Below are 144,179 nucleotides of genomic sequence, written 5' to 3'. Positions count from 1 at the left end.
GTAATGACAATGAGAAGACAGAGGACAATGTGGACGCATGTCTGGCTTCATGATTTATACTCCCAATCTGATTCAAAGCAGGAGTGGGAGCTCAGCACCCACATGGGGGCTTTCTCCACCCTGAAGCACCAAATAGCCCTGTTAGGGTTCCGCTTCACTAAAAATGCCTCTTCGAAACAACCACTCCTTTCAATGGTACAAAGCCTTCCCTCCACTATCTCCCTGGTCTTTCCCCCAAAGGGAACTAGCGGGAACCACCGCTGGCCATGCTTTTAAAGACCATGTGTTTCCTTCACCCATGGTCTTCCCTTCCAAAGCCACACTATGGGGCAGAGTCCGTTGCTGGGACCACCAGCAGGGAACCTGCACAAGGCAGCTTCAACATTCCTTCTGCCCACCACATTGGTCCTCTTCACTGTTGCCATTGGAAGAAAGCAAACCCGCCACTCAACTGCCTGAGTTTTCTCCTTGTCTTGCTCTCTCGTTCCATGAGTTCCCGCAGGCTGCACAGTTTCCATGCTTCAATCAGAATTGTGCTAGCTGTAGTAACTGTCATGCCTTTCCCTTCCCACTCATAGAAAGTTGACCTCTATTAGAGTGGGAGAGAGCCAAAGCATAAAAGACTGTTAAAAACTGAGAACAAACTGAGGGTTGATGGGGGGTGGGAGGGAGGGCAGGGTGGGTGATGGGTATTGAGGAGGGCACCTTTTGGGATGAGCACTGGGTGTTGTATGGAAACCAATTTGACAGTAAATTTCATATATTAAAAAAAAAAAAAAAAAGAAAGTTGACCTCTAAATTTCCCCTCTGACCAAGACTTTCACTCAACATTTACTGATCACAAGACATGTCTAGAGAGAACTGAGAGCATGACTGGAAAATCAGATTTTGCAAAAAGACTTAAAAGTGGCTGATGTTGGAGAAAAGCTGCTTGCCTCCCTAGGATTTTACCCTAGTAAGGCTAGCTCTGGGGCTGCCGGAGACCATGATCCCAAGATATTTATCTGAACTAGGTATTCTTCCCCTTGTCCCCATCCCCTTAGAGGTCCACAGGCCAAAACAGTACAAATAGCAACATGACAGAGCCAGAATGGAGAAGAAGTCTGGGAGGACAATGGCCGGGTATAGAGACATGAAGTCCAGGAAGGTACTGCAGGTGGGGTAGGGGTGTTTGCCAACATCTGGGAACAGTACTTTCCTTGATCCAGAATGGCTGCAAAAAGAGCGCCATAACACCTCTGATAAGAAAGGAAATTAACTCAAATCCTTGTCTGGGTTCTAGGCTAAGAAGGAATAGGACAATGAACCGCTCATTACTGGCTATGTCGATAGATGTATGGGAGTGCATGAAGACTTTTAGACTACCCTTTACACTATATATTGAAACTATAACAGGGAGATGTGATAGAGTGAGGGGGGGTGTACCTTGAACTGAGTTCAAAAATATGTTTAAGCTGAAATTACACCTTTAGAAAAGATTCAGTTATAGGAAGATTTGGGGAGCGTGCATCACAGGAAAAGATGCTAATTCAGGTCTGTGAGGTAGGAATAAACTTGGAGATCAGAGAAAAAGGCTATTGTGGCTGAAGCGTACTGTGAGGAAGGAGAATGGCAAAGGCCAGCATTGAAGAGGAGGGCAGGGGCCGGGTTCTTTGGAGCCTGTAGGCCAGGAAAAGGGATCTGAGTTTTATCACAGATCTGATGGACAGCTCTTGGAAAGCTTTAACCAGGAGGGTAATGGGGTCAGTCTATACTTAGAAAGATAACACCAGATGGTCCATGGAAAACACCCAAAGGGAGAACAAGCAGAAACATGAATCCCATGTAAGAGACTACTGCAGCATTTTCTCGTGGGCAAGAAATTATGGTGGCTTTGACCTGGGTGCAAGTAGTGGAGGGAGAGAGAGCACCGTGTCAATCTAGGAAGCGCTTTGGAAATAGTTTTGACCAGACTTCATGTAGACTGAATATGTGTCAGGAGGGGAGAAAGGGAATCAAGGATAATCCCTAGGATTCTAGCTTGAGCAACTCTAGGCACATGGTGGGGCTGTTTAGTGGGACGGAGGAGGTGGTGTGGTGAAGCAGGTCTGGGAGTCGTTAAGAAGTCTGGTTTCAGACATGCTGAATTTGAGACTTAATAGGTTATAAAACAGAATGCTATCCTGGACCCAGAATGCCTCCTGAAGCTGTGGCTTTTTCCCCAGGCTTTTAAGCTCTACCAAGAGGATCACCTGCAGAGTCCACAGGGTTATTTGTCCTCTTCAAGGTCATCAAACAATAGCTTTGTCCTTGGTCCATTCATTCATCCATTCATTCGTCTCACACACACACACACACACACACACACACACACACACACACCTGTGGGGTCCCAGAAGGAAGGTCTGCACTTCCCTTCAATCTGCATAATAATTCAACCTATAGAGGCCTTTAAATCCAAAAGCTGTCATTATACTGTTTAGATACAGGCACAGAAAATTACAAATGAGGCCAAAGCACAGCCTCCAGTCCTCTAGTAGAGAATGCCTCTCAGGAGTGACCACAGCCTGGTTTGCTTAGACTCTGCCCCAGGCCTGGCTCCAGAATGCCAGCCACCTTGTGGTCTGGATGGGAGTTTCCTATTTCCCCTCCTGAGGAAACCAACTAGGCACAGCTGAAGGGACTGGGCTGCTCATTTGGAGGGGTCAACAGGTCTGGAGCTAAAGATTGCTCAGGAGCCTAGGCTGGAGCTACCATCACCTCCCTGTCTCTCCACCTCCCTGTACAGTGTTCTAGAAGATAGGCTCTAAGAAGTCACATTCCCCTATGTCTTTGGGGACTTTTTTTTTCATTTTCACTTTTGTATTTCTGCTTTCTCTGTTTAAAAAATAATAATAATAGCTGTCCTCTAATTAGCTTTTTGATGATTTTATCAAGTTTTCAGATTTTTCCAAGTTCCAAAACATTTGTTTCAATATTATTTCCATTATTCTGCTCTCCTTGTGTTTCTTTCTTCCATTTCTAACTTTTTTAGCTAGATGCTTAATTGTCCAATTCACGTCCACACTTTTGGTTTAAGCATTAAATGCTGCGAATTTTCCTCTTTACATAATACTGGCTCTATTCCACAGATTTTGATATAAAGTGTCTTCATTGTTAGTATTTTCTAAATAATTGTGCAGTTTGGGTTTTACGGTGATTTTCTCACTCAAAATTTGTTCAGGGGAGTTTTAAAATATCCACAGTTATTTCCACTTTGATTTTTGTGACTTGTTTCCAAATTTCCTGAAATGTAGATACAGAAAATAATCTCTATCAGATAAGTTTTTCAAACAATCATGAGGTCTTCTTTGTAGTTCAAAGGGTGAATTTTGAGGAATCGTTCATGTTCACCCAATGTTGAACATGTGTTAAATATTTTTAATGACATTATGCAGATATTTTACACCCATAGGAATTTTAAACCCCTCAAGTGGAACCATATCCTGAACCAGCAGACCTTTGTGTGTGAGTCTTGAGGGATGGTCAAAGATGACTTTTTCCCTCCTTCATGTATTTATCTCACAAACATGTGGGGCACCAAACACCTACTCTGTGCCAGCCCCTTCCTCCGGGAACACATGAGTGATGCGGCCCAGTGGTATGGATGGGCATGCACTTGCCACATGGGCAGTGAGAGCAAAGTCTTTCTAGGTGGAGGGGGCAGCAAATACAGCAGATGGAGTGGTTGGTTCCTCAAGGGCCACTAAAGAAGTTCAAGTAGAAGAAAGAGAAGCCCCTGGCAAGGTTGAGGATATGTGAGTCTTTCATTGTTTCTGTCCTCTCCATTCCCTTCCCCACTCTGTCCTGGCATGTTCAACCCTACTTGCCTGGTGCAGGTGTCGCCTGGACAGATGTGGCAGTGCAGCTGGCCGTGGTGGCCACAAGGCACTCCCTCCGTGGTACCTGGAGCCCCGTGGCAGAACTTCGTGCTGTAGATGAACTCAGGAGACACCACACGCGAAGCTTCGTGGAAGAAGTACCTGACAAGGATGTCTTGCTCTCTGGGTATCAGTGACAGTGGTGGAGTGTGCCATGGTAGTTCCTATGTTTCTTGGTTATAGGCAGAAAGATCTTCTGTACAGAGAGACAAGGAACACATCATTAGCAGTTGGGCAGTTATTCTACTAAAACGCAAAGGTCTCGAGCTTCACCCTGTGATGAGAAAACACCAGAGCCCTGGACACGCCCAATCCTGTGATTTGGCCTGTCACACACTTCATAGCACACCAGCTAGCAAAAGAGGAGCCTCGATGTTCAGATCAAGAAGGGCAAATGTCTGACTCTTCAAAAAAGTTCTAAGTTCTGAAAGAAGCTAAATCCACCAGAATAAGAAGCTAAAACATGCTTAAAATTGTTACAGGCAACTGAAGAATACTCAGGCTCTCCTTATTGATCTATAGGACCTGCGTGGAAAGGCAGACAGAGTGAGTCCCTGCAGGAACATTCTCTGATGATAAAAGCACGGCAGCTTCCCTTGGAGAGGAGACGCAGGTGAGGACTTGGGATCAGGAAGTGAAGAGCATAGATGACTGGTACTCCCCTCCTCTTGGAGCCAGGAGGAGACTGACTGATGTGGCAGAGTCAAGTACACACCAAACACCAAGGGCAGGGAGAAAAATCCATTCTGTACCAACTTTGCTGAAGAAGAGGACAGGGAACTTCATGCCTTGATTACAAGTGCAGAATGTTTGGGAGACAGTAAATGGAGTGACTTAACTTTGTCAAGAAGAAATGGAGCTTCTTAGAATGTCATCTGTGAAGGCAGACCATGACTTTGGAGAGAGGGGAAGAGTATTCAGAGCAAGTGACAAGATAAGCCATGCAGATGAAAAGCAGGAGACCTGCAGAAAGTGATTTAAAGACTTGGGAGAAAAGCTGCAAAGAAGCATTTCTCTTCTCAAAGCCAGATTCTGCCCCTTGAGCTGACAAGCTCTTGCTCATGGGTTGAAAGTTTGGGGGGCTGACAGAAACCTCATTGCCTCCAAACAGGAGGCTGCAGACCTGAGAAAAAGAGTCACTGAAACAGTGGCTAAAGTGAAGCTTCTAGAAGTGGATTTCATAGTCCACGTGGAGCATCCGACAGAGAACATTGCTCGCTGTTCCCTGAGCATGGGGTGGGGCTTCCTCTGAGACTCTCCTCTCCTCTGCAGAACCCCTCTTGGCCACCACAGTTTCTTCCTCCAGCTTCTCCCCTCCATTCATGCTCAAATCCCATATTTCCAGTGGAGACAAACAGGGAGTTCACTAGTCAAAATTGCAAAACACGGAGGGGGCCATAGGACACTTTGTTTCTCAAAATATTGTTGACTCATTTACATTTATTTTTAGTTGAGAAAACTTTTTTTAACGTTTTTATTTTTGAGAGAGGGAGTGCAAGCGGAGAGGGGCAGAGAGAGAGGGGGACAGAGGATCCGAAGCAGGCTCTGTGCTGACTGAGCTACCCAGGCACCCCTAGTTGAGAAAACTTTCGAAACAGCAATTGTACTTTTGTTCAATTTACAACTTGATTGTATTATAAATTCAGGACAGTTTTAGAAAATAGGTATCATTTAAGTTGCTTTCATTATATTAAATTTTTAGAAAATATAAGCAGTAAATTCTCATTTATTGATTCATTCTCCTACTGCCTAAAGAGTATGTAGCATTTATATATTGCAGTTCAGCAATGAGGGGCATTTGAAATAGCAAAGACTGTATCCCTCTGTTAATGTTTCTGTGGTCTATCGTGATAAAAATGTGGAAGTTATTTGTTGGTCCCCATGAATTATGAGTGATCTTTTAAAAATTAATACTGGATGTTAGACCTTGACCTGTCTCCCAAACATTGCTTCCTGTAATTATGACCTGGCCTCTGGAGGAAATCCTATGGAAAACAACATGGCCAGAAGATTTCTCTGCAATTACCCAACCCACATCTTGACTCTTCTTTTATTGGATATCAATAAAACACTACAGCACACCCCAAAATATGTATTTCATTATATATAAATTACATGGATATACTTCTGTACTAATATATTCATTACAAAACAACCAAAAAACAGACTTTTGGAAAAAAATGCCATAAAACTTTACAAATGTTCCCAATATACTTACATCTAGTTAATTAGAGATTTTTATTCTCATTAAAGTACTGTCCATTATATTTTTAGTGAGAGGAATGTGGTAGAATTTGCATCATTTTTTAAAAAACTTTAATATTATACTTTAAGATACATCAAGTTAAATATTTAAAATATCAAACTTGATACATCAATTCATGCTTTTAATAATCTTCAGAGCTTAGAAAGGTAACTCACAAGGGCACAATGGATACACCACACAGAGTGTATCATTGACGAGAAAAAGTCCATGTATTGAAAGTCTAGAAAATTTGGGGGTTTTAAATCAACTTCTTACCTGATCTGGTTTGATCTTTCATTGTTTTTAGCCCCTAATGATACTGATGTACTGTTCCAGGTGCAGAAGGGTGGCCTCTCTTGCTTTTCTTGCTATTGTGCTTGCAAAATTACCGTTATCTTTAATCCATGCATTTCTTTGCAGGAATCTTTTAAGTCACTCATCCATTTTATGAGGGTTAATTTGGTTCACACTAATACATGGTAATGAGGCCTGGGCAGATTGCAAAACATTACAGTATGCTGAGAACCCACCCACCAGTGAGGAGCCCACTGTCAACAACCCTGCATAATGAACCTGCCCCTTCTCTCAGTACAGTGGTGGGGACATGGGCGCCTGTCCCCATGACAATCTCTGTCCACCATACTGGAGGTGTGAGCACCTGACGTAGAGCACCCGTCACTATCCAGGTAATTTGAAAGACCAAGTATCAGTACAAGGTCTAATATCTGCATTTTGTACCTCAGTGGTTTGTGTGGGCACTCCACATAGAGGCCAACCTATTTGTTTTCCAGATGAAGAAAGGTGGGGCAAGGATTTATGACTTGCTGCAGGTCACACAAACATCACAGGATAAGGGCCTGCTAGACCAGACACCCGGTACTCTCCCCACACTACCATGATGCCTCAGTTATACTTCTGGCACAGCCAGCCTCTCGGTCCCTGGCCCTGTTTGAGACCACTAATTCCCACTGAAAACAATGAATGCTTCAAAATTAAAGCAACAACTTCATGCATGACAGTAAATGGGTAGATGAAAACAAGTTTATCTAGCAAAAAGGGTGATATGGAAGGCACCATTTTTATCACTATCAGATTAACGTCAGGTCCCAGAGAGTCACCCCCGTCTTTGTTTCTCATGTGAATCGCTCTCGAATCCGATGGTAACAGGAGTCGTAGTAAAGGGGAGTTACAACATACTGAGTTAGAGCCTACTGAAAAATGTAAGTTGTAACTGATAATGGAGAATGAACATGGTAACCATGAGCTAACAATGGACTTTTATGCTAACAAATTAACCAGGAAAGACACTGAGCTGTAAGCAGAAGAGTAAATCTAAGGTGTTGGAGAAATAGGAAGTTATGAGAAAGTACATTTTTTTTAATTGAGCACAGAATGATAGACCGTGATGCCAGCTGTGTTGGTGACATCTCTCAAACTTACATGGATGAGCATATTCCATTGAGGCTGGTGCTACCCACGAGAGGTGGGAAGGGGGAAAAAACACCTACAACAGTGTTCGCCACTGTCAGATTTTACAGATAATGAAAACTCTAAAAGTTTGGGACTCCCGTGTGGGACTATTTTTTTAAATCCTTGAAATAAGGACATAAAAACAATTAGGGGAGAAAACAATACATTTAAGACTTTAATGACGTTGAACTGAAGAAAAGATTGTACAAATCTGAAATAAAGCATGGATTTGTTTTTCCACTGCTCTTATTATCCAAATTGCAAAAAGAATTGCATGGGAGTGCATAAAAATGTAAACTACACATGGAGAGCATGATACATAAAATTGACATGTGACAAATTATGATGTTTTTGTGAATATTTTCCTCAGGGGTTAATGTTTTTAAAATGTAGAATACATTACAAAGCAATATAAAAACCATTAACACCCGGTGGAAATACGGGCAAAGTCCATGAACAGAAAATATCATTGCAAATTAAATGTTTCCATTTGTCCAAAAAAGGACCACTGTTTTGAAAAGGACATTTTAATGCCAAGTAGGTAATCCCCCAATCTCAAAGGGTAAAGAGCAGTCCTTTAAATATGCATAGCTCTATGAAAACTCACCACTCTGTTATTTCTCTCATTTCACTGTGAACCAACTCCTGAAACCAGTATACACAGCACTATTTGAGCCACTGATCTAGAAAATTCTGAGGACATAGATAAGCTTGTGCAAATTGTTGGAGGTGCCTAATCTGCATAAACACCCAGGGATTGCTGGTATATTAAAGGAAGCCATCAGGGATGCATTTGTCTGATGGCCCTGGAGCCTCCGGAGAGAAATAGTGAAAAGACTATGGGACTATCTGACTGGTCCCTGGCCCCTAGAATGAAGAGACTCAAGATAAAACCATGTCAACATCTTGGAGTCTGGGGGGGCCAATCTATGAATGTGGGTGTGCTAGGAGAATATTCCACCTTGAGGCCTGATTTGTAGGATGCAGGGGGCTGACACCCAGGTCCCATATTTTCTAAGTTCTTCAACAAGGTGAGCTGATGGTACAAGACTAGCTTAACAGTACTAGTGAGTTATAATCACTAAGAGTTGAGGCCATCTAGATGAAGAATGATAGCCCTTAAGGAGAATTGCCAGTGGCTCCAGTCGTTTACACAAGTGGTGGCCGTGGCATGGCAAAACACCAGGTGTCTGGCATCATGACTAAATCGTAGAAGGTCCTTGCATGAGGACCTTGCATAAGACCCCTTCACTTCTCTGAGCACAATGTGCCCACCTGCAGTAACATAACCCTCAAAGGTGTGCAGCTCACAGAGCAGAGGCAGGAGACCCACCTCCTTTCCAGGGCCTCCCAGGGACTTCCCCAGGCTCCACCTCTCACAGGAGATGGCATCTTTATCTGCAGATACTGTACAGTTGGCATAATCTGGATCTGCATTTCTCCAATCTTCCTCCTTAGAATCCCAGACCATGTAGAGCTCTATCCTCTAATTACAGCAGTGAGAAATATGCCAAAACAAAGGAAGACTTCTGAACGCAGAGTTACCACTTACATTTATTGGACGCTCACGTGTGTTGAGCCCTTCTGACAACACATGGATCATCTCATTGAAGCTGTTTGCTGTCCCCACTTGTCAGTGCAAGACTTTGAGCATAGAGGAGCTTGTAAAATGTCCATAAGGTTACATAGTAAATGGCAATGCTGAGATTCAAACCTGGGTCTGTCTACTCCCAAAACCCCTGTTTTTGGCACACCATATTCCCAGAAAGAGTACCTGAGCAAAAAGCTAGAAATAACCTGAATACACATCAGAAGAGCAACAATTAAAGAAATTATGCAATCCCCATAGTCCGTAATTGTATGCAACTGTTGATAAGAAATGACCTAGATTTGTATGTGTGTTGATCTAGAAACTTTCTATGATATATGATTAAGCAAGAAAAAAGTTGCAGAAAAAGTGCTGTGCCATTTTTGATGACATTTCTGCACCTGTGAACATGTCTATATAAGCATAGAAAACCTATAGAAGTCTATAGCACAAACTCAACATTGGATACTCCTGGAAGGTGGGGTTAAAGAGGATGAGAGTGACCTTCTAGCTTATCATTTGAATTGTTAGAACAAGAATATTTAATGATAATTTAAAAGAAGGAAGACCCTTGCTCTTTTGTACTTTGAGCAAACAGTAAGAGTTGAGTAAATGTTTGCTGAATTGAATCAAACTGAGACAGTTGAACCTTCCCCATCCACTGGACCCCCACCAGTGAGGCACTCGGCTGCCCAGAGCAGGAACGTGAAGTCTCAGCTCGGGCACTGGTGGAGAGAAGGAGCAGCCTTCCCTGCTAAATCCATCTCTCCCATCACCCAGACCTCAACGCTGTTGGGGAGATACTGCAATTGATCAGCTGGAAAGAACTCCACCTCGATGCTTGACTCATGGATTTTGCATTTCCTAGCAGCACAATCATATCAACAACCCCATAACCCAATTATGGCCACGCACCGAGCAGAAACTTCCCAGTGCAAAGTGGGGCAGCTAAGCCTCGTTGGCTGCACTACTGCCTTCTTTTAGAAACAACACCAGCAGCATGTAATCTTTAGTCTATTAATAGAGATCTCCTGCACTCTGATAACAGCAGCTCAAAAAGAGAAAGCAGCTACCTGGGTTCTTATGGCTGAAACCAGAATCTTGCCACAGTAGCTCAGCCCCTGTCTTACCTGGGGCTGCTGACATTGAAAAGGTGGAGAGCTTTTGCCTTTCAAAGGCATGAACTTGAAAGTTACCCAGTGTTCCTATGGTAAGCGTATTAAGATGTTTTAAAAGTAAGTGAGTGTCAAAGACAAATGTGCTAGAGATGTGTGATAGGAAAAGCCAAGTATATTTCTCCAGGACTTTTAGATGAACTCAGTGCATAATTGGATCCTACCCATCCTCATCATGGGTGATGGATCCTACCCATCCTCATCAAATCATGACTTTTTTTAGAGGTAGGTAGATGCTTTATCAAGGCACCTGGGTGGCTCAGTCAGTTAAGCGTCTGGCTTTAGCTCAGGCCATGATCTCATGGTTCATGAGTTCAAGCCCCACGTCGGGCTCTGTGCTGTCAGCTGGGAGCCTGCTTGGGAGTCTCCCTCTCTCCCTCTCTTTCTGCCCCTACCCTGCTCATGCTCTCTCTCTCTCTCAAAAAAAAATGAATAAACACTTGTGAAAAAAGACACTCTACCTGGGACACCTTTGCCCTGCTCAAGAGTGAGTAATTCCTCCAGCCACAACAATCCAGCACTGAATTCGGGTGTTTTCCCTAAGGGTCAATCCTGAATTTTCATCCTGGCTTCACATAAACCTTCAGCCCCTGTGGAAATCTCAGCTGGAATGTGAGTTATAAAAAAAAAAAAAAAAAAGGATGGAAATTCACCCATGTTCACCATTCCCCCAACATATACCCCCAGCCTACCCCCACACACACCACCCCATCATACCTAAACACCTGATGCTACACATCAGTGTCTGGACACAACTCGTGCCATTTGCAAAATTTTCTGGGAAGCTCCTTTCATAACCTGATACATCAGCCATGCCCCACTGTGAGAGGGAAAAAATGCCCATGAAACTGTAGGAATCTGGAAGTAGTGCCAGGTGTGTGTGTGTGTGTGTGTGTGTGTGTGTGTGTGTGTTGAGAGAGATTTTAAATAGCTTTTACTCCCTAATTTCATGTTGCTCAGGGTTATGTTAAAATTAGTATATCCAGGAAATAGCAGTGAGGAAAGGTGGCCCAGAAACCTTTTAAGATAGCAGGGAGAACGTTGGCCTGCTTTTAATTTTGCACATGTGGATAAACTACAAAGTGAATGGTAATTGACAAAATCTTCATTTCCCTACTATCTTTTCTTGTTTGTGCCTGGTAGCCCTTAGTGAGTAGGAGTGGTGTAGGGAGGGGCCTTTCTGGGATACCTCCCTGTCGGCCTTCTTTCTAAGCTACATTGTCCTTGGTTCTTCAACCATCCCAAATGGGTTTTTAATGTCTGGATCTAAAGTACGGAGTTCATCATGCCCTCCATGTCAAGACAGATGGCCATCATTGTTGTGTGCAAGGCCCCTCATTTTTCCTTTCATCCTTCCCTGTCCTCGCTCCCACCTATAGGAACCCACTGAAATAACCCTTCACTGACGGGTAGCTGATATTTTGGGTGAATGTATGTGTCTGTTTTACAAAAGTGGTATCATGATATGCATCCCACTTTTTCACTCACCTGTGTTTTTTACAGTCTTGTCCTAAATCTAGTTCCTGGTTTCTGACTACCACAGGGTGTTCCACTATATTCACCTACCATATCCTGGCTCTTCCACTTGCTAGCTGTGTGATCTTGGGCAAATCACCTAACTGCTCTGTGCCTCAGGTTCCTAACACATAAAATGAGATACTAAGAGTAACTACATCTTCAGGTTATGAGGATTAAATGAATTTTTGGTTTATCTGAAGAGCTTTGAAACACGCTTGGCATATCATAACTGCTAAAAAAAAAAACAAGCTAATTAATAATATTACTATTATTAACTAGTTCCCCATGCCTCTGATGTAGGGTGTGTTGATTAGACAGCTCTCTGATACATAAACAATCCCTCTGTGGGCATCCTTATTCATGTTTTCTCCTAGAATTATTCATGAATTTCTCTGGGGCATATACTCAAAAGGAGGATTCCCAAATTATGGAATAATTTCACAAAGCAATGCCAGGACATGGACAATGGACAGCTCTCCTGGATGTCCAGCTTTACACTCCTACCAGCAGTCTTGAGAGTCCTCATTTCCCACATTCTCTCCAATACTTGGTAGCACCTCATTTCCCAATGGTTGCTAATCCAATGAATGGAAAATGGTATCTTGTTTTGTTTTGCTTGTCTTAATCACTAGTGAGATTGGGCATCTCTTCATATATTTGTTAGCCTCCTATGAATTCACTTAATTTTCTTTAAAAAAACGTTTTCTATCTTTTCCTTCTTGATTTGTGCTAGTTCCTGGCACATTCTAGAAATTAATTCCTTTTCATTTTAAAAATTGCAAACATCTTCAGGTCTATCACCAATCTGTCAACTTCATCTATGGTATTGGTATCATTTACTGAACAGAAACTCTTAATGTGGTCACATCCATCAAGTTTTTCCCTTATGATCTGTGCTAGTTAAGTATCGCTTAAAACTCTTTCTACCCTAAGTCACACACATACAAAGGCACACAAAATTTTTTCATCATCTTAATACCGTAATTTTACCTCCACATTTAGGTCTCCAATCCTTGGCCTCCCATGGATCCATTAAGTCTACAATTCATTTAGAGTTTATTTTTGTATGTGGTAGAAGTAAGAAATCTGAACTATTCTTCTTAATAATATATATAATAATTTCATACACATTTTAAAATTGTTTGTTAAGCTAGTCCCAAAATTCTCTCTTCATTCTTGCTGTAATTTCATTGGATTTATGGATTCATTTGCAAAGAGTTTACATTTTCGTATTAAGTCACAAACACGGTATACCTCTCGAGTTACCTAAGTCTTATAATGATCTTTAACAAAATTTAAAATTTTTGTCCTCAAAGGTCTTATACATTCTTTGTTAGACACTTTCCTAGGTACTTCACAATTTTTGTTGCCTCTGAAAATATCTTTTCCTATCCAGTATTCCAGTTGGTTATAAAAAGACACTATTGATTTTTAGAAGTTGGCCTCATATCCAATAACTCTGCTGACATCTATTATTAGTTCTAATGGTTTGTCTCTTGATTCTTTTGAGTTTCCCAGGTAATTTATCAGAACATCTGCAAATGACTTTTTGTCCCTCTCTATCTTTATTCTTTTTATTCGTTTTTCATGTGTTGTCACATTAGCCAGGATCCCCAGTAGTAAACTGAATGGTAACAATGTTTTTGTAGGCATCTTGTCTTGTTCCATATTTCCAAATAATTAAGTTTCTCTGTTAATATATATGTCTGCCATAAATTCTTGGTAGATAGCCTTTATCAAACAATTTCTACTTCTAGTTTTATGGCCATTTACTTTGAGGGCCTTTATGAGTTTTAGTCATCTTTGCATTTTTGGAATAAATGTACTTGTCCATTATCATTTTTAATACACTGTTGGATTGAGTGAGTTAATGTTTAATTAGGGAATCCAAATGACATAGGACCATAACTTTCTTTAATTTTATTGTACTTACCTGACCTCAAAGCCAAGGGTATATACTAGCATCATAAAAGTAAATCGGATGGAGTTCTCCCTTGTTCAATTTTCTGAAACAACTTGTATAAGAGAGATTCTTGGTTCTTTGTCTATAAAACTGTGTATTCTTTTCTTATGGGTGATAGGGATGGTTTCAATTAACTTTGCAATTCTTCAGTGGCTGTATTTCAAATTTGGCATTTCTTATGTAAATGTAAGCATATATGTATGTATGTGTGTATGCATATATGTGTGTGTGTGTGTATATATATATATATATATATATATATATATATGTTGTGTGTGTGTATAATTCACAAAACATCCAAGTCATTTAGGTTTTTTTTTATTTTTTAATGTTTATTTATTTTTAAGAGAGAGAGAGAGAGAGAGAGTATGAACAGGGGAAGCACAGAGAGAGAGGGAGACACAGAATCTGAAGCAGGCTCTAGTCTCTGAGCTGGCAGCATAGAGCCAGATGCAGGGCTCGAACTCAAGAGAGTGAGATCATGACATGAGCCAGTCAGATGCTTAACCAACTGAGCCACCCAGGTGCCCCAATTCATTTAGGTTTTCTAAATTTTGGCTTTCTAATTCACAATATTCTTTTTGATATTTTAATCCATTGCTTAGGCAGTTATTTTCCCTTTCTAAGCCTTCATTTTGTTTACATGTCATTTATTTTTAGTTATTTTTGCCAGAGATTTGCTTTACAGAGAATGAGCTTTAGATTTGTTAATCATTTTTATTGTTACTGTTCTCTATTTCAACATTATTATTTTTTATATTATTTGTATCTTGTACAAATCTGTTGCTTCTTTTCTAAATACCTGAATTGAATGCTTGACTCATATGTTTTCAGTCTTTATGGTTGGGTAATAAATGTATTTTTTTTTAAGCTACACATTTTCCTCTAAGTATTGCTTTAGTTATGTCTCTCAAATTTCAAGTCACAGTGTTTTCATTATTGTTCATCACTATTTTGTATTTTTTATATGGATTCATCTTTAAATAGGAATTATTTCCAGATAGATGGGAGTTTTTTTAAGCTACATCTTTACTAGTAATTTTTCAATTTCATGGCACTATGGTCAGAGAACAGTCTCTCTGCATCTACCCAACCATGTTGGCATCTTCTATTGTTACAGTATTAATTGCTATGGCTTGACCTCTATATTCTAAGTTCCTTTCAATACTTTGAAAATATTATTCTGTCTTCTTCTTGAAACTAGTGCTCCTATTGAGAGGATGGATGTCAATTTGATTCTCATTTTTTATAGGTTTTTTTTCTCTCTGAAAGTTTTGATATTCTTAATTTTCACCATTGATATGTCTTATGGTGATTTATTAATTTTTATATTTGTGCCTATATTGTCCAGCATTCAAAATAAATTGTCCAGTTCTTCCTAACTGCTTGTTTCTACTTCAGGCTTACAATATCCTCTTATATTTCCTTGAATATATAATGTTTATTTTAAATTTGTGTTCACTTGCTGTACTGATTTCGCTCACTCCAGCAGAGTGTATTCAGTGGGTTAAACATTTTGCTCTAGTGATTACTCTCTTTGGACATCTGATAATTTTCCCTGGAAGTTAACATTTCCTTAAGACTATCAACTAACTATTTAGGCAAGTGATATAAACTCAGGGAAGAAGTGGGATCATGGATTCTAGTTTGTGTTTCTCCTAGTACACTGGAGGGAGGAAAGCCTTGCCTCAAGGCTCAGAGCTTCCAGCAGGACAGTCTGGACTCAGATTGCTCCTTCCCAACCCAGCCAGGAGACCCTTCTCCTAAAGAAATCCCCCAGCTAAGCACTTTCCAAGAGTTGATTCTTCCCTTGGCTGATTGCCTAGCCCACTCCCCTCTATGGCTGAGGAGGGGAGAAGGCTACTCTCAGGAGGGATTTAACAACCACCTTTATCTTTTACCTTCACACCAGCCTAAATCTGGTGTATCTCTGTCCTAATGGTAGCCTCCCTCTTCTGGCTGGCACAGGGTGGGGTGTGCCATTTTCACACCTCATGGCAAAGCAGAAGGCAATGATCCAACCAGGACAACAATCGGGAGATAATGTGACTCATCTGAAAAGTCTCCTTCCCTCCTATCAGTGGCGTCTGACCTACCTCCTTTCTAACCATCCTTTCCAACTTCTCCCCCAACTGACATCTAAGTTTCTAATGTCTCCCCAGAATTTCTTGGAGCCACTCACCTCCCCCTGGCTTCTCCAGCATCTCCAGGTTGGTTTTGGACAGGGAGCCAGCATCTGTCCTGCTTGACCATTTCTTCTGGGAGTGGAATGGTTTCTTCCCATCTGCTGATTCAGTGTCCCTGCTCTATTTCTGATCCATTTCCATGCTTTCACCACCTTACTTCATGGCTGCATCACTTTAAACAAAACAAAATGAAAAACAAGAATTCTTTCCTGGAATTAGAAATGAATTAGAATCATATGAGCAATCTAGAGCCTAGAATGGAAGGCCCAGTAGGCCCTGAGCCCTGCAGACCCTTTGTCAGAAGAGCCTTTCTCACCCCACTCCCAGCCCCTCAACCCCCTGAGCAGTTTCCCTCTCTCCAACCCTTTCTTCCTCCCTCCACCAGGTCTTTCAGGAATCTCAAGTGTTCCCCATTTTCTTAGGATTAGGTACAGATGTATGTCACTTCCTCTGCATTCTGACCTTATTTCCATCTTTCCCCTGGGCTGCACCGTACATTGGTTTGAATGGTTACTTCAAAGTCTTTCCATTCTGCACCAATAAGATTCTGCACCAAGATGGTAAGGTCCATGAGAGCAGGTCTTACTCTGAGGTCAGCCAATATGTTGGATGACAGAATCACAGTCCAAAAGCATCTCAACAAACTGGAGTGATGATGGGTTGTCTTTTGCTTACTTCAAGATGGAAAGTGAAACCAAAGGAAAAACAGGAACCTAATCTGGTAGTGGGGCCTACCACAAACATCCCTGCCACCTCTGCTACCACCATCATCTCAGCTATATTAGGCCTTTGTCCAAAGGTCCCTTCAACTTGGGCCTTCTGCTTCAATTGGGAGACTTCTCTGTAACCTAGAGGATGGCACATCCCTTGGGACCCATGCTAGGGACACCAACCCCACAGCCTGTGAAGGAAGCTTCTGCATTCTTTAAACTCTACAGCCCATTCCAGACTCCTCTGACCTTATGTAAAAATTCCTTCTCCTTTAATGCTCACACAACCTGCCACGAGCATTCTCTACCCCTCCTCATTGCTGCCAGCCAGCAACCTACTGCTCACTCTAATTTCTTCTGGTTCCTCCCCAAGAACATCGATATACTCGAGCCTCCTGCCTCTGCCCCCACTGCAGTGAGCTCCCCTGTGTGCGGCCTCATGCCTCACTTTCTCCCAAGAAACAAGCTTCTTGATAAAGTAGACTGCAAATTTCCCCACTCACTCACTCCTATTTACTACACGACTGTTGGCTCAGACTGCCCAGGGAAATGGTTCTTGCCAATATCATTGGTGACCTTGACTATGATCATTTAACATGTTTCAGCCCTAATCTTGCTGCAGCCTTTGATACTATGTACCTCTACTTCTTAAAGCTTGACCTTTCCTTGATCTCTGGGACACCACTCACTGGTGGTCTTTAATCCTCTCCAGTCTGCTCTCCCCTGCCAACCATTAAATAGAAGTGTTCTCCAAATCCCAAACTCAGCCTTACCCCTCTCTGATTCTTTGATCCTGACCTCTAAAGTGGCTCACCATGGTTAATGACATCATTTGCCACCCAGATTCAGAAGCCTCTGCCTTCTGGAGACTTTCTGAGTCTTTGCTCTTCCATAAGCCCCACATTTAAATGGTCACCAAGAGCTAGCAATTCCACCTTCATGCCCTCTCTGACATCGGCCCCTCTCTCCCTGCCCTCTGTCACTGCTGTGATCAGAACCCCATCCTTGTCAAGCTGAACAATTGCTGTGACTTCCCAACTTGTCCCTCTGTGTCCAGTCTTACATTCTCCCAACCCATTCTCTGACATGCAGGCAAAGAGATATTTCTAGAACAAAAATCTATGTCAGTCCTCTGTTTAAGGCCACCCACTGGTTTTAAAATCAAATCTAAATTCCTTGGCACGGCACACAAGGCCTTGCAGGACTGGGTATTCTTAAAGGCCTCAAGTCTCTCTGACTCATTTCATCCCTCAAAAGCCAGACAGCCCCACTTCCAGAACACTTTCCCTGCACCACCCTTGTTCCTGGCTAGGAGCTCTTCCCTCATGCTCCAGGACACCATCTGGACTTACCACTTTCCAGTACTTCTGATGTTATGTTAGATTGTCTGCCCCATGAGGCTATAAACTCCTTGTCTTTTGTTTCTGTGTTTTTCCATGTGTATTACAGTGCCTGAGTCCTAGTAATTGCTCTGGAAATATTAGGTGGATGGGTGGAAGGATGAATGAATGTTCTATCCTGCCTCGTGTATATTATACCATGGTTAGTTCTTTGTGCAAAACTGGAAAAGTTTAGATAATGTCAACCAGTGCAATGAAATGACTTAAAACCATGTCACTTGACAAATTTCAAAAGGGTGGGGAGGGGGGTAAGGGAAAGGGACCTAATGTTTATTGGGTAATTACTTATGACTTCCTAGTGGGCATTTTAAAAAATGTTATCCCACTCAAACTCCGTAAGAATAATCTGAAATCAATATTATTTTCATTTTAGAGATCCATAAATAAGGCACAGAAAAACTAACTTGGCTGAGGCTACCCAGCTAAGTGGCAACACCCAGATTTAAACACAGGTCTCTGTCTGATTCCAAAACCCATGCTCTCTCCACCACAATTTTGCCCAAGGACCACTGGTACCAGTGAAGGCCAGAACCCAGGGAAAGGAAGGCTACTGTCATGGTCCTGGTGAGAGATGGGAAAAATCTGCACCAACGTGGGGATGGTGAGGTAGACATGGATTTTAGAGGCTCCTACGAGGAGCATTACACAACCTGATGTCCAGATGAGACAAGAAGAATCAGCCTGACTTCTGGAGCAAGTGGATGGATGAAGGTGTCATTGCAGAGAAATATTTGTTTTCCATGACTTTAGAGAAATGTGACCGGGTGGCAGATTCCTGTTCTCTGCAAAGAAGGATTGTCTGGCCAAGGTGAAAAGTCCTGCTTGCAGAAGTGGAGGGCAATAGACCTCAGCTCATTGCCCTTTGGCAGGGATGGTGGACAGTGTAGTACAAGCATCCACAAGAGGTGACTGAACTGGAAAATCTCAACAGGCACACATTTCCCTGCAAGTCCATGGTCTGATTCACTCCAACAGGTGTTGAATGGTCAACAAAAGCAATGCTTTTTCTTTAGCTTTTTCTCAACCTACATAAAGGTAACAAGGATGGTGGGGGTGGGGGGTGGAGGTGATTAATGCAGTTTGAGAGGATGGATGAATGTGAAAGGTGAGCTACCAGATCTCAGGCAAATATGGCCATGACTTCCCTCCCCCTTCACATCTACTGTCTGTCTGGCACCAACAACATGCTTTATATCATCTTGCTTTTTGCTTGGAAGGAAACATATGAACTTTCATATTAACTTCCTTTAAATTCAATCAAACAAACTTATTTGGTTAAAATGACATATTTTTGGAACAGCTTCTAGAGTTTTTATTTCTGCTGTATTTCTTTTTTTAAGCCATCAAATTGCCTTCCTTTGCTGCTTTGCATTTTGATGGTCTGGTGTCTGGGATCCATGGTCAGTGTGACTTTGCCCCGATCCTCCCATCACTCTGGTTTGAGATAATAGTAGGTGGTCAGTTAATTTCCAGGTAGGACAACCAGGGACCTGTTCCTCCAGCTTTCCTTGTTTCTTACCAAGACAAACCCATGCAATTCCAGGGAGGCATTCCCCTTGAGGCAGTGGGACATTTGTCCACTGATCCATAGGGGACAGCAGCTTTTGCCCATTGTAATGGATGATCAGCAAGAGAATGATTGTGGCCCTAACCCCTGAACCTCTCAGCCCAGCTTCTGACACCTCAGAGGCTTGGGGGAAATACAGAGCCACCAAAGAAAAGCTAGTTAGAAATGAGCTTGGCAATCATTGAGCCTCCCTCCCTTATTTTACAGGTGAGGAAACCATGACCCCAGGAGCTAAAGGGAGTGCTGGCTGTGTGCTGCTCCATAACTCCAGAGCCACAGCTCAGACCGCGGCTCCTCATAGCCTCACCTAGCCCTTGGCCCCTAAAGCCCCTGAAGACTCTTGGAATTGGCAGAGAAAGCACAAAGGAGGGACAGCACATTGCCCTGAGCAAGCAACCACCCCAACAGCAGGCTAGCAATTGGTGGTATTTGCCTGCAGAGGCAGAGAGAGAGTGTGCAAACTCCTCTCTGCAGCAACTTTGGTCTGGGTCCGCTTGGTTATTGCACTTAGTTCTTTGTGACGGTAATGGCTCTGCTTTCACATAAGCCTGCCTGACAACTTGCTCTTTCAAACGCTGGGGGGGGGGGGGGGGGGCGGAATTAAACGCTATAATTAAGTATGGTGCCTTCCAAGTGCCTCCTTTGCAGAGATGGCAGTTAAAGGGGGGGATGGGTCCCATGGGTGAGGACCCAATAGCACATCCTTTCTGTCCCCAGGTGCCTGTTTCAGGCTCTTGTGCTTTGGAATGTTTTCCAAAGTGGAGGAAACAGCAGCTTTTGGGCAATGGGGGTATGAAACTGCCACACCTTTCACATCCAGCTCAGACCAGTTAACATGAAAGATTGCCTAGAGCCTGGCCTCCCGCTGCACTGGCTCCTGCTTTCTGAGAACCAAGGAGCGGATGGAACAGATGTGAGCTCAGGGATCCTTTCTGGGCAGGGTCGGGAGGGTTGGAGATCAAGTAATTGAGGAGGAGGGGTGTCCCCTCAAGTGAAGCCCAGACGTTAGCAGGCAGCTTCTAAGGTTTCCATGGCCAAAAGAAGCCTAGACCCACAGTTTGCAAGGGTGTCTTTCCAACCAGAGAAAATGACACCACAGGCTGCCAAAACTGGACTCTACATCCTGCGAGACTGGTTGCAGAAAATAAATGTCTGTTCCTCCGTGCTAACAGTCTATCGAAATGGACCTATGCCTTTCTCCATCTTTCTTGAACAATTATGTTTTTAAGTTAAATTTAAGACATCGTGGAGGAGGAGTGGGAGGGCTCTCTACTGGTAAGATGAGGAGAATGTCTTAGATGTTCCTTGTCCTTTACAAAGCTTATTCACAATATCTCATCCCCGCAATGATATGCCTGGTATTTAATATGGTTTTGACCATTGTAACTTCAACCTTTTTTTTAAAATATGAAATTTATTGTCAAATTGTCAACCTTTTTTTTAAAGCATGGGTGCAGTAGGCCCTATTATCCCAGACCTAGACCCTCCACCACCTCCCCCCACAACTAAGACAAACTCTACCTGCTCTGAAGTCCCAACCACAGTCCTGCTTTATCCTGGCCATGCTGTGAAGTAGGTGAGGTTTTGAGTGAAGCCACGGTTCCATCACCAGAAATGAATTGGCCTGTGAACATGAATGGAATTCACTGAGAGGAGATCAGGCAGCTGCCAGCATTGACTAAAAGACAGAGGATAAAGGTGAGTTGCAAGGAGAGTCCCGTCTGGACCCTCCAAGGCCACCTCCATGGTTAGTGTCATTGTTACCCCACCACCTCTACTGGAATGATTCTCAGCTGTGCCACAGTATTCACATTATTCTCAAGGTGCAAATACCTGGACAGGAGCATCTCTCCCTCGTTGTCACAGGCTGGTCACAGTATATGGCTTTTTTAGTTTCCCAGTAAGGGCATACCTTCTTTTGCACAGAGGCTCACACAGTAGAGGATTTCCCAAAACAAGAAGGTAGTTCGTATGCTGTATAGCCAAAGAAAAAAGACATCTACACTGTAGGACAGCTGTCATCCCCACTTCACAAATGAGGAAACCAAGACTCACAGCCTCATGACTTTAAGTGGCTAGCTCATTGTCACTTAGTAAGAAACGTCAAGCCTCTTAGGGTGATTGTGCCTTGCTCACCAATGAAGATATACTGTCTGGAGAGAAAAGGCTTTGAGTTTGCAGTCTTGCTTTGATAGATCCTACCCACCTTTGAGTCTGACAGCAATGCTCTGTAGGTTGAGAATATCCCATACAAAGGCAGTGCTTCAATGAGGGCAAATGGTTCAGTACAGCCCAGACCCAGGTTCTAAGGCTTCCTCTCTCTCCCCCTACTCATTTCTATGATCTTTGTCTGTCTCCTTCTGGCCCTCTTGCCAAAATATCCACAGCAGGACGAGCTCAGGGAACACAAGTTCATTCTGGAACCTGGGGTAGAATGTAAGGCAGAGCAGTGGATGAGTCTAGATAGATTGAGAGATAGCAGGGGGTTTGTATTAAGGTTTCTGGGCTTTATCCTGAGGCTGTTGTGAGCCTTGGCAGGGTTTTTAGCAGGAGAGAGACCTGAAAAAGTTTTGGGAAGTAGGGGAATGGATATGAAAGAATAAAAAAAGTGGGTGTGCAGGGAGCTAATTACTAGGCCAATATGGTAGACAGGTGGCCAGAATGGGGATGGAAAGAAATGGGGAGATTCAAAAAATATTAAGCACATGGAATCAAAAGGTCTTGGTGATTGATTAAACACAGTGTGGGTGACAGCGAGCAAAAGAGAAAACCCAAATTGCTCAGTCAACTGGATGGTCAGTGGGGCCATTCTCCAAGAGAGAGGACACTGGTGGATGAGCAGGCAAATGCATGACATGAGGCTCCAGGCATTGAGGACCCAGGCAGGAGGTTTTGAAGCTGAAAGGCCAAGTATAGCCTCTTGGTTGGTCAGTGTGGATCACGCCCCTTCCCACCTCTCTAGTTCTGTACCTGAAGGCTGTGACCAATCAGCTTTGATACCCCTCACCAGGTGTTCAAAGGCAAATAAACCAAGCAAAGTGAAAGTCCCTTGCAAGTAGCAGCATGATGCATGGAGACCTGGGATCTTCTGTCAGTTCTGCAGCAAACTAGTTTTGTGACCTTGAGCAAATCACTTGTCCTCCCTGGGTCTTGGTTTCCTGGCCATCACTAACACTCCAGGGTTTATGGATGAATATTTGAGGAGGTGAAGTGCTATGTAAATGTTTACTGCTAATAACAAATCATCCACAAAACGTCTGCGTATTGCCTGGGCAACCCAACGGCTTTACAAGTCTTAAGTGGCTCTTGTTCTGATTCATCACATTCTATGCATTTAACTTCCAGAACAAATTTAGCCCTCAAAATATCTTGGTACATTTTCTACCCACCCCTTAACATTTAACTCCTCCATCTTCCATACCACTTCACCATTTCTGTATCACCTGTTTCCCCAGCACACCCTCATCTTTTTCCTCTTCAAACAAAGAGCCCAGCCCCACCCACCCTTCCCCTGGAGAAGACAAAAGCCACCTGAGACACTGCTTCAGTGGGTCTGCACCAGCCACCTCCAAAAAGAGAAACCAGCAGGGCATCTAAACAAAAAGGAGCATGGGCAGGAGAGGGAAGGGGAAGTTAGGACCCAGTGAAGGGAGGGGCAAGGGCGTTATATTCAAACTTGACAATTACAGTACCTTCCCCCACACCTACTACACACATACATGCATGCTGTGAGCTTGAAGCCACAGGATCTGGGGAAGGTCTCCACAGGATGCCAATTTCAGCAGACATTCCAAGCTGTGCTGGTCACTGGCTAGAGTGCTGGTATCATCATCAGTGGCACTGGACCAGCCTGGAGTTGCAGCCCATCCTATTTGTTCACTTGGACCAGGTGCTCATCAAGGAACAACAGAACCAAGGTTTGCACTGTCGGAAGCATTTGCCTTCCGTTTGTGCCATACTCAGTTTGTGCCACCTTTTTAAAGCAACACTGCCTCTATAACATCCAGCACTGCCAAGATCTTAACCACAGGGTTATAGGACGAGCCATGAAGAGAGGTAGAAGTTCAACAACCCCCTGATTAACTGATGACCAAATTAGATGTGCAAGCTTTTGTTCCAAGGAAACTTCTTTTAAAATTACCTAGTCCAGTTTCCCTTATCCTATAACCTATTGGCTTGCTTGATTTTCCTTCCCTGTTCTGCCTCCTTACCCCATGTTCCCATAGTAATTTTCCATTATAAGGGCCAAGGGATGTTTCAAAGACATTTTGCAGTTGAGAATTGGAGAACTGAGGACCGTTGGCCTCCTCTCACAGCCTCAGCCATGGGCACCTTCACACCTGGCTGGGAGCAAGATGGGCAAGTCCCTTAGACCAGCAGGTGCCACCATTCTGAGAGCTGATGAGAATAATGATAGAAACATTTGCCAAGCACTCACTGGGCTCCAGGAACTGCTGTAAGTGTCTTACATGCTTCAGCTCCTCTAAGCCTCACAACAACCCTGTGAAGTAGATACTATTCTTATTTTCATTTTACAGGTGGGGAAATCAGAGCACAGAGAAGACAACTAACTGGACCCAAGTCCCCCAGCTAGTAAGCTGTAAGCTGCAGAGTTGGGATTTGAGACCAGGCAGGCAGCTACAAATGAGGCCTCTCTGAAAACAAACCACACCCAAGGTTGCTCTTGAGGCAAAAGAAGTCATGTGGGTGGAATTTTTATCTTCTGTTCCTACCTTTCCTCTTTCCAGGTAAAGTGATGGGAAAGGGATTCTGTAAGCCTCACTCAAGTAAAGTGGGGGCGATGGAATGGAGTGCATGCCTTATGGTGAAATTCAAGCCCTGTGGCTGGGATTATTTGAATTGGGATCAAATTATCAGCCCCTTTTAGATTATGCTACTTCTGTCATAAGTAAAGTTCATCCTGCCCTAGTGCCTCTTCCCTCACCCTCCCCAAACATATCACCAAAATGGAACCCTTTGGGTACCCTTGAAAAGCCACTTCCAAAACCCACAGGGACCTCATTTGTTTGCAAACACCATGAAAACTGAATGTTCTTCTACATCCCCAACAATTTATTGAATTAGTTTATGTTGCATGACTAGTTTTCTGAAAGCTAACTCCTTTGAGCGTAGCCTCTGAGCATCTGTCCAAATCCCCCAGGCAAGGTGAAAACAAGATTCCCCCTCTCACTTCTTTCCTGTGCTACAGTCTGACATTTGATTGTTACATCAGCTAGTTCTAATATGATAGATAGACTACAAACCCTCTCCCCCCAAAAAACTCTGTGCTCCAAAGAAGAGACCCCAAAATTTATGAACTTCAAGTCTCTCATTCAGACGTCTTTGGTTTGTAAATCTCCTAGGCTCCCCATTCAATTACACGCCTCTGCTCAAGTACCTAATGTAAGCCATCAAAAACCTGAGATACTCTGGCTTCAGATCAATATAATAGTTCCCTCGGTAAGGTTCCCTCTGCAAAAGAACTGGAAGTATCCCTCTCCCAAACTCCCAAACACATTGGCTTATCATTATTATTTGACACCAAAACTCACATTCTGTTTGTTCTCTGCCCAAACTCATATTCCAGTTCTTTGTTCATGAGGCCAGCATACCCCACCCCTGAGAAAATGTGTTCAAACTGCAGGAGCACATGCCTTTACAGGTGGTCTCCCCACCTCTCCAGACCTGCATCCCTATTACATTGCTTCCTCTTTAAATCATCTTTACCTCAAACAGTACAACTCATTTTTCTCCTTTCAATGTTTGTTCCCTCCCGACTCTGGGTCCGCTCATGTCTTTCTGAAGCCGACACCAGAATCAAGGGAAGAAAGAAAAGCCAGCAGAAAGCCTTTGCCAGGCTCCAATAATGAGCTCTGTACTGCCTGCCCCTTTCCTGGCTGCTCATCAAAATTCTTTGTCAGTTCCTTCTAGATTTTCCCCAGCCTCTCACAAACACATTTCTTTCAAACTGTTCACCCCTTGCTCCACGAGTATTTACGGAGTGCCCACCTCATACAAGACCCTGCCTTTTGAGCCAGGGAGGATGCCAGGATTTGGAGAATAGGTCCCCACCTTCCAGAAACTTCCAGAAACAGTCTCAATAAGGAGACCTGACAATTATCAAAAGAAATGCTACAGAATCCTTTCCAAATGAGAGGAACAGGCTCCACTAGCTGCAAAAGTTCATGATGGGAGCTAAACCTGGAAGGGCAAGTGGAATGAGGGTAAGAGAGGGGGAATGGGAAAGAGGCTCTTGGTAGGGGGCCATGTGAGCAAGGACACAAACATATTTGAGGACAGTAAGTCCACTACGCAGCATGGGATGGCCAGAATAGGGCCAAGGGAGTCTAGAGAAGGTGTACAAGAGGTCAGAAAAGTATGTGGGGCAGGGAGATCTGGGTAGACCCAGGAAGCTTCTGAATACAAAGCTCAGAAATGTGTCTTGTAGACAAGGCCATCCACTGTGAAGCTAACCACTCCCCAGCAAAACCAAAGCCAGGGGAAAGGTAACAGAGCCTCCCACCAACAGCCCTGGTGATTCCTCTGCCTGAGGAGGTCCAGCTGAGCCAGGCTGACTTCCTTTCAGGCTGCTGTCCCGGCCAGCAGGGAGAGCCATCTATCACTTTGGCAGCCCACGTTTATTTGACAAGGTCCTCTGGAAAGAGCTTGTGCCTTTCAGGCAGACCCAGCTGCCTGACCATTGCTGTCTCCAACTAGATGGCAGGCCATGCTGTCTCATGGGCCTCAGTTTCCTCACCTGTACAAGAGGGGTTTAAATAAGATGAGCTAAGTTCCTCTCAGCTTTGAAATGCTATCTTGCAATCTCTCTGGGGCCCCACATTCCTTCCTCCGTGATTCTGGGGTGTCATTTTTTCCTCTAGTGTTCTCCTTCCTCTGCCTACTGCTTTCTGGCCATTGCTTTTCTCTAAAATTGCTATTTTTTTAAATATGAAAGAGTTCATTTATCATAGAAAATTTGGAACATACAGAAAAGCATAGAGACAATACGAAATCATCTATAAACCAGTCATCTGGAGAGAACTATCATTAATGACTTGACCTATATCCCTCTGTCTTTCTACATATATACCTAATCACATACTTTTATTCTTAACAAAGGTAGCACCACACAGCACATACTGTTTTGAAAATTGCTTTTCTTTTCCACTTAAAATATATATATCTCGTTGAGAGTTCCATTTCCATTACTGATTGATAGGGTTGGGCTTGGACCAACTCTCCCACTGGGAACTAGAAAAGCTGGAAGCATATAACAAACTCTGAAGGCTTGTGAATGATGATCAAGGCAGAGAAATTTTGTCTGCAGTCATCTGAAAGAGAAAGGAAATCAAGAGAAAGGAGCCCAGAATTTGGGGCCTCTTTACCCCCTCAATACAATAGCTAGTCTGTAAGCAAAAGCAGTGACAGAGAGGCGGTTAAACGAATGAGCTTTCAGCAGTCTTGTGGGATCAGTATAACCAGAATGGAGTCCAAGTCCACTAGGAAGGAAAGAGCTTGGTAAACACCCCAGGAATTCAGAGAGGACCCCAAAGGGCTACGCTCTGATGATGAAGACGGAAGCCCAGCTTTGAATCATATCAGTTCTTGAGGGAATCAAAGTGACCTACTCCCAGATGAACTAACAGCCAGCAGCAAGCCCATATCCCCTCTGGAGGAAGACAACAACACCCAGAACCTCAAATTATCTCTATAATTTTTCAAAACAAAATGTGTAGCATTCAGAAACATGTATATGGTAATGGGGCCTGGAGGACTTTCACTACCAGGTAGGATGGAAAGCTGTGGCAGACCGATGCCCCACAGAGTGCAATTAGAAAAGCAGATAAAATGCAAACATCTTGTTTAAAGACATCATAGAGCCTGTGGGCCAGTAAGAACTACACAGGATACGACTCCAGGGAGGGAAGTGGCTGACCTGCAGGTGCTGCTTCTCCAGGGGTCTTTGTCAATTCTGTGGACAGGAAAAAGCTGAGAATATTTTTCCCAGGTTGCAGGTCACTGATTCAGAAGTCTCATGGAGTTTAAGTGACAAAAACTGGAGACCTGAGGACCCTAAAAATATGTCTGATTTTTTGCCACAATACATTTGCCAAATTCTATAACTGCACAAGGCAAAAGGTTAAAATTCCCGGCAGAGAATTTCAGGCAGTTTTATGGAGCTAGAGACAAAGATTAGAGTTTGGGAAAAAGGGCCCCAGTGAACATTCTGGAGACTCAATTGGAAACCTTGGAGGTCTAAGCCCCAGGGCCAAGAGCAAACCAGGGGCAGACAGAGCCTTACCAAACCACAGCAACAGCCTTGACTGGTGACTCAGTCTAGTCCCTGGGTGGACCAGCTCCCACTCTGCCCTTTCCTAAGAGAGGAAAGGGCAAACTCTTCCTAATGTTGGTAACAGCTTCTGGGGTCTCTAAACAGTGTTACATGTAATAGTCCAGAGTTCAATAAAAAATTATAAAGCATGCCAAGAAGTAGGACCATAGCACCAAAAATCATTAATAAAACAAATGAGAGAAACAGACCTACAGTTACCCAGATACTGGAGTTAACCAACAAAAACCATAAAATAAATATGATGAGTGCCTTTAAGGAAACTGAAAGGAGGATGGGGAAAATAAATGAAAGGATAAAGAATTTCACCTAAGAACTAGAATCTATTGTTTTAATAGAATCAAATAGAAATTCTAGAACTAGAAAATACAATATTTGAAATTATGAACTCAGTATCTGACATGAAGAACTCAATGGACTTTTTAACAGCAATTTAGAGGAGGTTGAGATTATGAACATAAAGACACATCAATAGAAAAAATCCACAAAAGATAAATTTTTTAAATGGAAAATGTACAAAAGAGGATAAACCACTCGGAGCTATGGTCAGAAGAGTTAACATACATGAAAACATAGTCCCGTGAAGAAAAAAAAAAGAAGAAATTGTTTTTGAAAAGATAATGGCCAAGAACTGATAAAGGATATCAACTCACAGGTTCAAGAACATATTTGAATCCCATAAGTAAAATCATTCTTAGGTGCACTGCAGGAAAACTGCTGAAAACAAAAGAGGGAAAAATCTTAAAAGCATCAGACACATTACCTTCAAAGGAGCAACAATAAGATCTATATCTGACTTCCCACAGAGATGATGGAAGCCCCAAGACAATGGAACGCTATCCTCCAAGTGCTAAATGAAATTAACTGCCAACCCAGAGATCTACACACACCAAAACTATTTCTCAAAAATGACAGCAACATAAAGACATTTTTCAACAAATAAAAATGGAGAATTCATTACCATTGGGCCTGCCTTAAAAGAAATCTAAAAGGAATTTATTCAAGCAAAAGAAAGATGATCCCAGATGAAAATACAGAAATGTATGAAGGAAAGAATAACAGAAAAGGTAAAAATGTAGGAAAACATAAATGAGTGTTGACTTTATGAAACAAAATAATATTAACATATTATGGAGTTTAACATAGATGTAGAATTGAAATGCATGAAGACAATGACATAAAAGGAGGAAAGTGAATAAAGATAAAATACTCTAAGGTCTAGCATTATTAGGGATGCGGTGAAAATAATAGTTTCTGTTAGACTGTAAGTCAAGGATATACATTTCTAGCCTAATTACTACAAGAACAGTAAAAGAATGTATAATCACCAAGTTAATGGGGGGGGGGGGGGGAAATGAAATACTCAATATTTACTTACTCAAGGGGCGCCTGGGTGGCTCAGTCGGTTGAGCTTCCGACTTCGGCTCAGGTCATGATCTTGCAGTCTGTGAGTTCGAGCCCTGCGTCGGGCTCTGTGCTGGCAGCTCAGAGCCTGGAGCCTGCTTCGGATTCTGTGTCCCTCTCTCTCTGCCCCTCCCCGACTCATGCTCTGTCTCTCTGTGTCTCAGAAATAAATAAACATTAAAAAAAAATTTTTTTAAATATTTACTTACTCAAAAAGATAGTATACAAGGAGAGAAAAAGGAATATAAAACAGGTCAAATAGACAGCAAATATAGCAAATGGTAGATAAGAACCCAAGTATCTCAGTAATTACCTTACATGTAAATGGGCAGATTACTAAATATAAATAGGTTAATGCAAATACAAAGGTACTAAAAATGTAAAAATGGATTTTTAAAAGCCACCTATCTACTGCTTACGAGAAATACTCTTTAAATATGAGTACACAGAAAGGAAGTAAATAAAAGAGTGGAAAAGATATGCAAGCACTAAGCAGATGAAAGGTAGGATAGCTATTCTAATAGCAGAGAAAGTAGACTTTACAGCAAAAACATTACCAGGTAAAGATTTATTTAATTTGAAAGGAGTCAATTCACCAGACATTGACCACAATTCTAAAGCCATATGCATGCAATAACATAGCTTTAAAATATTTAAGACAAACTTTGACAGACTTAAAAGGAGATACAAAAAATCCACACTCAGAGTGAGTTTGATACATCTTTCTCAATAGCTAATAACAGACCCAAAACATCAGTAAGAAAAGAGAAGATCCAAACCACATGATTAACAAATGAACTGATTGGCAAATGTAAAACACCATGCTTCCTTTTATATAATGTTCAAAAACAGGCCAGGTGATGTTATTAGAAATAGGAGAGTGGCTACTTTGGAAGAGGGAAAAAAAGCTCATAGTTGTTGGAAGTGGGCATGGAGAGTTTCTGGGGTACAGGCAATGCTATTTCTTGACCTGGGGGCTAATTAGATGGGTATGTTCACTTAGAGATAACTCTTAGAATTGGTATAACTCAATGAAAACAGTTGAGTAAATATATTTGTGTAGTTGGAACACTACCTAGAGCAATAAAAAACCATCTCATCTATTTCATCAAAATGGGTAAATCTTAATTGTGGTACGTGAAATTGCACATTACAGGATATTGCAATTTTTATAAATTATAAAACATGGGCTTTATATTTTTATGGAGATATATATAGTAAAATAATAATTTCTGGATGAGAAGGTATGTACCAATTTCAGAAAAAGAGTCACCTCTGGGGAAGTAATGAAGGGAGGAGTCTAACCTGTTATTTCTTAAAACGTTCTTAAGTAAATATGGCAAAATGTCAACATTTGTTAAATGTGGCTGGAGTGTATATAGATATTTGTTTTATTTGCTCTAATTTTCTGTATCAAATATTTCATAATTTCTGAAAGTTTTAAAAATTGGGAATATGTTATGCCAGCAAATATTCTGAAATAGCAATTTTTTATTTGTTTTATTTTTTAACGTTCATTCATTTTCAGAGAGAGAGAAAGCACGAGAAGGGGAGGGGCACAGAGAGAAGGAGAGAGAGAATCCCAAGCAAGGCCCCACACTGTCAGCACAGAGCCCAACATGGGGCTTGATGCCATGAACCAAACTGTGAGATCATGACTTGAGCAGAAATCAAGAATTAGACACTTAACTGACTGAGCCACCCAGATGCCCCTGAAATATCAATTTTTAATGTTTTTTTACTACTATAAATAGTACTGTGATAATAAATATTCTTATTTTAAATATTTGTGGTATCTCTAATTTCTTTGGAGACATTCCTAGATGTCAGATTCTTAGGTCAAAGGTTATAAGCATTTTAAAAGCCTATCATGGGGACGCCTGGGTGGCTCAGTTGGTTGAGCGTCCGACTTCGGCTCAGGTCACAATCTCGCAGTCCGTGAGTTCGAGCCCCACGTCAGGCTCTGGGCTGATGGCCCAGAGCCTGGAGCCTGCTTCCGATTCTGTGTCTCCCTCTCTCTCTGCCCCTCCCCCGTTCATGCTTTGTCTCTCTCTGTCTCAAAAATAAATAAATGTTAAAAAAAAAAAAAAAAGCCTATCATGGATCTTGACAGTCATCCATTAACCCTTACAGAAGAATAGAAATCAAAACAATGCTTTCTTTCTGAGAGTGGAGAATAGTCAGAGACCCATTCTCAATCCATCTCACATGCCCACATTTGGCTGTATCCATTACCAAATACTTTTAGCTAATTTTCTTTTTTTTTTATTATTTAATTTCTTTTTTAAACTTACATCCAAGTTAGTTAGCATATAGTGCAACAATGATTTCAGGAGTAGATTCCTTAATACTCTTTACCCATTTAGCCCATCCCCCCTCCCACAACCCCTCCAGTAATGCTCTGTTTGTTCTCCACATTTAAATATGTTTTTGTCCTCCTCCCTGTTTTTTATATTATTTTTGCTTCCCTACCCTTATGTTCATCTGTTTTGTATCTTAAAGTCCTCATATGAGTGAAGTCATATAATTTTTGTCTTTCTCTGACTAATTTCACTTAGCATAATACCCTCCAGTTCCATCCACGTAGTTGCAAATGGCAAGATTTTATTTGTTATGATTGCCAAGGAATACTCCATTATATATATTTACCACATCTTCTTTATCCATTCATCCATCGATGGATATTTGGGCTCTTTCCATACTTTGGCTATTGTTGATAATGCTGCTATAAACACTGGGGTGCATGTGCCTCTTCGAAACTAATTTTCATAGTCTGAATCCATGATGAGAGTTCTACTGGTTGCCTGGAAGGAGCTAATAAGGAAAGGCCAGCTGTACATAATGAGGCTGGACTACCAGGGGACCCTGAGAGACTAAGAGAGTGGTTATTCCTAACGGCACTGTGAAGGAGGCTACAGTTGACGACCTGGACTCTGATTGGACTCATCCAAGTGTGTCATTCCACATAGAATTCTGCTTGTCAGATGGTTTTCTGCACATGGCAAGTTCATGAAGTCCCTGGGGCCCAGCTCCCTTCCACTGTGGCAAACCAGCTATTTCTCAGCAGAGGACGACTGCTTTTCTTTCACTCAATGCAGTGGAAAGGAAACTGAGAATTACTGGTAGAAGTTTCTCCTTCCACCCCCACCCCCAAATTCCCTGAAAGTTTGATACTGGATTTCTCTGAGCCACACCATTCCTGCCCCTGCCCCAGCTCCGCCATTCCCAGCCTTGAAAACTATGTGCTCTTCTGCTCCCGTGTTTTGTGGGTTCCAGAAACCTAAGTATGCTGTGCAGGGATGGTTACTGATGGGAACCCTATGTGGGGAGCAAGGAACCTTTGCAGTTAACCTGGAGAAACTTAGTTGGGGCAAAAAGTTAGTTGGAGTGAACAAACCCATTCCCTCAAAGGAATGGCTGACAACTCTCAACTCCACTGGACTTCTGTCTCCATTTTAAAAGAGCTTCCCAGGGGTGCCTGGGTGGCTCAGTTGGTTAAGCATCCGACTTCTGCTCAGGTCATGATCTCACAGTTTGTGAGTTCGAGCCCCATATTTGGCTCTGTGTTGACAGCTGAGAGCCTGGAGCTTGCTTCAGATTCTGTGTCTCCCTCTCTCTGCCCCTCCAACACTCATGCTCTTTCCAAAAAATAAACATTAAAAAGTTTTTCTTAATTAAAAAATAAAAATAAAAGGGCTTCCCAGAAGGCCATTTCCCCACCAGCAGCAGCACCTCTGCCACAATAGTTAGAGGCTGGAATAATTCAATGCCTGACCTATCAGATGGTGCCTTTGCATGCCCCTCCTGGGTGAGAAGTAGAAGCCTCAGCTCCTCCTTCTAAAAGAAATGCCTAAATCGTCATGACTGACCCCTTGCTTTGGAACTATATAGCTTTGGAGCAATGCACCATGCGCTGGGCAGAGCAGGTCAGGTAGACTCCAACAGCGTCCTCCGGCACAGGGGAAGAAATTAAATAACCCCAGGAGCCTCGTAGCTGATCGATCTTACATAAGGGCAGGCAGCGTGGATGAGCAGCATAATGAAATCATAGATGGTACTGGACTGGACACAGGCACCTATGGAACATTCCTGAGTAAACCGCTACATTTTTCGTTGCTCAATGACAGGGGGACACGCAGATGGACTCCTTACTTCTGCACACGACAGTATTTCTACACATATAGCCTGCACAATCTATAGCATGACATCATGGCACTGTCTGCCCCAACACCATTCTTGGCATGGCCTGCTGCCTGCTTTGGCTATAAACCATGGCTGAGTTAACAGCCAAAACCTAATGGGCTGAATCCCACCCTCCAAGATAGACACACACACTTGTAAAATCCTGCCATGGCTCCCCATTTCCTGCAGCCCAAAATCCAAGCTTGTTAGCTGGACATGCAATCATTCCAGGATCTGGCCCAAGTCTATAATTCTGGCCTCCCATCCTGCTGTGAGCCTCTTCTCACCCTGTGCTCCAGAAACATTTATCTACTTTCTCAATTTGCCCAGCATGCTTATGACTCCAAACCTTTGCTCCTGTCCCTTGCTCAGTCTAATATACTTTTTCCTTTCTCTCAACCTAGGAAAAGCCTCCCATTCTTCCAGGCCTAGATGAAAAGCTACCTTCCACATAAAGCATCCCTCTTTCCTCAAGTTTAAATGTATCTGTCCTTCTCCTGGGCCTCTATTTGCACCCTGATTTAGGTTGTTTCATTCTGTTTTATGTTTTTGTGTGCTTATTTATTTGATAGCAAGGCATTGAAACATCTGCCATATACCAGAGACTGTGCTCCACGTTGGGAATATATACACGGTCCCAACCTTGGGATAGAGAGGGGGAGATAGATATACATATGGGTAACATTAAGGAACAACAGGCAAGTCAGATATGTCCTTTGTCTGCCAAAATCCTCCAGTGGTCTCCCACATCACTCAGAATAAAGGCCAGGGTCATCACTTAGACCTAGACAACCTTACACAGCCTGCCTGTGGTTGTTTCTTGAACTATCTCCCATCACTTTCCTCTCACTCATATCCCTTTAACCTCTGACCTCTCCATCATTCCTCTAACATCCAGCAAGATTTTTCCCCAGGACATTTGCTCTTGCTGCCTGGAAACCTCCTTCCTTCAGTATTTGTAGGCCTTGCCTCCTTCCTTCCTTCCTCCCTCCCTCCCTTCCTTCCTTCCCTCCTTCCTTCCTTCTGGTATTTTGTCAAATATCACCTTCTCAGTGAGGCTTTTACTGGCCACCTATCTAAAATTCTCCCTCTCTTCCTGACACATTGTATTCTCCTTCCTGAGCATCTATTCCATTGTGCATATGCTGTTATGTGACTTCTTTGTTGCTTGCTTATCGTTTGTCTGCTCCATTGGATTGCAAGCTCCACATGGGGTGGAGGTTTTATCTGTCTTATTCACTGCTCTGCCTGGGACAGTATCTGGCATGTCATAAAGATGTGTATTAAATACCTATTGAATATATAAATCAAAGCATGAGTGGGTGCTACAGGAAATGAGAGCAAGAGCAAAGAAAGGAAAGCTCTGCTAAATCTCACCAGGGGCCTCTCCACGGAGCCCAGAGAGCTCACACCCTGAGAAATCCAGATCCAAAGAAAAGCCTGTCTTCACTGACTTTTCTTGCTGTATAATCGGCAAAATATAAAATAGGCTCCGTAACCTGATCCATAGCTAGTCAGCCCCAAATACATATTAGACCTCTCCAGTGGGCCAAGGACAGTATAGGCTCTGAGGGCCCAGCGGTGAACAAAACAGCCATTCCCTGCCTTCATGGACCTTATCGGCTAACAAACAACAAATAAAGTGAATGAACAACATAATCGTACAGTATAACAAGCACCGGAACTCCTGCCTGAAGCACATCTTCCTGGAATTAAGAAATAATGCGGCTGAGTGGGCATGGGTGTGGGCTTTGGAATCACGCTGCCTGATTCAGTCCTAGTTGCACTATCTATTAGCTGTGTGGCCTTGGGCCAGTTACCCACCCTCTCTGAGCTTTGGTTTCTCCCTGTGCAAAATGGGAACCTTAGCAACGCAATTGTTTGGGTTACTGCGTGGATTAAATAGGTAGCCCACATAAAGAATTTCAAGCATCCTGACAAAGTAAAATGCCATGTGATTGTCACTGTTTCTGCTGACTATTGTTAGGGGAAGAAGGGCTCCGAGAGGTCCAGCACCGCCCAAGGCCATGCTGTATAAAGTCATTACATCAACTCACTGATAGGTATGCAGCTGTTTCCTAATTGGCCCGAAATATGCATGTGGTCAGTGGCTGGAGCAGGAAAAAAGCAGGCAGAACTTTTCCCTGCCTACGTAGGCCTTGGTCTAATAAGCACAGCAAATTCCTTCCTTCCAGCTTGTGATGTGATTGTTCCCTTGTGCAGAATGAGACTTGGGCTTGGTTGAGATTCCATAACTACGTGTCCATTATGCAGCGTACTGAGCAGCAAGCAGAAGATCACAGGGCCTGTCGCAGCTGGGACTGCAATTAGCGTCCTCGGGGCCATTGTGTCCCTGCTGCTCTGCAGCCTCACCCCTCCCTCCTCCAGCTCCCTCCCCCATGCCTACAACACAAATGGCCTGACGACACTATGCAGCCACGGAGGACTCTGACCCGAGCTCTTGTCTAAACCCTTAAGCGGAGCCAAGTCAATGACCAGCAGCAGGTTTCTGACTGCTGGCCAGCGGCAGTTGCCACCACCCCAGCCACCCAGTTACGACGGAGTCTGTGATAGGGTGTGTTTCTGGGTGCCTTCCAGAATCACACAACTACCAAGCTCTGCCCTGCCCTTCCATTCCTTCTGACACTTTCTTCCCTTTCCCCTGGAGGTCCTTACCTTCCCCAGCAACCCGCCCTCCCGCCCCCCCAACCCCCCCAGCCACCCCCCAGCCACCACCACCCCCCCCACGCCCACACCACTTCAAGGCATCCTTCCTTTTTCTGGGTCCCAAGAGCAGGAGATGAGCAGTGTTACTCTAGTACCCAGTGCATAATAGCATGTTGGGTTGTATTTCCCCCCTACCTAAACTGTGACCTCCTTTGAGGCTGAGACTGTTTCTTTTTGCTTTGTACTCCTGTGCCCAGGGATCTGTCACACAGCAAGTGGATAATAAACCTTAGTTAGGAATAGACAAGCCAAGGAAGGAAGGAAAGAATGAGCAAATGTCTTCCAAAGAACAAAAGAACAAATCCAAGAAGGGAACTGATGGCAAAGGGCAGCAGAAAAAGACCAAGGGCTGGGCAAGCTGGTTGGTTCGGTGGCCCCAGGCCAAGGGTGAGGCAAGAGTATAACTTTAGCACGTTGTAACTTACTATGCATGAAGTCCCTCACTCCAGCCCTGATCTGTGGGTTGCTAGCTATGACCTTGGGCAGCCTACTCTTCATTCCAGGGCTCCATTTCTTCACCTATAAAGGAAGAAGGGAATTGGGCTAGGTGATCTCTTCTAGTTTGAATATGTTACAATTTTTTACTCCAATTCTTAACTGGCAAACTTGGAGCTGATAGAAAAATTTATTCCACACTTCTATTTCCAGGACCCCACAAAACCCCCTTTATGAAACATCCCAGAGAGAAGTTCACTGTAATCATCTCTATAGATTTCTGCGGGGGTCTTTCTCACAACTGAATGGACCACTGCCATATGTAATTGAATCCATCACAGTGAGGTGCTGGCCAGCATTCAAGGTCCTAGACACGTTGCAATCAACCAAAGCAGAAGTCCATAGTCCAGGGACCGTTGGACAAAAACATAATTTATTCACCACATTTCAGGTAATAGCAAAAGGTGATTTCAGAGGCATCAGACTTTGGCAAGAAAAAAAAAAGTGCTTAGGGAATAAGAAGGAAGACACTCAAGTTGAAACAAATTGTGTTTTATGTGATCTTAAATGTCACTTTTTCTTGTCTTGCTTGGAGCAAAAAAGATGATATCTCTCCCTCCAGGCAGTATGGTGTAGCAAGTAGTAAAAGTAGAGGCCAAGACAGACCCAAGTTGAAAGCCCAGCTGTGTGCCTAACTAGCAGAGGGGCAGAAAGAGGGACACACAGAATCCGAAACAGGCTCCAGGCTCTGAGCTGTCAGCACAGGGCCCGATGCGGGGCTCGAACCCACAAACCGTGAGATCGTGACCTGAGCTGAAGTTGGTCACTTAACCGACTGAGCCACCCAGGCGCCCCATGTTTCTTTGAGACTCAGTTTCCTCAATGTAAAAATATGGGTAATAGTATCTCCCTCACAGAGTTATCACAGGGTTATTATGTGAGTTTGAAAAGATATGTACAATTATCATTGATGAATACTAAACCACCGGATGAAAGATGGATGGGGAATATTCACACAACCTTGAAATATTACCCTACAGATCACTTATGAATTACAAAGGAAAATGGTATTTCCACTGTATAGCAATCGTGTAAACACTATCTTAACCAAGTGATCACAACATCCCCAATGACAAGACAAAGTGACATTTTGTGCCTCCTGATGTGGCTTGCTGAGAAGCACACAGCATCACTTATGTAACCATTTTTGCCAACAATATTTACCCCAAATCTTTCCATGAGGAAACATCAAACAAACCCAAAACTGAGGGAAATTTTGCAAAATAACTAGCTTGGATTTTTCAAAACTGTCAATGGCATGAAAGGTGGGGGGTGGGGGGGAAGGCTGAGAAAGTATTCTAGATTAAAGGAGAAAAACAAAGTATGAAATATAAGTGCGATATGTAATCCTTTTTTAGGTTTTGGAAGGAAGGAAGGACAGAGGGAGGGAAGGAGAGAAGGGAAGGAGGAAGGGAGCATTACTATTAGGAAAATCAGAAAAATTTGAATAATGACTATATAATAGATAATGGAATTGTTTTAACATTAAACTTCCTCAGTGCAATAATTTTATTTTAGTAATGTAAAAAAAGGCTCTTGTTCTGAGGAGATGTATGCTGGAGTATTTAGGAGTGAAGTGTCACAATGTCTGCATGTAACTCAAATGATTCAAAAATAGAGAGGGAGGGAAGGAGGGAAGGAAGAGATAAGGCAAAAATGTGAAACTAGGTATAAGAAAGTAGGTGTAAGAATTAAAGCAATTCTTGAAACTTGATGTTTCATTGTACATTGTTACTACTTTTTGTGGGTTTGAAATTTTATTAAAAGAAAGATTTGGGGGAAAGGATAATGCATATAAAGTTATTGGCACTTAATAAGAGCTCATAAATAGTAAATAAGAAATGATAGTGAGGATGGCTGGATTTTACTGAAACTATTAAAATCTAAAAATGACAGTTTTATCCCTACATCCCAGTTCCTGACATCCCACAGGAGATGGCTCAAGCCCCTAGGCCATTCTGGGGTTCAGTTTCCCCATCTATAAGGCAGGAGGGACATCAGATCCATATGTGGAATACCAAAGAGAAAAGAGACAGCCAGAGGGTGATAAAGATTACACATATAATGAAGCAATCAGACTTGGCTCAGGGGCTGGGATGAATCAGTCCACATTACCACAGTCATGATGGTGACACTCTCTGATTATTCCTATGGACACTTTCCTGGCTTATTTTTCCCTCTTAGCATTCTTTCAGACTCTGGTGAAATTATTGTTTCTCTGTGCTTTTTTAAATGACCTATGAAACGTAAAAGCAGAAAAGAAGTATCTGTTTAGGAGGGCTAGAAGAGAAGGCAGACAATATTGGATAGATAATATGATTCTACAAGCATTGACTGAATACCTTCTTCTGTGTTAGGCCCTTGGCACAGAAAGAGCAATAAGACCCTTTCTTGTCCCTGCTCTAGGGGCTTATACTCTATTGGAGGGAAAAACACATAATCAAGAAACTAGACAAGCCACATGAACTTTTTGTTGAACACCGTGTGGCACGTAGGCATAGTAGGGTCATTGTAAGTAGGCATCTAATAAATAATTCTGAAATGGATGAATAGTTGCATGGATGGATAAATGGATGGATGGATGAACAAGCAGACAAGAGAATAGAGAGGTTACTCATGACTAACTCTCAACACAGGCAGAATAGAATTGCCCAGCGATTGCCTCCTTTGGGATGTATCTACACCCAAGCTGCCAATGGCTGGTCTGGGTTCCTGGAAGCCTTGCACGGGCAAAATTGCTTTACAGAGGAAATCCTGGAATCACTGTGAAAATATAAAAAGAGTAAAGAAAGCCAACGCTTGAATAAGGAGTAATTGAAAACAGTACTTGAGTGGGATAACTTATACTCACTGCCATATTTTAATTTTGTCCTAATCATATCTTTTCAAAAGAATTGTAACCCCTAGGTAATAATTAAGACATAGCCTAATAGTTACACTGTTGTTTTAATAAGGAGTTTTCTTTTTAGAAAAAGCAAAATAATATGGCTAAATCATGCTCTTCATCTCTTACCCCTTCTCAGTCACAGAAAATTAGAATAAATTTATTCATCTTCCCTCTACATTTCCTCCAACTGGTAGGAAGACACCAACATTGTGGGCACCACCTAAGAGGAATTGCCTGGCCTTTGAAGAATGTCTTCCTGATCCATTCAGGATAAATGACAGCAAAAGACAACAAAGGCTTGTCTCACTGGGGAAGTGGCATGGTGTAGTAGCAATCATGCTGAATCTAGAATCAGGCCCTGGGCACCTTCCTCAATCTTTCTAAGCCTCAATTTCCTGATCTTTCAAAATGGGGGCAATAAAAGTATCTATTTCATAAAGCTGTCATAGCAATTAAAATAAAAAATGATATGTCAGTTAGTACTCTGTGTCTCATAGTAAGCTATATCACTTACTATGAGTGATATTAGATATCACTGAGAGATGAAAAATAAAAGAAAAGCTGGTAATTGGGAGCTCCATATGCAGTGCTCAGCTGACCTGGTCCTGGCTTGGTCACTTATTGGCTCACCTTGAGCAAATTACTTCCCCATTCTGGGCTTCAGTGTCTTCGTCTATAAAATAATTTTCATGATCTCTAAAGTCCCTTCCGGTCTAAGATGCTTTACTATTAGAACAAGAGCCTAAAGAGAAAAAGAAGTAAGCACGTTTAAGAACAAGAGCTCTCCATTGCAGGCTCTCAGCGTATGGCCAGAGTTGGTAATAAGTCTGGCTCTCCGTTGCTACCTTGGAGGCAACCTGATGGCAGAAAAACTAAGTTGGGAGAGATGTCGGGGCCCCTTTGGATACAATTATAATGCTTCTGGTTCCACTTGAAGATGTTTCTTCCCCTCCAATATCTGACACTATTGGCTATCTACTCAACAGCCATGCCCCCCTCCTTCCTTGAGATATGACAAAATAAGAATGGACCTAGCTGCTGAAAGTGAATCATGATTGATCTAAACTGACGTTTCTCAATGGAAGGTGGTACTGCCCCCCAAGGGAGGTTTGAAAGAAGTTATCACAGTGCCTGGAGGGCTCCAATGGTGCTTAGTAATTGAGGGGGGAACTTCATAAAGCTGTTAAAATTATCTACAAAAATATACTTAGTTACGAAACACTGCATGCTTCTCCCTGAAATCAGGAATAAGTAAGGATGCGTCTCTCACCCCTCCATTCACCATAATACTGGAAGTTCTATTCAAGAACAGGAAATGAAAGAATGAAGTTGCACCCTTACCTCACACCACATAAATAAATAAATAAATAAATAAATAAATAAATAAATAACTCAAAATAAGTCAAGGATCTAAATGTAAAACCTAAAACAATGAAACTCTTAGAAGAAAACATCAGACCAAAGCTTCACAACAATGGACTTGGCAATGATTTCTCAGATATGACATCAAAGGCACAGGTAACAAAAGAACAAAAATAGACAAATTGGACCTCATGAAAATTTTTTAAATTTGTGCATCAAAAGATACTATCCACATGGTAAAACTATAAACCACAGAATGGAAGAAAATATTTGTAAATCATACATCTGATAAGGGGTGAATATCCAAGATATATTACAGAACTCCTAAAACTTAAGAGCAAAAAGAAACTGAAGGCAAAAATAGGCGAAGACTTGGGTAGACATTTCTCCGAAGAAGACACACAGATGGCCAATAAGCACATGAAAAAATGCTAACATCACCAGTCATTAGGGAAATGTAAGTCAAAACTACAATGAGATACCAGCTTGTACCCATTAAGATGGATGCCACCAAGAAAACAGAAAAAGCAAGTGTTGACGAGCATGTGGACAAATTGGAACCCTTGCGCACTCTTGTTGGGAACATAAAATGGTGCAGCCCCTGTGGAAAGGGGGTTCCTGCATGGAGGTTCCTCCTGTACGGAGGTTCCTCAAAAAATTAAAAATAGAACTACTATATGACACAGCAATTCCACCTCTAGTTATAATCCAAAAGAATTAAAGCAGGATCTCAAAGAGATATGTGTACACCCATGTTCATAGCTTCATTATTCACAATGGCTAAAATGCAGAAACAACCCAAGTAGCCATCAACTGATGAATACATAAGCAAAATGTGGTATAAACATACAATGGAATATTATTAACATTAAAATATATGAGTATTAAAAAGGAAGGAAAATCTGCAGATACCACAACATGAATGAAGATATTATACTAAGTGAAATAAAACAATCACCAAAAAAACAAATACTGTATGATTCCACTTAAATGCGGTACTTCGAGTAATCAAAATCTTAAAGACAGAAAGTAGAATGGCGGTTGCGAGGACAACGGGAGTTATGATTTAATAGACACAGAGTTTCAGTTTTACAGAAAGGAGAGAGTTCTGGGAATGGACGGTCATGGTGGCTGTGCAATACTATGAATGTATGTAATACCACTGAACTGTACACTTAAAAATGATTAACACAGGGGCGCCTGGGTGGCTCAGTTGGTTAAGCGGCCGACTTTGGCTCAGGTCATGATCTCACAGTCCGTGAGTTCGAGCCCCGCGTCGGGCTCTGTGCTGACAGCTCAGAGCCTGGAGCCTGTTTCAGATTCTGTGTCTCCCTCTCTCTCTGCCCCTCCCCTGTTCATGCTCTGTCTCTCTCTGTCTCAAAAATAAATAAATGTTAAAAAAATTATTAAGACAGTAAGTTGTATATTTTGTGTATTTTAACACAAAGTTTTAAAAGGGAGGAAAAAGGCATACAGACTGGAAAGGAGAAAATAAAACTCTTCCTATTGCATACTACAGGATTTTCTATATAGAAAATTCTGAAAAATCTACAAAAAACTACTAGAACTAATAAATGTGTTCAGCAATGTTAGAAGATACACAATAAACACACAAAAATCTATTAAATTTCTATACTCTAGCAATGGATGCCTAGACACCAAAATTAAAAATATATTAATTATTACTCAAAAATTCTCAAAAATATATTATAATTACTCAAATAATGGTAAATATTTGGGTTTAAATATAAAAAAAATGTGTGTACAGGACTTGCATGCTGGAAACAATAAAACACTGTTGAAATAAAGCAAAGATCTCAATAAATGAAGAGACTCACTGTTTGCGTGGTTTGGAAGACTCAACACAGTAAAGACGTTAATTATCACTCAAATTTATATACAGGTTTAAAACAATTACAATCAAAGCTCCAGCAAGATATCTATAGGTGGAGAAAATATTATTTTAAAATTTATATGGAAAGGTGAAGAATCTAGAAGAGCTAACACAATGGTTAAAATGGAAGAATAAAGGGGGAGGGATCAGTCTACTCAGTTTTAAGACATTATATCACAATATGTAGCCAGAGTAATCAAGACTGTATGGTACTGGGGAAGGGAGAGACACATAGATCACTGGAACAGAAAGGAGAACACAGAAATAGTCCGGCACAAGTACACCCCAGTGATTTTTGACAAATGCACAAAAACAATTCAATGGAGGAAAGATCGCCTTCTTAACAAATGATGCTAGAGCAACTGAACATTTATAGGAAAAAAAAATACCTTGCTCTAGGCCCTACATACCATGTAAAAATTAACTCAAAATGTATTACAGACTTAAATGTAAAACTATAAACCTTTTAGGAAAAAAAAAAAGCATGGGAGAAATCTTTGGGATCTTGAGTTAGGGAAAAAAGTGCTTAGGCTTGACCTCAAAAGGAAAATTGATAAATTGGACTTCGTCAAGATTTAAAATTTTTGTTCTGCAAAAGACCCCGTCGAGAGGATGAAAAGCACAACTCCCCAGTGGGAGAAAATATTTGCAAACCACATACCTGACAAGGAGCTAGTATTTACCATATATAAGAACTTCCAAAACTCAACAGTAAAAAACAAACAGCCTTGTTGGAAAAGAGGCAAAAGATGCAAACAAACATTTCAGCAAAGAGGATGTATGGACGGCAACTAAGCACATGGAAAAACATGCAACATCACTAGCGATTAGGGAGACACATTAAGATATCATACACACTTACCAGACTACAATGGAAAGTAGTGGCCACATCTAGTGCAGGTAAGGATTCGAGAAATGGCCATTCATGCATTGCTGATGTGCAGGTAAAATGGTGCAACCACAGGAGAAAGAGGAACATTTTCGCACTGCTTGTGGGAATGCAAACTGGGGCAGCCACTCCAGAAAACAGTTTGGAGGTTCCTCAAAAAATTAAAATTAGAATTACCCTATGACCCAGCAATTGCACTACTAGGTATTTATCCAAAGAATACAAAAATACTGATTTGAAGGGGCACATGCATTCCAATGTTTATAGCAGCACTATTGACCGTAGCCACAGTATGGAAAGAGCCCAAACGCCCATCGACGGATGAGTGGATAAAGAAGATGTGGTGTATGTATGTACAATGGAGTATTACTTGGCAATGAAAAAGAATGAAATCTTGCCATTTGCAACAATGTGGTTGGAACTAGAGTGTATTATGCTAAGTGAAATAAGTCAGAAAAAGATATATTATTTCACTTATATATGGAATTTAAGATACAAAATAGATGAACATAAGGAAGAAAAGCAAAAATAATATAAAAACAAGGAGGGGGACAAAACATAAGAGACTCTTAAATACAGAGAACAAACTGAGGGTTCCTGAAGGGATGTTGGGTGGGGGGATGGGCTAAATGAGCGATGGGCATTAAGGAGGACACTTGTTGGGATGAGCACTGGGTGTTATAAATAAAGGATGAATCACTAAATTCTATTCCTGAAATCATTATTATACCATATGTTAACTAACTTGGCTTTAAATTTTTAAAAATTTTAAAAAATGGTGCAACCACTCTGGAAAATAGTTTGGCAGGTTGTTGTTGTTTTTTTTTAAGAAATTAAATATGCAACTACCATATGACCCAGCATTTGTAGTCCTGGGCATTTATCCTAGAGAAATGAAAATTTATGTTCACACAAAAACCTGTGCACAACTGTTCATAGCAGCTTTATTCGCAATAGCCAAAATGCAGAAGCAGCCCAGGTGTCATCCAATGAGTGATAGTGGTATATCCACACCATGGTATACTACTCATCAACACAAGAAAGAACCCTTGATAGGTAGAACTTGGATACATGCAACAACATAACTCCAGAGAACTATGCAAGGTGAGACCAAAGGAAAAAATAAAATCCAACCCCAGAGACTTACACACTGTATGATTCCATTTGTGTAGCTTTCTTGAAATGACCAAATTATAGAAATAAAGAACAGGTTAGTGGCTGCCAAGGGGAAGAGAGGGGGGCGACTCGAGAGACAGATGTGGGTGTGGCTATAAAATGGCAACATCGGGGATCTTGTAATAGAAATGTTCAATATCTTAATGTACCAATGTCGACATTCTGGTGGCGTTATTGTATGGAATCGCTGTGTATGTATTCCTACAACTGCTTGGGAAGCTGCATTTAGTTCAAAATAAAAAGTCTAATTTTCTAAGACTGCGTCAGCGGGGACTCAACACATCCGGTGCGAGGGAAGCCCCTGGCAGGGCGGTGGATATGGAAACTGAGCAAGAAGAGGCCCCACAGATGAGTAAGAAAGAGCCAATAGTTCCACATGGGGTCCCGAAGAATGTGCACGGGTATCTCACTTGCAGAAAGAAGAAAGGGAAAGAATTACCATAAAGCCAATTTACAGAAGAAACCTCTTTCAGCCCTAATCCATCGGAGGCCAGAGACTCCCCGCAGCCTGGCACACATTCCCCGCGCCCCATACAAAACCCCACCCTCCAGCACAGACTTGGGGATGTGATCCGTTTCGGCGAAGTCAGCAGTTTGGACAGATGTTTGCAATCTAAGACTTCCTGTGAGGCACACAGGCCCTTAATAATATTTCTTATGGGAACTTGGTGGTTTGTGGTGCCAGGTCAGGGTGGAGCTGGACTGAGGTTTTGGTTGTACAGAAACAAGGGTTTTCAAGGCCACCTCTCCAGCCAGCAGGCCTTCTGGGTGGGGGAGAGGGGCGCGGGGCACTGCTCTCAATGGCTTTTCTCAGAAGATCACTGCATGTGTTTCACTCAAGTTGGAGAAGAAAAGCTGTGTAGGACTTTTCCACTTCTCTCCTGCCCTCCGCTGGGAGGCAGAGGAGCTGGTGTCAAGCCCCACCCCACCCTCCACTCCCCCCTCTCCTCCAGCCCCTAGAGAGAAATGAGAAAAGAAGAGAAAGGCTAGCAGAAATGGCCACCCACTAGGCAGAGCTGATGGCTTTCCTCCCCACCCCTGGATAGCTGCTGTGCCCGCTACCTGGCTTCTGCATGGGGCCCCTTTTACATGAGGCACTCCCAAGGGAGCAATTCACTTCCTACCATGCTTCTCGGGCACTTCAAGTGATTCCTTAAACCACACACTAAAAATTACCGTTCTAATGCAGTCGTTTGACCAATACCCCAATTCATCTGCCCCTACTGTTCTCAACGGCTTTTCCCGACCAGACGACAGAGATCTGGAGAAGCCAGTTCTTTCTTACTTAACACTAACATCCTTTCAGCCATTGCTTCCCTCCTTTTGGCTTCAGGAAGCAAAAACCAGAGTTAGGAGGGAACGCTTCCTTAAGTTACAGGCACAAACACTGCCTGTCTGTGACATCTGGATGTCTGGACGAGAGCCCTGAACCCTCCCCATTCCCCCATCCCTTGGTCTCCAGGAGGCCGTCCTTGAAGGCCAGGTTGCAAGGCAAAGGAAAGCAGACTGGCTAATTGGCAAGAGGCTCTTGACCAGAGAGTCCCCTTCTGCAAACTTCTTGCTCCACAACGTGCAGCTTCTCTGCCAGCACCCTGGAAGCCCGTGGGCGTCCAGGAAACCAGCAGCCAGCCCCGGAGAGCATGAATATGCAGTTCTTCCACAGGGACATGGGGCTTTCTCCAGTCCTGTGCTCTTGTTCCGTAGGGGATGGGGAAGGGCACAGAGAGAAGAAAAGTGAGAAACAGGACAAGAAGACAAATTGCCCCAGTGATGGAGACACCTGCAGCAGAGGCGGCTGAGCTCCCAGGGACACATTCTGTGTGCCTGTGAGTGACAGGGCGGTGTCCTCCAGAGCAGGGCAAGCAGGCAAGGGCATAGCTGCAGAGATGCCCATCATCCCTCTTAGCTGCACCATAAAGGCTTCTTAGATGGCAGGAAAAGCAATGGAGCAGGTCAGGTGCACGGCCAAGTGCAGTACACGCGGAGGCCTCTGAGTGGGCTCAGCTCTTGCTTCCAATGTGTGCGATTATGGGCTCTATGGTCCGCGCCCTTCTATGTCTCAGGTTCCTCCTTAGTAAAGTAGAGGTATTAATACTCATCTCAGGAGGTGATTGCGAGGCGTCAACAAGAGTACATTTTGCCAGAAGGGACAGAAAGTCTGACAACCATGCCTAAAATAATGAAGAGTCTGTTGTTCTCACCTAACTCTAGAGGCAGACCAGCCAGGGCTCAGACACCTGTTCATATCTCATCAGTTTTAATGATTGCCCTTCACATATTAACATCTTGGGAATCTGGATGTGCTGTACAAGCTAGCTGTAGTTTCATTAACAGCATTTCCTCTTTCTTAATGGGACTTAAAAAACGGTGTGTCCTACCATATTGACAGTGTTTCCAATGAGAGACAAAATGTAATCATGAAGGGCTAGCCTCAGCCTGGTGGCTTTCATCCTCACGCTTTGCCTCATGGTTGCTTCAGGCCCCTCATCCACAGTACAAGCAAGAGGAAGAGAGGGGTGGGAAGGAGACAGAGGGTTTTCTCTTCAAGAGATGTCCTCGCCAACAAATTTGCACTTACACATTACTGGCTGGAACTGTGTGACATGGCCTTCTGTGGGGTACTGGGAAGTTGAGGTTCAGGGTCCCAGCCGAAGAGGGAAGCAGGGGAGAGAGAAGGTGGTTGGGCCTGTAAGATAAGCAGCCCAGTCTCTGGCACGGAGTAGAAGCTCACCAAACAGCAGCTCTCTACCTCCACACGCAAACAGAACTGCAAGTGGTTTGTGTCTGGGCTGAGGTAGGCCAGCCCACCAAGCAAATTCATTTTCTTGGAACACTATAATCAACACTCTCTAGGAATGCAAATGTGGCTTGCCCAGAAAGGAGCCATAAACACTTCTCTCCTTTCCAACTCTGCAGAGCCCTGTCTGTAGGCTCGTGCACCACCAGAAGCTCTGGTGCAACGTAAACAAACAAGCTGTTTTGATTTTCTCACAAATGAGGTGGGGATTTGCTTTTTTTTTTTTTTTTTTTTGGTTTTCCTTTACCAAGCTAAGCCATCTCACACGTTTGCTGCAGCCTGCAGCTCCTACTGGCCTCCACGAGAAGGACATCCATACCCCAGGCACCAGGAGGTTCCTGTGGCTCCAGCTTTCAAAGATAATGGGAAGAGAGCTGGCCTCTCTTCAGTGTCACATATGTTACCTCATGTAATCCTCGCTGCAAATCTGCAAGCAGGGAATAAGCATTTCTATTTGCTCTACAGCTCAGGGAAAGGAGGAAAGTGTTCAAGGTCATTAAGGAGCCGAGACACAAATGCAGCCCCATCCGGTGCCTGTACCCTTTTCCCAGAGCCACCCATGACTGCAGAAGTATTACTTTCTATTTTATTCTCAGTTTTAGGTACAGAAAAAGTCAGGCATCTCCTCCAACATCAGGAGCCAGTGGGAAGGTTGTCACAGTTCCAGTGAAGCGTGGAAGTGGTGTGGCCGCAGCTGCCCCAAGACCTCTGGTCCTCAGGGAAGCTGGCCTCTGACTGTGTGCTTGCAGGGCAGTGCGCTGGAGTCACAAAGACTTACCTACCAGAAGGTGACTTCAGAGGCCACCCAGTACAATGCCCTCAGGGGACAGTTGAGGAAACCGAGACCAAGAGGGAGAGAGAGAGAGAGAGAGAGAGAGAGAGAGGCAAATGGCAACAATAAGAAGAGAGACTAAAACTCAGGCCTCTAAACTTCTAGGCCATTTGCTTTTCCCAGCGCAGCAGGCTCGGGTTGATTTTCAGGCTCTCAGGCAGCCTCTCCCAGTCAATCAGCAGGCCAGGCCAGGAAGCCACCCCAAGGAGCCTACTTGTAGATATTCATGCATTCACTTAACATTTATAAAGCACTTACTCCAGGCCAAAGACTAGTTATACTGCAAGAACAACAAAGATAATGACCCAGTGCTCATGGTGCATTGGTGTTCTAGTGGGGCAGACAGAGCAGAAGGAAATAAATGGAGAGAAACAAGAAAATATCAGCTATCAGATAGTGCTGAGTTCTGCAGAAAATGACAGAGAGATGATACGGAGAATGACCGGGGTGTGCTTCAGAACTGGGGTCAAGGACGAGCTCTCCAGGGGCTGACATTTAAGCTGAGACCACAATGACTGGAAGAAAGTAGTAAGTGAAGATCTGGGGAGAGAGCCGTCTTCACAGAGGACACAACAGATGTAAAGCTGCTGAGTTGGGGGGGGGGGGCGCGGGGGGGCAGAGGGGTGCAAGCTTGGCTAAATGAGGAAGAGAAAGAGGTGCCTGGGTGGCTCAGGCAGTTAAGCGACCGACTTCAGCCCAGGTCATGATCTCATGGTTTGTGGGTTTGAAACCTGCATCAGGCTCTGTGCTGACAGCTCAGAACCTGGAGCCTGCTTGGATTCTGTGTTTCCCTCTCTCTCTCTGTTGTGTCTCTCTCTCTCAAAACTAAATAAACATTTTTTTTAAAAAAAATTTTTAATGAGGAAGAGAAAGGAGGCCCCTGGGGCCTGAGCTCAGGGAGCAAGGGAGAGAAGAAGGTGACAAGGTAGGAGATGCAGGCCAAGGACAGATCCTATAGGGCCCCGTAGCTAAGCCAAGGAGAGAGATTTTGGTTTTGTTCTTAATATAATAAGATGTCACTGGACGGTTTTAACTATACAATGCCATGGTCTCACTTAAGCTTTGAATAGATCATTCTGGATACTGTGGAAAGAACAGAAAGGGCGTAAGAATAAGAAGAGGGGGGTGAACAGTCAAGTGATGCCGACACTCTGGGGCACATGCCCATCAAACCCTAAAGCTGGGGCTCTCCCTGCAGCTGTGTGGGCTGCACCCAACGTCAAGGGTGCCTTTCGCCTAAACTACAACACAAACAGCATCCTCTGAAGTTGTGCCTAGTGGGCCCGGCTTTTTAGTCCCTCGTGATTCTCAAAGACACAACCTTTACGTACTCCTATCAAAGGATCAAAGTAAAAACCCCTTCAGCACCATTTTCTGCACAAAAGTAAGACAGACAAACTACAAATCACTACGTCTAAGACCGGATCATTAACTAAGCAGTAAAATAAATACGTGGAATAATAAAACCTAAAATAACCTGTACCTTTAATTAACTCAGGTCTGTTGAAAAATACATGAATCCCTTGCTTCTCTGCCCCAGTGCTTAGGGAAAAAAAACATGGATGATTCAAAACCTCATTTATATCATTTATATTTATGTAAACAGGTACTTAATGAGGAGTACTCGGAGGCCTGTTGGAGCTATACAATGGTCAGTGCTATTTTGGTTGATATCATTGTCCAAGCCGAATCATAAATGCTTAAAAAAACAATATTCATTCTCTCATCAAATATTTATTGTATCCCTGCTATACACCAGCCATTGCTGGGCCCTGGAGCAAAAAAAAGCCAATATGTTCCCTGCCTTTATGGACTTTATAGTCTAATGGCTGGACAGATGTTGAACAACAAAAACACACAACGAAATAGACAGCTACAATTTGTAATAAGAACTATAACAGAAAAGAGCAGAGAAAATAAGGGAGGGATTTTCATTTAGATCATGAGGGTCAGAGAAAGCCTCTCTATTGAAGCTTTAAGATGGCCAAGGGCCGCCATGGAGGGTGACACACTTCCACTGCCCCCTGACCTCATTCGTCTCTCTTACCTCTCTTTGAACAAATATGTGCTCAGGGACTCACCCTCTTACCCCTTATCCTTCCCTCCCAACTCTATGCCTCCAAACTCTGTGACCCCAAGTGCAAGCAGATAACCCTCAGAGCATCACCTCAAATCAAGTAGGACTCAGGAGCCAGGGCACCGGATAGGAAGGAGCATGGAAATTCCTGGTCTGGTTGTCACACAAGATCTCACTCCTTTTATAACCTTTGGGAATTGTTTCCTCTCTCCGGAAGTCTCGGTGTCCCCCATCTGTCACATGGGTGGAAGCACACTGCCCATGGAATCCCCAGATGAGCCCCCAGAGATGGGCTCTGCTGCCCAGATATCCTTGGAGGGTCCCAGAGCAGACTGGCAGACCTCCAGGCCAGACTGGGAACAGAGTGGCTGAGATAATGAAGGAAAAGCCCTAACCCCTGCCTGATCCCCTATGGACACGGACCCTGGGGCAGGGCCAGACCACATGCAGGGCTCCCAAAAGACTTCTTTACAAATCCTGCCTGCTAGCCCCTGACATTTCTCCCCTCCAGGTCTCAGAAACAAACCCTTGAGACAAGATGAGGAATGTGGTAGGAATAATGTCATTGAAGAAATCATGTGGATTTTCTTTCTGGATGCTGCACTTGACATAAAGTCAGATCCAAGTTGCTCACAGGACTATACCTCTAGTCTCCTCACTCAGCCAACCTTCCACCTGCCCCCAGCCTCTAACCTGTGAGTACTGCCAAAAGCACTCTTCATTAGCACAAAACCCAGCAGTGACAATGTGACATCTGCAGAGAGAGGCCCAGGCCAGCTCTAGGTAGGAAGAGAAGATAAACCTTTTTTTGCCATTGCCTATTCTCACCTCTCCTGGGTGGGCTCTCTCATATCTGATAGTAGGATTGGAGAACGGCTAAGGAGAGCAGCTCCTGGAAGGGGAGGTGGCAGAGGGGAGCTGCTATGGACCTGGATGAAAGGAAGGAAGAGGGGCATATACACGACTTGCAGGAGGGAGGTAGTCCTAACCGGGCTCTAGCTGCTGTTCTACCAACACCAACTGGGTGGGATCACATCCCTCTCCTGATGGGAAATGATACCACACTAGACAACCTTTAAGCCATCTTCCAGCTCTAAATTTTTAAAATTCTCAGCAACTGCTAGTTGTTTTTTTTTTTTAACATTTATTGTTATTTTTGAGAGAGGGACAGAGGATGTGTGGGGAGGGGCAGAGAGAGAGAGGGAGACACAGAATCCAAAGCAGGCTCCACGCTCTGAGCTGTCAGCACAGAGCCTGACGTAAGGCTCAAACTCAAGAACCGGGATATCAAGACCTGAGCCAAAGTTGGACACTCAACTGACTGAGCCACCCAGGCGCCCCAGCAAGTGCTAATTTCTAAAGTGGTGCTCATCACACGTGTGCCTGTGTGCCCGGTAGGAAATGGGGCAGGAGACAGACTGCAGGGATCCCTGTTTGGTAAGAAGTGTATGCATGGGTGCAGTGGTTCCCAGCCTCTTTCAGAGGCAGAGCACCTGATGAATGATCACTAAATGCTTGACATACCCCCAGGGATTTTGGTGGATTTCAGCAAGGAGGGGAGGATCCAGGGCTTTGCACGATGCTTGGGGGGCTGGGGCGGGGTAGCTGTAACTTCACATCACCCCAGCGTATCCCGTGCATACATAGAGCCACTGCCCCAGCTGACCAGATTTGGGAAATTCATGTTAACAGTGTTTTAGACTAAGCCCAAATCATACTGCATGCTATCAGCAGAGTCTCTTGATTGCTTTATAATTTATTCCACATTTATAACAGTCTGTTATTGTCCATCACTGTGCTACGTGCTGGAGAAGTAAAGATGAATAGAATGAAGTCCTTGCTTTCCAGCAGTCCCCACTGACCTGCTGGACCACCCTGGGGTGTCCTTAGCCAGAGCACCCATTAAGTCCAAATGGCACCTTTTGCAGGACCCCTTCTGGGCAGGTGCAGTCTGGCGGGCACACAGTCTGGTGAGTGATGAGGGAGCCTAAGGCAAGCTGACAGCCATAAACACCCCACCTCCACCCCAAGGTGGGATAGGTGTAATATTCCTGGGGCACTCCTGGCTGACCAAGAACAAAGGAAAGGGGAAAAACAAATGGTTAACTGATAGAGATCATAGTCCTGCCGGACCTGAGTCTCCATCTACCTGCAAATGTATTAGTAAGTCACAAGAAAAAAGGCAATCTTATCAATAGGTTAATCTCCAGTGGCGCCTAGGTGGCTCAGTTGGTTAAGCATCTGACTTCAGCTCAGGTCATGATCTCACAGCTCGTGAGTTTGAGTCTGAGCCCCACGTTGGGTTCTGTGCTGACAGCTCAGAGACTGGAGCCTGCTTCAGATTCTGTGTCTCCCTCTGTCTCTGCCCCTCCCTGCTCACTCTCTGTCTCTCTGTCTCTCTGTCTCTCTCTCCTTCAAAAATAAGCATTAAAATTTGTCTTAATCATTATAAAAAATTTTTTTAAATAGCTTAATCTCTAGAAACCTATAAACTCCTTTTCCAGGAGCCCACCATCACCCCTCCATAGTGATGTGGGAAAAGAAGGCAGAAGGAAATGGCAGATAGAACTAAATGTTCTTATAACCTGCAGTCCGTTGACAAATACTTGAGGCTGGCAGAATAAAAAGTTTCTCCAGGAACTCCCTCTGGTCTGAATACTAATGCTTTGCTAGAGGGAAAAACAACCTTAGCTTGACAATAGTTAGGCCTCCACTATCCTGGGAGTCTTCTTTAGCATATGAAAATCTCCCTGGAAACTTCCCCTGGACTTTACCTCTCCCAACTCCATAGTATATAACCAGTCTCTCCTCATGATCCTGGGCAGCTCTTCCTGCCCACAAGTCCTGTCCCCGTGCTTTAATAAAACCACCATTTTGGGGCGCCTGGGTGGCCCAGTCGGTTGAGAGGCCGACTTCGGCTCAGGTCATGATCTCGCGGTCCGTGAGTTCGAGCCCCGCGTCGGGATCTGTGCTGACAGCTCAGAGCCTGGAGCCTGTTTCAGATTCTGTGTCTCCTTCTCTCTCTGACCCTCCCCCATTCATGCTCTCTCTCTCTCTGTTCCAAAAATAAATAAAACTTAAAAAAAAAAAAAAAAAAAAAAAAAAACCACCATTTTGCACCAAACATGTCTTCAAGAATTCTTTCTTGTTCGTCAGCTCCGTACCCCGCAAACCACACTGTCACCCCAACAACCTCATCAGTGAGCAGATTATAGCTGGCTGTTGGTCTCCCTTTGCCTTTTCAATCAAGCACTCTGGTACAGTGAACAATCCGTACAATGGATCCTGACGGTCACAATAAGACGTCAAATTTCAATCACTGTCTAACGCATACTTTTGCTCTAATGCAAAATGCATGTTAGCAGTGTCCGTCAAATGGAACACAGCCCTAAAATGTCACATGACAGTGGAGAGTGGAGTAAGCTGGCTATGAAGGAAGGTACAAAATGTAAAATCTAACCAACTTGGTGGTTATTGGAACATAAGAAAATGTACCATGTGAGATGTACAAGAACCACAGGTATTCATAACAGCCCACTAGTATTAGAGGGAGACCAAATGATAGTGTGATAACCCTGGATGCTTTCATAGTCACTGCAAGACCCAGTTATACTGCAGCAGTAACTGCTGAATTTGTTTAATGTGTTTTTAGTATTTTAATGTCTTCAAGTGTGCCACACACGGTAAAATTAATAAAACTATATATATAAAAAAAATGTTGGAAATCACCAATCCCCAGTGGAAAAGAAATGTATAAGAAAATAATTCCAGCTCCATGATTAAGTTCTTACTGGAGACATGAGAGCAATAAAGGCAAGGCACTTAGTTCTACCTAGAGAGGCCAAGGAGGGCTTCCTAGAGGGGGTGATACTAAAACAAGGTTTGAAGGTTGAGTAGAAGTTCACCAAGTATACAGGGCAAGAAAGGCTTCCAAGTAATGGGAGCCACTTGGGCAAATGTATGGAAGGAAGAACAAGTTTTGTGTGCTGAACTGCATGAAGTGATATGGCTGGAGAGGTTAGAATGAGTCTGAGAGTGTCAAGAGGTTAAGGTGAGGCCATCTCACAAAAGAATATTAAGAATGTGGCCCACATTCTTCCCCCAAATTCAAACACCAACCCCATCCCTGCAGAAAAAGTAAGATTATTCTGAAGATACACATGATGGAAATTTCTGTGGGGTCAACAAAATGTCACAATCCTTAATCTACTTAGCCTTAACTGCTAAGTAGTTGGCAGAAATATCAAGGACCCGGCTCTGCTAGGTAGAAGCCTATCTTCAGGATCAGTTACCTAGTTTATGTGACCCATGAAAATGTGGGGCCTCTTGTTTGAAAAGTATTAAGAATTTCAAGACAGCAACCACCAAGTATTAAATGAAGTGCAGGTCCCTTTGAAGCATGGGACCTCATATAGGTCACCCACCCAGAGGACTAGCCTTATGGCTGAGGGAAACCAGAAGGCTTATTAGAGCATTCTATCTTTATTGAAATTGGATTTATTTCTTTGGTTAAGAGCAAAGGATGGGGGATAGGGGAGAATAAGAGGCCAATTCAAGGCATCAAAAATCTTTTTTTAGTTGAATTTTCAACATTTTGTCCTCAAAGTATCCCTAATAACAGGAAAAAGGTGGGGTACAGAAGTCTCCTTTTTACAACTTGTTTGAGAGTCCCCATGTCATTAAAAAATGCCTGCATATATCACATTTTTAATTGAGGTACAATTGACATTATAACATTCTATTTGTTTCAGATATATAACATAATGATCCGTTATTTGTATATATTGCTAAACAATCATCACAAGAAGTCTAGTTAATAATACCTGTCACCTAACATAGTTAGAAAAAAACTTTTTCTTGTGATGAGAAATTTTAAGATCTACTTTCTTAGCAACTTTCAAATATGCAACCAAGTATTAATTATGCTATACATTACATCCCCATGGCTTTTTTTTTTAATTTTTTTTTTTTTTTTACATTTTATTTATTTTTCAGAAACAGAGTGAGACAAAGCATGAGCAGGGGAGGGGCAGAGAGGGAAGGAGACACAGAATCTGAAGCAGGCTCCAGGCTCTGAGCAAGCAGTCAGCACAGAGCCCGACGTGGGGCTTGAACCCACAAACTGTGAGATCATGACCTGAGCTGAAGTCGGACGCTCAACCAACTGAGCCACCCAGGTGCCCCATGGCTTTTTTATTTATAACTGGAAATTTGTACATTTGGACCCTCTAAACAACATTTAACTGAATTTTATTTTGTTACCCAGTGTGAGAGTTGCTACCTTTTAATGGAGACTTCGGACTTCAACCAAATCACATGAAATTGTGAGGATTGGAGTGTTTGAACTTATTATGTCCATATACTTGAAACTTTTATTTACTATACTTTTTTTTTAATTTTAGAAAGAGAGAACATAAGCAGAGGAGAGGGGCAGGAGAAGAGAGAGAGAGACAATCTCAAGGAGGCTCAGCGCTGAGTGTGGACTTCACCCCACCAAGCTTGACCCCACGACCCTGGGATCGTGACCTGAGCCAAAATCAAGAGTTGGGCACTCAACCGACTGAGCCACAGGCACCCCACTATAATTTCTTGTTGTTTCTATTCCTCCTCTGATTCCTTACTTTTGTTGGATTAATCCAAATGTTAGGTGTTGTGTTTCCTTTTTTTTTTTCTTTCAGCAGTTTGCAATTTATATATCTTATTTCTATTCTTCTGTTATTTCCCTTGAATTTTTCTTCAGCAGAAGAAAGAAGACAGTTTTATTTCCAATGATATGTGATTGTCAACTGATAATTACTTTATCTTGCCCTTGTGTTGTCGTTGTTATTGTCACTTTTAGTTTTAACTAAGTTTAAGCTACATGATATTTTCTCCTTGTGAAAAACTAACACGATAGGTTTGATCAAATTCCTCTTTAACTACACCTCCAACCCTAGGCCTCTGCCAAAAGGTAATGACTGTACAGCTGAAACATATTCTACCAACTTTTCCCATGCATTTCGTTATATATATATCTGTGTATATACTTCTGTATGTGTGTACGTCTATTTGCAAAATAAAAAAAATGGCATTTTCTGTTATTCCATCCCTAGAAATTTACCATAAAGAAACAGTTGAATAGGTAGGCAAAGATATATGTGATAAAAGTTTTCATAACCATGTTAGAAATACTTTTGTTTATTGAAAACATCCCAAACATCCATCAATAGGGGGTAGGGGATTGATTGAACAGATTGTAGTACATCCATACTTCATATATAAAAAATGATGCAATATATTATTAAATCCATTGACATAAAAAGATGGCTAGAATATATTCTAAAACAAAGCAAACCTGGTTACAAACACACACACACACACACACACACACACACACACACACACACAACTGAAATGGTGTTTACCAAAATAATATGATGATTATCTCAGATGGCTACAATTTCAGATGATTTTATGGTCTTAATGTTTTATATCAATCAAATTTTTCTATAATAAGCATATACAGATGTTACACTTTTGAAAATATTAAAAACCTCATCCGTTATTCCCCAAAAATAAATTTTAACATAGATTTTCCAGGAAAATTCACGTTTATCCAAAGTCTTCTCTTCCTCCCTAGTATGTGACCTTGGATACCTGGAAAGCCTATGCCCCAGCTACAGAAGCAGAGTCTCTAGAAAACTTCAGGAAGATGAAGGAGGACTAGTCCCATGTGCTACACAGACTAAAAAATTCAAGCTGTGAATATTTAAGTGTCATTTTGCATGTTATTTATATATTTGTTCAGCTGTCTGTACTTATGTTTTCTGTATCCTAGATGTGTTTTTCTATGTTTTGCCTGAAATAATGTTTTCCTGAGAGAGAACCAGGCTGTAAAGTCCTTCATGTAGGATGTCAGGAGAGCATTTCGAGCAGTTTGACATCTAAGCAATTATTTCAACACTGTTAATGAAGATCGATAATTATTTCAAGCACTAATTAGCGCAACTAATGTTCTTGATGCCATTAGTATACCTCACAACAGTTTAAAAACTCCTACATCTAGTATAACATCGCTCTCATGGGACTCATACCTGAGCTTGTACAGTTCAATTCCACAATCGTTTCTCTACCACTTCCTATTAAATGCCAGATATCATTGCAAAAATGAGTAGGTTAAGTCATCAAGTTCATAGTCAAATGCAGGCTGAATTCAAGCTAATCTAAACTGATCAATATGTGATATCTGATCATTTGCTATTCCTTCTGGAAAAGGAAAGGTGCTGACCAGACGCTATAAACCTCTATTTCTCACAGGGATGATGAAACTGAGGCCAGTCTCCACTCTCTAAGAGGGTAGAAAGACTCTCAGGAAGAGTTTCTCCCCCATTTTAAAGACTTAAAGGGGAAACAGGCTGAGTCAGACACACTATCGGATGTGTATGCGGATCGGCTTGACTTCTACCTGAGGCTTTTCTACCAAGAACATAGATGTTTTTCCTGGGAGTGACTCAGTCTGTACGAAGAGTTCTCATCAGGGCCACTTCAGCACGGCAGCATCGCTCAAACAAGCAGGAGTGTCAGGCAGGCCGGAGTAGAGGTTGTCAAGGGTTCGTTCGTTTTTGTGCAATCTTCCTAGGTGGTGACTGGAAGTTGTTTGGAAAGACAGGCTTGTGCTCAGGGGATGGAGTAATCCAAGTTTTAGGTTTCCCGACCTGTGATGGTACAACCTGGAAGCTACGCTAAGCGAATGTGCCATACATCCTGAGGATGCCACCAATACCCTTTGGTGCGGTGGGTGTCTGTGTGTGTGTTGTATATGTGTATATCCACACACACACACACAAAGGTATTTTCTGTGACTCTCTTCTATTTCGAGGAATAAATATAGAAATTCTATTTCTAGGAATGGATATAGATACTGTGATGGGGGAGCCAGGATATCAGGCCCTGTGCTGGCCTGGAGGGGATCGCACAAGACCTACCCTGTAACTCCAAGTAATAGGTATAGGCCATTTTATTTTTTAATTTTTTTAAGTTTATTTATTTATTTTGAGAGTGAGCGAGTAAGAGAGTGGGGGAGGGGCAGAGAGACAGGGAGAGAGAAACCCAAGAAGGCTCCACACTATCAGCGCAGAGCTGACACAGGCTCGAACTCACAAACCGTGAGATCATGACCTGAACTGAAGTCAACTCACTGAGCCCCACCACGCACCCCGGTATAGGCCATTTTAGAGCAAAGGAAGTCTAAGTGTTACTACCATTATTTTTACACATCCCAGAAAGTCTACAAGCTCTCTACTCCAGCTTCCCATGTTGGATTGCTCTATCAGCTGTAAGGCAGGGTCAAGGCAGAAGCTCCTGGCACCCAGCCGGGGGCAGAGCATGTGCTACAGACCTGGAGGAGAAACACGGGTCTCCAAATCTGGGACGAAAACTCCTCCCTCACGGTAGCTTCATACTTAGGTTTCCACAGTCCTTCCCATTTTTTTTCCAAAATAAGAGACCACTCTCCCCATTTTGCAGATGCAAAACTCAAGGGCCAGACCTAACAGCCACACCAAGCGCTTGTGACTCGGCCAGTGCTCAGACTCAAGGAAACCACTGAAAGGGGAGACCATGACAACAAGAGCTGTCTCCTCCATTCTCTGCAATCTCTGGGCAAAGAAATCACAACATTCTTCTTATGAACACAGAAGAACAGAACGCAAGACTTCCAACTCGTGTCCCTCTCTCTTCCCTCCTCATCTAGCCCAAGCCAAACCCCCAGTTCCCTTCCCACAGACGTTCGATTCTCAACCTTCTTCCTCATCGTCTTCAAGTGTGTTCTGTGAAATAAAATGGCACAGAGGGAGATCTTGTGAGTGGAGCAGTGGTGGGGCAGGGGCCATCCCTTCATAGAAAGGGAGGACCAAACAAAACAAAAGCTACAAGTGCAGGAGTTCAGATTCTAGACCTGTGGGGTCTGGTGCAGAAGCCACTGCACATGTGTAGCTCTTGAGCACTTGAGATGTGCTAAGTGCAGCAGAAAGACGAAATGTTTTGTTTCAATTAATTTTAATTAAACTTAAGTTTTAAAATTGACCATTCAATTTGGTTATTGGACAGCAAAAGTATGTACGAAGCAAGTGAGATTTATAACTACTTCTTCAACCATACACATTATGAACTCTAAATGCAGATCAAGGATTTCCAATGAAAATGTAGCATCTAAACTCAGATGCACTGAGTGTAAAACACACACCAGAGCTGGAAGACTTCGTAGGAAGAAAACGCAAAATATCTCATTAATAATTTTTATACTGATGCATGTTGAAATGAACATACTTTAGATATATTGTGTTCAATAAAGTTGTATCATTAAAATTAATTTCACCTGATTCTTCTTTTTACATTTTTAAATGTGGCTCCTGGGAAATTTTAAATTGTATATATCTCTATGGGTTCTTTGCTCTAGATGTTTAATGTTCCCAGGGATAGTGCTGGAGACGGGATATCCTGGTCCAGAGCCTCATTTATCACTCACCCTCTCATATTGCTACAAGGTCCCTCCAGAACACTTTCCAGCCCTCTCTTTCTGAATTTCTGGTTTAATGTTACTGACACTGGGAACACGCACTTCCCTTCACCCTTACCCCACTGACAGTATTCTCTCTCCCTAATCCTGCTCCCCACTTACCACCTCTACCCTGCTTTGGAAAACCCATTTCTACTACGAAGAGCTCTCCTGTCCCTCCCCATTTCAGTCTTTTCCTTTAACCCCACCTTCCCTGACTTTTTCTGACAATTTCTGTCTCTTGAAACAGCTTCAGTAGAGGTGAAGGTCTTCATGAGAGGTCTGCTTCATTAGAGGTCTTAGAGGAAGGTCAGGAGGAGAGGCCATCATTGTCTGTTCTTGCCGGGTCTCTCTGCTGCCACATGTCTTCCACCTTCCCTCTCGAATGCTGGTGACAGATGTTCATGCCCTCTGTCTTTACCCCCTTTGCTTCACTCTCCCTTTCTCTCTGACTCTACACCTCAGGTTGGATTTCTGGAAAACAGGCTCTGCATAGAGATGGAGATCGGTGGGTAGGAGGTCTATCGGGAGATAGTCTTGGGAACAACTCCTATAAGAAAGTGAGGAAGTGAGACCAGACAGAGAGTGAACTTGAACTGAGATGCAGTTTCCACAGAGGCCTCAGCTGATCCCTTGGGGAACCTAGGAGCTGGGATAGCCCTTTAGGGACCTCTGGTATGAAAGGAAGCGGATGTGTCTTTGTAGTCCTGCATCAACCGATTGGACCAGATGCCCCAAGGAGGGGCTATCTGGCTTACAGTCCCCACTACTGAAATGACCCTCTCAAAAGTCTCCCAAAGATCTCATTTCTAAGTCTAACCCTGTTTTCTTGGGCACCCTCCCCTTTGGTGTCCCTGTAGCACGGGCTCCTATGGAACATGCACTCTTCTCCTGGATCTGGGTGTCCTGCACAGTGCTGACCCTCCTGGATGACATCAGTTTCTTTCTCTGGCTCCTTTTCAAACGTCTACCTGGGCTCTGTCCTCAGCCCTGCCCTCTCCACATTGTCCAAACTCAGCTTCACATCACCCAGAGTCGGCTCTCAGACTTCCACACTCACAGCACCACCATGGTCCTTCTTCAGACCCCCTCTCTACCCCTCCATGTACACCACACACAGCAAGCTCTGTAGAACCCACACCCACCGCATCTTCTGCATTCACTCCCATTTCAGGTCTTCCTCTCACACGGACCATTGTCGGCTCTGCTGATTTTTCTCTACTGCCATGCCTCCGTCAGCAATCCCAGCCTCCAGTGTCTTCCCTGACCTAGCACCCTGGTAAATGGGTAACCTTGCTCGCAGCAGTCAAGTGCCAGAAGCACATGGCTGGATAAGCAGGGACCTTTGTAGCTTTGAGAAATAATCTGCTCCACAGCTAGAACACAGCCAGTTAGTGGCAGCTTTGCACCTGTTCTCCGCCAGGGCCCAGCCAGGGATCTGTCCATCCTTCCTCTTGCCTCCAGTCTAGGAAGAAGTCTTGATTCTCCCTGGGCCCAGGAAATATAAAGCCCATGGTCCACAACACTCTCACTGGGACAGGGCGGTGATGGGAGTCCTCCCTATGCACAGGGGATCTGCCGAGGGAGAGGGGCGGCTCTTTGGGATCAGAGGGGCTTGTGCCTAGAGTCCCTGGGAGCCCCCACAGGCCAATGTCTCCCAGGACCTGAGCCATGGAGGAAACTGGGGAAAAGCAAGACCTGAGAGAGGCCCCAGGGCGGGAGGCCCGGGAGCGGCGGGCAGACGCGAGATTGTGAGCCGCCCCTCCCCTCCCGGCAAGAATCCCCGGGCAACAACCCAGCTGCCCCTAACTCCGACTTAATTGGCTCTGTGAGCTCCGAACTGAAGAGAGGCCAACTCCCAAACAAAGAGGCGGCCCAGCTCAGGGCTTCTGGGCGAGGCCAGCCCGGCTGGGAGGAACGGAGCCCGGGAATCGGAGCGGGGCTAGCCGGGAGGGTGGGCGCTCGGGAAGCGGGGCGGGGCGGGCCGGCAGGAAGTGCCCGGGGTGCTGGGCTGGAGCCGGGCCGCCCGCACCCTGACCCTCTGAAGGTGGGAGGGCCCGGAGCGCGGCAGGGGTGCCCAGGCGAGCGCCGCGGCGCCTCGGGAAGCTGCGGGTCCCGTCGCTGCGTGAGGAGCCCCACTGCGGGAGGCCCGGTAAGCGCCGGGGTGGGGTGGGGGGGGCGGTGGAGAAGCGCGCGGGGGGAGGGGGAGAGGGAGGACGCGCGGGGACCAGGGGGCCCTGCCCGCCAGTCGCGCCCCAGCCCCGCGCGGAGGAGCGCCCCCACCTCCCTACCCGCGCCCCCGCCTCCTTTCTGAGCCGGACGGTGGCGGGGCCTGGGCTGGCGGGGTCGAGCGGACTCTGGGTGCGGGTGGAGGCAGGGGGCCTCCGGTCCCTCGGGATGGGCGCGTGCACGCACTGGGGTCGGCCGGGGCCGCAGCGTTTGTGCCCCTAATCATACTGTCCAGTGTGCCGTTCTGCACTTAGGGCCCTGGGAGGGAGCTCTGGGCTTCTGAGTGGCTCGTGCCGCCTAGCGTGCTCAGTGCCAGTCTACCTCTCCTCAAAATGTCACCTGAATTCTGGTAGCTGGCTTTTATGCATAAACCCAGGGTGCCCGGTCCAGAATAATCCTAGCTAGAATTGTGTGGAGCTTGGCCCCGTACCTCGTGCAAAACAGAGTTTGCTAAATGCTGGCAGCTGGTGTGTCTTCTGCATGCGCAGGTCTTTGCAGCAGATTGTCCACGAGTACTATGGGGGCACATCTGTGTATTTGCGGGGACATGGCTGTGCGGGCCCTGTGTTTGCCTGTCCATTCCTGCAGGTGCAGTTGGCTGGTCTGATATGGGAAGAAGGAAGATGTGGATGGTTCTAGGGTGCATTGTTTTCACCAGTGATGTGTGCAGTGTTGACAAGTGTGAACTGGCTGGAAAATATGAAAGAAGGGGTCAGTCTGCAGGGGCAGGAGAGCATCTCAGCTTGGGTCTGAATTGCTTTAGATGTCACCAGCAGGTGGGCACGCATGATGAGACTGCAGTGGCTCAGAGAGAAGAGACAGCTTCTAGAAATACCCCTAAGTACCCTCCAAGGCATAAGATGTAGACGGAAGGGTGGGAGAGAGAGACCGAGGGTGGATACTCTGTTTAATTTGTGAGCGTTTTGATGATAGCTACCTTTGGGGTCTGGAGCCCTGGGTTTGCATCAGAATTCAGTGGTTGTTACTACGTCACTAGCAATGTTCCCTGCACAGGTTGCTTTGGGGCTCAGTTGCTTTGTGTGCAAAATGGAGCTAATAATTGTCGTCTTGCCTACCTCGTGAGGTGACTAGAAGCTCAAATTTGCTAATGCCTGCGCAGTGCTGGGACAGCGTTCGGTTCCGAGGGTGAAAGGCAAACACTCCGAGACTTGGGGAGCCTGGGGCTGTTTGCCTGGGGGTAGGAGAGGAAGCCGTTTGCATACTGCTTCCCTTGATGCTCAGCATCATAGGAGCACATGCCTGGAGCCTGGCTTTGGACTCTTGGTGTGTGACATATCTACATACCCGTGTGTGATGCCGGAGGTTTTGTGAATGCTTCTATAAGAAGAAAACTGACTTGGCCGGTCTTTAAGTCATTTAACCCCACAGCAGCTTGACTTTCCAGGTAGCCTTCCTCCAGGTGAGCCACCATCTTGCCAACAATAGAAGCAGTAAGGAGCACTTTCCACAGTTTGCCGCCAGGGAGATAGGAGAGGAGGAATCTTTCCCAACTAAGGTCATGGGTCTGGGATGTCCACTGCATGGTGCTGTCTGCTGGGGTACAGCGCTCCCAGACTCTAACTGGCTGAGCAGGGCTGAGAGGGTGCCAGGAGTCATGACGGACAGCCCCGAACCCCAGGGCATGGTTGGTGGCTTGTGGGCACTTGGATGTCTCCTGCCTTGTTTGCATGCAGTGGCTATTTAGTAAACACTGTGAAAAGAGAGAGCCCTGAAAACCCAGGGTCAAGGACTGGCTCGGGCTTCTGACTTGATGGGTGACCTGGAGAAAGTCACTTCACCTCTTTTGGGTCTGCTTCCTCATTGGTCAAAATCAGGGCATCTTTCCAGATTCTTGTTGTGCCATCAGTTCACATTTTGCTTCCTCAGACAGACCTTTCCCGATACCCCCAACTAAAGTAGCTTTCTCCTGGGGCGCCTGGGTGGTTCAGTCGATTAAGTGGCCAACTTTGGCTTAGGTCATGATCTCGCGGTCCATGAGTTCGAGCCCTGCATCCAGCTCTGTGCTGACAGCTCAGAGCCTGGAGCCTGCTTCGGATTCTGTGTCTCCCTCTCTTTCTGCCCCTCCCCCATTCATGCTCCGTCTCTCTCACTCTCAAAAATAAACATTAAAAAAATTAAAAAATTAAGTAGCTTTCTCCTGGCCCACAGTCACATGGCCCTAGTCCTTTATAGCACTTTCCATCATCTGAACTTAGCTCTGCTACATCCAGCCACATTGGGAGATTCAGGAAAGCAGGGGCTTCCCCTGTCCTCTTCCCTGCTGGCTCACCAGCACCTGGAACACAGTAGGTACTCGAGAAATGTTGTGTCAGTGAGCAAATAACTTAGTAAGCAAGGAATGGCAGGCTGCTTTTCATATTGTGCTCCCTGGAGCTTTTGGGAGAGGAGCAAGCCCCGTGAGCAGGGCCCTGGGTCCCTCACTGCAACAGCTGGGGGTTAATCTGGGTTACTGGCTGCCTTCCAGGTAGGATTTCCTTTGAAGAAAGGGCCCTCCCACTAAAATAAAACTGGAAAACCATTGTGGCAGAAGACTCCTGGGCGCCTGTGCAACTCCAGCTTGAAATAATAGTACCGAACTGGAAGTAGTGCACACTGGGTTCGGACACTCAGGTCCCACACGTCGTTCCTGCCCGGCCATGGAAGGCGTCACAGGGCTGTTTGTTCTGCAGCCGGCTTAATTTCCTCACATTTTGGACAAGGTTAATATGAAAATGGTTTTGCACACAGTACGGCAACAAGGGGCACATGGGAACTGTGAACCGTGTGTGAGATAAGCGGGAGGCGACACCGAGTACTGCAGAGTGGATAAGCCGCACTCTGATATTTGAGAGCTGCCTGTTCAGGGTGACCGTGTCTGGCATTGTCCTCCCAGGCAGACCGCCCAGATGTGCCTCCTCCCCAGGAGATGTCCACTCAGCATGGTTTTTCTTGAGTAGTTGGCAGTGGACAGGAGCCCTCTCTCTGAGTGATTCCTGAACCTAGACAGCGACGTGATGGTGTGCCCCGACATGTATTTACAGCAGCCTTGTCAGCCCCACGTAAAACAGCCGCTCCCGCTGTCTCTTCCTGTAGATATGTTTGCAGCTGGCATTGTGACTCCCATGTCCAGCACTGTGCCTGGGTTTTGGGTGTAGAACACCTGTTTACCACAACCTTTATTAATTCCCATGGGAGTTAGTATACCACAAACTAGTATACTGTATAGTATACTATAATATTATATAACACAATATTTTATATATATATATATATAATTATGTAAGATATATTAATGTTGCTTAGGATATAATATGTAATATATAATACAATATATGCTATACATATTAATACATATTGTACATTATTAATATGTATATATGTTATGTAATTATATTACATATTATAATATATACTATTAGTATCATATATTATTATACACTATAGTACTATTACTATTATATACTATATATGTAGTATATAGTATCTATAGTAATATATAGTGTATAATAATATATATAGTACTATAAATAGTATGTAATAGTAATAGTATATATAGTATACAATAGTACATACTAACAGTATATAACATATAGTAATAATAATATATATTAATAGCACTCCCATTGATGGAGAAGGAGGTTCAGCTGTTTTGTTGGGTTGTTTTGGGAGCGTAGTTGAGGAGGGAGACTACAGAGAGAAGTGGAGGGAGGAGATAGAACCCAGAAGAGAACCCTCTGTTAATTCCTTCGGACCGTTGACCTTGCTTCTTGTAGACGTCCCTTCTCTGGCGGACTCTTGTGGGCTCCTAGGTTCATGAGGTTTGTACTTACAAGGGGGTGTGCTGTCTGTTGCCTGGTTGAGGGGAGGGCTTATCAATATGCACATATTTACCTGGCGCCTACATATTCACCTGGCACCTATTATGAGCCTCCAGGCCTGCCAATACTTAACCTCCAAGCATCTAGTTGTTGAGAAACCCCCAGGGAAGAGAGGAGAAAAACAGCTGAGTGGAAGCTGTGTGGTGTGGCGCTCACCCAAGCCACAGCTGGAGCTCAGGGAGGGGAAGGAAAAGCGGTGGAGGGCAGAGAGCCCAGCTCTGGGTCAGACACTCCAGCCTGGAATCCCGGCCCTGCCCTTTCCTCCTGGGTGACCTTTCATGTGTTACGTGACCTCACTGAGGTTCAGTTTTCTCATCTGCCCACCAAAGAAAGGATCTCTAACTCCTGGCTGGCCCGGGTACGGATGGCTGAGTTAGGCCTGGAGAGCTCAAATTCATAGAGGGGCACAGAGTGTGTGGGCTGCCCAAGGTGAGCACTCTGGAGAAGGGTCTCGCTGACAAGGGGGTCCACCAGGTGGTGACTGCTGCCCTGTGCTTTCAAACCCTGATCTTACGTGCCAGTCATCTGGGGATGGGGTGAGGGAGGGGGTCGCCCGGGCCAGCCAAGCCCCCAGTTTCTCCTCTGGGCCCCTTCCCTCCCCACTGGGCCATTCCACTCCCCACACACGACTGCGGGCCGGATGCATCTGGATTTCAGCGGCTCCCTCCCACCTCACTGCCCTGTGTACGCATCAGGCCCTTCTTAAAGGCTTAAGGAGTTTTACTGCAAAATGCCAAGAATTCAAGAATTGAGGATATTACAGAGGCTCAGGAAATGTTAAAGGAAATTGCTCTGACATTCCCTGATCTGGTTTGAAGTAGTAAGTTTTGAAATAGAGTTCCGTGACCCTCTGTGATGGCAGTGGGTGAGAACCTGAAGTTTTTCTCACCTGTGTCCTGACTTACAGGTTCTTCTTTTTTGAACAGGGAGCTCAAGTTTTGAAAGATTCATGTGAGCCAAACTTCAATATAAATGAAAATGTGTTTCTCCATTGGAAACAATTAATCAAAGACCTTTTCTGCTTATGTCATTTACATTTTTAAAAGATCAGCCTAGACCATTTAACCAACAGATTCCAGTATGTTTAAAGGCTCAGAAAAGAACAAAGAACAAGATTGGGCTGGTGTTGTCCAGTTTGTCTGAGGTTTGGAACAGATTGTAAAATTATGAGAAGTTTTCCATTACCCCGTTTGATCACACAGATGTGGTAAGCTAACCTCTGAAGCTTTTTCAACAGGTAAAGGTCCATGTTTCCATAAGTGCTCTTAGAATATTGTAAAGACATTTCTCTCTCAGAACCCCCTTCTACAGACAAGTACTAGGATTCTGACACTTGGACAACAATGTCTTATATTTCAGAATTATATTCCTTACCACTGCTCGAGGATAGAAATTATGTTTATTGACTTTTTATCCCTGGCAACTAGCACCATGCTGAACAAACAGTATGAGTTCAGTAAATGTCCACAAAATAGATATTTCCGGAGGGAGATTATCAGTCATCACTAAGACTGTGTGCTCAGGGAGAAATCCCACAACCAGGGCTGGCTACATAATTTGTGGGACCCAGTGCAAAATGAAAATATGGCCCCCTGATTCAAAAAGCAGGAAAAAGTGCCATTGAAAGTACTAAATGTAAAAGCTTTTTCCTGTCTTCCATGGTCTCTTTCTTGACTTGTCATGGTGGTTTTGGTTGCTACTTAATGGCATTCCAAGTAAAGAAAAATTAAAATTTTAAATGATTAGCATGCATTTTGGTATTCATCTTTATATCGTGCAATGCCAGTTTTAAACACACGTATGCGAGCATTTAACTCCTATGTAGAATCACCAAAATCACACAATTCAAATATCATAGCTCATGTTTTGTTCTTCTCAGAACACTGGAAATGATGCACAAAACGACCTCAGCTATTTTTATTTCACTTCTTGATACACGCACATTCTTTTTATTTTTTTATTTTTTTTTAATGTTTATTTTACAGAGAGACAGAGACAGACAGAGCACGAGTGGGGGCAGGGCAGAGAGAAAGGGAGACATAGAGTCTGAAGCAGGCTCCAGGCTCTGAGCTGTCAGCACAGAACCCGACGCAGGGCTCAAACCCATGATCAGTGAGATCATGACCTGAGCCGGAGTCGAATGCTTAACCGACTGAGCCCCCCCAAGCTCCCCGATACATGCATACTCAGTCAACACACTGTCACACTCCACTTCCAGCCTAAGGGGAAAGGAAGGATTGAAAGGAAAGGCAATAGTGCATGGACCTTTCTTCCCTTTAGTTCATCCTTTTCAGTGCAAGTAGGTGACTGATGCAGGAAGGACCCCAAGTAGGAAAGGACAGGGTATCATAGGGTTCCTTAGCTGTTGGTATTTCTTACAAGGCATCGCTCACCTTCTGCATTTGAACCCAGCTCTGGTTCCAGCAGAGAACTTGACCTCCCTGGGTCATCTGCTCCTGCTTACTCTGTCAAAAACCAAACACCTTATCTTGTACTCACTCACTTTGCAGCTCCTTGCACTCCACACCTGATGGGTCCCCTGGATTTCTGTGCTCATGGATGTGAGAAATAAGCCCACTGACCCAATTAAAGGAGGGACGCCAAGACTCAGAGCACAGTGAAGTGAGCCTTTAACCAACATTCTTGCAACAGCAGGTTTCTGATGGACAGGCACACAGGGGACAGTTACAGCAGACAATTTATCTCCTAGTATTCAGGTCCCTTCCCTGGTTCCTCATTGGCTGAGTCCTGCAGAGGATACAGCCTTACCCGGACGTCGCCTCTGCCCATGTAAGGCAAAAAGGAGTCTGATTGGAACAAATGTACATTCCCTGAGGTGATGCGGCAGCGACTTCGGGTCTTCTTTAGCCCATTGTAAAGCCCACAAAAAGCCCAGGAAATGGAGAGGGGAAAAATAACCAGGAAGTGAAGTGTCTTAGGGTTTGGGACTCCATTGGGGAGTGGGAGGAGGGGGGGGATCAGGTTTGAACATATTTCCAAAGGTTGTGAACCTATTGTTAACTAGACGGTACAGCTTTTTGGTATTTTTGAAAATGAATCATCTCCCTTCTCACATGGGGCATCATGGATCAAATGAGATCAGCAAGGAACAGTGGACACACGCACCAAGCATTTCTCTCTGTTCACATTGATGCCCACTGTCCCATAGGGCTTCACTTACAAAACACAAGCTCAAAGATTAAATCATTAAAAATTCCAAGATGCCAACAGCAGAGCATTAAACAGAGCGCCAGTCCCTTGTCAGCACAGGGCACTGTGAGTCTGCGCGGTTGCCTGCTTGTGGAGTCAGCCCAGGCTTCAACCCTTGACCTTCCATTTTGGTTACGTTTTTAGATGGTGGTCCACTTGGGGCAGAACAGATCCTTTAAATGAGCGGGCCATTCAGGTGCCCTGAGATTCTAGTTAGTCATTTCTCTTTGGAAAACAGCAGAGGCTTCCATTTCCTTGTCCAGGTCTCCATCCTTCTCCTTTAAAGCATTTATGTTTTTAAAACAGTCAGTTTGGATCTTTCACTCACAGGTTCTAGTGTGGTTGAGAGGCTCAAAAGAAAAGAACAAAGGACAGGAGGAGAGGTGAGAATAGTCCATTTTGCCTGAGGGTTGGAATATGCTGGAAAGCGAAAAGCTTGTAGGAGTTCTAAGTCTGTTCAGAGATACTGATTAGCTGTTCCCGGCATGACCATTTTCATACTGAAGCCAAGCGGACGGTTTGCCATGGGGAAAGGTATGGCTTTGTTACCAAAGGACGAGTTGATCTTTGGGTGACTGCACATTTTGGGGTGCTTTTTGCACACAGAGAGGCTTTAGGGAAGCCAGGCCTTCTGGGAGAAATAAATCCCACTCTCTGTGGGGAGAGAGGTGAGGCAGGGAGACAGGAATTTAAGACTAGAAGTGCTAGAACAAAATGAAATACTCAGAAAGCAATTCACACTTCTTGATGGCAGAGCAGATAGCTCCGGGCTTTTCACTGCTCTGGAAACCTCAAGTTCCAAGCAAGTACTAGGAAGCAAGTACTAGTACCAGGAACTGAAAAGGGAGTTTTTTCTACCTTTTTTTTTTTGTTTAATATATAAAGACCTGTTGGAAGAAGTAGTTAGAGATAGCACAGAAGCCACATTTACATTGTACCTTGAATGCCTTTAAGTTGGTCTACCTTCTACCTTGGTGTTCCTGTATTGTCCAAATAATGCTAATTGTAAGTAGCAATTTCCATCATCAAATTTGGTAGTTGCATGACTCACTGTTCTCCAGGGGTCCACAAAATGGTTCTGTATGGCCTATAGGCTACAATTATATTTTAAAAGGCTGAAGCAAATGAACAAAACAAAGAGGAATATGCAACAGAGACCATGTGGGCCGCAGAGCCTGGGACATTTACTAACTAATCTTCTAACAAACGGTTTGCAGAGCCCCAGTCCACCCACCTGAGGTTATTGACAGTTTGGGGACCCCAGAGCACTGAACGTGGGCACAGGGGCTAGAGGAAGGCCTAGCCTCTGAACCCTGGTCTCTGAGACACCGCTTTCATTCACCTGGGCTGCAGCCTGGGAGGCCAGATTTTTACAAACTCCTCAGGTGGTCTTAGTGCAGCAAGTGTGAAAAGCATGGTCCTGAGACAGTTGTTCTCAAAGTGAAGTTCTGCAGAATCAACATCTTATTGAATTATTATTGGCTTATTAGAACCTCAAAATCCAGGGTGGACTCCGACCTGCTAACTCAGAAACTCCCCGGGGGTAGACCCAGAGATCTATGTTTTAATGAAGCTTCTGGGCCATTCTGTTGCAAGTTTGAGAACTCTAAGGCTTGGCCTTTCCAACCTGAACCTGCTCAGTCAGGCAAATGTCATGTCACAAGGGCATCAGGTAGAGAGCACAGGAGGAAGGGGGGAGGCTGGCAAGGGGGCAGCAAGGCCTCCAAGTCTTTGCTTTGAAATCTAAGGCTCTAAATGACTGGAATTGTTCTTTTATTCACAACTGAGGCCCTGGAAGGTGAAGTGAGCTGCAGGAACCAGAACTTGGGACCAGAATAACACTACGAACAACAACAGTCATGAATTCCCCCCCTTATGAAAGTTATCATTAACAATAGGTTTGTGCTCTACTTTTCATTACTACATATGTTTGTCTTTTAGTATCTTAGCTTACATAAGGTTCCCACTTGGTAAACTCAGGGGTTTAAGCACACTTCTGAACTGTCTTGAAATAATTTAAATAAACATATACGTGCGTAGGAAGTAGGAAAGCTATGTTGCTGACCTTCACCCCATAACTGATGGATGAATTCTCTTATCCCAACTGCCCCCTCTAGGGATTCTCATAGGGTACTCTGCCCAGGTGCTAGCCCTCCAACAATGTAGCATGGGGGACATTTATGAGTGTAATAGGATCTATGACTTATTGATGGCCTACTATGTGCCAGGCAGGCATGGTGTGATGTTTTAACATACATTATTTCCTGGAATCATCACAGACTTATAAAGTCAGTGGTATTATCCCCATTTTACAGTCATGAATGTTGAGGCATACATAAATTAAAGACTTTCCTCACATCCCACAGCTAACAGATGGCAGAGCTGAGATTCAACCCCAGGGAGGTCTGGTCTCAAAATTGGTGAGGGTGGGGAGGCAGGGGAGCTGGCACATGATCCGGCCTGATGAAGCATTTTGGTAAATCTAAGCTGGATGAGCTGGTGGGCACAGAAAGCAATTATTCCTTGCTCTCCTCATTCTTGCCCAGTGTCCCGTGCATCCTTGGCAGGAGGTGAGCCCACACCTTCCAAAGGTTGGATTGCTGATGTGCCATCTTAGAAAGAATTCAAGGACCAGTGGTGCACAGGGGACCAGAGGTAGAGACTCTGTTTGAGGTGTCAAGAATGCAGTTGCTACCCACAGAGCTGGCTGGGCTTTAAATTCTTCCCTCCTCACTCTGGAAGTTAGCAGCCAAAGTGGTGTATAAATATTACATACCACACATTATCATCACCATCAATAATAATGAGGCGTCCTTTTAGAGCTCTTCACAGTTCCAAAGCACTGTAGGCTCGTTAGTTCCCAGTGTCTAGTATTAATAGGCTCAGTAACAACTAGAGGCAGTGGGAGCTCAGAGACGATGGCCATTGGCAGCCTGCAGTCCTCCCAAAGCCCAGGCACTGAGCTGAAAACCAGAGATAGGTGCCTGGGGGCCTCTTCTCAGACCTATTCAGGGAGAGCAGAGATAGACATCTACCCTCTGCGTCTCTCTGGCCTACAGATGGGAGCAGACTGACTCCATCTTCTAGTCCTGGGACCTGCAGGCGGCTTTCCAAACCTCGGGTAGTGATGCTCATGGTGATGATGTAATTAGTCCATGGTTAGGGAGCCGATGTGGGCAATATCTAGGGTGTTCTGATGCCAAGTCCGTTTCTATAACATCCTCCCTCTAGAACTCATGGAACTAAAGTTCTTCCTTCTTTTTTGGAAAGAATTAGGGTAACCGTGTGGGGGTTGTTGGTTAGTTGCCATGCGAGTGCATTATTTCCTTGCCCAGAAAGGTCAAATATCTTTAAAAAGACACAAATCTGTGTGTTTGGCTCTCCTCCAGGGAGAAGATTCGAATGCTTTCCAAGGGGGTTTCTAAGTCCCTAGAAAATATGTTTCTACAGACCTGAGATAAAGAAAATATGGTTTATTTATCAGGGAGCTTAGCGGCTTCCACATTCTCTTCAATAAATTACATCACTTTCTGGACTTAAGACCTAACAGATTTACATCCAAGTCCCAAAGTGAAAATTGGAATTTAAATTCGGATGCGTAAATGTTCTCTCCCTCACCCTTATGTACATAAGCACACAGTTCTATCGGTCTGTGTGGTGCGGTAGAAAGCAAGCTCAACCAGGGTCTGGAAACCTGGATTCCAGCCCCAGCTCTGCCTCTTCGGCTTCTCTGGGGCCCCTGGGCTCCGATCCTGTGCCTAACTCAAGGCCTTTCTCTTGGGAGTTGATAATCCAGGCCTTGTCTATAACTACCCAAAATAGGAACCTTAACCTTTCTGTTAAGGAAAGTCCTAAACCTCTTTGGGGATCTGCTAAAACCTATGGAACTCCAGCATATAAATGGTAAAAAAAAAAAAAAATTTTTTTTCATATGATTTCAGGGGCCTCCAACTTAGAACCCCTTGGAAGGAAAGGTCTTTTAGACTTACACAGCTAAGCCATGGTGTCCTGCTCCAAAGACAAGACAGGCCCTATTTTGAAAGCAAATGAGAAGTTGTACAAATCCTACTCTCTGGGAAATGGGACAAGTTTTTATGTCATTCAGGCCCCCCTCCCCCATTTCCTGCTGCCTGGAAGGGAGTGTCTGTGCCTTTCTGGTTCCCAACGAGCAGGTTGTGAATGTACTTAAGCCAAAGTAATGTGCACCATAATGAAGGCTTCTTGAGGGGTCCTCCTCCTTCCAGCCCAGAGCATCTCTCCTCTAGCCTGGCTGATCCCTGCCAGAGAACAGAGCATTCAGACTACCCTCTTCCCCTTGGTGGAGGCCTCTACTGCTGGTGGGGTCAGGAGGAAGCAGGCCGCACACTCAACCAGTGCTGACTGGCCTTCAAGGTCACTTTTTCTGGGTCCTTGCCTTCTCATCTCCACAGGACAGGGGAAGAAACTGGCTCAGGTACATAGGAGGCCCTGCCCAAGTTCACACAGCTGGTAAGAGTGACAGTACTTTTCCCTCCATACATGTGACAGGCAAAGAAAGCACCAGGGAGCCAGGTTCACATCCACCTTCACTCCCCAGCCCCCTCCTCCTACCACCAGGGATGGTGGAGGGGATAAAAGCCCCCTTCATGCTTGCACTCAGGATCATACATAAGCTGCCCCACAAGGACCACCACCACCCCCACCCTGAAGCCCACAGGTGTGCTCAGTGGGCTCAGACCAGTGTCATTTCCCAACCATCTCTCGGAGACTCTGGTTAAGTGAGCAGCTGCTGCAGCTGGGGAGTAGGGAGGAGGTTGTTCTGGGCAATTTGCACTCAGCTGGGGATCCCACCCTGGGGAAGGGGGCAGCAGAGGGGGCCAGCACATGAGGACCCTGGTCCCATGAGTCAAGCCTGGTGGGAGTCCTTGTTGAGTCTGAGAGCCAGGGTCATCACTGATTTGGGGCCCGGAGTGCCTCCCACATGCTCTAGACTGCTTCGAGTCTTATACCCCTCTCAACCTCATACACACACAACAGAGAAAGCACATCCTGGTGCCTAAGAACAGATAACCCCTGGGGCTCCAGCTCCAGTCTGAGCCCTAAATCCAAGCTTGGGACGCCTGCGGGGCCTCCAGAGTGCCTCCCATTTCTGTCTGGCTCACTGGAGACTGTAGATGTTTGGAAGTTTCTCCCTCTGCCCTCAGAGTCATGACCACCCAACCCTCTGGCCTTCTCCAATTTCTGTCAGGCCCCTGCACCTGGCTGTTGACTGGGCCACCTGTGGGCAGATGTTGGGGTGACAGGGGAGACCTGCTGCTTCCATCCCAACTCTGTGCCTGAGACAGCAGAGCAGAACTGAGCAGAGAGGGCAGCACTGGCTGGCCTCCTGCCCAGGGTCTGTCTACAGTTGGCAGCCTTTTGGCCTTCCTGTAGTCACATGGCCTCAGACCCCAAGGCCCAGGTGCAGCCTCCAAAGACCAGCCCAGGTTCAGTTTCCTGGGCTATATACAGGGTCTGGAAAGCTGTCATGGGCAGTATGACCCCACACATACAGGGACCTGCCTTGCAGAGAGGGGAGAGGAAGCCAGGATCAGTCATCATGCCCCAGTGTCCCTGGGGCCCTAGCTGAGAGGCTTCTCAGCTGTGCCAGAAGCCTCTTGGCCACAGGTGTTCTCATCAGCAGCTAGGGGCTGGGCACTAATCAGAGAAGCCTGATGCAGTGGCAGAAACTGGAAAGCAGCCCAGCTCATGAAATGGCCTGGCGGGAGCCAGACTAGGGCATGCTCCTGGGAGGCAGGCACCAGGAGCCTGGCAGGAGGTATCTCCAGACTGTCTGGAGGCTGGTGGGGGAGGGGGAAGGAAAGGCTCCTCTAGGGCAGCACAGGTTGTGGATGAGAGGTAGACCTGTATTTCAAACAAGGCTGTGTGTTTTTGAATTTCCATCTGTGAAATGGGGATCTTAAGATTGTCCGCTTCTTAGTTACTGTGAGAAGTAGTATAACAATTATGTCATCATTATTATCATTATCATTCCCATCATCTGTGCAAGCAAACAGTGAGCTAAAGCCTGGAGAGGACAGAAATAACCAACCACATGCCCACATACAGGGCTGCTGCTGTTCTCCAGGAGGCTTGGGCCCATTTGCCCAGGACAGATGCCATATTGGAAAAATGAGGTGGGGCTATGGAAGAAAATTCAGCAATGCCTCAGTGAGTTACACACATGACCCAGCAATCGTATGCCTGGGCATTACCCAGAGGAATTGAAAACAGGTGTCCAGACAAAAACGTGTGCATGAATGTTCACACCAGCTCTATTCACTATAGCCAAAATGTGGAAACAACCCAAATGTCTATGGACAGATGAATGGGTAAGCAAAAGGTGCTCTATACACACAAGTGAACGTTACTCAGCTGTAACAAAGAATAAAGTACTAATACGTGCTAGAGCATGGATGAACCTTGAAGATGTTATGCAAAGTGAGAGAAGCCAGACACAGAAAATCACATATTGCATAATTCTGTTGATATGGAGTAATCAGAGTAGGCAAATCCTTAGAGAAGCTCATTAGAGGTTTCCAGAAGTTGGGGGAAGGGAAGTAGGGAGTGGCTGCTTAATGGGTACAAGTTTTCCATTTGGAGTGATGAAAAGTCCTGAAGTAGATAGTGGCGGATTCCCTTAATGACACGGAATTGTACACTTTAAAATGGCTATAATGGTAAATTTTATGTTACGTCTGTTTTACCACAATAAAAAAAGGGAAAAAATGGGATAGAATTGGGGCCAGGTGCGGGTCAGGAGAAGATGAACCACTGATGAAATGAAGAGTTTCTCAGATAATCTCAGAGGTCACTTTCAGTTCTTAAAATAGCTTGTAAGTCTATGATATAGGAAGTAGATTTCTATGAGGTAGGCCCCAACAGCTCTCCCCTTGCTTATTTTGACTGGGGACAAGTGTGGAGAACAATATGAAATTAAAGAATAAAAAACCTAATGCCTGCATCTTGGTCTCCTAGAGTGCTAGAGCTGGGTTTCTTGCATGGTTCCAGCTTCAGGGGGAGTAAGGGAGGGGGAGACACTGTTCAAATGGGCTTGAAGGGGGGGCGGGCGGAGAAGGGGACTTAGCACACCCCTTCAGCCAGAGAAGCTACACACCTTATCTGTTTTATATGTTAGGTTCTACATACAAACTTGTTTGAAAGCATGTACTGCTAGAACACCAAGTTCATCATAAAGAAACTGAGGCACGAGACATGCAGGTGCTGTCCAAGGTGCTGGCAAGTAGTGAGGGAAATCCTGACTTAAACTCCCCCTCCCCACACACCTGGGCTTCTGCCTGTCTGCCATCCCCCCACCTCCGTAAATACCATCAGCAGACATTCCTAGCATCCCTTTGGCAGTTCCCCCTTTGTTTGGGAGTCATGGGAAAAGAGGACTGCCCTTCATGCCTGTCCCCCCCGGGCTCCAGGAACACACACTCTCCCCAGCCAAATCCCCCTCATGCCAAGTGTCAGCCTTCCCGTAGGGGGTGATGACCAAACAGCCCCTGCCAGGACAGAGCCTCAAGAACATGTCTCCACGTGGGTGATGAAAAGAGCAGCTCTTTCCGGGTGGAAGTCCTACATCTATTTGTTCACAAAGACTGGGGAAATCATAATACAGATCCATCTCAGAGTATGGGAAAAATTATAGACTGTATTCTTCACTACTATGAAGCTGGTTTTTAGAGGGAGCAGTGCAATGCATATTAGGCAATGCATTTTTAATTTTTGAAGGTGTTTCTGAGACCTAATGTGTCAAAATTAAAACCCTGTGGTCTTTGTGGAGAGAGGCAGTGATTTTCCTTATTGGGTTTAGGGTTTTGCTTCACCATCGGCTCCTCTGCTCCCCTAGCCTGGTCCACTGGTGGGTGCAGTGAGGTAGCCTGGCCCAGCTGCCTTGGACTGACAAGGAGCCGGCCTGGCCTACCCCTGACTGTCTTAGACAACATCCTTTCCACCGCAGCCTTACAGAGCCACCGCAAATCAACCAGACACAGGCTTGGTTCTCCCTTCAGATGCCTGGGCTCCATGGGGGATTTTAAAATTCATTTAAAGGAATGCTTGTTCCCCAACCCCAGGATCTGGTTTATAACCTGTGAAACCATTTGGGTTTATTTACTCTAACCTCATAAGTAGTGACTCTAATTCTGTCATTCCCTGGACCAGAGGGTCCGGTGGTGCCCATTGCTTTCATAATGAAGTCCAGAATCTTGAGCCTGGCAAATGGCTGCTTTGTCACCATCTTTGCTGAATGTCCACTTGTCCTTGAACTCTTGCCAGTAGTTCCTCCTCTGCACACCTGGACAGACTTTTTTCTCTCTGAACTCCATGCATAGTGTTGGATGCGGCTGTCTCCCCAGCTGTGAGCTCTTTGATCTCTGGCCCATTGCATCACATAGCAAGGCCTCAAATGTTCAGTGAATGAATAGACTGATTAATTAGTTAATCTCAGAAGGGAACACAGATATGTGCACCCTGACCACTGCAACAGTAGACAAAGGGTAGGCCTGCAGTGGGGTGGTAACAGTGAGAAGATCAGAATGAATCGATTCCTAAGAGTTGATGGAGGAGCCTGCAGAAGGGGGACAGCTTGGTGAAGTAGTATGTGTTGGGGTGGGAGGTGGTGACACTGAAAAAGAGGGAGAAGTGGGACATAATCCTGAAGATAGTGCACTGGGTGGCGGGAGGGTGGGAACGTCATTACGCTTAGGGATGCAGGATGGCTGGGTTTGTGGGGGACATCCTGGCTTAGTTTTAGACAGGCTAGCAGTCAGGGACTCGTGGCCACATGAGTGAGCCTAAGCCTCAGCAGGCTCCTGAGAGTCATCAGCTTGTGAGACGTAGGTGGAGCCGGGCGTGAGTGGGGTTGAAGAGACACCGGGCACCTGGGTGGCTCAGTCAGTTGAGCGTCTGACTCTTGATTTCAGCTCAGGTCATGACCTCACAGTTTGTGAGTCCGAGCCCCATGTTAGGCTCTGTGCTTACAGCGTGGAGCCTGCTTGGGATTCTCTTTCTCTCCCTCCCTCCCTCTCTCAAAATAAATAAATAAAACTTAAAAAAAAAAAAAGTGACTTTGGGTTGAGTAGAGTGGTAGGGGCAGCCAGACTGTGGTAGGCTGCAGAACAACCAGACGGGGAAATGAAGCTTCAGGCCTTGGTGGCCAGGAGAAGAAGGGTCTGGCAATAACTTGAGAAGGAGACAGGATGCACGTTATCGTAGGACTTGGGAGGTAGCGTGCGTGGCAACCAGATTGGGCTTCGGAGCCTCCCACCCGCGGTTGTATCCTGGCTCTGTGCACCGGTCTAGGTGAGGACCAACTTGTTGCCCTTACAGATGGAGCTACAGAGGACCTATTTTTGCCTTCTGTTTGAGTGGGACATTGTGCAGAGAAGACTCTGACTCTTGGAGATATGATTCAGTTAGAGACCCAACAGGACAAAAAAGTTTCTTCTTCTTTCTTGTAACAGTCCAGGGCAGACAAGCTGTTGTGCTCCACATAGTCATACGTGGATCCAGGTTCTGCTCTCTTATTTCTCTACCATCCCTAAGGGCAGTGTGTGGTCTCCAGGGCAGTCCCCAGACCAGCAGCATCAGTATCCCCCAGAAATTTGTTGGAAATGCAAATTCTCCGGCACTACCCCAGATCTACTGGGTCAGAATCTCTGGGGCTGGAGCCGAACTACCTGTGACTGTGAACGCCCTCCAGGTGATTCTAATGTGCCCGAAAGTTAGAGAAGCAGTGCTCTGGGGTGCTGTCCTTGTGTGGTGGAAGCTAGATTTCGGGCACATCTGTGGTCCCACTCTCAGGGGACAGATTGTAGAGATGTGTAGGGGCAAGCCTGGAAGTGGCACTTCCACTCACATTCCATTGTCAAGGACTAGTACTCAGCCAGATCTAGCTGCTGAGAGGTCTGCGAAATGTGGTTGCTAGTTAGGTGTCCCTGTACCCACCTGCAACTCCATTATGATGGGAAGAGGAGAGAACAACTTTTGATAAACCACTAGCAGCCTTGGCTTATCTGCAATCAGTTTTAATCCACTATCCTCCAGAAGAGAGGGGGATATCTACCTGCAGATCAAAGTTAAGGCTTATATGTTTAAAAAGGTATATGGGGGTGGGGGGTTGTCAGTTGTACCAGCCCCCAAATGTCTGCCCACCCCCAGTGGGTTTGGGCAGCCCACCCCTTAGACACACACCTATCTTATTTGCTCACCCACTATATATTGTGCTACCCAGTCCCTATTTGTAAACTTCCAGTAAAAGTCAAGATTTCACCCGAGGCACCAAGTCTTGGCAAGGAATGAGACAGAGAAGGAAGAAATGAGCTTGCCAAGGCAGTGCATGCACCCGCCTAGACCGTGCCGTGCAGTGCACAACTCCAGGGGCAGCCGCTCACGGGCCTCTGATGTGTACACCTCCCCCTGGAGTTGAGTGATGTGGCTGCCCTGTTGTTGTCACCCCCCTGAACCCCAACACCCTGGGCTCTGGGGTCTTCCTCCTGCCCTTGCTCTTTACCCTGTAGATCCTGAGGTTACCCTGAGTGGGCCACCTCTGAACATCCATCCTTGCTATGAGAGGCTTCTCAGGAGGTGTCTCAGTGCTCCACGTACCAAAGCTTGGACAGAGAAATTGACTCTGGGTGGAGGCGATTTTTTTTTTCTTTCCTCAAAGCCTGATGAAATCCCAGACCAGCAACACCAGTGATGAGTCCCTGGGTCTGCCAGAAGAGGCTCAGCATCTTCAGTTATAAAGTAGGTACACCTGAGACAGTTAAATGAGCGACCTGGCCCAGATGAGGGGCTGACACTGCCGGAGGGGTGGGGCTTCTGACTGCTGGCCAGGACTCTAGGAGATGCTGGGGCCAGAGGTGGCTTCTCAAGGCCCTGAAACACAGGCAGAATGACTTGCCTCCCTGGAATCAGGTATTTGTTTATGTAATGAGCTCCTTTTAGGTGCTTGCATGCTCTAACAGTTCAGCCGCCCTGCCGCGGAGCGTTGTACTGGGGGAAGGAAGGAAGGAAGCCATGCTTGCACGAGGTCCTGCTGGGGTGGGCCTCGGGGCCCCAGGCTCTCCCAGCCTCTGCTGGATGGCCATCTTCAAGGGCTGGAGCAAAGGCAAGGAAAAGACTGTGTGCTGTTTGGAGAAGGGGCTAACTGCACGCTTGCCTTCAAAACCTATCAAAGCTGCCCGTCCTGCTGCCGTTTCTGGTGAGGTCTGACTCCACAAGGAAGTGCCTGACTACGTGCCAGGTGTTTCCCATCAGCAGGGGCTGGCCCGTCTCTGAGCCTTGTTTGGGTGATTTTCTACCATGGCATACTCTGGGCATAGGTCTGTATTCCTCACCTGAGGCTGGAGCTGAAAGACTAGGGGAAAGAGGGGATGATGTAGAGGGGGCACCTGGGTGGCTTAGTCATTTTAGCGGCCAACAATTGATTTTGGCTCAGGTCATGATCCTAGGGTCGTGGAATCAAGACCCGGGTCAGGCTCCACACTGAGCATGGAGCCTGCTTGGGATATTTCTCTCTCTCCCTCCCTCTCCCTCTCCCTCTCCCTCTCCCTCTCCCTCTCCCTCTCCCTCTCCCTCTCCCTCTCCCTCTCCCTCTCCCTCTCCCTCTCCCTCTCCCTCTCCCTCTCCCTCTCCCTCTCCCTCTCCCTCTCCCTCTCCCTCTCCCTCTCCCTCTCCCTCTCCCTCTCCCTCTCCCTCTCCCTCTCCCTCTCCCTCTCCCTCTCCCTCTCCCTCTCCCTCTCCCTCTCCCTCTCCCTCTCCCTCTCCCTCTCCCTCTCCCTCTCCCTCTCCCTCTCCCTCTCCCTCTCCCTCTCCCTCTCCCTCTCCCTCTCCCTCTCCCTCTCCCTCTCCCTCTCCCTCTCCCTCTCCCTCTCCCTCTCCCTCTCCCTCTCCCTCTCCCTCTCCCTCTCCCTCTCCCTCTCCCCCGCTGCCCCTCTCCTGTTCATGTGTGCACTCTCCCTCTCTCCTCCCTAAAAATAAAATCAATAAATAATTTAGAAAGAAAGAAAGAAAGCCCTGGAGAGAGTAATGAAAATACCAGGGCGCCTGAGTCGTTCAGTCCACTAAGCATCCGATCTTGATTTCAGCTCAGGTCATGATCTCAGTTGGTGAGTTTGAGCCCCGCATCGGGCTCTGCACTGATGGCACAGAGACTGCTTGGAATTCTCTCTCTCCCTCTCTTTCTGCCTCTCCCTGTCTCGTGCTCTCTCTCTCTCTCAAAATAAATAAATATTTTTTTAAAAATAGTGAAATTACCGCATGTGTAAATGTGCAGAAAGCAGCCAAAGCAGTACTCAGTGGGAAATACATAGCCTTCAATGTATGTATGCACCTTGAAAAAGATCAAAAGGCTGTACAACTAAGATCTCTGCACTTTATATTTGTTAAACTTCCATTTTAAGTTTAGAGAAATAGGAAATCATCGATACAACAAATTCACTAAAATACAAATAAGGAATAACATTTAACTATATCTGCCTTCTAAGAAAGACTTCTCTAACTAAAGTGATTTTTGTCATACTTTCAAACTGAAAATTTCAGGTGGTCAATGTAGGAGCATTGACCTTCAGCAAACCCATCCATCAGGAGCTTATATAAAAATTGCATTTTCGGGACATGTTGGGTAAAACAGAGCTTAGAAAGTAAGATGTTGGTGAATGATAAAAGAAGATGAGGAAAAATAATATCTCAATATATTTTCATAAGTTCAGACTTAACCTTGGCAACAGGAAACCCAGGGAACTGATCTGGTGTCAACGGGCTGTTTCCAGGATCACCTTTGGAAAAGGTCCCCTACAACTATCCGTAGCCTTCCAATGTATAATCCCAAATTGATACCTCTATACTTCTACAGAGAACGTAATTCTCTATCATTCTTACCCTGTCTCCTTCCATCACTGGTTATTTGGTAGGTTCTCATGATTTTGAGGCTTATCTTAACATTAACCTTAGTTAAATCGTATTAATATTTGTATCCCCCTTCTTTTAAAGTGCCTTTCCTGTCGGAACCAATCTACTCTGTTAAAGTTAGGTCCTGACTTTTCTGTAGTGGATTCCTCATGTCACCTGGGAACAGGGTCTCCTGTCACAGTCGTCTACGTAGAGTCTACTAGCAGGTGGATGGGTTTAGGTACAGAAACTGTGAAACTCTGTCTCCGGCTATCAGACACCTGGTCTCTGGCTGATATATTCTATAGGGTTACCCATACATTGTCCTTCATTGAGAAGCTCTCAGGGAGTTGGTTGTAATAATTCCTTTGCTCTTGTGTGGCACTGAGGCTGTAAGATTACAGTGCACACAGTTCTTGTGAATTCACCATCCTGTTGGATCCTCACAGCCACCCTGCAAGAGAGACAAAGCTGGACTAGCATCAGGTCCATTTTACAGAGGAGGAAGCTGAGGCCCAGAGTCACACTGCTGTAGGTGACAGCTGGTATTCACACCCAGTCTTCTAAACTGCTGACTAGTACTATTTTTATTTGCTCATTGACTCTTCTCAGAAGCACTAAGGAGGTCCTCATTTCATGGGTCAGGCTGCAGTTTACAAAAAGACGCAGGAAACACATACCAAAGGATGACACCCATCTACACACAGAGTCCAAAAACTCCATTTATGTATAAACGTGGAGAACAAGGAAAAAGCCAAACCATTTGCCTCAGGTTATGAGTGGAGCCCTGTCTGATCCATGTAATGCATGTTGGCACTTTCAAATGAAGTAAAAAATAACCCATGTACTTAGGAAAACGTATCTCTCAGAGCATAAAGACTAAGACTTCTTGGTGCTAGGATTTTAATTCAGGTTCCACCTACGGCACCATCCACATGGCACTATAGTTTGCAATCAAACCTTAAGTTTGGTCCGGAAAAGTTGCCCACATTCATTTACCTGCACACAACAAATACAGTGATATAAATGAAACACCAGCAGTAGCCCAGAGGCCCCAGGCCAGCCCATGCCTCACGGTAGCACTAGCAGCTGCTGGATCCCCAGCCTCAAAGTTGAGGAGACGGAGGACCAGGGAGAAGAAGGTGGGCCCCCCCGGAGGGTTCCCCTAAGCAGTTTGGTATCTTGATAGTGACAGCTGCTTCTCCCGACCCAGGAACACTGGCCCCACCACCTCCTCCTGCGGCCCCTGCCTGGGATCTTGGCCCCTGGAAGCTTCCCTCATTTTTAGCTTCCACCAGAGGCCACCAAGCTGAGAGAACTTAACCAGAAGCCAGAACTGGAACCGCCCAGATAAAAGTAAAACATCTGCACCCACTCTGCCCATGTCTCTCCACTTCCCAGTTCTGTGCCTTCCTCTTCTGGAAGAGGGATAGTCACACCATTATGGGATAGTTTTAAGTAGTAAATTACTGCACATATAGCACTTAGCTCAGTTGTCTAGCATGTGGTTAGCATTTAGGAAATTTATTATTATTATTATTATTATTATTATTATTATTATTATTATATCAGCCAATCAAAATTTGTTGGTGGCCATGGAGATAGGAGACCAGGTCCCTGCCCTGCCACTCATCTGCACTGTGACTTTGGCCACAGTGTGATCACCCCCACCACTAGTTCCTTCCCCATCCCCGCCCCAGGGATCCTTTTGGCACTTTTCAGCTGACCCATTTGGAAGGTTGGAGAAAATCCCACTTTCCTGACTGCTTCAGAGAGACTTTCCACCCACCAGGAATGGGTCAGACAAGTGGAAATTACAAGAAGAGAAGGAAAAGACAAAGAAGGACAAAGCTGTCTATGCAGGGGAAGGAATCACGCTATGCAGGGCTGCAACCAGCTTTATTAGGAGCCCACATTAAGTTATAAATTCAACCACTTAGATTGTTTTTTTTCCTTTCCAACTGCTTTTGCCCATCATGCAGGCATGGTCACTCGTTGGCCAAGAACCCAGAAGTGGAAACTGGCACTTACTTAGAGGAAGGGGTAGGGGTGGGGTGGGGTCTGGTTTTTCCATAGCAAACACACACTGGTTTTGTTTTTATTTTAGAATCACTAAGCTCCCCGGGAGCCCCCTCCCTGACCTCAGATATGAGGTGCTCACCCCTTAGGAAATGAAGAGTCAAGGCACCCCCAAACATGAGCTTTTTTGAATGGGAGCAGAGAAGAGGCCCCTGACATCCCAGGAGTAAAGAGTATAGGGAAATGGGAAAAGTCACAACTAAGTGTGGCCAGCAAGATTGTCCCCAGGCCCCTAACCTGATTTGCTGGCCTTTCTGCAGCCACGGTGCCCAGCCATACCTCCAGGCCTCTGCTCACAGCATCCTCTCTGCCTGAGCAGCCTTCCTTCCTGTTCTGCCTGCAGGGACTCTACTGGTCCTCAAACACCAGATTAAATGCCTCTCTCACCTGCCCATCCCATTGTGGCAGAATTACTGCCACTTCCTCTGTGCCACCCTCAGGGTGTAGAGGTGATCTACATGCCTGTGCCCCACCCCTGGACTAACTCCAGTGATTCTGAGTACAGCTCTTGGCACATAGTGGGGACTCAGTGCACGTTTGTTGAATGATTGAAGGATGCAGCTGGCCCAGGGACCAACAGTGCCTCCGTACTTACCTGGGATTTGTACAGTCTGCCCCCAAGCACTCCACACCTCCTGCCTCCCCTCACCATTAAAGGACTCAGCTCTTCCCTCACCCACCACCCAGGGGATCCATTCTGCCCCCAACTCTGGTGCTCACCCTGGCTGAGCCTTGCCCTGCACAGCGTGAGTTCCCACACATCTGGCCAGCCCACTGGGCTCTTTGTACATATCTCTCATCCTCTCTGTACTTTGAGACTCATTCACTTGGGGGGCTGGCAGTAGAAGAGATAATAATCCCCAGTTCTCATGGCCCGGGACGTTACACATCCGGCCTGATGAAAGTCCCCCAAATCTGTCACTTCACCATCAAGGCATTTGCGGTTGCTTTTCTGAGAATCCTGTGGTGTGGGTCCTGACTGTGCTATTAGCAGCCCCCAGGCCTCTGGCTGCCCTTGAATGCCAGCTTTGTTCTGTACTCAGAGCCTGGGCCTGGAGGGACAGGCACCCTGAAGCTGCATTAGCAGGCTGTCTGGGAAGTCTCTGACATCTCAACGGGAACACGTCCTAAATGTGGATTTTGTGTGAGAGGGTGTGCCCACCCCGCGCTCCACCCGTACCCACTCAGCTATGTCTATTCAGATGCAAAGGATGGTCTTAGTGCAGGGGTATGGACTTCCAGAACTCGTAGGGGCTTTAAAGAACACTGATCCAAAGTGGCCCTCAGACCAGCAACAGCATCTGGGAGTAGGGTGACCTGACATCCTGACTTGCTGGGGGTGGTCCAGGTTTAGCACTGAAAGTCCAATATTCTGAAAAATCCCTCCCTCAGTCATGGGCACATTAGATCATTAGCTACCTACTTGCCCGCCTTGTGGCTTCCTGACACTTGCCTGCCTTATGGGTAGGAAAACATACAGCCAAGAGGGGATGCAACCTGCCAAAGTGCAGGCAGCAAGGAAGGGGCAGAGGCAGGAGAAGTGTCCTGCCTCCGTGGGTGGCTCAGCTGCCCGGTCTCAGCAGATTCAGCCGATACACCAGGGCCGAACCAGTCAGCTTGTTAGAAGATTAAGAAGGCACTGAAAAGGGGCATCTGGGTGGCTCAGTCTGTCGAGCATCTGACTTTAGCTCAGGTCATGATCTCAAGGTCATGAGTTTGAGCCCTATGTTGGGCTCTGTGCTGACAGCTCGGAGCCTGCAGTGTGCTTCAGTTTCTGGGTCTCCCTCTCTCTCTGCCCCTCCCCTGCTTGTGCTCTGTCTCTTAAAAATAAGTAGGAAAACATTAAAAAAAAAAAAAAAAGGCACTGAAAAAGACTCAAACTAGTTGCTGCCATCACTGGGCACTGGTCTCAGGAGGGAAGGTAGAGATGGCCATCTTCAGGGAGGGGGGACCCCGCTGAGCTTGGAGAATGTGGGAGGGCAGCAAGGAGCCAGGACTCCAGATTCAGGGCACAGTGGGGCCAAGGCTGGAGGGAGGGGCAGCAGGTCTTGTAAGAGGCCAGAGAAGAGATCAGCTTGGCTGGAGCAGGGCTCCAGGAGGTACGGTCACCTCTTCTTTTTACTCAGGCTAGTCCAGGACCCCATGACCAACAGTGACTACCACCTCTGGGTGGGAAGGTATCTCTGCCTTGCCTGCCCCCACTCTCTGCCTCTGGCCCCTGAGGGAAACCTCCTGCCATTGGTTCACAAAGTCCAATTCCCCATCCTCTAGACAGAAATAAAACCCACTTAGGAAGGTAAGCTATTTCCCACAAATCCTCAGATGCCCCTCGGAGTTCTGTGAACATGGTCTTGGAGGCTCTGAAGCCCTGCTTCCTCCATCCTGGCAGGTCAAATGGCACGTGTTTGCTTTTCTCCTCTCTGGAGGAGAGGCCTTTCCTACCCCCACCCCCCAGCCACTGTCCCCACGTGTTACTCGCTAACCACAGGGGAGACTGAGGAAAACAAGGTCCTGGAGAGGGGTGTCCATCAGGGCAGCTGTCTGTCTGCCAGGAATCCCATCCAGAACCACCTGGCAGGTGGGCTGGGAGTATCCACACTCCTAGGAGGGTAGTTGCCTCACCCTCCCTATCCACCTGTCCCGGGCCACTAGGCAGTCAAGTTAAGGGCAATCAATGTCCTGAAGCTGATGCAGAACCACAGGAGAGTGTTCAGTGAGGCCATCCTTCATGAGGCTTGCATTTCAGAAAGAGTCCCTTGGCAGGGGCTGAGGGGCTCGGGCTGATGAGACGCCCAGAGACATTTAAGAAGTTAGTGCTGAAGTCCAAGAAGGAGATGGTGAGGTCTCAACCAGACCAGTGGCAGCAGGGATGGTGGGCAGGGGACAGATACCTACGGGCAGGTAGTGAGTACAATTAAGAGGCAGCAGGGGAATGAGCCCAGGGAGGAGGAGGAGGAAGAAGAAGCATGGCTTCTTCTGACATGCAAGGGGAAGGATTGGCGAACAGAGGAGTGAGGGTCCCAGAAGCCAGGGGGAGGGGCTGGGCCACAGTGCCATGTGCTGGGAGAGGATTCACCTCTGCCAGAGCGGCATCAGTGCAGGATGAGGGTGGCTTAGGGATCCAGGGGAGGGGAGGAAATGGAGACTCAGGTAGATATTTTCAAATGAGAAGGGAAGCAGCTTCTAGGGAAGTAGTTAGAAGAATGCCTAGGATAAAGGAGCATTTTTGCATCGATAAGGAGGGAAACGTGTGTGTGTGTGCTTGTTTCCCTGAGAAAGGTAATACAGCTCTAAAAGTGTCTGAGACCCAGGCTTTTTAAAACTGATCGCTCTTATAGCTCGAAATGGCTACAAGAGCTGTAGTCAGCCCATCAGGATTCCAACCAACAGGAAGAAGGAAAGACTGAAGGGAGACATGCCCCCTCCTCACTTTAAGGATATTTCTGATCATTAGAGATAAAGACTGACATTCATTAATGACAAAGGGATCGATCTACCAGGATGATACCACAACTCCAAATCTGTATGCACTCCATAAAACAATTGTAAAATAGACGCAGCAAAAATGGACAGAACCAAAGAATAGACAAATTCATGGTCATGGCGGGGGTCTGTAGTATACCTTTTCAACAGATCAGAGAACCAACAGACACAAATACAGTAAAGCTATAGATGTGAAAAATGCTGTTAGCAGATTTGGCCTAACTAACACACACAGAGTTCTGCACCCTACTTTTTTTTTCAAATGCACGTGAAGCATACACCCCGAAAATAATACCTCTAAGAAGTCTAGTACACTACTTCTGCTTCCATGCCTTTTGCCAGCAGTCAATCCTGGCTGCACCTAGCAGGAAGGAATGCTGGGAAATGTCTCCTCCAGGTGGCCAGTGCTCACTGAAACTGAGGGATTCTGGTCCGAAGGCAGAAGGGGAGAACAAGTATTAAGGAAACCAGCCATCTCTGTCCCTTTGTCCCGTCCCTTGACAGCCTGAGTCCCAAGAGCACTGCACAGTGGGTAAGAGCTTGGGCTGAGTCAGATGCCCCTCACCCTCTCCTGGCTTTGCCACTTACTTGCTGTGTGACTTTGGATAGGTTATTTAACCTATGTGAGCCTCTGTTTCCTTACCTTTTAAAACCAGGAATTACCCTTCTTCCTAGGGCTGTTGGAAAGATGGAACAAGATAACACGTATAAAGCACTTAGTTCTGTGCCTGGCACATAATAAATGCTCAATAAATGTTAGCGGCTCAGAGACGCTAAGTAACTTACCCAAGGTCAAACAGCCAATAAATGACAAGTTTAGCTTTCAAATCCAAGCATCTGGCTCTAAGCTGGGAAGCCGGTTCTTTGGGGCCTCTGCCACCCCCAGCACAGGGCCCTACATACAGTGGGGATGTGGTGGAGGAAGAAGCCTGAACAGGAGGGGATAGGAAACTGCTACCACCAATTAGCCTTGTCACTTTAGCGAATGTTAATTTCCTCATTCCCTCTGCAGAAGGTTGAATTAATGAGCCCAAAGGTTTTTTTTTCCCCTGACCCTGATGTATTCAGTTCTATCTTCTCTACCACTAATGGCTGAAATTTTACCGTTAGAAATGTGTTTCTTTTTGTTAAATCCTGTCTTCTGCCTCAACTCCTTTTTTAAAAATACAGTTTTCCTTTAGAGGGTGCTAGCCCCTTCGTTTGCGGGTCCTGACACTTGGTATACAGGTCTAGAGAAGGGTCTATAGCCTGGCTCTGCGGGCCCTGGTTGGGAGGAGAGATGCAGACAGGAGAGCCCAGGGCCCAAACAAGCTGTCCATTTACTAATGGCCCACAGTGGCCCAGAGGCTCTTTTGTCAGGGCCACCTGCACAACGGCCGTGTAATAGCTCCTGTTCCAGTCGCCCAGCTGACCCCATCTATCACCATTTTTCACCCTTTTTTTTTGTAGGCTTCCTTTTTTTCTCCTTCTGTATTTTTGTCCACCACACTGCCTCTGAGACAAAATCGGAGAAAAATGCGTTTTGTCCTTTTTTAACCAGAAGACTAAAAGTCTTAAATTACCTTCTTCAAGTTCTGCAAATAGAAATCCCAAATAAGACAGCCACCTTTTCTTTTCTTTCTTCCTCTCTCTGTCTAGGAGCCCATGGGCTTGAAATAAAAGGCAGAGTGGTAGCTTAGGAAGAACAGTGTGGGCTCAGCCCAGCACCGGCCAGGAAGAGGAGCAGGGTGGTAGCAGGGAGGGCCTGACTGGAGATGGAGAATGAGGGAGAAAGAGAATGGAAATGAGCAAAACCAGTGCCCCATTGCTTATAGCTCTAGAATAAGAAAGGTCCCCTCAAGGGCCCGGTTTCTTAAAGAACAACTGCTCTGTGCGTGGTAGAGCATGGGCGGGTGCCGGGGGGAAATGGAGCTGAGGGGAAGAGGAAGCTACAGAGGCTGTTGTTCAGACTTACTGGGAAACAAATGGGGTTACCAGGCACAGTGAAACTCCTGTACGTGTCACCCCACTGACGTCATGGTTCCCAGAGAGCCCCTCAGTGGGCAATAGGACAAGCAGAGGGAGCGTGGTTCCAGGGCAACAGCTAGGAATTTGGGGGCTGGAGTCCTGGGTTCTAATCCGTGCTGCATATAATAATAATAGCTAGCATTTATGGAGCACTTACTGTGTACCAAGGACTATGCTAAACACCTCACATAGATGATCACATTTTATCTTCCAAACAAGCCTGCAGCATAGGTATCATTATTATTTCTGGTACAGATGAGGACGCTGAGGAATGAGCAGTTGAATGACTCACCCAAAGTCTCACGTATCTTGTGACAGACCTGGGTTTGAACCCGGGGAGTCAGACTCCAGAGCTCTTGTCTGCCTGCCAAACAACAAGGCCTGCTGACCTGCTTCCTCATGGGGAAAGTCAAGGTGCAGGGGACAGGTAGGGTGCACTGGGTGAGGCTGATATTCTCTCCAGCCTGGACTGTCTGATTTGGGGCTCATGCCTCACCTACACACAAAAAGATCCCGCTCAAGTAATGCAGAGTGCCAGACTCCGGGGCCAAGCACACACGCCAAGTGTGCGTGAGTATGTGTATGTGTAGGACAGGTAAATTTGTGTCCTGCAACCCTGATGAGACAGGAGAAGATAATCAGAACACACAGCAAGGTCAGTGCAAAGTCTGTAGGAAGACCTGTAGGTTAGACTTAGGTCAAAAGGGCAAAACCAAGATCCAAAGGGTCTAGAAAATTCTTCTCAGTGCACCTGTATTGTGCATCCAATAGCCTTTGGATTTCCCTGATCCTTCCTCCAGGTTACATAGCCACAGCCTCAGACCCACCTGGCCAAATGGGCTAGTAAGGAGTCCTGGCTCTGGGAGGAGGACAGTGGCTCCCCATGGTCTGCCACCCCCCAACTCATGTGTCTTCTTTGCAGGCCCAGCAACCATGGCCCATTACAAGGCCGAGCAGGACGACTGGCTGCTCGTCTACCTGAAGTATTTACTCTTTGTCTTTAACTTCTTCTTCTGGGTAAGTGAATTTTGCACACACACGTCCCCCTCCCCAGCGGAGTGAGTCAAGCCACCTTTGTTTTTGTTGTGAGTCACCACTCTGGTTGATTTCTTCCAAATCAAAGACCACCCATGGGCAAATTCTGCCTACTTGAAAGCAAACATGTACATTTGCTGCTGAGGGGGAAGAAAAGAATCTGGTCTGCAGGTTGGCGTGGAGTCCTACCACGTGGCATCTGAATGGAGGGTGCATGAGAACAACATGGAGTGTTGTGCTCCAGCCCACTGCACAAAGGGTCCGGCTCTTCCTCCACAGCTAACTTGTTGCACCAGGGCTTTGTGGGAAATGTGCATGCCTGAAACAATTGCTTGTTTTCCACTGAAGCCCATTTGTCTCTCCTGGTTAACTTTCTCCATGCCTGAGGCCGGTGTGACGGCAATGGCCTCTGTAGTGACTCGTGTCAGGAAGCCTGCCCGTGGAGGTCTTTCAGGAGGAGCGGGTTCTGTCCACTTGAGGCAATTATTGGAGTAATTGGGAGCAGAAGACCATCAGTTCCCCCAAGTAGCCAGACACCGGAATATGTGTACTTTGTATCACAATCTCACGAATTCTGGAGAGGCAGAAGGGTGCTTAAGAGGCTAAGCAGGCTTTGCTCGGCTCTGCTGCTTACTGATGGTGTGGCCTCCGGCAAGCCACTTAACATCAGCGAGTCTCTTTCCCCAGCTACAAAACAGGGAATCGTTTCCAGCCGCTTGGGATTTGTTAAAAACAAGACAACAGGCCCCAAATGGAGGTACTTACACCAAGCCATCATGTCACCAAACCGAGACTTAATTATGGTCAATTACGGTCTCAGCTCTCCCAGAAATGGCATCCTAAACTAGTCAATCGGGAATCGCCTGATGAGCACTAGTTACGTAGTCTGCCTGATAGATCCCCGCCTTCCCCTGAGGGAAAGTAACCTTGCAATAGCCAGACTGCTTTTTTGCCCAATATAACATCCTTGTTCCTGCTCCCTTCTGGGTATAAAAGTCTTTTCTTTGGTGCAGGTCCTCAGAGCTCCTTCCTGTCTGTTAGATTGGATGCTGCCCGGTTGGAAGCAACTTCTGCTCAAAGAAACTTTTAAAATGTTTAATATGCCTCAGTTTATCTTTTAACAGTTCGCTTAGCAGATGCTCTAAAACTATATGTTAAGTGCTTAGCTCAGTCTCTGCACATAGAGGGCATTCGATATGCAATATTTTGGGTATGTTAGATGCAGAAAGCCTGAAAATACCACCAGATCAACCTGCTGATAAAACAGAGCTGAGTTTCCTTATTACCCCGGGAAGCGATGCTCTCCCTTGACAGAGTCTTAGAAACATCTCAGAAAAGCAAAGGCAAAGATAGGTTATATCTATGTTTTCAGGGTCTTCCATTAAGACTAATGAAACTGCCTAAAGTGGGGCAGTGCGTTAAGACACTGAAGGATCGTGACACACAGTAATTTAGGATTGTTGGGCACAGCAAGACCAGGGTTTGGAGAGCCTTGGAGAGTAGACAGTCACTTGATGCTATCTGTTAAAAAGTCGAACAATTTGATGTTTGTTTAAATGTTTTCTGCAAAGTTCCTTAAATGAACAATAAACTTTTTTTACTTGCAACTTTTATCTTCCTGAGCAAGAAAGCACTATTCCTGGAATAGTGAAGCTGTATTGAGGAAGACAGTGGAATAATAAAGCCACGCTGATGTGATCAGTAAGCTGTGTGGGTGTAGATAGTTTTGATTCTCAGAGATAAATCCGATAGAGTGCTTGGGATTCTTGCTGAGTGAGGGTTTTTTTTTCTTTTAAGAATGTTTTTCCTGAGCATAAAGGTCTATGTCTCCACAACCGATAATCCCTAAAATACTGAAAAGTATAAATAAGAAAATAAAGATTGCCCATAGCTCACACCATTAGGTCCCTAGAGATGCTGTAACAAGGCATCGTGAACTGAGTAGTTTCAAACAACAGAACTTTATTCTCTCACAGCTCTGGAGGCTGGAAGTCCAAAATCAAGGTGTCATCAGGGCCACGCTTGTTCTTAGAGGCTGGGTAGAATCTTGCCTTGACTCTTCCAAAATTCGGGTGGTGACCTGCAATTTTTGGCATTCTTAGGCTTGCAATGTCCTGATTCCGGTCTCTGCCTCTGCCATCCCATACTGTTCTTCCCATTCATAGGTGCTGGGGTTAGGACTTCAACAAACCTTTTGGTGGGGGGACACAATTCAACCCATAATACTTCTCATCCAGGGATGACCACTGTTGACACTCCCCCTAGACTTGGCCCTGATCAGGACAGGAGATGGTGGTGACCTACAGTATGGGGGTGACAGTGGGGATCAAATATTTGGAGAGAGTCAAGGGACTTGGGAGGCAAAGTTAGGTCATTAGCTGGCTGAGGGGGATTAAAATGTAACCCTTGAGTAGATGGTAAAGCTCTTCACCTCAGCAGTAGACTAGAAAGACAAGCTACTGGGCATCAGATGGCGAGGTCAGTTGTAGGCACGGTGAGTCTGAGTTGCCAGGAAACATCTGAGGAGAGATGCTCCATGGGAAGTTGGCTTATGGGTCTGGATCATTCCCACCCAGCTGGTGGCTACAGCCACAGAAACAGGTGAGAACCCCCAAAGATAGCATGGAGACTGAGAAGAGAGGCAAGAATGAGATGTAAAACGTCCCAATGGTCAGGAGTGGGTCTGGGTTCAACAATGGCCCCTGTTTGCCCTGACTGAAGGAGCTTCTGAGATGTGGGACTCATGGAGAGCCCCAGGCAAGGAGATACCCGTGGTTCCCCAGGGAAGGCGGAGGAGAGGCTGTCAGAGCCGTGGGAGGAAAACTGGGAGAGACAGAAGCTGGAGATTGGGAGGGCTGGGCTGTGCTAAAGGGAGAAGACACATCAAGTATTTTAAGGCCCAGAAAGTGGCCATAAGGTTTGACCACACAGAGTTTACTGGTGGCTGTGGTGAGAGTACTCTGAGGAGAGTAGTGGCAGGAGGTGAGGGGCGGTGAGGAAGTGGGCACTCTGTGTAGACACCACCTGCTGGGCACCAGGAGAAGAGAGAGGGCAGTAGCTGGCAGGGCCCGAAGGCTGTTGTGAGGTGCTCAGTGCAGAGTATCTTTGGAAGGGCCCTGACATTGCACATCCTGCCTGTGACCACCCTCAGGGTCCCCTCCATCCTGAGTGGACTCAGAGTCTGTCTGTTTGGTGCTGGCATTCCTTTGGGAGTGGTAGGGAGAGGGACGTGGGGGTGGCAGCACAGGCAGATGGGCAGCGAGCGTGTTACCAGAGCAGCTACCAGTGAGGGGGAGCTTCCCCCATATAGATCTCCCTGCTTTGGGTTAAAAATACCCCTGCCTGGGGGCCTGGCTGGATGTGGACCAGCTTCCCGGGGACCCATTCAGCCAGGCCTCATCCGCCTTATGACAGATGGTCAGTTAAGGGATATCCAGGCCTCAGTCTCCAGCCCAGGAGCATCCTGGCATTGTCCCCTGGACCCACTGCCATGTCCTCAGAAGTAGATATGGGACAGACTGCTGGCCCGTCTCCTCCCACAGCAGAGCACAACATCATGCATTTTGCAGTGCACAAAGTCCCTGGGAATTTACCAGAATTCCCTAGGGAGGGGGCCGTGTCAGGGAGGGCCCCTTCCCTCGAGAGAAGGATCACCCCACTACACACAGCCCAGAGTCCAGCAGCCGGCCCCACACCTGAGCCCCTCTCCTAAGACACATAACAATGCCGTTGTCTACACCGGCCACCACTCCCACCTCTTCTGCCTTCCTCTTAAGACTCTAATGCCGAGAGCCAGGGAGGGTCTTCAGAGAGCAGCCAGTCTTCTGTCCTCTAAGCCCCTTGCTACCACCAGCACAACCATGCAGACACAGAGAGCGAGCCCAGACAGCAGCAACAGGTTGTTCTTGCGAGTATGATTGGGGTGAACACTCAAACTTCCTTTCTCCCCCAGAACAGTGTTCCCTCCCCATACATCACCTTGCCACACTCTGTCCAAATTCAGCACAGAGAGGATCAGGAAGCCTTCCTCGTGGTGGTTTATGATGCCTAGCCCTTGTGAGTCACTGCTGGATAAAGACCTTCCTCGGGTTATCTCTTGCGATCCCCCAACCAACCATGATGGTCGGTATCACCATTATCCTTGGGCAGGGAGCAAGCTCACCCAGTTCAGAATCTTGCACAAAGTCCTCTAATGGTGACACCCAGGCATTCTGGCCAACAATAACAACAGTCAAAAACTCCATCCGCAGTGTTTAACAAGTACTGGGCAAGGCACTTGGAACAAATCAGTGACGGAGTCCCTAGCATGCATGGTACTTACTATGGAGGCTTCCTCTGTGGAAGCATCATTCTGTGTAATCTTCCCGGTACCCCTGCACCCCTGAACAGCTCTAGTAGAAGCCCCACTTTGCAGAGGGGGGAGCAGTTTGCCCAAAGACCCAGAGCTGGAGCCCAGCTTTCTTTCACCTCTAAACCTATGCGCACGGCCCCCAGCTCTGAGTCCTGCACTCTCCTACAATGTCTTTGGGGCATCTGTGGATTAGTGTGACAATAGAGCGTGCTGGGAAGACTCAGGCTCAAGTTTGGGTTCAGATTCAGATCTTATTTATTTGCCATGGGACATTAGTTGCTGTGGACTGAATTGTGACCCCTGATAATTCATATGTTGAAGTCCCAAACCACAATGTCCCTGTATTTGGAAATAGGGCCTTTAGGAGGTAATTAAGGTTAAATGGGATCAGAAGGGTGGGATCCTAATCCGATAGGATGGGCGGCCTTACCAGTAGAGGAAGAGAGAGATCTCTCTTTATAAGCATGCACAGAGGAAAGGCCATATGAGGAGGGCAGGGCAGGGCATCCTTACCAACACTGAATCAGCCAGCACCTTAGCTTAGGACTTCAGTCTCCAGAACTGTGAGAGACAGAAATGCATTTCTGTGGTTTAAGCCACTCAGCTATGTATTTTATCCTCGTAGCCTAAGCAGACTAAAAGGTTAGGCAAATCACTGAATCTCACCAATCTCACCTTTTTTCAGACACTCAGTGGGAGTGTCAAGCCCTGTAGGAATTAAAGATGAATATTTGGAAAAATAGCATAGTTTCTGACATACTTGGTGCTCAGCTAGAATATGTAGCTATTTGAGGAGACTAAGGGACATGCCTCATCAGAGCTTTCTCTGTTCATAGCACTGGCTTTAAGACTTTGGGGATCATGATCCATGTAGGAAACAGACATAAGCATAAGCAATGACTATGTGAAGAATTGTTCGTAAAGCCAAGCTTACCTTTACTGTGTGCAGTGCACTCTGATATTTTCTCTTCTGCCTTGTGTCATTTTGTTTTGTTTTGCTTTGTAGTGCAGGTTACAATCCACCAAATTTATTTCACAGCCATAATGGGTTACAGTCCAAAGTTTCAGAACCCAGAGCAGCAGGATGGTGAGAGCGGCCCCCGCCTCCACCCTGGCGTGGGCAGGACGCAGGTGCCAGTGGCCATGAGCCAGGCCTGGGGGTCTCGATGAGACTTTAAACCCAGTCTCCCCGCCTCCCAATCAACTGTGCCATGGTTGCAAAATTTGAAGGCCGTGAATCAGTTTACACTCTGCATTGATTCTCACAACCACTCTTTAATGTCTCCATCCCTGTTTTGTAGAGGTGAAATGAGGCTCACGTGGTTGGCAGAATCTTATGTGAATTCTGGGTTTTCTGACTCAAAGTCCAGTGTTCTTCCCATCTGCAGAGACCACTGATCAATAATCACAGCCTTAGACCCGCTGCTATGATGCTTCCTTGGAACCCAAGATGTCCCCAAGGTTTAAGGTTGCACCTGAATTGGGATGTTACGATGGTGTGGGCAGGCATGCAGATTGTGAAGGATATAAGCAAGACTTCAGAAGTGCCCCACTAGACACCCACATCCTGTGCCTAAGCTTCACCGTGCCTCTGGCCCCCAGGCCTGCAACACTCAACCCACACCTGATCCCCCCATCCTTCAGCGTCTCCCCATCCCTGATTCCACCCCCTCCCCCTCTTGCATTTGATCGGGGCCATCTCATGGGGCAGAGGAGACCCCTTGGATGTAGCTTTGGGTCAGGAGCCAAAAATGCCAACACTTTTATGCCTCCTTCCTGATCCTAAAAAGATAATGTGATCCTGGCTTCCCTACATGGTGCCTAGGAAATGCTTTTCTTCCCTCCCATTTCCTGCACGGCTCCCTATAGCTCCCGTCATCCCTGCAATGTTGTTCCCTAATTTATTATTTTAATTAGCTGCTTGGCTGTGTTAATAATCAAAACCTTCCCAGCCTCCCCGGAGCTATGCCAGGCTACTGGAGAACGGGAGAAGAGCCAGCTGCTCCTGGAGCTCTGTGCTGCCCCGGGGTGTTGTGTGAGGCATTGGTACTTCCCTTGGGGACCAGTGAGGCTTGGCCTCCAGGGGACCCTTGGGATCCCTTAGGGGGGACATGGGCCAACATGGGAGGCAGAGATGGTGGAAGACTCGTGCCCCGGCCAGGGGAGGGAAGTGAGGTGACTTCAGGACATCTCTCTAGGACTCCCATGGAAGGCCTAGAAAAGAAGAGCCCCAGCTCGCTCTCCTGCTGAGGGTAGAGAGCCCTTTACCTCCACATCATCGTCCCACTGTATGGGCCTTTGCCTGCCTCTCAGGACATGTCATCTGTGACAGAACGGGTGAGGGGTCCCATGGCTGGTTTTTCTCCTGCTCCCCTTCTTAAGGTGCTAAAGTCACAGGACCCCCCCCCGCCATGGGGTTGAGGGCATCCCTGCCTCTCTGTGCAGTCAGGGTCTGCTCATACATTTGACAGGGATGCACATTTGGTCTGCACGGGGCCATTGTGGGTGAGACCAGTCACAGAGGAAGCCTGTGGTGACAGCCCTGAGTAACGTGGCTTGCTTCATGGGCAAAGCAGCTTTGTGTGGATCGACAGCCCAGCTGGTAAAATAGGCACTAAACTGGCCAATAAGGTTCTTGAATTCTAGTCCCCACTTGGCCCCTGGCTACTTACAGGACCTTGGAAAGTCACCTCTCCAGGACTTTATATATAGAATATAAAAGGGACTAGACTTGACTCTTCTGCCTGTCCCACCCTCCCTCCCCCTCCTTCCCTAAGGAGTTACCAGGCACTACCACGTGTAGTGCTCTGCTGGGGATACTAAGATGAGGAAGATTTAACCAAGAGGCTACAAGGGAGACCAAGTGATGAACACAACAAATACACTGTGACACGTGTCACTCTAGAAGCCCGTACAAGACGTGGAAGCAGCAGGGAGCACAGAATGACTTGTGAGATGGGGGGCAGATTCTGAGCTGGGTTTGAAGAAGGAACAGGTAGTCTTATGTTCTCTCCCAGCTCCAGCCCCCAGTACATCCCACGATCTCTGCTCTTGTCATAAAGGTAGACTGGCTTGGGGAAAGAGGGAAAGTAGTGCTCTGATTTACTTTACCAAGGGATCTTTAAAACCACAGAGCCAAGAAAAGAGTGGATCAAAGTAGAAAGCGGCCTTTAGCAGGACAAGCCTACCCTTGAAGATTCAACTCAAACAGAACTGGCACTGAGGCCATGGGAATGTGGGGTGACCTGGGAGAAATGCCTGCCTGGCACTGGGGGTGTTGGTCAGGTCATTAATCAAGCTGAGGCCAGATACTGGAGGGCCTTGAGCCCATGCTGGAGTCTGGGCTTGGTGTGCTGGGTGCTAGGGAGCCGGGGGCAGTTTTTCGGTGGGATCAGCCCTGGAATCATGACACACTTGCTTCTGGGTTGAGCAGGGGCCAGGAGGCTGATGATACACGGGTGGGGAGGTAGGGAGCCAAAGCCAGGGCGGTGCATTGAGCTGGGTGGGAGAATAGATGGGGACTGGCATACGGCTTCCCTGGGAGGAGAGAGAGGAGTCCATAATGACCTTGGGGGAGGGGGGTGGATTCTGGTCTGGGTGGTGGTGCATTGATGAGACTGCCCAGGGCAGAAAGAGTGGAGAAGGCAGGTGTGGGCTCTACACGGGCGAACGCACATTCAGCTCAAAATCCTGTCCAGTCCAGTGTGAAGCTGGGCACCCAGGAGGCGCCCAGCAAACACAGAAATGAACTGCAGGGCCACCCCGTGTGTTTCCTGCCTCCCCGTGCCATGGGCTTCCCTCCCACTGAAGGCAGAAAACTCTACTGCCTGGGGGACCCTTTTCTATTGGGAGCCCTGCAGTCCTGGCCCCTGCTCTGCCCCACCAGCCCTTCCCCCAAATCCCAGGACAGAAACGTTTCAGTAGCCTGGCAAAGATAATCCTGCAATTACTTTTACACTCTCTGCCTGATGTCTGTCAGGGCCCAGCCATGTGCGGTTGCTCAGGCTAATCCTTCTGAGCATGTGATGACCTGAGCAACTTTTTGGCAATATTTCTTTTCTATAAATGGGAAGTTCCTAAAATTACAAGGCATCGGTGACCTGCCATGCCCCTCCTGGACTGCCGGTGTCCTCATTGGCAAGAAGACTTCACCCTCTGCAGGGTTTTCTAGCTAATCGGCTACAGGCTTTGGTTTTGAAAAATGTAGTTAATATTCCGCAGTTTCTGTAAAGAGCCAAATACTGTTGAATCAACTCTATGCAAATAGCTGTTGAAATAGCTCATTGGGATCAGACCTCTCCCTGCCCCCTGAACAGTCCTCTCTGTTCCCCTTCCACTGCTCTTCCTGCTGATCTAGGCAGTCTCCCCAGGGCTTGAGTGAAAGCCATGAGCCACTGGTCCAGAAGCATCTTGCTGGAGGAGTATTGGCAGAAGGTTGTCCTCTGGTACTAATGGGGACATTTTACCCACATGGAAGAGACCTCAGAGATATTCTCATCCAGCAGTGCCATTTTACAGGTGAAGAAACTGAGGCTTAGCCAAGTGAAGTATCTGGTACACAGTCACATGGTTAGTCAGGGGCAAAGCCAGGGCTGGAACCTCGGTCTGCTGATCTCCCAATACCCCTCCGGTGACCTCCTCCAACATTTAGCAGCTTTTACTCTTCTGTCCAGATGCAAGATTGTTTTCTCAAGACCTGACCAAGCCCCATGCAGGAGACGCCCTGGAGGACTTGAAACCCTCTTGATCCTGATGGCAAATCCCTCTCCCTGTCCCTTGCAGACTAACTTCTCTACCAGATGTGACACCTCAGGGTGTGGGACGGGGGTTAGTGTCCCCATTGACTCAGAATCACATTCTTATTTCTTCTGGACGTCAGAACGAGTATGAATTTGTTTTCCAGACCTTAATCAGGGGCAGTGGGTCCCTTCAGATGGCTTCCAGGCCCTCCCTTGTGGCTGGGGACCCTGCTGCCACCCTGGCTCACTTGTGGGCTCTCCCTGCTTTGCAAGATTCCAGCCCTTTCTGTGACTGGCAAGAAGAGCTCTGGAAGAGAGCAACCCTCCATTAGTGGGATCAATACTGCTTGTCTCCCATGGCTGCATTTCTTAGAGCCCCCCACTCCTTCTCCTGGGAGCCCCATGGTTTTTTGTTTTGTTTCGTTTCGTTTCGTTTTTTCATCATAGGACTTTAAATCCCTTCGGATTGAAAACTGCTCCTCACCACCCCACCTTCAACCTCAAAGCTTCTACGGAAGCAAACACCCTCACATAGACAGGGAAGAGGATAGGGTTCAAGTCGGGAACAAATGTCAAGAGCTTCTAGGCAGCTACGCCCAGGGGTGGGGCCCAAAGCTTCCAGGAAGCAGCATATTCAGTGGGATTCAGCACAGCGCCACCTACTGGAGGAGAGGGACAGGACACTCTGACCCTCCATTAAATAGGAAACCTACAAGGTGGTTTTTTCTCCCAACCACCTGGGAACTTAATTAAATATTCATGCCTAGATCCCACTCCCAGAGATTCCATTTGGCCTGCGGTGTGACTTGGGTTTTGTGGAACTCCCAGGTGATTGTGCAGCCAGGCTGAGAAATGCCACCTTATCTGGGTGTGGAGGTGGAGGAGGCCTCAGAGACCGTTCTCACCGGGTCTCATTGCCTGCTACAGGATTAGACATCAGCCCCCAAACCTGACTACATTATTTTACATGGATTACCATTTCTCTGGCCAAAGTGTCCAAAGCTTTTTATCAGATTTTCAGTGGGTTCCGTGTCCCCCAACAGATAAAGTGTCCCTAGTCAAGCCCAAATGTGCCCAGATGTGTGGTCCTAAGTCTGATTCTCAGCCTGTGGGGTTGACAAACCTAATGGATAATGGATAGTGTGTATATTTCTATAAAGAGACTACACCCATTAAAAGATCAATGCAAAGGGGTCACATTGACTATCTCAGGCTGTTCAGAATCTCTTCCTGGCACTATCATGTGCCTTTGATTAATAAAAAATGAGAAATGAATTATTACTTAATTAATGCACTGTATATGGTAGGCAAAAGCCTTCAAAACGTGAGATCCACAGGAAAAAGTAATCAAAGGAGTCTTTGGTGATTATAGACTGGGAACCACTAGTCTTTTATAACCCCCCTTATTTGAGATATGAAGAAACTCAGGCTCAGGTTAAGGGACTATCTTTAGGTCACACAGCTAGTTATGCAAAGTTGGGACCCTCACCCAAGCCTTTCAGTCATGCTGTAGGGGGCAGAAAGAATATGTGCAGGATATTTTGCTGGAAACCCTCACTTGACACAACTTCATTGACCCAGACTCAGGAAATTCCTCATTGGTCATGGAGGTTGTATGGGCCAAAGATAGCCTACATGCACAAGGAATTTAAAAACCTATTGTAGTCCAGGATTTCACTGAATCTAAGATACCATCAATTGTGAGGTACACCATTGTTTTCTGTACCAGTAAGACAAAGTGCTGCCAAGTATAATCATAAGATGCCATTAATCATAAGATGCATCTCAATTGTCGGGATGTTAAAATGGGGGCGGGTAGGACTGTGCATTGTGGAATTAAAGAAATGGGGCACATTAGCCTCTCCCATGCCTTTCGGAGTGGCCCAGCTGTGTAATGTTCTTCTACCTGTTTCTCTTACCTCCTGGAGGTGCCAAGGAGGAGAAAATGGCACTTGGAAGGAAACAGATATATTTTAAAAGCGAAGTGAGTAATACAGCAGGGCCTGGCCCAGTCTGTGGAATCTGAGGACAGAATCCCAGACTGGCCTTCAGAAAACCTGGGTTTGAATCTCAGTTCTGAAACCTTCCAGTGGTGTTATCTTGAGTACATTCTTATTCTCTCCAAGCCTCAATTTCTTCATCTGCAAAACAGAGATCATATGTGCCCCACCCCCCGCCCTATCCTCACCAAACTATTGCAAAACTCAGAGGGGAAGATGGTCAGCTGAATGGTGTACCTGCCTCCGGCATGGTGATTGCTGAGAACCACCTTTCGTTTGCCCCGCTGATGTCTGTGGCTCCCGAGAATGGACACTGTGAAGTGTCAGGGTGGGTCCTGCAGAGTCGCTCTGGGGCAGAAACCAGCACCTTAAGGATGAGCTTCCATGGACCGAGCCAGTGGGCCTTGTCTAGCTTTTGACACCCCACCCATCTGAGGAAGAGAATGCACTGTTAAATGAGGAAGGGAGACTGAGGGCCAGACAGAAGTCCCCCTTCCCAGGAACAGAAAGCAGAGATGGTCAGAGGTCCCAGGGGCCCTGCCCCCACCAACACCCTAATACCGCCCCGTCTGGCACCCTGGGGACACACATGCACACACAGGCTTCTGCTGAGCATACAGGTCACAGAAAGGGTTGTTCAGCCTCTGTGCAGAAAGAACCCAGTGGGAGAGCCACCTCAGTTGTATTTCCTAGGGAGACATCTGCCTGACCTGCCAGTCAACAGTGTCCTGTCCCTGTACCCTTCTCCGGGCCAGAAGGGAATGGGACAGTTAGCAAAGAAGAAATGTCTCCCAGTCTTCCTGCTGGTCCAGACCAACCCCATTTGTGGAGAATGCATCCATTCAGTGGTGGAGACACCATGCTCAGCCTTCAGTCCAAGGCTCTGAGCTCTCGTCCTGGCCCTGCCCCTAACTGCCCCTAACCAGCAGCAGAGCCTCCGGCAATTGACCTTTCCTCTGTGGGCCCCAGTTTTGTCACCTGTAGATAAGAAGAAATGAGATGAGAAGCCCCAGGGTGCTCCCCCCATGGGCACGTGTAAGCCTGAAATGAGGCACATAGGAAAGTGCCCCCCTGGGAAATGTGCACCAACCCAAGGAGCACTGGGGGAGGAAGGACACAGGGCAGCTGGGAATCAGGGAAGTGAAGGGACCCAGACACATTGCTTGTCCCATAATTGCAGCCATCTCCCCCACATCCACTGGGGACACAATAGGCCCTAGGAAGGGCCTAGGAAGGGTACCTGGGAAATACAACTGAGGTGGCTCTCCCATTGGGTTCTTTCTGCACAGAGGCTGAACAACCGTTTCTGTGACCTGTATGCTCAGCAGAAGTCTGTGTGTGCATGTGTGTCCCCAGGGTGCCGGATGGGGCGGTATTGGGGTGTTGGTGGGGGCAGGGCCCCTGGGACCTCTGACCACAATGTGGTAAGAAGTACAAAATTGGGAGTCAGACTCAGATTCAAAATCTGTTCCTGCACCTGCCTTAGATGTGTGACCATGGACAAGTCTCTGAACCTCTCCGTGACACAATTTCCTCATCTGTGAAATGGGTAACCAAACTGTTGTCTCAGGCTCTTCGAAGGACTCAATGAGATGGTGACTAAAAAGCGCCTCAAACGTGGTAGGCTCTCTATCGATGGCAGCTGTGGAGCCCTCGGGGGCCGCCTGCCCTGACCTGGGCTTTCCTGCAGGTGGGTGGGGCCGCCGTCATGGCCGTGGGCGTCTGGACCCTGGTGGAGAAGAGCGGCTATCTCAGCGTCCTGGCGTCCAGCACCTTCGCTGCTTCCGCCTACATCCTCATCTTCGCAGGGGCCCTTGTCATGGTGACGGGCTTCCTGGGCTTCTGCGCCATCGTCCGGGAGGACAGGAGCTGCCTCTCCACAGTGAGTGCCCAGCCCCCACACGTCCCCCCATCGGGCTCCTGTGCCGAGAATCCCCTGCCCACGCGGTAGAGGTCCCTGGAATCAGAGAAAGACGGCTGCCCTCGGGTCTGGTGTTGGCCGAAGTCTCCAGGCTCTTAGCACCTACGTCAGTCTCGGTGGCTGCTGCTGCTGCTTCTCCCCTCCCTGCCTTTCCTCCCTCCTCCTCCTCCTTCCAGATTTCATCATACGGTGCTTCTCAAAGATACGCAGAAATGAAAAGGGTGTGATAAGGCAGCCCCTGTCCCATCACCCAGACTCCACAACTACGTTCTCCTCTTTCTTTGGTTTCCTCCCTACTTCCTGCCTCCCCGCCCCCCTCGGCACCCAGACACCGTGTCATCTGTAATATTTCACTGCATCCCCCTAGAACTGAAGGATCCTTCTTCAGAAAACATGACAATACCTTTCTCACACCTAAAAACAATTATTACTCATTCCTTAATATCATGAAATAACAAGGCAGTTTCAAATTTCCCCAGTTGACTCAGAAACTGTTTTTGTTTTTTCAGTTTGTTTGAACCAAAACCTAAATTAGGTCCATGTATTAAGATTAAGATTGGGCTGGGTCTCCTGGTTGGCTCCTTCGGTTAAGCATCTGACTTCGGCTCAGATCATGATCTCACGGTTCACAGGTTTGAGCCCCTCGTCAGGCTCTCTGTTGTCAGCACAGAGCCTGCTTTGGATCCTGTGTCCCCCTCTTTCTCTGCCCCTGCTCCGCTCGCACTTTCTCTCCCAAAAAACAATTTTTTTAAAAATTAAGGTCGGGCAGTTTGTCTCTTGGGTCTCTTTCAGTCTCTCAGCAATACCACCTACCTCTCTCTCTCTCTCTCTCTCTCTCTCTCTCTCTTTCTCTCTTTCTCTCTTTGCTTAGAAATTATTTGTTGAAGGAACAAGATCGTCTTTCCTATGCTTTCTCCCAGTCTGGAATTTCTGATGATATCCTTGTGACGTGTCCTCCAGGCACTTGAATCTAGAAGCATGATCAGATGTAGGTTTGATTGTTTGGGCAAGAGGATTTCACGGGTGGTGGTGTGGGCAGCACAAGCTCCTTGAAGCCGGGAAGACTGTCCATCCATAGCCGGTTCATCGTGTCAGGAAAGAAAACCAGGCAGGACTGGCAGGGGCAGAAGCCAGACCCACCCCCTTGCTCCCAAGGACACTTTGCCAGGGTAGGCTCCCTGGCACCTGGGTGACATCTCCCCACTTTTAATCTCCTGAGGACCAAGCTCAGTGGGAGCAGGGGAGGCTACAGAACACGTGGACTTAGCAGGAAAGGGCCAGAGCCAGAACCAATCCGAGGCTTAGTGAGAAATCAGGTTGAGCCTGAATGGAATCAGGTCACAGGACGAAGCCTCGAAGGGCTGTGCTCTCCCCACCCTGCTTCCCCATACCCTTGTGCATCCAACCAAGGGAGCAGGAGGCAGTGGAGGGGCCGTCCCCTGAAGTCACTCTCACCAGCGGTGACCTACTTTTTCAGCTTTGGATACAAAAGCGCCTGTGCACAGGCTCCACAGGATGGCTCTCCCCTGCCTAGAAAAAGTCTTTAACTCTGCTCTGAGGGACAGCCTGGAGCCAAGGTGCAGGTCACATGGATGGTGGCACACCAGTGGGGTGAAGTCCCACAGGGGACCAGCCATCAGAGCGTGGGCTGTTACGTGAGCTGTCCTTCCAGCAGTGGGACAGGTGCACCATGAGCCAGCCCCACACCTGCCAGCCATCCCTCACGTGGCCTCGCATGAGTCCTCATAAGCCTGCTGGACATCCCTGATCTGATCAGCATTAGCCGAATGAAGAAGACACGGGACATGACCGAGTGACTGGGCATGTGATGCGGCCCAGGAGTAGGTGCCAGCCCTTATGGGGACCAGTGCAGATGGGCCCAGAGGAATCCTGATCCCTCCATTATCAGGGAGTCCACCTTTGCTCTGCTCAGCCCTTTAGGAAGTGGGGCCTTCAGCTGGGCCCCGGGCTTCAGGCTGGGCCCTCTGGCCCGCAGAGGCAGGCTGCTGAGCTGGGTCATCACCGGCTGCCCCTTCCTAACACCAGCTAATCTTGTGGAAGAAACAGGACTCACCTCTCCAGCCCAGGAAGGAAGGCAGAGGCCCTCACTTGGGAACCTTCCTTCTCACTTGGAGCCATCTGTCTTGGTACCATAGGAGCTCCTAAGACCAGTGGTCCCCTACAGTCCAGGGAGACAGCCCCCTGCATTCCACCCCAGCGTGCAGTTATAACACAGATGGGCATGGCTCTTTGAGAGCCACCTCCCTCTGTCCTTACAACAGCCTCCCTGCAAAGTCAAAATGCTCATGAACTTTCTGTGCACCGAGTGCTGTTCTAAACACTGCTGAATTTAGCTCACTTAATCCTCACCCAGCCCTATGAGGTGTTTACTCTTATGGTGTGCATTTTACAGGTGAGGAAGCTGGGCCACAGAGGGGTTAAACAATTTGCTGGAGACCATCGCGTTAGTGAGCAGCTAGGTCTGGCTCCCAGGCCAGTGCTCCCATTCAGAAGGCATTGTTCACCCCACCATGCAGATGAGCAAGCTGGCCCTGGAGATGTGGAATGAGTAGGGGCTGGAGCTGAACTGGGGAGGCCAATCTGTTAGAATTGCCGCCAAGAATCCCCATCACAGGGAGGCCAAGCAGGGTGGGAGGCAGAGGCACGGGAGGCACTGTGGGCAGAGGGACACGCCATTCTCCCTACCCGTGGACGTCAGCACAGAGCATCTGTCCTGTGATCTCAGAGATCTGAGTGGGCACAGGAGGGAGCACCCTGCGGGGCCCAGACAGAATACTAGGGCAGGAGACCAGCAGGAGTGGACCCTGCTGTCATTATAGTATGGAAATAGCAGTGTGTGTCAGAGGATGCCTCATGTGGAAGGGAACTTGAGGGACATCGGGTCCCTTCCAGAGGTTCTGGTCTAAAGACACTAGACTGGGGAGTATGGGCATTGATGAGGGATACTCAGCTTTATTGACTTCTCTGGAGAGCGGCCCAATCATAAGAGCTTTTGGCATTCTCAAAGACCAAAAGGAAAGCCTGAGGGTCAGTAACTGACAGCATTCTGATCTGTGAGCCACACACCACAAGCCCCTCTTCTTCACTCCTGTCTTTTTTTTTTTTATTTTTTTTTTTAATGTTTATTTATTTTTGAGACAGACAGAGCATGAGCAGGGAAGGGGCAGAGAGAGAGGGAGACACAGAATGTGAAGCAGGCTCCAGGCTCTGAGCTGTCAGCACAGAGCCCGACGCGGGGCTCGAACTCACGAACTGTGAGATCATGACCTGAGCCGAAGTCAGACGCTTAACTGACTGAGCCACCCAGGCGCCCCTTCACTCCTGTCTTAATACCATCCATTAGCCAGGCCTGTCCCACCCTCCAGGCTGAGCCCTTAAGAAAATTGATGTCTTCTAACCTCCAGTCACAGCCCACCTGGAGGGCACCAAGCTCCACAGCCAGGGCTGGGCGGGGAAGACGTGGGGACTTCTGGAAGGCCAGGCTTGCCTGTAGGACGGTGCACATCTACCTCTTGGCTCGCCCTTCTGAGCTCCACAGGGTCAACAAGTTAGAGGTTTTCTCATCCCCCTGGGCCTCAAGGCAGGGCTGGGAACACAGGGACTGCTGGACGGGCTGATGCTAAATGCCCTTCTTCTCAGCCCCACCTTCCGCCCCACCCCCTGCCCCCTGTCTGCTCTCACTTTCATCCCAACAGAACTGACACAACACCTCTGACCTCTGTGGTCCACCATCCTAACCGGACACATCACCAGCCCAGAAGTCTAGGGGTGTGAGCACAGCACTGTAGCAAACAGCAAACCTCGAAGCCTGGAGTCTTCTCTCTTTGCTTTTCCCTGATCCCCCACCCCCACTGAAAGAACCAAAGACGGAACCATCCCAAGGACAGAACACAGGTGAAGCAGTGCTTCTGAGTAACCCACATTCTGGCCTGTCAGCCCCGGAGTTATTGAGCACCTGACTGTTAAACCAAGAAGGTGGCTGAGACATGCGGGAATTTCTCAACCCAGGCCCCCCTTTGGAGGCAAGCGACATGGTTAAGGCAGTTTCAAAGTGTTCTGTGGTTCCCGGAGGCTCCTTGCTGCTCTCATTTCATTTTTTCGCTTCCTTATCTAACTTCCTTTTGAAATCTTTCATCAGCTAATGGCTGAAGGAGACTCCAAAGAAGAAATGCAGCAAGCCTAGCTCTACACAAAGTGGTCCCCAAAGAGAAAAGGGAAAGACAAAAGACCAGGCATCCGAATGATGTGCGTCCAGCCTGGACCAGGAGGAGGGCGAGGCCAGACATCAAACGCTCCCTGAGAACTTTGCGGAGTGGGTGGTCCAGCTCACACAGTGCCACGTCCTTCCTGGTCCAGGCCCTTCCTCCTGGCACCTCTGCAGCCCCCAAAGTCACTTTCCCAAGAAGGCAGCACTTATCAGGGACAGGAATAGCACATCTTTGCAGGCGCTGAAATGCCGACCGGCGTGGTGTGGGAAATCAGTAGAGGGGAAAGAGAATGAGGTTTAAATTATTCACACCAGATCTTCTGTTTCAGTGAAGGCTGCATGAGGGAGCCAGATAATTCAGGCCAGCTCAGCCTAAGGCCGATGGCCGGGACAGATGCTACCCTGATCAAAAGAAAGGGGTATTTTTAGAGTTTTGAATATGGGCTCTGAAAACTTTTGTATCTTAAGCCACATGAAGATTATGATGGATAGCTCAGGATAAACGGGTCTTTGTGAGGGGCTCTTTTACATTTAGGGGATGGATTAAAGAGTAAGAAGTGCTAGAACCAATTCTTGAAAACGAGGAGACCCCAGATTGCAGTTTGGAGCTGGTTGTCCAGGGCAGTAAGGTCTAGAATTAAGGACTGGTTCAAAAGCAAGTTGTAGCGCTGCCTGCCCAACTTACTCTGGGACTCAGGGAAGTCACTCGGCCACCCCTGGCCACTCCTATCCCTGTCTTTATCTGGGGGTAAGGTATGTGGAGAATGAGAGAGCATTCTGAGGCTTAGGAAATAAGTCACCACATTATGTAAAGATCATAAAATGTGGCTATAATTATCGTTTACATCACCATCACCATGACCAAGCTCCTTTGAGAAGGAATTTAAATAAATGGAGTTATTCTTAGGGCCATGACTCCCAGGGTCCCTACAATTTCTTCCTCGATAGAAGCTGGGAATGGAGGAAGGACCCCAGTGCCCTGGTGGGGGTGGTGGGCAGAGCCGGGGTGGGGGTTGGGATGTTGACTGTGTGTTCCCATTGCCCATTTCTCAGCCTCCCATTACTTCGTGTTCGTCAGCCGCCCAGCCAGAATGGTCATAGCCTCATCCGTTTGGTAACACTTTGACCTTTGAGTCAGCTGCCCAAATGCTTCAAAAGAATGGATCTTGCAGCCAGGGCTTTAAGAACCCCAGCTCCTCTCGATCAGAACAAGAGAGCCTTTCCTGGTCCTGTATGGTCTGGTGCAGTGGAGGCAGGAAATGGATAAGAGGACTCTTGCCAAGGCTCTTCAGGAAGTCAGGAGTCTGCTTTGAGGCAAGAGGGCTGTTCAGGAGACCCATACAGTCAGCCTGGACCCTGCCTCTCCCAGCTGGGTCCTGCTGGGTTCATTCGGGAAAGGCCTGTTGTGTGCCAGACAGCCACAGCTGCCTGGTGGAGTGTGGCTCCTCTTCCCCTCAAGACCTCAGCAAGTCTTTCCCATCAGCTTCCTTCTCAATGGCCTTACTTAGTTCAGGGGCTATGCAGGAGGGACTGCCAGGTGCCTTAGACATGAACCCTCCACCCATCTCCTTAGCCAAAGAGAAAGATAGACTTGCCTAAGGTCACGTAGCCAGGAACTGGCAAAGCCCAGTCAACACCCAAGTCTTGATCCAGGGCCCTGTTTACTGTCCCAGGCCAGCCTTGCACACCCCCCCCCCCCCCCCCCCCCCCCCCGCTTTTGGATGCTTCCAACACAGGAAATGGGCACTTGCCTTTTTTGTGCTCCAGGACCTATGGTTTGCATTCCAGGTGAAAAGGGAAGCATTTTGAGATCTGGGGTCAGTTACCCGGCTGCTGTCACTTGATCCACTCAGAAGTGAAGGTCAAGCTTCAAGGTGCAGGCAGTGTGGTAGAAAGCAGCTCTGTTAGTGCACGAAAGAAAATTTTTTGGCCTATTTGGAGAAAGTTCAACTCAGTTATGTGCGGGTAGATGATCACCCCGTAGTGGGGGCTCTCTGTGTCCCCACCCCCAGCTGTGGCCTGAGCAAGGCTCAGAGCTCAGAGAGAGAGAGTGTGTATACCGTGCACGTGTGCGTGCATGCTTACATGTCTGTGTGTTTCTGTTGCAGGAGGACAGGGGATGGTTGCTAAACAGCATCTGTTTGCATCCCAAATCCAAGAGCTTAGCTCAGGATCACTGCCTCTTTGTCATTCGGTTCCTGCTTCCTTTCCTTAGCGGATTCTGAGTTTAGCCACATAACAGAAGGAGACATGCTAGATAGTCCCTCTCACCTAAGGAGGCATGGTCCGTGTGTGCCCTGATGACTGTGGGCACGGGTGATCTGAACCCCAGATAGCCCTTCCCAACTTATTTGGAAGGCTGTGCCTCCATGCAGCTGTTTCTACCTTCGCAGTGACCTTTCTTTCCCTCCCACTGGTGTTAAATTGAATCTTATTCCACAAGCACACACCCAGTAAGGGGCCTAGAAGTGGGCTGGCAGCTGAGGAAAACTGATCCCAAGTGGATGGTCTCCTCCTCCCGAGGCCCCACCCAGGGAGCTGCTGAGGCTGTTGTGGGCCGTGGGTACTGTCCTGTTCTGATGAGGTTCGTTCCCCGACCCTCCCCCCAGGAGCCACCCACTTCCCACCGATGAGGTGAGCTTTCTTAGCCACACCCCGTTCCCATCTTGGAGTAGTGGCACGCCTCGGAGTCGCAGCCACCCTGTGTCCCTGGGATGGGGACGGGAGTGGTGGCTGGATGGCTGTCTGGACATGCTCCTCCTGGGAAGTCCCCCCCTCCACGGTGACATTCGGTGCCCTTCTCCGTCTCCCCACACATCACACTGAGGTTTTGGGGGAGTTTACAATCCATTGAAAAATAAGGCCCAGGAGGCAGAGAGATGGCAGTGAAAGGTCATCTCCACGGCTAACAAAGGTGATTGGAGCATGTGGCTTTATAGCTGCAGCTGGAAGCCATAGCAGCCCTTCAGCTGTGGTTGAGATCGGGGTACACGCCTTTCTAAGAACTGCCTCACTGTACTTGCCACATGGTAGAGAACAGAGAATGTGGCATCCTGAGGACAGGCTGGCCCCGAGGTGAAGGAGGAAGGCCCCCTCAGCAGATAGGACAGGCAGTGAGTAAGGAGAGGAGCCAGGGTGTCCCTCTAGCTGTCCCTGCAAGGAAGCAGGAGGCCAGGACAGAGGAGGCAAGGTCCCAACACTGCACAGACTGATGAAACTGGCACCAAGACATTTTTCCCATCGAAGCCCTACACTTTATGCAGAAGGCCCAGAAAGGGTGAGTGATTCGCCCAGGGTTACACAGCATCTTGTCACAGAGGCACACTGGACCCAGACTCCCAGGCCAGGGCACCTTGTGTAACACCCCTTTTCTCTGACCAGCACCATGCTGGGCTCAAGATGCACCTTTCTCAGGCTGCAGTGGATTTAAATGATCACTGCCTACCTGTAGCAGCAACTTTCTAGATGGGACAGGTTTTACAGCCACTTAATTCCCTCCACCTCCTCCCTGCAGTTTCCTGCAACTCATTCTCCATGTGCCATCGATGGGGCTGCCATCAACCTCAACAAGCATTTCTAGCACATTCCCAGAATTTTTGCTGGGCACAAGGCAGCATAAGAAGGGAAGACATGATTGGGCCTGCAGCCCAGTCCTTGGCTTGGAGTCTAGTGAGGAACACAAGACACCTGTATCAAAAGACGGAGAACCCTGTGGGTGGTTTCAATTCCTGTTTCCATCTAGTCAGAGCCTCTGACCTCTCTGAGCCCCAGGACTTTTCCTAACATCCAGGCTTGGTAGGGATTTCTCCTGCTCAGCCTTCCCTTCTTCCCCATTGCCAGCCCTGTCCTCGAATTACCACCGCTGGGAACCCCATCCCCAGTTGCCTCCTTGGTTCTACCCTGGCCCCATGCACTATCTCATTTGCCTGCGAGCTGCACCACATTTCTCCCACAGCCTGGGAGAAGACACCAACAAGGGACATCAGGTCCTTCCGAAGGACAGCAGCAGTCGGACATTTCCCCCATGCCCAAATCCCTCAGGCATCCCTAGGCCGTGGCCCCTGAGAGGAGTCTGGCCCTCCTTCTGGCAGCCAGCAGGCCAGGCCCCTGCCCCTCTGGATCCTGCTGTCTTAGCCCATCGGCCTGAACTCCCAGCAGCCCTAGCTTGAAATCTAGTGGACTCCTGTCTTTGGCTCATAGCTGTAGGTTCTGTTCCCCTCCTGACCCCACCCCCACCCACAATGTGATCTTTGGACCCCAACACTTTGGCTTGGACTTTGGACAGCCTCAGCTGCATTCTCTTGATGTGTCCCTTGAATGCCTCCTGCCTCCCCAGGCCCCACTGTCCTCAACTCTCCCATCACTGATTCGACCATCTTTCACTACCCCAGCCCTGGTCCACTCCTCTGCTCCCAGTCCCCTGGGCCAGAACTGAACATTAACTTCCGACTTCAGTCAGAACACATACTAGCATCCTCTGCACAGCCTGTAGAGCACGACTAGGTGGAGTGCCAGCTGGCCAGGGCTGTGAGCCCTGGGCTGGGGCTCCCCGGGGTAGAGGTCACCTTCATCCTTCCAACAGTGACATCTTGTTACAGGAATAACTTGAGGCTCTCAAGCCCACATCCTCTCTTCTCTGCAATAACAGTCCGGCAGCTGCACCTCTGAGTCCTGACCGCCTCCAGCCACTGGTTAATTGCCAGAAAATAATGCACCCTGAGGTCATTGCCGCTTAAACAGCCTCAGCTGTTGGCAGCTCCCTGATCCTCCCACAGCATGCCGCTGTAACCCTCTCATACACGGCCAAGCTAGGACCTCGGGCTGCACTCTTCTCCCTGCAATTTTTTTTTTTTTTTAATTTTAGGGAGAGAGAGAATCCCAAGCAGGCTCCACACTCAGCACAGAGCCCAACATGGCTCAATCCTATGACCCTGGGATCATGACCCGAGCTGAAATCAAGATTCAGACACTCAACCGACTGAGCCACCCAGGCGCCCCTCTCCCTGCATCTTAATGTTGGTAGCATCTTGAGTCTCCTCTCCTTTTCTGCCACACTGCTCTGAGAAGGGGCTGGTGCCTCGACTCCCACCCCTCACCCCAGCCCATTCTCACCTTCCTAGGCACCAAGCCTTCTCAGTTTTCCATCTCTGGCTTAGTCTCCATCTCTGATTATGCAGAATAGTAGAGGGGGTAGTGGAGGAGAGCTTCAGCGAGGTTCCCTCCTTTGTGGCAGAATCAGCCCAGTGAGGAATTCCAGAAGTCCAATCGTAGAAAGTTCTTAAAACGTACTGCAAGGAAGGCACCAGCCGATGCTGAGTTACCTGGGCTCATCACGTACCAGTGAATCTGCCTCAGAAACTTTATTTGGAGCTCAGCTTGCCCCCATGCAGTATTAGCCCATCTGAAGATGCAATTTCTAATTAATCCCCTTAATGTCACAATGAGATATATTTCCGCAAAGCTCCTGCAGAACCTCTCATTAAAAAAAGTATTGGTTTGGTTCAGAGAGTACTGTGCTGTTCCAGCTTTGCTTTGGATCTATAGTTCTAGAAAATGTCCAACTTCAGTTCTAGTTCAAACTGTACCATTAAAGAATTAAAGAAAAAAAACTTTGGTAGATGGTACAGAGGGAAGATGAATGTTTGGGTCCCGTTCTTTGTTACCAAACTGGTTTCTTGTACATTTAGGGTTTACTTTGGCATATTTCGAAGTGGCATAGTTCTTCTGGGGAACTCTGGGGATAGAGGCTATAAGAACTTTTTTTTTTAAGTCTCATTGCTGGTTTCTATCAGACCAAGACTAAGTAGTTGCTTCTGGAAGGACTGGGGGCAGCCCTGAGTGCAGGGGCCAGCCAGTCACAAAAACCAAAGTGGGGCTGGAGATCAGGGAGGAGTTAGGGCAGGGTGGGTCCAATTCACACCAAGGTGCCCAGGGACTGTGAAGACAGAACAAGATATAGGTCAGAGCAGGAGGGCAAACAAGGATCAAAGGACACACAGTCCTGGGGAGCAAGACAATCATGTGACCCTGGAGTCTGACAGAGGTTCAGAAAGAAGGATGTTGGCAATGAGGTCACGGTCAGGAACTTCTGGCACAGAGAGGGCTTTGGGGAGACCTCCCCTAAGCTGCGATTTGATGGCTAACAGCTGTGCAACACAGACACAGTCCGGGCAGCGAGTTCCAGGCAGGGGCACAGAGGGCAAAGGCGGGGAGGCCCGAGGCTTCGCTTGTGTGTAGGGCCCTGTGCGCACACGCACGCACACACACACACACACACACACACACACACACACGGGGAGTGCTGCACAGCTGTGCAGACTCTAGGATCTGATGAGGCTAGGATCCCCCTAACCACAGCCACCCCAGGTGCTCTCAGGCCACCCACCCAGCCATCTGCTCTGTAGTGGGCACGACAGCACCCAGCAAGTAAGTGCACAGAGTTATGCCGCTGGAATCCCTGAGTTTGGTTTCTGGACTCAGCTGGACTCAGCCATGCTCTTGCCATGTGACCGCAAACGGCTTCACCTCTCCATGCATGTGCCTCATGGTTACGACGAGGCTAACGTCGGTGCTCACACGGCAACATGATGAGTAATGCTATGCTCATCTCCGAGGGTGGTTGGGAGCTGTCATGAGACGTGCTCACCAGAGGGGCCGGCACCTGGGGAGAGCTGGCAAACCTTGGCCATTACTGTCATGGAGCGCCCACCGTTTGCACTGTGGGCCATGAGTGAGGCACTGATTCTGCCAAGGAGGGGTTAATTTCTCCCCCCCACCCCCTTTTTTGTGGAAGGGCTATTTTTCCACTATTCTCACTATAGGAAAACTATATTTTTACCGCTGTTGAGAAGCAAGCTAGGCATACCTCTTCAGCTGTAGTCCAGGAATTCTGGCAGCCCATTCATGAGAGTAGTGGGCTCTGTTGGTAGACAATGGGCCCTACACAGCACAGGGCCCAGGAAATCTTGGCTTTCATTCAAATAGGACAGTTTTCATGTTTCCTACAGGCAAGGGCAACACATCCCTCCTTAGCCCAGGGGAGCCTGGGCAAGCCAGTAGGTACCTAGCTGCTTCAGGAAACAGTGCTATCAAGAACCAAGAAATTCACTGACTACCCCAGGGTGCACCTGGGCCCATCACATCCCTATAATAGCTGCTGGTCCCAAGCACTGTTGGCTTCACTGATCCTCCCTAGAGTTGGGGTGAGCAGCTTCCTGCCACAAAGTGCCCTCAGAGGCAGGTACACAGTAACCGCCTCACATGTTTCTGTCTGTGTTCAGTTTCAGGCTTCTCAGGAACTAGACCACCTTCCTCAGATCTTCTTTTTCACATCTCCCATAGTGAATAGGGGAAATCCTATGCAAGTCAAGTCCCAGCAGCGGCCTCAGAATCTGAAGTTAAATGTGCAAATCAGTTCCTCAACCTTGGCACTAGTGACATTTTAGCCCGGATCATCCTTTGCCAGGTGGCCTGACTTGGGCACTGTAGGACGTTCAGCAGCATCTTTGGCCTCTACCCACTAGCTGCCAGTAGCATTCCTTACCCCAGTGGTGACAATAAAAAACAGTCCCCAGACACTGCCAAATATCCTCTGGGGAAAAAACCATGCTAGATTGGGAATCAGTGGTATAAATTAAACCACAGTAATAATTCCATACCACCCACGCATCAGAACAAGATTGAACTCCTGCCCCCAAGCCTGGGGCTGCCAGCTTCAGCCAGTTCCCTTCAACTCACGGCATGCGTATTAAGATGTGCACTCACAGGTCTTCATCTGGGATGTTTACTGAGCATGCCTCTAGACCCAACACCGTACCAGGCACTGAGGCCAGAAGAACCTGAGATGTGGTCCCTGTTCCCCAGAAACTCACAGTCATTCTGGGGAGACGGGGTCACAACATCTGAGGCAATGATAACCTCTACAGAGCAGTAGGTACGGATACATCACTCAGCCAGCCCGTGAGGAAGAGTGTGGCAGACAGAAGGGAGGGCACAGGGGCAGCTCTGAGTCTAGTCGAGAAGGAGCCGCGCTGAAAGTTGTGTCAGAAGGTGGAGGCAGGTGCAGCACTGTAGGTGCGTGGACGGGGGTGCTTGGCACCCACTGCTGACCCGGGGAGGGCTTCGTGGAGGCCATGACCGAGCCCGGTGATAGAGGGACAGGCAGGGGAACACTGAGGGCAGATACATGGAGGCTGGAAGGCTTGAGCGGTGTTTAGGGAACCGTGTGCAGGAACAGAAGGAGTGCTTTGCAGATTGGCGGCCAGCTAGCCTGTGCTGTAGGAGTACTGGGATGATTTGGCTGGACATCAGGAAGGCTTGGTAAAGAAAAAGGTGGAGCAGCAGAGGCGAGGCACTTGTATCACATGGCAGCCCCCCACCAGCCTGGCCCCACTGCCCAGAGGCAGGGCTGCCAGGCCCCTCGGTGCAGGGGGATCCCAGCGAGCACAACCTTTTGCCTGCTTCCCCGGGGACTGTTGCACTGGAGCTGTGATTCAGGGCCACCCCCACCCGGGTGAGTCACATACCTACAGCCCTCCTGCCACCGAAGCTGCGCCCATGCCCACCGAGCACCCAGCCGGTCCACTCCCTGGCACCCCATGTCGGTCCCCCAAAACCCCCGCCTGGCCCTCACTTCCCTCCCAAGGGCCTCTGAACAGCTGGAGGCAGCACTCTCCCCACTCCTGACAACTCCATCAGGTTGGGGAGCCTGTCTGATGCCTCCAAACCGTTTTGAGGGGCTGGCATGTACTAATTTAGGCTGCCATTACATCAGGGATGTGGTTCAGTTTCTCTCCCTTCCCATCAACCCTCCTCCCAGCCCAGTGTCAATAGCAACGGCGTCAGTGACGTCCTGGGGGAGCAGCACGACACTGCCAAGTCTTCATGACTACCAGCCAGCGTGACTCTCGGCTGACAGCCCCTGGTGATCAGTGATGGGTGATCAGTGATTGGGAGAAGAGCCTCTCCCGCCCCCCCCAGAGGGAAGGTGCCAAGACACCGAGATGCTGCCCTCCCAGCCGCCAGGGGCCCGCATCCTCCCGTTCAGTCACGGGCTCCCTCATGTCTTCTGGCCACACCACAGAAGGCACATGGGGCGCACCTAGGGAGCCTGGGAGCATCCAGCCGGCAGTCACTGCATGCAGGATCCTGTGTGGCAGGAGGAGAGTCGGCCTCAGGGTACCAGGGTCAGGGGGAGCAGAGGGCAGTTTGGGGCAAGCAGGATGGGTGGCCGAGTCAGGATGTCCGCAAAGCTGCTGGGGGCTGTCAGAGGGACTGGCCCAGGCCACTGCGCCTGCAGCTGGCTGACAAGCCTGGCTCACCTCATGCTGTCACGCACAGGCTCCGGGAGCAGGAAACATCTCAGACCACCGTGAAGTGGAATCCCCTCCCTCTGGGTCCTTTCAGCCCCTCGGGATGGGCAGGACTGCTGTGATGCCATTATGCCCACCCACAGGCTCAGTCCCACAGGCACAGCCACTGCATATGGCCCTGGATGCTGCGTCCTGTATGAGGCCTGAGGAAGGTCAGAATTCAGCCACATGTTCTCATGGGAGCACATTTTTGTAACTCACACCAGGCTGCCCATCCAGAGCCTGGAAGTGGCAGAGCCTGACCCAAACCGGAGTCAGCTGACTTCTGCTACCGTTCTTCAGGTTTCCAGGCCCTATATCTCAGAGGCTCAGCAAGCAGAGGGCCCATCCACAGACCCCTTGCCAGCCTCCTGCCTCACCTGGATACCATCCCACACCCTCCCTAGTCCCAGGCACACAGAACACTCCAGACCCCTCCCCGTGGCATAAAAAGTCAATGAGGCCCAGAGAGTGTGCCATCGTGGGATCTGCAACTCCCTTCCCCACTTCTAGACCTGATCCGGGTGCCCAGGAGCTCACAGACAGCCTGAGTCTCCATTCAGAGTCTGCACAGGGTGACGAGGCTGCTGTGTCCCCCACACGCCACCACACCCAGCCTTCTGTGCATCCTCATCCAGGGATGGTCAGGGGGCGCCTGATCCTGGCCGTGCATGGACTGAGCTTGGACATGCAGGCCAGAGGCCTTTCCTTGTATGGCATTGAGCCCGGGGTAGGTGGGGAAGGGCAAAGCAGGAACCTCCATTTGTACTCTTGCCTTGGGCCCCACAGATGATAAGTGCGGCCACCATGATTCAGAGACAGGAAAGCTTCCCTCATTCCTGATGGTGGGCAGCTCTGAGCCTGGCAGACCGTGGGCTCAATAAGATGGCCGTGGGGTAGGTGCACAGTTCATGTAACTCAAAAGGAAGCCTTGTCCCTGGATGGAATGTTCTTCATGATCTTCATGAAAAGGAATACCTTCTCCTCCCCCTGTGTTTAAGTCCTGCCCATGCCAGACCCCATGCTGGGCTCCGGGAGGTAGTCAGGCAAGGCCTCAGGGACTCACGTCGCCTCTGAACTGGCCCAATGGCCCCTGCCCTGCGCCTTTTTCCCATTCCCATGCCCTCCTGCTGCATCCCTACCCCTGCTGAAGAGCCCTGGAATTTCAGAGCTCAGGCACAGGCTGAACATTCCCTGGAATCCAGTGATTTGAATGACTATAGCCAGGCGGATGGGCAGTACCTGGGGAGGGGGGTGGGGGAGACAACACCAACCACTGTTCATGGGGAGGGGGGCTAGGCTTCCCCAGAGGGGGCTAATTTCAGGCAGCAGCACCCCACTGCTTTGCCTCCTCTCCCCACTCCCTCTTTCCCTCTTCCCTGCCTAGAGCCTGCTTCCTCTCCACCACCACCCCCACCACCACCCCTGCCATGCCCTCCTAGCCACGTGGGTCTGACTTGCATTTTTGACCTGTGGGCCCCCACAAGAACACACCAGGATGGAGCAGTGTCCCGGAGCCTCCTGACTAAAACTGGGAGGGAGGTCACGGCAGAGAGAGCACAGCCAGGAACGCAGCCGGCAGGCTGTGAAGCGTACAGAGTGGGCCCTGAGTCTGGAGGAGGCCAGGCAGTAGTTGTGTCAGGAATTTAGAAACCCCTGCAGGGCCATGAAGGCCTGGAAAACACACCGATGCCTTTCACAGGGCACTGCCTTTGCTATTTCCTGAGTCTTGGTCGCTGCCCAGCCACCCCTACACTCCCAGGCTCTTCAGCTCTCTCCACTCCCAGAACTCGGACGCCCCACGCCCTCTGCACTCTCCAGGCTTCACACAGGGCTCTCCCTCTGCCTGGCACATGCTTCCTGCCTTCTCCACCTGGTAGCTCATCCTTCAAGGTGCCACTCAGGTGTCCCCTCCTCCAGGAAGCCTTCTCTGACTGCCCTCCCCCCCACCTAGGTCTTGCCCCATAGTAACATTTGTAACACAGCATTGTAATCACTTACCTATGCCCCCACCACCAATAACTCTGAGGGCGGTAACCGTCTTACTTACGATACCTGGCATGTAGCAGGTATTTAATAAGTATCGGATGGATGGATGGATTGACACACTGACAGAAACCCAGTGGGTGAGGGGGTGAGTGGGGAACTCCGTGCCAGCAGCCGGGAGAGGTGAGCATGCCCAGAGCTGCCGGGAAGAGGGGGAAGATGGTATGGGTGGGTGATGGGTTCCTGGCAGGTCGCCCTGCCTCCCCTACTGCTTTGGGAAGACTTGTCCCGCAGCACTGTGTGCCTACCCAGGCCTGATCCCCGTGATGACCACCTTCCTCCTTGCTCCTAGTACTTCTGCCTGTTGCTGGTGATCTTCCTCGTGGAGCTGGTGGCAGGGGTCCTGGCCCACATGTACTACCAGAGGGTGAGTAGACCCTCTTCCTGTGTTCCCCATCGGTGCCCCCTGTTGCCCTGGAGGCAACTGTGGGGCGGGGTGCAGAGGCATGGGGGAGCTAAAGCTCGGCAGTGACACAGAGGGCGGTCTCATGTCCCTGGCCCCAACAATCCTCAGTATACCTGGGTCCTACTTCTTGTCTGGCTTCCAGCAATTCTCTGCCCTATCTGTTGATGCTGACTTATTTGGCATGGGGGCTGGGGAGTGGGAATGCCCCGTGGGAGGTGGGGTGGTCTCTCTCCCCTCCTAAGCAGAGATAGAGGATGAACCTAGCAGGTGGGCATCCAAGGAGAAAGGCTGGGGCCGGGGCTACCTGCCAGACTATGAAGACAGCACCGGGCCTCGCCTGTCTGCAGCAGACAAGGATGAAGTAGCCGGTCGGGTCTCCTCCCACTGGCTGCTGTGAACCAGGGGTTTGAGGTCATGACCAGGGTGAGACAGATGCCTGCACTGGTTGTTTTAAGGCAGCACCGTACAACTGATGGGTGCCCATAGGATAACAACTGTAAATATTGTGAATGTCACCTCATAATCAAAATGAGAAAAAGATATTTATTTAAAAGCACCCCCTGTGCCCAGCCTCATTGCCCTCCCACCAGCTTTGAGCCGTCCCCTCCCTGGCCTGCCTCTCAGTTCTGTCTATCACCTGCCTGGCCCCAGCTTTTACAACATCTCTCCACGAACTCTGTGTTCTGAGCGGTCTCCTACGACGCTCCCATTACGCTGGGGAACGTCTGCCCTCACACCATTCCAAGTCCGTGGTGCTCGAGGCTAGCTGGCCTGGCTTTGGAGCGGGCCTGGAGAACGAGGCCAGGGTGAGTGGTTCTGCTGATGCCACCTTCCCTCTCCACTCTCTCCAGCTCAGTGATGAACTGAAACAGCACTTGACCCGGACGCTGGCTGAGAACTACAGGCAGCCGGGAGCCGCGGACATCACAACCTCAGTAGACCGTCTCCAGCAGGATGTAAGCACCCGCCCCCTGGGCTTGAAGGCCAAGCAGATTCAAATTCCGACTCTGTCCCTTCCTGTCTGTGTAACCCAGGACAGGTTACTTACCTTCTCTGAGCTTCATTTGCCTCCAAAACGAAGCCTCACTGCGCGTGTTGATCATTCAGTACCATCGCGTATGCGGAAGTCCCCGCCACCATGAAAAGGGCAAGTTGAATCCTGGCCCTTTCCTTCTTCCTCCTGTGCCCTGGCCCCACCACGGCCCCCTTGACTGCCTCCTCCAGGTCCCACCCCTAGGGCCCTTGCGGGAAGGAAGCTGGCTGCATCAGGAGAAGAACTTCTCTCCTGGCCGGGATCTGGGCTCCTTCCATCAGCAGGGCTGTCTTCTTCCTCCTCTGGGGGCTGACAGCTGAGGTCCCGTATGAGTGAACTGTAACAGGCAGAGCTATTTCAGCCAGACTGCTGCAAGAACTTCCCAGTTGTGAGCCGTGGGGCGGAACGCTGGGGGACAAAAAGGTGGTCCCTCCAAGAAGAGGCTCAGCAGACCCCTTCAGTGAGGCCCGTGGTCCTGCCAGAAGTAGGGAAGGGACAAATGGCCCCCAGACCTGCCCTGTGCAGTATGGTAGCCACTAGCCATGTGCAGCTAGTTAAATTTACATTACAAAATTCAGTTCCTCAGTCACTAGCCACATTCCAGTGCCCAATAGCCATAGATGCCACCGAATTGCACAGGACAGATATAAAGCATTTCCATCATTGCAGAAAGTTCTGTCGAACAGTGTGACTCCAGGATCCTGATGGTTTCACGTCTGAAAATTTGAGGAAACTCTACCGGCCCACTCTGGTCCCCCTTCTCCCTGCCACCTTAGCCTGTGGTCTCTGCTCTATCCTGTATCTACAGACCCCACCCTCGGCCTGAGGCCTTGGTCTTTCTGCCAGGAATACCAGGCCAGTGAGTGGAGTAGAGGTTAGCATCTTAGCTCAGCTGGGGAGGCACCTTCTCCGTCTCCCCAAGACTGGCTTGGATCCCAGTAGGCTCTGTGCAGAGGGGTCTCTTGTGCTCTGCGATAGTGGCTGAGGGCACTCGTGTACACATACGTACACACATCCACACCCACACGCTTAGCCCACACATACCCTGCTGGTCAGCCCAAAGCTCAGTCTGCATTTTTAGGGCCTCCCACATGGAGCACTGAGCCTGAATCCCTGCCCTCGGGGCCTTAGTTGGGGAGCCCAACACACGCAGTCAGTGCTAGGCTGGGAGGACCCTCTGAGTGGAGAACAGAGCTGGGAAGGCCAAGGGGGGAAGCAGGAAGGAGGGCCTGGGTTTGCCTAGTTAGAGAGGATGGGAGGGGCAGTGAGAGAGTAGGGAACAGCATGAGAAAGGGCACAGCTGGGAGCCACTATCTGTCACTGTCCCAGGCCTCCTCCATGGGCACCTGAGCATGTGGGCACGACCTCACACATGCCAGCAACGGTTAGAACCAGAGGGGCACGAGGCCCTGGCCCAGGGCCTGGGCCCAGGCCCGCATCCTAGGTGTGAGGAAGCAGCCCTGAGAAGGCAGTGGCTTCAGGCCAAGGCCAGCATCTGGGCTGCGGGCTGCACCCCAGTATGTAAATGACACCCACATGCCTGCATTCACAAAACGATCATAGCATAGAGGGTGTCACTAACTGCTCACCCCGGCAGGGCTCGCTTCTCAGGGCTTCACAGAATTGCCTCTTGCCGTCTTCACACAGAGCGGTGTGGAGGGGCTTCCTGAGCCCCATTTACACGTGACATAACTGAAGCCCAGAGAGGCTAGATAACCTGCCCGGGGACACACCGCAGTATAATCCCACATGACACCTAGCACACACTGTGCTGTTCCTGGCTCCATGTGCTGTTCTGTTCTGCCTGCCTCCTGCCTCCTCCTCTTCCTTGTGGGACCTTTCCACTAGCCCCTTCCTCCTCTGAGCTCCACACAGCTCCCGATGTCTCCCCTACTAAGCTGTAGTCACTGAGAAGCTTCAGAAAACCAGGAACCATACTACTCATGTGTGAGCCCAGTGCTAGCTTCACTCCTGGCACATAGTAGGTGCCTATCAAACACCTGTTAACTGTACTGAACGTACCTCCCACCCAGCCTGCACCTCCACACACCAGAAACAGTCTCAAAACCGCTGCCTGTGTGGCTCACACGGGGACTTGGATTCTCAGTCCCTCAACTCAAGGGCAAGAGAGAACCAGTGTCCTGTTGTGTCTGCATCACTGGAGACCTGGGTTGGTGCTTTCCTGCTCTGGAGTGGCACAGATGACCCAGGTCTTACCCAGCGCCAACTCCACCCCCTGGTCAACACTGATCTGCCCACACTGTGGCTCTGGGACACTCTCTGTGTCCCTCCCTGCAGGTCTCTGGGCTCTGAGGCTTCAGGGTCTGAACGAGGGTCCAGGAACCTCTGGCAAGGCTGGGTCCCTGTTCCTGAGGTCCTGCCTCGCTGGGTGACCAGGAAAACACTCCCGTGTGGTGTGAGCTCTCCCCGGGGGTATACAGCCCCACTCTCTCGGGGACCCACCTCCATCTATCTCCCCACCCGTCTTCTCAGAGACTCTCCCTGCTGTCAGGATGCCCAGCGTAATCTCCTTAAAGGACTTGCATGGATAGAAGGTAGCCATAAGGTGTCTTGCAGCCAGCTTCTGCACCTTCCTGGAGAGAAGGGTCCCCAAAAGCCCAGCTCCCTGCTCAAAACAGGCAAAGGGGAAAATTCGCAGGGAGAACAAATCCCTATTTGTGCTTGAGTTAGTATTTGAATAACGAGTCCTGCAGCCCTGACACGGAGGGACCAGAGGAGCCTCCTGCCAGGTCTTCACCTCCAGCCTCCTTCTGTCCCTCTAGTTCAAGTGCTGTGGAAGTAACAGCTCCGCCGACTGGCAGCACAGCGCATACATCCTGTCTCAGGAGGCCGAGGGCCGCCGGGTGCCGGACAGCTGCTGCAAGACGGTGGTGGCCCGCTGTGGGCAGCGGGCCCATCCCTCCAACATCTACAAGGTGGAGGTGAGCGCCCAAGCTCCAGCTGAGGCATGCAGAGCACACCCCACCCCACCCCACCCCAAATGGGAGGCTCAGGCAGAGGGGCGGGGAGAAGCAGAACATGCTTTCTCATTGGCCATGAGACCGCACAGAGCTGTCAGTGGTCTCCACGAAGCAGCTTGGGGACAAGCACCTGCTGGTGGGAGGTTCTGAGACATCATGGCATGCCCCTGAATCACCCGAGAAGCCTGTGGGCAGTTGAAAGGCTGGAGCAGGCCCATTAAACCTCTGGCCCGCCCTCAGCGGGGTGGATGCAGCACCGGCCAGCCCTTCCCTCCGCAGCCTCGCCTACTTCACGCCGGCCTGCGTGACCTACCGTTACCTTACAGGGAGGCTGCGTCAGCAAGCTGGAGCAGTTCCTGGCTGACCACCTGCTGCTCATGGGGGCAGTGGGCATCGGGGTGGCCTGTCTGCAGGTGAGTTGGAGCACGGATTAGGAGAGGGGGTTGTTTGGAAGAGTTCTGAACCCCTCTCCCATCGGCAGAGATCACAAATCACTGACCCTCTGCACACCCACGCCCTGTCCTGCCCTCTCCTCCCCTCCTCTTCTCGCCACTTGCCCTTGGCAGCCAGGAATGAATCACATGGTCACTCTCTTCCCCAGAAAAGATGAAGGAAAATGCCTGGGGGCCTGGGGGACAACTTGAACTTGTAAGAGACCTGGGAGGAGTGTGAGTGTGGGCTCAGGTATGTGCATGCACCCTCTGTGTGTGCACGTGGGTGTGTGTGTGTGCACATGGATTACCCGCATGCATCTATGTGTATATGGGGTTGTATGCATGTACGTGCGTTTAGGTGTGCTTGTGCATGTGTGTATATGTGTGTGCATGTACAAGTACCCATTCCTGTGTGTGTGTGTGCACACACACATGCCCGTGGATGTGCACTCCCTGTGTACTCCCAGCTCTTTGAGCGATGTCTTTTGCTCAGTTTCACTGTTCCACCCCTCCCTCTGCTGCCACCCAGGAAGTCAGTGTCACTCTCAGATCTGTTTTAGTCAAAGGTCCATACAGAGGAGTCAGGAGGGCACCCTCAGGCTGGGGCAGATACAGGGGCAGTGGCCCTGCACACCCACCTCGCCTGGCACTCTGCTTCGGCCCAGCAGGTTCTAGAGGGAGCTCAGCACTGCCCCACCCTTCCCACCCCCGGGACCACCTGCACTGATGAGGAAAGGGGTGAGAGGCTGGGACCTCAGAGGACCTGGATCGAACCCTTCCTCTGCTCCTGTATGACTTAGTGCAGTTACAGCCCTGCCCGCAGCTTCTCCGACCACAAAATGTGGCTTATTTCCCGAACCACATAAGGTCTAGAGAAGAGTGAGGTGATGAGTGTGACACACTCACTGTGCCGGGCACAGGTGAAGGCCTCAAGTCAGTGGAAGTGGTTGTTATCCAGCCATCTGTAGACTTCAGAGTGGTTTCAGGTGCTTTCTATCATTAGATCCCCACCACAACCTGAGACCTGGGCCAGGTGAGGTAGTAAGTGTGCTCCCATTTTACAGATCAGAAAGTTGAGACCCAGAGAAAAGACTTACCCAGGGTGTCACATACTGAAGTGGCACCCAGGTCTCCTGGCTCTTGGTCATTTGCTTTTGCCAGCCCCCTCCCCTCACCCCACACCTCCCCAACCGCCAACACAGATTTCTTTGGAAAGCAAAGCAGGGGCTGGTATCAGCAGCTGGCTCAGGGAGGCTGCCAGTGTGGGGTTCCTTCCAGATCACCGCTCTCCCTGCCCACATCAGTCTGTGCGTTCAGAGGACCTAGCTGCAGCCTCCTCCACTGGGCTCGACACTCTGGAGGAGGGGGGGGACCAGGCAACCTCAGGCTGGTTATTTCATCTCTGAGCCTCAGTTCCTTGTTTGTAAAATGGGGCTAATTATACCTAGTTTGGTGAGAGGATTAGCAATATATATGTAAATCACTTGTCACTGATGAGCAGATAGCAGGTGTTCAATAAATGGTACCATCATTATTTTTATCATCTCCACCTGGGCACATTGTCTCTCAAAAAAGCCCTCATTGTTTCCTGGCCAGAGCAGCTCCCCCTTCATCTCCATAGTTAGCATGCAGGCCGGGAGCCCCAGGGGGCATTAAGCAGAGCCCCTCTTTTGCAGGACCCCAAGGCAGGCCTTCTGTCCCACATACCCCAGTGGGAAATGAGGAAGGGGCTGCTCTGTGCTCCAGCGCCAACTGAAGTTTCCAGAAACCTGCTGTCTCCTTCAGGTGCTGAGGGGGCCTGCTGTGCATGGACACTGACCAGGCCAGGGCCACACTCCCCATCCATTTCCTCCTGGTCTCTCTGGCTGTGGGAGCCTGGAGAAGCTGAAGACAGGGGCAGTGAGGCCTAGAGCAGGGAGTGGGTCTGCCAGTGCCCCAAGCCCAAGGTCAAGGTGAAACAAGTACCCTGTGAAAGTACTGCTGGGAGGCCATGTTGTCAGGAGGGTGCCTGCCCGCTGCAGAGGGGCTTTCTCCTTGTAAACATCCCCGACCGTGAAGTCTCGGTCCTCCAGGGCTCTTTGTGGAATGGCGCCAAGTGTCCCTCAGAGAGAGCTTCACCCAGCCACCACTGTGGACCCCCATCCATAGCCCAGATTCTCCCCTGACTCTGGCTGAAGCCGGTCCTGCAGCAGCCAAGCCTCGGTTACAGCCCCCTCTGCTGGCCAATGCTGGAACTAAGCTGCCCAAGTCCCGGTTGGCCACCAGCCTTGAAGGGCTCACACCAGTCGTGTCCCTAAGCTCACAGTCACCCTCCACCAGTGTAGGTATCCCCACACACGCCCAGCCTGGCACTTCAGAGACTCCCAAGGCTCAGGAGATAAAAGGCCAAGGTGGTGGCTCATGTTTCCCTAGTCCCCAGGACTAGAGAAGACCTTGCTATGAAGTCAGAGGACCTCTCCTCTTCTTATGTGATCCTGAGGAAGTCATGTTCCCTCCCTGAGCCTTGGCTTCCTTCCCTATAGAACGGAGGAGATGGACATTGTTGAGCCTTCCTTTAAGTGGCAGAATTCTATAACCCATGGGAATCTCACGTAGGAGCCCACAGTATTAAACAAGCATGAGGTGGTGCTGCTGTGGTTGAAGCAGGAGTTGGGGCTCTAAGGTTCCATGAATTTTAGTAAGAACCCAGCCTCAGTGTGACTCCTGTGCCACCATATTCTAGAATGTTAAGGCATGTCTTGTGCATACTGTGAACACCAAGCAGAGGATGTGACAAACATAACAAACCCCGATTCCAGCCATTTGGCAACCTGTCACTTGTTGCCCCGTGGATGTGTGGACCAGGGCTGACATGCTTAGATCGTAGCGGGCTGGGGGGAGACAGGATCTCCACAGAGCCTCCACGGCCACAGGCCTCAACCTGGGCTGCACATGGGGACCACCTGGGGAGTTTTAAAACTGCCCAAGGCCCCGGCTGCACCCCAGCACAATTAAATCACTTTGTCTGGGGCTGGCACCCAGGTACCAGCATACTTGTGAAGCTCTCTGGTGGGTCCAGTGTGCAGCCTGGCTGAGAACACTGGCCCACATGAACGACAAGAGCCACAGGGCACCTGGAAGTCAGATGTGGGAAAGGTCAAGGGCCAGGGAGAAGATGGCACCATCACAGTCCTTAACCACCCAAAGGCAGGCAGGTGGGGGAGGGCACATTCCTGGGAGGGACCGGAGGACAGACAGGAACAACAGGTAGAATTTACAAGGAGACAGGCTGGAGAACTTGCTAACAATTGGAATCTTCCAGCAGTGGTCCCTGTGAAGCACGAAGCTGTCTGTGGCTGCAGGTCGGGGCAGAGGTTGGGGGCTGGCAGGGACCCTGAAGTGGGGAGACCCGCATGTGATGGGCTGCAGGTCCCTGCCCCGCTGCTGCATGCACCTGTTCCTTTCAGCAAGACCCTGTAGGGCCCTTCTGTCCACGTGGGCATGTGGCCATCACTGCTCTGGTTTTCAGACCTGACAGGGATAATTGGGGTCTGGAGTTACCTCCAAATCAGACTCTTCTTTCTGGAAGGACCTTACCGGTTATCTAGTGGATAACCATCAGCCCCGGCTGCACATGACAATCAGATTTGAAAAGTACCCTTGCTTGGGCCCCATGCCAAGGATTCAGGCTCAGATAGATGGGACGAGTCCTGTGCCTGGGTGTTTTTTCAAGCTCCCCAGGTGATTCACATGTGCACCTAGGATAGAGAACACTGGGCCCACCCCTTTCACATATACCTGAAGACACCAAGCCCAGCGACATGGTCACTTGCTAACAGTCACATGGCCACCGTGGCAGAGCCAGCCAGGACCCCAACTCCAGGTCTCTCTGTTGTACACCAGCTTCCCCTTTTGGGTGGACTCTGGAGGCACTCCACCTTGAGGTAACTCTGGCAGAGAAACTTCTACCCAGGAAGGACATAGTGGCTCTGCCCCCTTTTCCTACTGCCCTGCTCACACACAGACTCTGGGAGTCTCCCACCCAGAAGCCATGCAGAGTGAGCATTCATTGTTAGTTTTGTAATGAGAGCCTCTAGGTGCCAGGTGCCAGGTGCTATGGCCAGTGCTGGGGCCACACCAGTGGGCAGGATGTGGTCCCTTCTCCCAGGAAGCTTTCACTCGAGGCAGGAGGCACGTAGAACATGGGTTGTCACATGCCATCAGAGGCACTGTGCAAGTGTGAGACTTGGGGCTCGGGGGAGCATGTAAGAGGCCCTAACCTGTCAGGGCAGTCACAGAAGGCTTCCTGGAGTAAGTGATATATAATTAAATCTTGAAGGAGTTTGGTGGGAAAAAGCAAGAGGGGAAAGAGTGACAGGGCGAGAGAATTGAATTGGCAGAGCCCTGGCCTGCTGCAGTGGAGGGAGGGCTTTATCCTGAGGGCTCTGGGGAGCTACGACCTGGCCTGTCAAAGCCTCAGGATGCAGGAGGGGATGGGAACCCTGATGTTGGTCCTGTCGTCCTGGTTTTTAAAGACTGTCTCCAGGGAAGGCTACCAAGCAGTGAACAGATTAGAGGTTTCCCTATTGAGATTTGAGACTCAGAGAGGGTTATATCTGTGCCCAGGATCACACAGCCCCAAACAGAAACTACCCCATTCCTACTTCTGTCCCAACATTCCCGTCCTGTAGATGGAAACATGTTGCAGAACCCAGAAAACTCACACAACAGCAGAGATTGGGATCTGCAGGTCAGTAAAAGGGAAACTGAAAGATTACATTGGATTGGCTTCCTGGGGCCTCCCTGGCCCTTCCTTGGTTCTCTTGGTGACAATCAAGTCCTGGCCCAAAAACCTCAAAAGCAGCTGAAACCATGCCACCTCCTTGTTGTAAACAGCCCCATGTGGCAAATGCTGTACCTAGGCAGGCTGCCAGAAGAGGGCGCCATGCACCACACAGCCAGGCCCCCACACAAGCTGGGCGCCCCCGCAGCCATCTCCACGCATCCTCCTCCATTCCTGCTCCTGCACTCATTACCACGTGTTTCCTCTGCTCACCCCGTGCTGGCCACGCAAAGCTGTGGGTGCTGATTCGTCCACATCCTCCATCAGGAAGGAGCCGGCGGTACCAGGGATCCGATAGCTTCCACTGCTCCTCTGCATGAATCAAGGTGCTTGTGTGTGCGCACGTGTACGTGCACATGTGTGCAGACCTGTGTAGACATGTTGTGAGTGCATCCTTAGCCCCTCTGCATGTGTCAAGGTGGGGGCGTGTGTGCGGACATGCACCCTGCCTTCCCCGGGAGGCTCCCTGGTGGGAACACACATCTTCTACAGAAGTGCAGTTACGGGCAAGCTCTGCCCTCCCGGTCCCCCAGCACAAACTGTCCACTGTAGATGTGGCTTCAAGTCCGTGCTGGCCCAGCTCTTCCCATCTGGCCTTCCCCCCCCCCACCCCCGCAGAAAGAATCAGAAAGATCCAGATGACCCCACACGTTAGCCATCAAACCACGACGTGGGGATGGGGAAGAGAGGGTGCTGCACGACACCTGGCTGGAAAGGCTGCGATGGCACCTGCTTAAAGCCAGTGGGAGACAAGATAACCTCTCAAGCTGCCTTCAGCTTGTGGCACTGAGTCGGGAAGGAGATCGGCACTGCTCTCGGTACCAAGTCTGAAAGCTGCACTCACGGGGTTCTGCCCTCCTCCCATGTAGGGGTGGAGATGAGAGAGGAGGGGGGAAGAAGAAGGGCTCATCCTCTGCCACCTTAGGCCAGCTAGCCTTGCAAAGAGAAACCAAATGCCTGCTAGCCCATGAGCGTCTTCATCAGCCTGCCCTCCTCCCACTGGTCAGAGCTCCGGGTGCATCCAGAGGGGCTCTAGCAAGATCAGGCCAGCAGCAGCTATTGGGGAAATTTGTCAATGATGGGGCATTGTTCCCTATCTTCGGGGAGATCCACCTTCGCCCATGTGCCACAGGACATTCATGGGGCTGCCCTAGCAGCGCCCTCTTTCCTGTGGGTGGGGAGTCTGGATCCAACGGCATCATTACCATGGAAAGATCACAGGCATGGGTCTCCGGGGTCTGACACATCCACATCTTGTCCTGTATTTTAGAGATTGGAAAAGTGAGGCCCCCCAGGGGGACAGCGATTGCCCAGTACTGCCCTGCTCTGGGCAGGATGCTCTTCTCGTTCAGCTAGTGGGTGTGACAGAGAGGCTATTAGGCAGGCTCCTAGGGCCTGAGTCTGGTGCTTCATTCCCAGCTAACTTACAGGACAAGTTGGAGACAGCTCCAGGTGCTCCTTTCAAGGCCTCAGTTTCCCCAGTGGCTTCTGTACATCAGCCAGTGAATCAACTATGAACCTTGGTTTTACTCTGGAGTCTGAGAGCAGCGAGACGCAGACAGACAGCAACAAGGGAGTGGAACTACTGTGGCTCAGGATCTGATGAAATCGGGCCATCTCTGGAGATCTAGGACCGCAGACCAGCAGTGCACTGCTTGTTAGAAAGCAGAATCTCGGGCCCCACCCCAGACCTCCTGAGTTGGAATCTGCCCTTTATCCAGGTCCCCATGTGTGTGCCCAAGAGGGAGAAGCCTGCTACAGGGCACTGCGGGAGAGCAGCTTCATGGGGTTCTGATTTCTCTTTGCTCTTCTGCTCTCTCCACCTGGCAGATCTGCGGGATGGTTCTCACCTGTTGCTTGCACCGGAGGCTCCAGCTGCATTTTTACTAACGGCCGACCGCGTTCCCCTCCGACTGCCCCTCACAAGGACAGGTGCCCAAATCCCATCTTCCAGGCCTGCAGAGTCAGCACCAGCTCACCTAGAAACTCCCAGAAACTCCCCCTACTCTTTCCAGCCCCTTTGGATCCACCAAGTGCCCAAGACTATGGCTCCTGTGATTCCCACCCAGGCAGGGGGGACCCATCCTGTGTGGAAACAACAACCAGCACCCCTCACCAGGCCTGGGGATCCTGTGGATGACAGGAGGGTGATAATCAGACCCTCCACTCCCTCCCAGCTCCAGAACCTAGAATGAAGGTCTGAAAGCCCCCCTGGGATGCCTGCATGGGGCACATGATCTCCCCACTGGTGCTGAGCACCCCTCTTCTTGTCTCTGCTTGGTGTGTTTTTCTCTACCCACGGGGAAGTGCTTACCGGCGGGGGGATGGAAGCAGTTAGGGTTGGCTCTGCCCCCAGAAGTTCCAGCCCTTTGATCTGCCCGCCCCCACACCTCCTCACCTGGGAGTACCCCGGCAGTCTGGGGTCTGGTTCCTTCCCGCAGGGTCTGGCAGCAGAAAGGCCTGAGGTGAGGTCCCGGAACTGGGGTTGGGCAGCAGCAGGCTGGTGGGGCCACCAAGGTAGGGAGGAAGGCAGGTAAAGTGGCTACACCGGCACATGCTGCACCAGGACCTTGCATCCAGCCTAGAAACCTTCCCTGGGAGAGGTACCCCAGAAGACCATGGCCTGGAGCTCCAGTCTACAGTAAATGACCCTCAGGGGTCTCCAGTCTACAGTAAATGACCCTCAGGCCCCCTCTAGGGCCTGATTCTCTGGAATGCCAGGTTTTTTAAATGATCTCCAGCCCTTCATGTCAGTGGGAGTAAAAATCCTTCCTGATTAGGCCAAATCACAGACCCTGCAAAGTTGGAGCCACTGAGAAGGTACAGCTCTGAGTAGAAGGGTGCTGTGCCTGGAACCCCATTTTTCCTGGGCCCACAATCCCCAACCACATATGGCCACCACCATTCTGCCTCCAGGAGCCCTCGCTCTGCTTCCCAGAGTGAATATAGTGGCTTCTTTTGGTTCTATCTTGCGTCTCTGAATCAGGCAGGGAATTTTCAGGAAGAATTTTCTCAAATACTAAGGGAGAACAGAACAGAAAGAAAATCCTAGAAAATGCAGACTATAGATGCTGGCAGTTTTCCAAAGAACAGGTGTCAACTTGTAAGACAGCCATGGAGACGAGACCCTCCCCCTCCAAATAGCTATTACAAGTGGGTAACTTGTAGCGAGAGGACCCCACACGTGGCTTCCCACCTTCCAGGTGCCGTGCTTCCCGTGCTGGGGACCCTCTTACATCCCACCATGAGAGAGTGGCCCCTTGTTGCCAAGATCAAGGGCAAGAAAGGTCACACCTTACCTCCTAACTCATTCTAGGCCCCAGTCTGATGAGCTCAGTTCTTGGTGACCTGGGGAGTCCTGGGTGAAGGGTGTTCTCCCTCCCATACACAGCTCACTGCTGTCCCTAAACACAGCCCTCAACTGTACAGAAACCGTACTTGCCCAGAACAGGGATTCCCCACATGCACAGAGGGAAGACCAGGTTCCGGGGGCAGATTGCCTCCCCTATCCTGGGGAATCTTCTTGTGGCTTCTCTCCTCCACCCTCAGGGTCCTGGGGCTGCTGATACAAGTTCATTAACAGGATACCAACTTTCCAGCAATCCCAGACTGCACCAAGGCTGGAAGAAATTGCGCTGTGACTAGCTTTGCTGCCCTCCAGCTTCCTGGGACTCGTGCGGACAGTTGAAAAATGACTCCCAAGCTGTGTGCAGCTGGGCGCAGGCTGCCAGGTGTTACCAAGTAAGGGCTGAGAGAGAGAGTTCCTCCTGGGCAGGCAGTGATGCGCGGGGAGGTGCTGTGTCCTGTGGGACATGTCAGCCCCTGGCGGAGTCCCTGCACTCTTTACTGAGGTCAGCTGGGCTTGTGGAGACGGGGACAGGGGTATGGGCGGGATCGCTTGCACACCTTGTTGTCTGTCCCTGCCCCCCGAGGTGGGTTAGGCTGTCCTAGGCTAAGGGCAGGTGATTCCACCCTGGGCACCTGCCCACCCAGAGGGTAGCTGGAGGATGGAAGGACCAAGCTACAGAGAGAGAATGACCCAGAGCTTTGGGGAATGGTGACCAGCTAGCTCATGCTCACAGCTTGGGAGGGGTGAGGGTTAGAGGGAACTGAGGCCCAGGATGTGACAGGCTCCCTGCTCAGGGCATACAAAGGGCTGGGGTCTGGAGCCAAGGATGCTGTCCCCAGTGAGGTGTGCCCACCACACCTGAAAGGACACAGATCTGCGCCCAGGATGACTGCCCCCAGGGCCCTGCTTAGAGACACAGAGAGAGTGAGCCATGACTGTTGAAAGCTGTCCTCAGTCCTGTGTGAGCAAAAGGCCCCTACACACTGGGACCCAGAAAAGAAGCCAGCATTTTGTAAAGGTCAGAACATGGCAGATGCTGGGATGCACACAACCTGAGTCCCCACAACCTCGGCCTTCCCTCCCGCAGCACGCAAGGGTGGACAACCCCAGAGCACGGCATGTCCCCCACTCTCCGGATGACCTGTGTTGGGGGAGGCAAGAATGAAACTCAGTGTTTGGTGAGGAGATGAAGTCTTGTTTAAAATGTTTGTGACCACCCTTTTCTTCTCCCTACCTCTCCCACCAGCCTTGCCCCGACCCCAGGGGCCCCTCCAGCCTCGCCATGGGGGAGCGTCCAGGGCCTTGTGGTTACTGAAGGCCTACTGTGTGCTTAGCGTGTGTTAGTTGTGTAAGTGCTTTCTCTCCTGGTGATCACAACGGGAAGGCACTATTCCCCCCACTCTGCAGATGATGAAATTAAGGCTCGGAGAAATTAAGAGGTTGGCCAGTCAGTAGCAGTGGTTGTCGACATGCCACCCCCAGCCGGGTAGAAGTAAGGGGAGCCGGTCTGGGAGCCCCCTCTCCTCAGCATCCTGCGGCTCCCCATCTCTGCAGTAAGCTGTCAGGCTGCCGTGCAGGAACAGCACGTCCCTCGGGGGCACTAACAGTCACAGCCTGGAAACCCCTCCCAGACTGGATGGAACCATCCATCCAGCCCCGGCCCAGCGCACCCTGGACATTTGCAATCAGCAGAGCAGTGTGGCTCCCTTCAGACTGACAGCCAGGCCCTCCTGGCGGAGTGGCTCAGGCAGCAGGCAGGAGCCCTGGGGAACCGTCGCTCAGGGGAACAGCCAGCCTATCACCTCAGGTGCCAACGCTGACACCAAGTGAGGGCAGACCAGACCTGAGCAATCAGAAACCGCAAACAGTGTGGAATCTGGTGCCCATATGGAGATCACGTGTGGGGCCGTGGAGGGCTGATGAGGGCATGGTACACCCCTCTCCCTGCTCCGTACTGGGGGCCAGGGGAGAAACCTCAGGGTTCATGCACTCAGAGCCCCCCTGGGCAGGGGGGAGGCACCCCGGGTGGTGATGTTAACCACCTTATGCTACCTTTGCCTCCCCTGTGTTGTCAATGCGGGACTCTGGGCTGGCACAGTGTGGTCGCTGTCGTAGGGAGGGGGTGGCCTGAAATCTCACCAGGCTGCTCACCCTGTGTGCTTAGACCTGGAGGGGCCAATGCAGCACTGAGGGGGGGTGAGGGTAGTGAGCCCCCTGGGACTCTTGAGCTCTGCAGCCAGTTTCAGTCTTAGGATCTGTCACTCTGGTCCATGTCTGGGGTTGGAGGTGGGGAAAGTGAATTGAAACACTTTCATCACCACCCACCCCACTTTCTGCCTTGAAAATGCTACTTTCTGGCCACTTCGGGCCTGGGGAGAGAAGGGGAGGGGGAGGGGAAGGCAGTTGACTAGCAAAGGACAGAACCCATCTTCCATGTCACTGCTGTGTGGTGCTCACATCCCCGAGGATGCTGGTGATATGTCTGAACCAGCAGTTCTCAAACTTGAGGAAGCATCCGGCCACCTGGAGGGCCTTCCAACAGACTGCCAAGTTTCACCCCTGAGCTCCACATCTGCAGGGTTGAGGCCAAGGACTTGCCATCTAATGAGTTCCCAGGTGCTGTTGGTGCTGCCGGCCCTGGAACCACCCTTTGAGAACCACTGCTTTAGACCACGCCACAAAGGACACTCTGCCACCTTCCTGTGTGTGCCACAACCCCCCCAGAGTTCCGAAGCCCCTCAGGCTGTCCAGCTGGCCAGAAACATGCCTCTCCAGCAGTGCCCTCTGGGTGGGTCTGTTATCTCGGCCGGGAGACCAGGTGCCTGGGTCCTCTTCCCAGAAGGAAACAGATCAGGCTCCCAGCCCCCTTTCCCACCGCCTTCTGTGTGCCTTGGGAGAGTGTGGTTCCATTCTCAGCACCCCCACTTTCTAGTTTAGCGCATGCGCCCCCTTCCTCTCCTGCTTATGCCCCCGAGTCACCCTGTGCAAGTGCCCCTAGGAATTCCAGGCAGCCCAGGATTAGGCCAAATGGGTTTCTGGAACCAGCTGGCCCATGGATATGGGATCATCACAGTATTCTAAAAACAGAGAAGTTGCCTTAACCTCCCGCCTATAGAGAAGTTGCCCTGGTTGTAAATATGCTCTCTCTTTAGCCAGCCTCAGCGTCAGCCTGGCCTCACATGCTGGGTGGCATGATAATAAAGGAATTGTATCTAGGACTACTTTCTGTTGCTTTTTTCCTCCTCTGCAGGGAAATCCCAGGTAGCTCATCAGATGTGTTTCAATCTACCGTACAAGCGGAAGCAGACATTAGTCACGGGGAGAAGGGGAGGAAGGAGGAGCCCTATTAGGAAACTCGACCACAGTGATTGGGGTCCTGCTTACCTTTCTTTTATCAGCTCCCACCTTTCCTCTGTTTGAACTGACCTCACTTGCATGTGTGTGCCACTGGCTCCTGGCTCCATTGGCTCCTTGGCAAGAGCCAAGCTCAAATGAGCAAGCTTGAATCGCGTTCCTCTTAAAGCTGTCCGCCTTTCATCAGCCGGCATCCCCGCACCACTCACCACGATGGACGGCAGCCTCTGTCAGTGAGCCTCCGGCCTGCACATCCTGCCGCGGTATCGCCCCATGCTGGCTGCAGCAGATGCCGGGTGTGGTGACAAGTCAGGGGCGAGGGGCCCTCTCTGGCTGGCCCTTGGGCCCCAGCTGAGTGTTGGAAGCTAAGACAACCACGCCTACTGCTACCTGGGCCCCTAGACCATCTCACTAATTTGTCCATCTCCAAGTCCATAGTGGGATGCTTTTTCATCCAAATGCAGAAAGACTTCAATCTTACAAGTCAGAGGAGCTGAGGGCATCAGGTTGCCCAGCGTGGAGCTAAAAGGAAGTAAATGCTTTGATGCATTGACTTGATTTCATTCACTATTATGTCTAGAGAACTTGAGGCAGGTCAGTGAGTGAGCCTGAACAGTACCTGGGAAAGCCAGACGCTGAGGACCCCAAGACGGCGGGAGTGGGGTGCGGTGGGGAGGCAGACTAGAAGTGAGCCTCTCGCCTGGGGAGAACCTGGAAGGGGCCTGTCACTTGCTATCTAAGCAGTTGGAGTCTGCAGCCCAGGCCAGCTCCCGTGTGTCTCTCCCTCCCCTTTGGTCGAGATCATTCACCAATCACAGCAGCAGCCCTCTGATGGCCTGGATGTTGAGAAATGCACCATTTGGGCCTATCCGAGGTCTCCTATCTTGTTGGACCCAGACATCTCACCTCCACCATCACTATGAGTATGAATGTGTGTACACATGTACACAAGCACACAAACGTGCCTGGAACAGACGGGCGCCCCTCCCTGCTGCACACAGGAGTGCCATGGGTGAGTATAACTGCTGTCTGAAATGGCTGTAGGAGCACCTGCGTGGTTCAGTCAAATGTCCAACTCTTGGTTTCAGCTCAGGTCACGATCTCATGGTTCGTGGGTCAAGCCCTTCATCAGGCTCTACATTGACAGCATGGATCCTCCTTGGGATTCTCTCTCTTTCTCTCTCTCTCCTTCTCTCTGCCCCTCCCCTGCTCGCCCGCTCTCCCAAAATGAATAAACATCAAAAATAAAAATAAAATGGCTCTGGTGGCCAACTGGGGCCTCAGGTAGGTGGGCAGCATCGAGCAGCTGTGTGAAGCTGTCCTTGGTGGCTGCTGCCTGGCCTGTCGGCTGCCACTGTTCCCCAGCAGGTGCCAATGCCTCGTGTCAGTCCCAGTGCCAGGCTGTCATGTTGCCACCAGGTGGGCTGCTCTGAGCTGGGACCCTGGTTCCCACTCCGCCCCCCCCCCCCAACTGAGAATAGAGAGGCTGCTGGTGGGGGTGGAGGAGACACAGGCTCCAAATCCTGGATCATTCCACTTACCTTCTTCTTAAAAACAAGTACATGGAAGCTCCTACTTCCCTTTTCCTTCACCTTCTGTCCCGGGATGAAACCCTGTCGAGCGAGGACTGGGCGCAAAGGAGAGGCAGCTGCAAGGGACCCAGAGGGATCTTTTGGATCAGGCCAGGGGTGAAGAGGGCGGTGAGCAAAGCTTCAGTCCGGCCCTTCCCATCAGCAAGGTGCAAACAGCATCACTGCACTGAGGACATGCGCAGGCCGGCCAGAGCCAACAGGGCTATGTTCCCGTCAGTCTGGGCACTCTTGAAGAGGTCACGGGCAATCTCTACCGGCCTTCTAAAATATGGAAAGCGGCTCATGAATCCCTAATTGGGGGTTAGAGATCCCCAAGCTGGGAAGGAGATCAAATTCAACATGTCTCCCGGAGTTGCCAAGCTGTAAGGCTGAGTCCTTTCAGGAACTGGTGTCCCCTTCCAGGGAGAAGAAATGTATTGAGAATATGTCGGGATCCCAGGAATTCACTGGGGGCAAGTTGGGGCAAAGGGCAAGGAGCTTCCTGATGCCATTTAATGCCAGGACACAGGCTCGCCTTGTCCGCATGTCGAAACGGCCCTGCTCCGCATGCTGGGCTAGGCTAGATCTCACAGCTCTGTAGCCGCCAGAAGGAAAATCTCTGACCAACAGGCTCCACCCAGCAGACTGAGCCACAGACCACAGTGTGGCCCTGCTCTGCCGGCTTCCCGCTCTCCTCTGAACAAAGGGACACCGTGGGTTTGCCCTGGCTGGCTCTCAGCTGCCTGGCAGTCTGTAGGGCCACAAAGGGGAGAGTCCAGCAAGCAGCTTCGGAGAGACTGGCCCAAGCGTGCCCCGTGGAGTGTCGTTACGATTTTTGTTAGCTTAAGGAGACACAATAGTCCATCTCCACAGCTGTCATTAAACTCAGCAAAAACGAGATGGCTAAATCAATAGCTTCCTCATCTTTGCCGAATGCTTTAGAAGGGACCATTGCAATGCCAATATTTTCGTGTCCAAAACGACATTCATTTAATCTGACTTCCCTCTTGTTTCTGTGGAGCAGTGAATGCGGCAACCGGGCCATCCCAGAGCAAAATGGAGGCATGAGGGAAGCTCGCCCACTGAGCCCACACATCTCCGCCCCCCGCCACGGCTCACTACCCGCCCCCATATACCGACTCCCCTTTCCCGATTACTCTCCTGTGTCCCCAGCTTTCAAGCAGGGGGATGCTCTTCCTTGGGGTTATACCTCTAGTTTGGGGACTCCTGAGGACCCAGACTTGACCCATTTCTTGCTAAGCACTTACCCTGGTCTAGGAATAAGCTGGAGGTCTTTACATGCATGGTTTTATTTAATCCTTGCAGCAAATCTGTAAAATCGGTATTGTCCTCATCTTGCAGATGAGGAAAGCAAGACACGTTCAGTGACTACCCAGGGCTCACAGCAGTATCATATGCAGAATGAGTAATTCAGACCCTCCAGCTCCCAAACAAGTGGCACCCAGACGTGGCACATCCCTAACATTGAAAGTTCAGGCATCATGACAGCCGATAAAATAGTGGAGGTCAGGAGGAAGCCAGATCATGTATATGAGAGCATTTTGCAAGCTGCAGAGCTCAATGCAAACCAAAGGAGAGATTTAATTATATCACACTGGTCTCCGCTTGCACACGAGCACGGAACCTGGAAAACACACCCTCCATTTGGTGCAGTCATCTACCTGTCCAGGGCGAGGGACGTCATGTTGGATGAGTGGCCCGAATGCTCCTCTCCCCCCAGCATCACCCCCCAAGTAAATCTAGTAAATCTAGTTAATCACTAAGTCTCTCAATTTTCCTGTGTGTCTTTCAGACCTGATGTTTTTCTCCCTCCCACTGACGCTTCCCTGCGGGCTCAGTCACCTCTCAAGTCACTGACGCAGCCCCTCTTTGAAGTCCCAGCATCCACCCTGTCCCACCTTACCACTCTCCAAGCGATCCTTCCCAAAGGCAGATCTGAGCCGGCCGCACATGGCTTCAAGCCTGTCAGTGGGCTCCCACCACTCTTGGCTTCAAGTTCAAGCTCTAACCTGGCTTAGGATCTTGTGATCTGGTGGCTGCTGCTCTCTCCAGACCCCCCTTCGCGCTTGCTCTGTGCACTGGCCCCAATGACATCACCAGGGCTCACCTTCCAATCCTCGCCAGGTTAACTCCTGTCTTTAACTCTCAGCAGTGACATCGGCTCCCCAAGTTGGGGTCAGCACGTCTCTCACCCGTGAATATCACGATCACAGCACTGAGTTGCAATCCTGTTTGCTCTTCTGCGGTTCCTGTCAGATTGCTGGCTCTGTAAACACAGGGGTTGGTCTGGGTCCTTCACCACATACTCTAGGTGCTTGTACAAGTTAGCATCCAATAAGTCTTTGGGTGGATAAACATCTTGTCTCAGGAAGCCCTGGTCGTGGCCATTTTGAAGGAGCTCTCGTATGCGTACCAAGCCCACTGTGCTGCTGCTGGCAAGCCATCTTTCTCGTGTGCCCTTTGCTGAGTGAAGATGGAGAGGCAGCTCTCCCACCACAGCACACGGCCGGGGCGGTGGGGAGCGCCCCCAGGGTCATCTCATTCACCCCCTCTCAGGGGCTGAGGAGCCCACCACCCATGGCTCTAGCCTAGTCATTAGACATCCCTGGGGAGAAGCAATGCCCAGCCCTGTCCTGATAAGAACGTCTCCTCTCCTGCCCAGCCAGGCAGCCTGCTTTCCATGGATTTAGCTCATTTGACTGGAGCCCAGTGCTGAGCAGTCAGTGCATCCCATTGTCCTGTGATCCAGAGGACTTCACTCTGCTCCCCAGAAGCAGACAGCACAGGGACCTGGCCAGCATCCTCGTGGGTGGGCAGGAGCTGGAACCACAGTAGGCATAGAGGAAATGGCTTACACCCACACACCTCTGACTTGGTTGGTGCTCAGAGGATGTTGGAGGGTCACCGCCCCTAGTTCATGACTAGCCCCTGGCTCCACGGCCACAGGGTTCCTTCTGGTAAATCTCCTTAGTGGGGGATTTTTAGGGACTACATTCTAGCTGGACCTTTGATAGAGGGTCAATCCTCAGCAAACCTCTGGGGGCTTTGGGACACAGCAGCTGCAGGATGGGGTCCTAAAGTTTGGTGTTCTGGGGCAACCCTGCCGACCCGGCCACTGCCCTGAAGAGGAAGGAGAAGCCCCCTCCTGCTCCTGGGCCCACATGGCACATTCACTCTTTGTTCCCACCCCAGCCCGGAACACTGGCAGCGATTTCCACGTACATGTGGTCCCGGATGAGGATGACCTCTGAGCTCCTCACCTGTAACTTGTCACCATGACTGTGGCAGCCAAGGACATGGGAGCCCAACTCCACAAACCAGAACCCCAGCCAAGGACACCGGGAGACTTCCATGACCAGGGGCACAGTGTCCGTGGGCTCACATGGTGTTGAATGCCCCCTGCCTCCCTGCTGACCTCTCATCCTGACTTGGTGTTCCTGTGCCCTGTTTGAGGCTGTCTCAGAGCCACCCTGAGACCACAGCCTGGGCCAAGTCATGCTATGAGGTCCCCTCATCCTGGAAGAGCTGTCAGGCCCACTAAGAACGTCGGAGGGATCGGGGAGAGACTGTACCTAAGCCCTGTCCCTACAGGAAGCCATGAATTACTTACTCCCTCCCCCTCCCCCAACACACTTCTGGGCCTTTCCACAAGACTGGCCATGTGTGAGAAGCGACAGGTACTGAGGTGGGAGTTGACCCCTCACACAGAGAGCTCGGGCCTCTCAGACTAGCTCCCGACCAAGCCCGCATCCAGTCACTGGGCAAAGGGCACCCCTAGAGGGGACTGAGCCCCGCCTCCCCCAGCAGACCTGTGACCTGGGCTCGAGGAGGGGAGATGAAGTCCTTGCCGTGGGGGTGTCCTAGACAAACGGTAGAGCCAGTGCCTGATCCGTCCTGTGTCCCTCACACCAACCACTACAAGAAGTCATGGCAGAGTGAACACAAACCACGAAGAGACCACCTGTTTGTGCTTTTGACACATTATCAGTTTTTATTTAAAAACATGCTAAAAACATGGTGTTCGATAAAGCCAGGACCAGGATGAAGGAAACGCACAGATACGGCATTGCAAGCAGAAAAGTGCATTTAAAACCAACAAGCGTGCTGTCCCTGCTCTCCCATGCTCCCCGGGGGTGGGCAGGGTGTGCGCATGAGCCCCTGGCTCTGGCTCTCAGGTGCCCGTTCAGGGCAGGGAGGCCAGGACCCGCCGGGACCACTGCCTCGCTGAGGTGCAGAGGAGTGAGGGGGAGACCAGGACCAGGAGAGGCCGGTCGCAGAAGGGCGGAGGGACAAAGGGTGGACTCAGGCACCTGGCACCCATCCTACACCAGGTCCCTGCTAGTTAGCACCTCCACCAGTGTGGGTGGGCAGGGGGCTGCAGAGGAGGGCACAGCCATTTCCATCTACCTGGACTGCTTTGGGGCCACCAAAGCAAGGAGCGACGGCCACCCGGGTCCAAGTCAAACCAGAACATCTGCGCAAGGGTCTGGGGTGGGGCAGCAACCTTTCTGGAATGAAAGCCCAAGGTGCTGGCCCATGCTGGTGCGGGGGAGGGGGTGACAGTGCTCCAGCGGGGGTCTGAGGGTGGAGACTGTCCCCCAACACCTGCCGCAGCCCCCCAAGGGTGGTTCTCAGTCCCTGCTCGCTCACCACCTCTGCAAGATGGCTGCAGGGAAAGGCCAAGTCTCGGCCGGCACCCCCTTGAAGCTGTCTCCAGAACCTGACCTTCTAAGTCGAATCTGGAAACTGCATCAGACCTGACCAAACTGACGCTGATTTTGGCGAGGGAAGTCACACGTGAGGGAGCTCATCGAGTTAGTGCTGCCCCAGTGGGAGCACAGTCGGGAGAAACAGAGAAGACACTGGGCTGCCACAGACACCATGTGGCGTGACCTTCTATGTGTGGGATCCACCCTGCAGGAAGGGCGAGGGGTCTGGAAGAGTACCCCCACCCCTCGTGCCTTCCCCCAGAGGAGACTCGAGCAAATGCCTAAGCGGCCAAGCACAGGGTGAGGCAGGAAGGCGGTCTGAGGGACTGTGGACAAGCCTCCGTGAACGGACAGGTGAGGGGGCGCTGGTGGGGAGAGGGGGACCGCGGGAGAGGCTCCAGGGCCAGAGGACATCCCTGAAGCTCTAGAAACTAAGACTGCCAGGGAGGCTACACACACCCACCCCCCAAGGTGTCGGGCTTTTGCTGCTGATTTGAACAAAAACTGAAATTGCATTGATAGGCATGAACAAGCCCGCCCCATCCTCCCCAAGGTCATTACACACCCAGTCCCTTCTGTGTGACTCCAGCGCGCGTTGGCGGAGCGCGTCTCCGCAGTGACGCAGTAGCATGTCTGTTCTGTGCTCTGCAGCTGGGAGTCCCCAGGGAGGCAGTTGAAGTCCCGCACCAGGAAGATGGCACCAGAGGACCCAGGAAGGCAGTTTGGCTCCAGCATGTGCTGGCCCCTTTGTCCCCCCAAGGACCCACCTTCCCAGCTTTGCCATGGGCACCTTCACTTCTGTCGTGGGGTGGGCTGTGGGGGGGGGGGGGGTCCTTGCCTGACTCATTGAGCCCACCTTACTCTCCACTTCTCATCCCCCAAAATCGTGACTCCTGAACACCAAAAGTTCCATACTTCTGGTCCCCCCTGATTTTACTTTGGCGGGTGCAGGAGTTGCTGGCTGGGTGGCCAGGTCTCAGCTTTTGGAGCAGACAAGTGCAGGCTGGAGAGGAGACGTGGGCCTGGTGAGAAATCAAGGTATTGAGCCAAACGGTGCAGGGAACAGGCAGCCGCCCCACGTGAGGCCGGGTCGGGGAAGCGCACTGGATCCTAGCCGGCCAGTGGACAGCCTCTGCAAGCTCAGTCCCATGAATTCTTGACTTTAGTTTTTTAACTGCAAACACACTCAGACCAGCTTAAAGCCTGAGGGCCCCCCTGCTGCAGTCAGATACCCCACCCGGCCTGTTCAGCTTCTACACCGTGACTTGGCTGTTTCTCCCTGGGGCTGCTGTAGCAAGATCCAGTCTGACCTCCCTGTGCTTCTCCTCGGGGCCACGGAGGACAGACCTGCCACCACCCCACCATCAATGAACCCTGAGGAAGGGGATGAGGGTCCCGGGACCCCCTGGTCATCTTCCCCTCCCTCTCGGCAGGGAATGTGCAGCCCAGTGAGTACAGCTGGAATGATCACGGGCACTACTTCCACCTTCCCCTCCTGATGGTCACGGGACCTCTGCCACCGTCTGAGCAGCAAAACGTAAGGAATGCTTCCCCTTCCAGAAGCAATGTGAGAAAGTGAGCAGCATCTGAACTAGAGAGGTATTTGTCCGAGAGTTTCTAGCAGGAATGTCTGTGAAAGTAACTGGGGTTTGCAGAACCTGTCGCGGGAATATGCCCGCATGGGGCGGAAGGGGGAG

At 48.6% G+C, this 144,179-nt stretch overlaps 1 protein-coding gene and 1 long non-coding RNA gene across 2 annotated transcripts; both read left to right on the top strand.

Moving 5' to 3' along the window:
- Nucleotides 1-16,310: 16,310 nt before the first annotated feature.
- Nucleotides 16,311-31,037, top strand: LOC122224116. The gene is made up of 3 exons (XR_006204655.1): nt 16,311-21,419; nt 24,260-24,469; nt 31,004-31,037. It is a non-coding gene; the product is annotated as an uncharacterized LOC122224116 (long non-coding RNA).
- Nucleotides 31,038-62,421: 31,384 nt separating this feature from the next.
- Nucleotides 62,422-136,043, top strand: TSPAN11 (tetraspanin 11). Its single transcript, XM_042945534.1, has 8 exons — nt 62,422-62,480; nt 91,055-91,149; nt 103,948-104,139; nt 120,095-120,169; nt 121,060-121,164; nt 124,025-124,183; nt 124,549-124,635; nt 131,309-136,043. Exons 2-8 carry the CDS (start codon nt 91,066-91,068, stop codon nt 131,366-131,368), a joined length of 762 nt encoding a protein of 253 aa, XP_042801468.1. The 5' UTR covers nt 62,422-62,480; nt 91,055-91,065; the 3' UTR covers nt 131,369-136,043.
- The last annotated feature ends 8,136 nt before the right edge of the window (nt 136,044-144,179 follow it).

Source organism: Panthera leo, chromosome B4 (genome assembly GCF_018350215.1).
Source record: "Panthera leo isolate Ple1 chromosome B4, P.leo_Ple1_pat1.1, whole genome shotgun sequence".
Taxonomy (NCBI): Eukaryota; Metazoa; Chordata; class Mammalia; order Carnivora; family Felidae; genus Panthera; species Panthera leo.
The sequence above is the reverse complement of the archived record's forward strand: the minus strand, read 5'-3'. Positions and strand labels throughout refer to the sequence as shown.

Coding starts and splice junctions, on each gene's coding strand:
- TSPAN11 (XM_042945534.1), top strand. CDS start 91,066: ATGGCCCATTACAAGGCCGAGCAGGACGACTGGCTGCTCGTCTACCTG. Junction 124,184..124,548: donor CCAACATCTACAAGGTGGAG/GTGAGCGCCCAA, acceptor GTTACCTTACAG/GGAGGCTGCGTCAGCAAGCT. Junction 124,636..131,308: donor TCGGGGTGGCCTGTCTGCAG/GTGAGTTGGAGC, acceptor TCCACCTGGCAG/ATCTGCGGGATGGTTCTCAC.